General features: G+C 34.0%; 4 protein-coding genes across 8 annotated transcripts; 3 read left to right on the plus strand and 1 right to left on the minus strand.

Moving 5' to 3' along the window:
- Positions 1-2,034: 2,034 nt before the first annotated feature.
- Positions 2,035-50,171, plus strand: LOC111001964 (ATP-citrate synthase). 2 transcript variants are annotated; one of them, XM_045633747.1, is made up of 24 exons: positions 2,035-2,180; positions 21,541-21,650; positions 22,262-22,367; positions 24,084-24,269; positions 24,935-25,048; positions 25,826-25,905; positions 26,885-27,143; positions 28,873-29,085; positions 29,738-29,895; positions 30,554-30,716; positions 30,795-30,962; positions 31,848-31,971; positions 32,931-33,028; positions 33,933-34,031; positions 34,640-34,755; positions 35,171-35,311; positions 36,045-36,184; positions 37,017-37,165; positions 38,565-38,654; positions 44,359-44,501; positions 45,735-45,897; positions 46,299-46,432; positions 47,305-47,511; positions 48,329-50,171. In XM_045633747.1, exons 2-24 carry the CDS (start codon positions 21,601-21,603, stop codon positions 48,489-48,491), a joined length of 3,264 nt encoding a protein of 1,087 aa, XP_045489703.1. In that variant the 5' UTR covers positions 2,035-2,180; positions 21,541-21,600; the 3' UTR covers positions 48,492-50,171. The 2 variants fall into 2 exon arrangements, with proteins under 2 accessions (XP_045489703.1, XP_045489702.1); XM_045633746.1 differs by lacking the exon at positions 2,035-2,180 and adding an exon at positions 9,872-9,987.
- A 2,723-nt stretch (positions 50,172-52,894) lies between these two features.
- Positions 52,895-58,852, minus strand: LOC111000555 (zinc finger protein 559-like). Its single transcript, XM_022270037.2, has 5 exons — positions 58,607-58,852; positions 57,911-58,046; positions 57,679-57,738; positions 56,229-56,339; positions 52,895-55,395 (listed from the first exon to the last, which is right to left on the minus strand). Exons 1-5 carry the CDS (start codon positions 58,733-58,735, stop codon positions 54,251-54,253), a joined length of 1,581 nt encoding a protein of 526 aa, XP_022125729.2. The 5' UTR covers positions 58,736-58,852; the 3' UTR covers positions 52,895-54,250.
- A 1,991-nt stretch (positions 58,853-60,843) lies between these two features.
- LOC111000549 (oocyte zinc finger protein XlCOF6) lies at positions 60,844-81,555 on the plus strand. 4 transcript variants are annotated; one of them, XM_045633646.1, is made up of 6 exons: positions 60,844-61,090; positions 61,999-62,134; positions 63,415-63,501; positions 65,820-65,948; positions 72,798-73,049; positions 80,618-81,555. In XM_045633646.1, the coding sequence occupies exons 1-6, from the start codon at positions 60,956-60,958 to the stop codon at positions 80,779-80,781; spliced, it is 903 nt and encodes a 300-aa protein (XP_045489602.1). In that variant the 5' UTR covers positions 60,844-60,955; the 3' UTR covers positions 80,782-81,555. The 4 variants fall into 4 exon arrangements, with proteins under 4 accessions (XP_045489602.1, XP_045489603.1, XP_022125718.2 ...); XM_045633647.1 differs by lacking the exon at positions 72,798-73,049 and having other exon boundaries at positions 80,618-81,515; XM_022270026.2 differs by lacking the exons at positions 72,798-73,049; positions 80,618-81,555 and adding an exon at positions 78,473-79,590.
- LOC123690383 (zinc finger protein 28-like) lies at positions 80,868-83,422 on the plus strand. The gene is given in 3 exon segments (XM_045633844.1): positions 80,868-80,951; positions 82,269-82,289; positions 82,292-83,422. Coding segments are annotated over 3 exon segments (1,218 nt in total). The 3' UTR covers positions 83,405-83,422.
- Positions 83,423-104,116: the final 20,694 nt, after the last annotated feature.

Genomic DNA, 104,116 nt, shown 5'->3' on the forward strand with positions numbered 1-104,116 from the left:
AATATGAGACATCTTAAGTAATTAATATAAAAAAATGTTGTGTGGTTTTATGAAACCACGGTAAAAGTGAGAATTAATGCTGTGTCTTAGAGAGTACGACATAGATAATACTTAACAATTATTTAGATTATTTACACATATTAAAATAGCGTGGAGCACTGGCACAAATTAATAATAGTTTATATACTACACGGTCGGCTGCGAACTATAGGCGCCGCCATATTGGCCTTGGCTGCTATGACGAGCGCCTTTCACTTTATCCCTACTCCGCGGCCGATCGTCACGCGATATGCGCCACACATACCAAAAAGTTTGAGACGATGTAATAAAAATTTCACTTTAAAGTCATAACTCATAAGTGTACATTGTGTTACATATAATTTTTTTTTTAAATTAATAAATGATTTTTGACTTCGAAGTAGCCATGGGGAGAAATTGGGCTATTCCAAAAATTAATCTGGAATGGTTAAAACTACTTGTATGGCAATCAAGGTTTATATTGACATTCTATTAGCGCGATGGAGAAAAATGATAAGAGTGAATTTTTACGATGCGCGCGCACACCGACACCTGAATTCTACATCGTAAAGTTAATTCTAGGTGGTATGAAAATCGATAACTATGTCCAAATTGTATATTCTAGTATTTTTATATTTAGAACATGTGTTTCGAAACAGTACAATAAAACAGTGTGAATAAATAAATATTATTTTGGTGTTTTTCAATCAATTTCATATACGACAGTATAGTATTTACTAATAATTTATTTATTATAAATAAAATCATTTTGATTAATTTTAATATTTATCGTTAATCACTACTGCATTTTAGTTATTTTTTTCCATACGCCAAAAAAGTATAACTTCTAACGCGTGTACATAAGTACACACACTCTTTTTTATAATTATTTATAAAAAAAAACAAAGAGTTTTGAAAAGTCGACTAAATGTTCTGCTTTTGGAAAACTGTATTAGTTAAATATTAATTTGATAACGTAATATTATATTTTAATAATATGATGATGTGGTGAAATAATGTAAGAATTGACTATAATATTATGACTATAATAAAAAACTGTACTATGACTCATAATTTAATTATAACTTCTATTCTATCTTTTATGACATCTTTGCACGTCATCATGCGAGGCAGAATATATAACTTTAGATGGTATCACAATAACATATTTATACCATATTGTTGGAAGTCATTTATTTATTTATTATAAAAATAACCTTTCGTCAGAAGTGTACCAAATAATTTAAATTATTTATTTATGCATAATCGGTAAGTAGAATTTAAAACACATTACGAAAAAAAGATTTATTTATCACCTATTTTTTATGAATATACATTTAACTTAAAACAAAACTAGTGAAAACTTATAATCTAAACCTTTTTATAACAATTATAAATAATGTAATTCTTGTGAATACAATGAAAGACATAAAAAATTGTTTTTAGAAAATAACCGATGAGTGCATTAATCTTGCAGCCGGATCTTAGACCATTACCATACCATACCATAATAAATAATCAAGTCAATCTTTTATTTCTAATATAGTAATATGACAATGTTTAGAACATTTATTTTAGCAATAAAGAATTATAGCAAACAGATTGCAAGCAACGTTATCTTCATCAACATTTCAGCTGTTATCAACAATTATTCTGATAATATAACGTATCAAAATTATATTTATGTTAGAATAGAATCGAGGCTATAAAGTAAAAAAATGATACGAGACAGTTTGAATCTTGAGGCTCTACCTAGTGACAAATAATTATAGAAGCTTCGTTAGACTCCAGACACAACTGCTATAGTATCCACGATTTACTTTTTTAACTTAATATTAAATAGCCGTAATTTTTTATAGAGAAAATATTATACAATTTAGCGTTTTTATTACATATTTTATAATATATTTTGAGGACAAAAGTAGTTTTCTGATCTGTGTTAGATGTGCAATATTAAGTCAAACATCAAATTGACACCGACGTAAGACGTTTGATTTGAATAGTCAATTGTCATTTGTCACGTTCCGTCGGGATCGGAAATATTTTGTGAAAGTTGCAGAATTCCCATTTATCTTTCGCATTGTGATATCGTGAAGTTTTATTTATTTTAGAGATAGTGCAGTGAGGAATAACAGCCGATATCAGGACAAGGCGTTTTGCAGGTGAGACTTAAGTATATTTTTAGGTTATGTTTATCGGAGCGGGTCTTTTTTGATAAATTATCAACTTTGTTAGTACTATTGCTACGATTGATTGATTACATTCATTGATTATCTATATTATTCAATATTTTACCTTGTAAGTAGATAGTGGCAGTGATAATTAAGCCGGCTTTTGCTGATTAGTGAAAGTACATTTCGTGACCAGATTTTATTATACCTACTTAATATTGTATGATATGATGCAATTCGTACTAATCACTGATAACTTTCTACATTAAGATGTTCTTACTCTATTATTTCTAGTCATGACTCTTAAATGAATTCCGTTATATATGTTTTTAGATCAAAATAAGTAACCAAAGCAAGCTACAAATTTCTCGTAAACTTTCTCTTTCCAATAAGATTGAAAGTGAAACTATCTACCCAATTTTCAGCAGAACAATTAAACTAGTCTCTATTTGCATTATATAAAATACAGGATTGTAATATGACTTTAGATTTCAATGGTTTTTTATAAATGCCTAGGATTAGTTGTTATTTTGGTTTTATTGTGACCCAGGATTGGTTATTTCTCTTACTTACAAAATTTCTACCAGGGCTAATTGTGTATTTATGGACTACATGGATACATGTAGTATGAGTATAAATTAAATAAATGAAATAAATCCAAGTATAAGCCTTGGTTTGGCATTTTTAACTTATATATTCTGTAAATAAAATTTAAAAAATAAATAAATCAGTGGTGCCTGATCTGGTTCTCGGCCTCAGATTTCTAAATCTGTTCCATGATCATTTTTTTAAATCTAATAGGCAAGTAGCCAGTCTCCTGTGCCTGACACATACTGTTGAATTTTCGGGTCTAAGACGTGTCTGTTTCCTCACAATGTTTTCCTACACTGGTCAAGTGAATGTTAAATGCATACATAGAAAAAAGTCCATTAGTGCACAGCTGGGGATCGAACCTATGACCTTTGATATGAGTGTCACACGCTGAAGCCACTAGCGCAACACTGCATAATATTTAATTATACACTGGTGTTTTTATTATTACAAACCACTAGCAATGTAGTAAAAGACATCGTCTTTACAATTAAATATAGTCAATTTAAATCTATGGATATATTCTTTCACTCATGTAATATTTATGAAAAAACCACAATTTCTAATCACATTAAATTTCGGGCATGTGTCAGAAAACTCTTGCCTTATAGTCCTAATTCCATTTGGATGTGGCCGAGGGTGTCTGCAGTTAGTGTCTATCATATTTATTTTGAGCTTTGCTTTTTACCAAAAATTAATTTTTTCCAAAATGCGTAATGTTTTTTTTTTTTTTTTTTTTTCTTTATTCTTTTGAGACGGCTTATACACTCGGGTAGGGTGAGTTGAACAGCTAGGTGGTTAGGATGATTTTCCAGCCTAGTCTTGTACTTCTGGGCGTACAATTTTATTTCCGCTTTAACTGTAGGTATGCCCAGGTGTTCATGTACTTCAGCGTTTTTAATAAACCACGGCGAGTTGCTTATTTGTTTAAGGATGTAATTTTGTGTTCTTTGAATTTTAGTTTTGTTAGAGTCGCATGTTGCTCCCCACAATTGTATTCCGTAGGTCCACACGGGTTTTATAACAGAATTGTAAATAAGGAGTTTGTTGTCGATGGACAATTTCGAGTTTCTACCCAATAACCAGTGCAACCTCTTGTATTTCAAGTTTATTTCAAGCCGTTTTGCCTCGATATGCCTTTGCCATGTCAACCTACGGTCCAGGTGCAGTCCAAGATATTTGACTGAAATGCGTAATGTTATAAATGACCTTCATTTCACACCCTCATATGAGTTTTATTTTAGATTAAATTTGTTAGAGTAATGTTCAGTTTGCAAATATTAATATGATTACTTTAAATTTTAATTAACATCATTTCAGCTAATTCATTAACTACTATTAATATATAATTAAAGTGGAAGGTACTTTTCAAATAAATTATCTGTACATTGTATTTATATTATGTGAGTACTATACATTTAAATTAAGTTTCTTTATTCTGTATTTATGTGATTTTATTACACGCATTGTTTATTGATTACAAATTGTCTTTGTGTAGTCATCTGAAGATGAAACCTACTTAGACTTTCACACTGGCCAACAGGCTTTTCTATACATCTTGATATATTAATTATAATATAAAGTAATCAATTTGAAACCATTGAAGAAGTTTCTTCATATGAATTATGATTTGTGGAACCAGCTGCCCACTGAATTATTTCCGAACCAATTCAACTTAGGGTCCTCCAAGAAAAGAGCGTACAAATTCTTAAAAGGCTGGCAACGCACTCGCGAGCACTCTAGCGTCGAGAGTGTCCATGGGCGGCGGTATGACTTAACATCAGGTGAGCCTCCTGCCTGTTTGCCCCCTGTTCTATTAAAAAAATAATTATATTAAAATTAACTAAGTAATGTGTTCAAAGATAAGTATTGTTATTGTCATTTGAGGAAGGAAAGGAAATACATGGGTGTTTTGTTAATAACATTATTAACATTAAGGATAAAATACTTGTTTATGTGGTATCCTTTTAGCTGTAAGAATTGTATTAGGGTGTGTAATGATTATAAATCTGTGGGTTTGAATACCGGTGCATGATTTCCTTTCTATTTAAATTAACTTTTGTATGGTTAAAGAAAGTGTTTTACACACAAAAACTGTCGGGCAAAGAAATAAGGAATCAAGTAACAAACAATATGCTATCTAGGAACCATACAGTCTACAGACCTGTAGCACAACTGAATTATTCACAATATTACTGAATAGTATTTTATATTTTACATAAAACTATTATATAAGAATGTTTGAATGCTTTAGAGAATTCGTTGTTAATAAATAAAAACAAATTTTATTGTAATCATTTGACTTTGACCATGTATTTGACCGTATTAGAATAAACAGAGGTTATTAAAGGTTAGTTGCATCCTAGAGGACGCCGCGTCATTGGTATGACATTGGCGCCTTTATCTCTGGGTCAGAGGGTGGTAATCTTTGCAATTATGTATAGGAAAGATACAACCGAAAACAATTATATATGTATATAATAATTATACATGTACTGTTTGGTAATTGAAGAATATAACGTCTAATATTTCTATTAAAGGTCAAAAATATTTTAACTGTAACTAACCCTTAAAAGCAGATTTATTGCAATTAATCCCCCACCCAGATGTCAGCAAAAGTAAGCAAAACTCACAAAAATAATAGTAGATAAACGTATTATTTTTTTAGTACTTAGGAATCTTCGAAAAATTTATTTCGTTTTCAATGGCATAGACAATGTGTGCGTAACGTGTGTAAAACAGTAAATAATTAGTAAGAATGTATGCGATTCTTATGAGAAATAAAGTTATCCTTAACCTAATTACGGTTAATCACCAAATAAGAAAGTCCCCCTTAGTCCGGTCAAATTAGACTAAAAAATAGGGGTAAGGTTACAAAAAATCCCACTTGGCTGAATATTGGTAGGATTGTTCAATACACTAATCAACACTACTATAATACACTACTACCTCTCTAGTGCTGACGTAATACTTGACGTTAACTGGATCCGGGAGTAGATGATAACCTATTGTAAACCCTGAAAGTCAGGCGTGAAAGGCACGTAAGGGCTGATCACCTACTAGCGGGGTTAAGGAACAGATATAAATCTTAGGCCCAAACCCAAGTTCTTTCTGGATACAAAATTTAGCTTAAGTGATCTTCAGCTTCTTTTTTTTTTTTTTTTTTTTTTTTCTAGTAATAGTCTTCCTTGGTAACTTCGCCAGCGTACGTGACCTACATCTGGCTATATTCCGAGTACTAGAATTGATTCAATCAATGCTTTCAAATATTTAGCGCAATTTTTGCAGATTCTTGCCCCCCCCCCCCCCATGTAACGCGCCGTAACGTTTTTCTGTACCAAATAGTAAAACGTTTCGTTACCACCCAGTGACTGATTAAACCTAAAAGTTATTTATGTGGTGTAAAGTATCGGAAAGTCGAAAATAATATAAACAAAATGGCATTAAAAAATAATATTAATAATTCAGTCCCGTCCCGCATCGTAACGTTTAACCCCCCCCTCAAATACTTGAACGCTTCATAATTAAATAGCATATGTGTGTAAAAATCAGTGTATCTATTATACTTGACATTCGGTAGTTTCATCTTGTCTATATCGCTTTCTATAGAGGCATATTAATTTTGTATGGAGAAGAGTCCGTTTGTCAATACTTTTTAAAACTTGTAAATCATCGTTTTTCTCGTAACATGAGGCTAACATAATAATAAGGCTTTATATTTCCGAAACTCGGTGTTCGGTTTCTTATAATTTCACTACAGTATATCGATTCGGTCTACGTTGGCAAAAGGCTTTCCTCTAACCATTTCCACCGATCTCTATTATTTGCGACTCTTCTTTAGTTGTAGTCTTCTGTTAGTTTGAATTTTGGGCCAATGCCCATACCAGGACTCTTCTCCTTCATTTACGGAAATGTATTGTACGAATGTTGACGTTTTAAAGTCTATTTCCATAAATTTCCCAAGTTATATAATTGATTAAATAATATGGTAATGAGGGGTCAAGCGATCACGTTGTCGACCACGACATAATCACTTGGAATTTTTATCTTCGTTCAATATTGAAACAATTATACATACGTGTTTTTTTTTTCAAATTCAATGTTTATTTTAAATTAAGTAGTTTTATTAGCAGTTCATACGTGTCTTAATGTCTATTTGGACAACGGGGCTATATTACTGGCATTTTCAAGTTTTAAAACGAACAGTAATTCATATGTATAAAGATATCACACACAGATGACTACATAGTATAAAACAAAGTCGCTTTCTCTGTCCCTATGTCCCTTTGTATGCTTAAATCTTTGAAACTACGCAACGGATTTTGATGCTTTTTTGCTGCTTGATGATTTTTTTAATAGATAGAGTGATTCAAGAGGAAGGTTTATATGTATAATAACATCCATTTAATAGTGGAGAAGTACTGTTATTTTTGAGGTTTCTAATGTTATGTCGTAAATAATTACATTTTTTCCGCTTACATTGCAAACGCAGGCTGAACCCTACGAGTTTTATCAAAATAATGCACTAAGTATTGTACACATTGAAAAGGTCTACAGAAAAGTCCGTGATGGTATATGTCTATCTCTTATGGGTAACCCACATTTTTATATACAACGTTCATAGATTTTCTGTAGTGTATTTAGTATCAGCATTGCACCAATGCGAAGCCGGGGCGGGTCGCTAGTAAATTTATAATTGATTATGAAGTCGGCTAAAATCATGACACAAATGTAACTTGTAAGTGGTCTTAACAAATGACCTAGAAACGACTGAGGGTAGTTTCAAGTATAAATCAATAGATACCCACTAAAATAACTTTTGTCTTGAAAAATATAGGTCATATAAGTTCAAGTATGCTTGTGTTGGTTTCATTTCGTTCACACTGGACGAGGCAGTTGGCAAGCGTCTACAAGGGTCTGATGCGGAGTTTGATGGCAAAATCAACCAAATAAAATGCAATGGTTCTTGGAATGCATATTTGGAAGCTTGAATCCCATTCAAAATGTTTTTAAGTTTTATTTTAAACCATGTGATTTTAATAAAAAAAATCTTTTTGATATGATCTCTCTTGCATTTTTCATTGCCATGTTGAAATTAATACCGGCTGAGTACCAATTTGACTTACGCCAAAACTCAATAATTAATCTCCACAATCTCAGATTGTTTTCAATTTGAGATCAGACTGTGACTCTGTGGTCACTGTTACTAGACTAAGAAGGTAAATTTTTGGATCACATGTATTATCACATATTACAATAATAATTTATACTACATAGTGTAAAACAAAGTAGCTTTCTCTGTCGCTATGTATGCTTAAATCTTTAAAACTACGCAACGGATTTTGATGCGGTTTTTAATAGATAGAGTTCTTGAAGAGGAAGGTTTATCTGTATAATAACATTCATTAAATAGTGGAGAAATACTGTTATTTTTTAGGTTTCTAATATGATATAAATAATTACATTTTTTCCGCTTACATTGCAATCGCAGGCTGAACCCTACGAGATTTATCAAGATAATATGTATACTAAGGGCAAGATCTATAGAGCGCACTTTGACTTAGCTCAAACTTATGATTACAAAACTTAGCTTAGTGTACACTAAGCATAAACTATGATTTAGTATTTATAGACATTTTAACGGTGAGATTAAGCTTAGCAAACAAACAAACAAAAATCATTTATTCATATAGGTAACAATGTATACTTATGAACGTCAAAAAAAAGAAATATTCATTAAATAATTCTAATCTAGAATGGTCTCGTCCTCAGACTCATATATAAGCTATATATGCTATAATTAGAAATCAGTAGAAGTATGAGAATATTTATTTTTTGTATATCAATAACATTCAATAATACAAAAAATGACCATGTCTATAAATGTCACCATGTCATCTATTAGTAATAAATAATGACATGAAAAAAATCCTGAAAATAGTATATAGTATTGAAATAGTTTTAAATTCTACGCACACAAAGCCGCGTGCGTTGGCTGATTGTTAAAATCGTACGTTGACATCGTATTCCACCTGCCGTGTGGGGGGAATTTGAAAATCGAACGATTGTATTAGGGCTAGCGCGCACGGGGTACTTTTGTCACTGTCTTCCTAACTTTAACGAGTCTGTGGACGGATATGCGCGCATGTCACGTCGTTGTCAAACTGGGTGACATTTATGTATGAACAAGCCCATGATGGAAGTGTTTTACATAGATCGGGTAACAAAATTGTCACTCTCAGCGTGGTTCGCATTTGTCTTCCGATTCTCGTTTTTGACGAGACATTATCTACACAAAGTGAATATCCGAAATGACGATATTGATAACTACAAATACTCTGATTAAAATGGAGATGACTCACTTATGATGACTTCCTTCTAATAAAAAACTGTTTCTTGAAACCCCTCAGCCCCGAGTCCAATCATATATCTCAGTGTTTGCAGTTGACTAATGAAGATTTCCATGTTTATACATTTGCCAGGAATCCTTGCTTTTAAATTTATAATCTATTATCTATTTACATATATATGATATTTTTTTTTATTCAACTATTACTACAGCTAATCACTAAATAATATTCAAACAATTACATTACACACAAAAGCCAAAACGGAATACACATTGAAACGGTAACATAAAGCACAGTTGTAAGATTGATAGATTTTAATATGAAGGAACAAACAAAGCCATTATTAGTAAAAGATACCTGACTTTTTTAAATGTTTTTAATAATTTTTTGGCACATTAAATATATCGTTTTGCTGGTATTTTATGTTGTAATCTGTAGGGTTTTTGGGTTTGCCTTGTATTCATTCAGTCAAGTATTTTTTTTTTACTTATAAAGTTACAGCCGCTTTCTTCACCTGGCACAGACAATCTAATGGTATTTTTTGTATGTTAATGCAGGTCCTAAACTGCGATGTAATTCATCAAACCAAAGACACTCATTCGGAAATGACGCTTCGATTTCGAAAAAGTTTTGTCACCATTCGTGATCCACAATAGAAACATGATGTGATAATCGCAAAAACTTTGATGTAACGGTGACTAAAGTAACCCGTGCGCGCTTAGCCTTACAAATTTATGCGCGCGCGCAGTTTTGCGTGTCATATCGCGTCAGTCGATCGCCGGAGTCCGCTGGGTGCGGTCGCGTTGTGTTGTGTGTGATTATCGTGTATTAGGATTTCTGGTCTGAGCAAATTCCATGTGAGTCGATTGCAGTATTGCTACGTAATATTTGAATATTAAAACACGTTGCGTTCAAATTATAACTGGTTTTTTAACTACTTAGTTAAATAAGTTAACGGGCCAGTAATCGCTAGCGATAGCATAAACTGTGTTATTAATGCTAATATAAAAGGCGGCTATGTATAAATTTACGAATTTGTTTAATAAAATAATATTAAATGTGCGTATATTATAACTGTATGAAGTATTATAGACGTAAGCATTGTAAATGCTAGATTTTATATTTAAATTACTACATTGTTGAATTAGAGGTCAAAGGATAAGGTCGATTACAAATATAATTTTATTGTTAACTGGATTTTTAACTGTTTGGGGGTATTGCGTATGTTCTAAAAAAATCAGTGTCAATCAGAATTTGGTTTCATATTTATGTTTCACGATCATTTACCAATTTAATAGGCAGTTTTTGCCGCGCACCACCACTTTGTGGAACCAGCTGCCGACTGAATTATTTCCGAACCAATTCGACTTAGGGTCCAAAAGAGCGTACCAATTCTTAAGGCCGGCAACGCACTCGCGAGCCCTCTGGCATTGACAGTGTCCATGGGCGGCGGTATCACTTAACATCAGGTGAGCCTCCTGCCCGTTTGCCCCCTGTTCTATAAAAAAAGGCTAGTAGGTATTCTGTGCCGGATTCACGCAATCAACTTTTTGTGTCTAAAGCAATGGTACAAATGGTACATATTTTTTTTATTGTTTCTCAAATTTTTTATCTTATATCTTTAAACGAGCAATTCTTGTATATATATATAATTGGAATCTCGGGATCGGCTTCAACGATTTTCATGAAATTTAGTATACGGGGGGTTTCGGGGGCGATAAATCGATAATAATACTAGAGTAGTCCCAATTTAAACTGAAAAATGAATCTTCCTGACATCTATTGGCGAATAATAATACTATTTTTTGTTTAAATTGCTTTAACGAAACAACAACACTAAAGCAATTCAGTATATATATTCTATACTGTTCATATTTCATAATTTTATTAGTATGTAATTCGTACTTAAATATAATTTCCAAAAAACACAATTTATAAAAAAATAAAAATACCGAGCAAAGCCATCCAGGTACTATTAATACATGAGTATGAGACAACCCCCGTAAGTAGTTAAGAGACACTTGTGTTGGGGTTGACTCGCTACATCCCTTATCTATACAAATTCTAAAAAGAATAGCTGTGAACTTATTCTATACATGCGTGTGTGTGTTTGTGTGTGTGAGTGTGTGAGTGTGTGCACGCTGTCAACTATACAATTAGGTTTACATTACATATGGTAGATAAATGTGAGGCCCAGAGCTAAAAAGGTTTTAGAGCCACTGGTTTTTTATTCAGAAACAGTAAGTCTGAATGCTAAGTATGGATTTCAGGGTAGGATTAGATTTAAGACGAAATTAGTTAATTCTCATAACCATGAATTTGGATGTGAATGAAGCGAGAGTGGCAGAGGACCGTAGCATGTAGACATGTGTGTTCATCTGTCTACCACTTCGAGAAAAAAGGTGTGAATATAAAAATAAAATATATTAAAATAAAATAATAATAACATTAATTGATATGACGTCGTTTACATAATTATTACGTGAAGTTAATTGTGTAATTCAATTTATTGTGCTACTTAAGTTTTTTCAGCCCTGCCTATATTTGCAGTGAATTTCAGTTTATATATATAGGCCGGCAACGCATGCGATTCTGTAGGTGTCAAGTTAAAGTAAGTTTTCAGCGTCTGTGCCAAATTAAATTTTTCACCGGGAATCGAATTTACGATCATTAAGTTTATTTTGTTTATCTTATTTGTTACAAGCTATCTATGCTAAAATATATTTTTAATTCCTATTTTTTGCAAAACTTATTTTTACATATATTGTCGTACATATTAGATAGGTGATTTAAAAAAATTATCAGTAGATTTCGTAATATAATAAATAATAACCATTTGGTTTAGCAGTTATATTTCGTTATGACACTTTGGCTACCTTCCCAAATTTCAGCCAAAACGGTTCAGCCCGTTATGAATAGTGAAACGACTACGTACTTAGTATGGTCTTTCATTAACATAACTTTTACACGTTTAAAGAATACACCTTTTTAACGGATTGAGGCTATGTATTATTATAAACTTAATTATAATTTATAAGTCACTGTGACCGCAGTAAGCACGCGAAACATCGTAAAAAATTAAAATTCTGTAAAATAATTATAAGTTTACTAGCGGATCCTACAGACGTTGTCCTGTCTATACGTCTTTAATTTGAAAATTTCAAACTTTTTTTAATAAGCTAAAACATTCTGGACCATTTTGATGAAAATTATTATTCAAATGTTATGACAATATCTAACGATCCAGCACATGGTCTACAATAACACAATGATAACAAAACTTTTTTTAAATTTGATCGCAGCGCTAACTGTCGGGACAGACTAAAATTAAAATTCGAATATTATTTAAAATTTGACAGTGCGATGGTAGCGTCGTCTGTCGGATCCAATGTAAAACATTCCAAAATCAACAACTACTAATTAATTAAAAAAAACATTGTCCAGCGGACAAAATTGTGAATCTAAACCATTCTCGAATCTCCACGAACACACACAAAAAATTTCATCAAAATTGGTCCAGTCGTTTAGGAGGAGTTCAGTCACATACACACGCACACAAGAAATATATATATTAAGATAATAATATATAGATTCAATATGTTAACAATGTAATTTCTTTATACGTACTTTATTTATTTATTCGGAAACCAAACAGAAACATCCTTACAATAAAAACAAAGTCAAAAATAAAACACAAAATCAAACACACTAGATGCATCCACAATAGGTTACACTTATACAAAAACATAAACACAAACTACATACATACTTAGTAACTTTTTGTATAATTTACACAGAATTTAAAAAAGATCTCTTAAGATTTTAATCTTTCTTATTTGTTAGTCTGTTTAGTTCTTTTCTGGATATTTTCAGTGTTTTAGCCACACGTTGGACAATATAATGCTTTTCAGCAATTACAAGGACAGGCATTTGCATATTTCAGCTCTGTAGATAACATTTTCATTGGTTATTTGTAATCTTTCCTATTTCTTGTCAGTCTTCACCATTCCTTAACACTTGCTCGTGTTATATACCAAAGCCTTTTGTAAAAAAAAATACGTTTATTATTTTTTTTTTTATAGAACAGGGGGCAAACGGGCAGGAGGCTCACCTGATGTTAAGTGATACCGCCTTAATATACATAAGTTTATTTTGGAACATAAGATCATCATGGTATCACTTATTCCACGTCATTAAATTTGAACCTGTTGGCATCCCTATTAATCGGCAAAGAAGACAGAGGTTGTAGGCCGAGAGAAAAAGCCGGCGTAAAAACCTCTCTTCCAACCTCTTGTAGAAATAACGACACTAATAATAATACGAAAAAAATTTTTGACTATAGCTAACTTCACGGTGTTGGCTTTTTGTGACGGTGCGCGCGCGCATCGTAAAAATTTACTCTCATCTTTTTCCCTAACGTGTCAACTGTAACTTCAATAATACGCCTTGCTGACATTCTAATGTCTTAATTAAAATTGTATTTGCAAGAAGCTGCATAACTATCGAAACATTGTTTTTTGGTTTAAAACTAAGAAATTTTACAAACTTTTTTTTTGTTTTAGATATTTGATATCGTATGCAGACATATTTTTTTAATTAAATTGTTTGAGTCAAATTCATATCATCATTTTTACTAGAACTTCATAGAACTTTGGAAAACATCATCAAAGTGGTGGTTTGTCGACGCCATATTGACAGTTTGAAGAGTTTCATTTCGAGTTTGAGAGTGGCAAAAGTGGAATTAAATTTAATTAACAGTCTAGGCAAGTAATGAAACGTCATCGATCCAAGTCAATTGCCTAGCTGTTTAATCAACTGCCTGAATATATTTCAGGCCGTTAGTTAAATGGCGCCGTTTAGTTAAAATACTAGGCTGGTAATTGAATGCCTCATTAAGTTAGTTGGCTGCAACATATACAAATACATTTTTAGTATCCCACATAGTTTTAATTTCTGCAAGACACTTCCATTCTTAGAGGGCATTTAAAAGACAAATTTTGCATAAAAATAATGTTTAACTATTATTAATATTTTTTGTTGTAATTATTAATTATTACATGAAAAAGTAGTTTGCAATAATGAGCTTTATTATAGTAATTAAAATATAAATGAGTTAAATATCTGTGTAGATGGCGAAAGATGACATGGTGAAAAATTCCGAAATAAGGCCTTTTCTACTGGTGCTTATGGTAAGAGGCAGTAGAGGTACCGTCTAATAGATAAATGGAATCCGATCCTAAAATATCTGTATCTGTTTCATCATTTGTATTCGACTGCAACACGACTGCATGGAGCATTTGTGTTCGACTGCAACACGACTGCATAATGCAGTCGTCTGCGACTGCTTGGAGCATTTGTGTTCGACTGCAACACGACCGCATAATGCAGTCGTCTGCGACTGCTTGGAGCGTTTGTGTTCGACTGCAAAATTATACTGATGCGAATTCATTTAGAAGATGAATTTCGATGAAGAAACACTGTCTTGTACTACTATTACACAAACGTACCGTATTATGTGGGTGCGTCCAATACTACAATCAAGAGAACAGCATTGTATATTTTATCCTTTGTATACCCAGCTAAGAGAAGATACTAAAGTTTTTCAACTATAGAATGTCCGTGGTTTCATTTGATGAATTAAAAAGGCTAGGTTGCCTGCCGATAGGAAGGGATTAGTACTCAGCGGGGCGCGGGGAGGGAATGGGGCGCGGTCGGCAACAACGCCAGTAATGGTCCGTGTATGGTGGGTCCGGCAGCTATAAGCAGTCGACCGCACGGCGAAACTCAACCGCAGAGAGACTGCTCCGACCGCAGCAGTTCCAGCTGCTTGAGCGGTGGCAAGCGTTCCAGCAACCTAATATTTCGCGAATAAATTAATGACGAAAATGTATGATAATTATGAATACAGACGTCACAGTTATTTGCTGATTTAAATTTTAAATTTGACACATCGTGTACGCATGGGAAGGTTAATAGAGTGAATTGGGAACGAAATTCCAATGAAAATTTCAGGTATTTGGACGACACCGCCAATTGGATTTGTCGTGTCGATAAAAATCTGAATATTTTTGATGTGAAACTTGGAGGGTAATTTTTACGGTACGTCACGAATATGTGCAGCGTTTTTATCGAAGAAAAGAGAGAGGGAGATTGAGAGAGAGAGAAAGGACGATCGAGAATAAATACACGCTATTGGTTGATGTATTCGTTTAGTAGTTACATATTAGTACGTTAGATAGGAATTTTTATTTATATGTATTATCATTAGCACGTATACAGTGTGTATATACAAATACATGGAGTGATCATATACTGGTACATGATCATCTATCGGGGCTTTTAGTAATAATTAATTTAGTTAAATAAATGAAATCACAATTAATCAAATGTATTAAATAATTTTTGTTCCCTTTTTTAAATCTTTGTGTTGTTCAATGTATCATGTATTCCATCTTTGGCTATATTCTCAGTGTATTTGTTTGCAGTTATATATTATAATTTATGTTAGCTGTTAATAAATAAATAAATAAAGAAGTTTTACTTCTGACATGTGTAGCTAGTGGCAGTTTGATATCAAGAGATGGAGTATGAAATTTATGTCACCTGTTGATAAAATTGGATTAATTAGGTTCCAGGCGCCAAGGCTGTTGCGGTGACAATGTGACCTCAAAGCATACCTTTCACTTGTCCATTTGTGACCTACATGCCGTTTTATCGCTTCCTATTTAAAGTGATCTTGAAACGTACACTGCCGTTTTGAGGGTTATTTTCTGGGCTTCAAAGCTAAAACTCAACATATCTTTATTGATATAGGTAAATAAGTACACTTATGAACGTCAAATAAAATTAATTGTAAATTTACTAGCAGTTCGCAAGGGCGTAGAGCAGGCAAGAAGAACTGGCAAGAAACTTTCCGCCACTCTTTTTAATCGCCAAGTTTTTGATACAAATTGTTTGATATATATAATACATTTATATAAAACTTTATTATCGGGGAATTATGTAGAAAATATATAAAAAAGAGTGTGTGTACTTCTTTGGCGTATGGTAAAAATAATAACTATAATGCAGTAGTGATTAACGATAAATATTAAAATTAATCAAAAATATGTTATTTAAATATATAAATTATTAGTAAATACTATCACCGTCGTATATGAAATTGATTTAAAAACACCAAAATAATATTTATTTATTCACACTGTTTAATTGTACTGTTACGAAACACGTGTTCTAAATATAAAATACTAGAATATATAACTTGAACATAGTTATCGATTTCCATGCCACCTAGACCTAACTTTACGATGTCGAATTTAGGTGTTGATGTAAATTCACTCTCATCATTTTTCTCCATCGCGCCAAAAGAAGCATAACTTCAAAAAATACAAATGTTTTGTCTTAATGATAAAGTTCTTTTATTCAGAAAAATAAGAGACAGCTTTCAGTAGGCACTATATCAACAGAGATCAGTGCAGACTGGTAATGACTTAGGGCCTGTTTCACAATGTCCGGATAAGTTCCAAATAAGCTATTTGTTACTTATTGGTATGATAAATAGTATTTTTTTCGTTTCACGACTGTCAGATAGCGCTATACGTCATGAAATTCGAGGTATCTTATTAGGAACTTTTATCTTTCGAATAATTTATGTGTTGCATAGCTATTTGGCACTTTATCCATACATTGTGAAACAGGCCCTTAGTATCGCAAACGACCTTGGCCGTGGCAGATATCCCCTACCAAGAAACCGAGTGAAGAACACTAGAGTTGCTCAAACCGATATTATTACTGTGATAATCTTCATATGACAATGATGTTTTAGTAAATAAATATTAATTTTATATCGTGTTTAACACGTTTTTGCTATAAATATGAAATTAATGGAAATGTGATGCGTGATTGATTGGAGCGTAGGGTGTGCCGTGTGATAAGGGAACTGTGATGGCAAGTCGTACAGAATAGGTTCCATTACCATTATGTCCTCTGTCGGCAGGAGGCATGGTGAAAGAGGAAAACGCACTTACATTCTCGTGAGAACAACACGGAAATTGTTAAAGTAATATTAAGTTGCATAACTCAGATCTTGTGGAGCCAGCTGCCATTGTCATATCCGGAACGACTTATACCCAAACCCAATAACCTATCTCAATCCAATTTTCACCATCTGAGTTAGACATCTTAATTCAAAAAAAGCCAATACCCATCGACGGATTGTAATAGCAATCTGTCGAAACCAGCTATCCATGGTAGGTCGGATCGGGGTATACGGATGGACCTTTGTATGAAAATGATAGTTCAACTGTGCCAGTATCCTATCTTAAGAGTTTAACTTACACCAGTTTTTAAAATAATTAAAAAGATATCCGATATGTTTTAAACATAGACATGTATGTTTTTAAAATATTTATACGGTTTTATTAACTTTATTTGGTTCATATTGATTATCAAATATGAGTGGAAAGAGCGAAGAGATTGCATTCTATCAGTCGCCAAAAATGAATTGTCTTCGTAGGGTTTGGTTATTGGGATCTCCTATCTGCAATAGGAGATCGATCGAATGTCACGGTTTGATCTCAGATTCTTTTCAATCTATCCATCAAACATATGAATCACTTGCGAGCTTTCTGCCCGAATGCCTTCTATTAGGTACAATAAAAATATTTCCTATAAAATATTTAATTCGTTTGATACAAAGCTAAACTAATTAAGCATACATACGGAATGTCTTCTTAAATCGATGTATATCAATAAATTATTAAGCGCCTGTTTCACAATGACCGGATAAGTTCCAATTAAGCTATCTGTTACTTATTGGTAGGATAAATAGTATTTTTGCGTTTCACGACTTTTGTGTGTCAGATAGCACTATACGTCCTGAAATTCGAAGTATCTTATTTGGAACTTTTATCTTTCGAATAATTTATGTGTTGCATAGCTATTTGGCACTTTATCCATACATTGTGAAACAGGCCCTTAATCTTTTTATTTATTTCTATTTCATTGTAACATAATTGTTGTAAAAGAGCTAATTGGAATAATAAAAGTGCAATTTTCGAGCAGTTTGACAATTGACAGTCGCGTGAATGAATATTTATCGAAGTATAAACACGATATCCTTGTCCTTTTGACCTTGAAACTTATGCGCAAAATGTATGGACTAACTGTTCATTGTTGTTTCGCCACGAATCGAACCTAGAGTTGGCGTTACGATGATGAAATATTCACACTTTATAATATTAAGTCGCAATAGTATTCACGATGAGCGCGGCACAACGGTATTAAAAACAAGTTGGGCTGACGCGACTCTCGTGCGATGCCACACCATGGCGCTCGACCAATCAGAGCCGAGGTGACCACGCGAATGGCTTGTGATTATTTGAATTTGGAATTTGGTATGAATTTCGAATTTTTTTGTTGTCAACATTATACGAGTGCGCGAATCGTTTGATTATGTATTTGAATTTCGAATTTTTTTGTTGTCAACATTAAATTAATACGCGAATAGTTTGATTATTTGAATTTGGAATTTGGTTTGAATTTCGAGTTTTTTGTTGTCATTAACCCCTTCCTGCATGATTTTTTGTTTTCAAGCCAAAAAAATATATGTTACGTAAAAAAATAAATAAAAAGACACGTATTTTAACAAATTAAAATTTATTAAAAAATATGTAAGAAAATCAGGTTTTTCCACTTTGGTTCAAATATGGCACAATATGCAGAAATTGCAAAAAAAAGTATTAAATAGTATGAAACAGCAGGAAACAATTTCTCTTCTCATTCAAGCATAAGTTGACTTGACATTTCCTGCAAAGCATGTGGTATCTACCCTTACACTCAGGCACTTAGCAACGCTACCTGGATAACCCGATACGCAAGTGATCCAGCTGGTCAAGAGGAACATCTAGTTCGAATCCAGAAAGATGGCATTATTATAGCTCTAATAGCTCCTCTGGACTTCTTCTCTTGGATTGCAGTTTCGATAAGATTGCAGGATCCGCGTTTGGCGACTGTGCTGGGCTTATTGGTCATAGTAAAGGCTTCCACCACAGCTACTTTGAAATCGCTAAGGGGAAACCATGCACCAGCATCAGTATTTCCACGTCTATATAACAGCCAAGTATTGACTGTCGTCATATCCAAAAGATGAAAGAATATGCGGTGATAAAATTTGTGTGATCAGATCTGGATTCCGCTTAACCAGGAAGTGCATCTAACAGATCCACACCTTCCATGTGACTGTTGTATGTCGTGACAGCCTTTGGTCGGGGAACAGCTTGGTACACTTTTTCTTTTTTATCGTAACGTCTCACTTCGGTCATGGGTTTGCTGCCAACGTAGGTCATAGATCATAGCCAACCTGACCTTTGGGAATTTGGGTTGAGTTATCATTGAAATGTAAGAAACGTTTAATTTCTTCAAAGCGATTACAGGATGATAACTCTAATTCCGTTATATCAGCAGGCAAGCTGGTATTGCCTAAGAACTGAATTTCTGTTTCTGTTTTCTCTAAAAAGCTGTCCCTCCATCTAGTTTTTGCGTTTCTGTTAGCACGTGAACTGGTACTGGTAAGTTCTGATAATGGAATGTCGCCTTCCATGTCAGAATCTGGTTCAGGTAGTATTATAGGTGGCCGATCCCTAGCCCGTTTTCTGTAGTTATCATAATCAGAAACCTTTTCATCAGTGGTGCCGTTAGGAAGTTTTTGAATGATGGTATGTATGCACCACCATAAAATTTTATTGGGTCCATTATATGTACTACAACAAAACAATATGAATCTAAAAATTGAGTCTCTTAGTATTTCATCCGAATGGGGTGTTGTTCATTTAGATTGCATTCAGTCTGAATCACATAATCATTATTGATGTTAAAAATAAATTTTCTATATCTTTAATTATAAAAAAATGTTTTTCCTGAACCTGCTGCCTTTCATTGAAATAAAAAACCACAGTCCGCAAGTATTACGTTACTGCATAATGTACCAAATATAAACCAACAGTAAAAGGAATATTTCTGCATGTTGGCTCATATTTAGTCCAAACCTTAAAATAACATTTTCGCAGAGTAAAATCATAAAAATACAGAAAACCTTACCTTGTCCAGATAAGTTGCAATATCTCACCTACGTTACGTATTTTTACTAACTGAAATTGGGATGATAACTATTTTTAAACGAATTTTAAAAAGACACTTACGCGGGGCACCGGTCGAAATATGTCCTTCTAACTTGCAACTCATTTTTAGTACAGCTATTTACTCAGAGATGGTGTTGTTAGTATTTAGTATGGAAGCGTATGTACCGGTTATGATCCTTCTTGCAGAAAACGAAGTTTTATTTATTCAAACAGAAAATATTGATCAAAGAACGGTGTGGATCATATTTGTACCAAAATGCAGGAAGGGGTTAAGATTTTTTAAGGCGCACCAATGGCGTGTGATTATCTGAATTTATAATTAAGTTTAAATATGGAGTTTTTTTGTTGTTGAATTGAACACGCGGCTGAAGTTTGATTTGAATTTGGAATTGAGTTCAAAAATCGAAATTTATTACATTATAAAGAACTTTGATAAGCCGACGGTGATTATTTGAAAATAAAAATAGTATTTTATGATTTCGTGAATGACGTATAGATAATATGTATTTGGAATAAGTTTTAAATATAGTTGTTTTAAATTATTCTTAGGACATGAGCTCTGTTCGTGATCATTTAAATGAAGTTTAAAATCGAACGTTTTGTCGCCAACGGCTTAGATAAGTACGCAATCAATATTTGATTAATATTTAGAAAAAATCACACCTCGAGTCAAGTTCATATGAACACGCGAATGGCTTGTGAATGTTTGAATAAGCAGTTGTTTAGCTAACAGTGAGCTTTTTTTTGAAGATCACACGAACGTTGTCAAATAACTATTATTTGAATTTTTGAATTTAGAATCATAAGTACTAAAATTTTTTGAATTTGGAATTGTGAAAATTATAAAGAAACAAATGTAACAGACTAGAAACACAGTCTATAGTCACAGTTTAAAATTAATTATAAATATTATATAAAATATTTTAAAAGGTTGGTTCTTCGTTCTATTTAAGTATCCCAATCGTAATTAATATTTAATTTAAAGTTTTAATTAACTAGAAAAATTACGAGAGATTTTTCCAAGAAAATGACAACCAAGGTTGTCAAATGGTCACGCTTTGGTCGCAAGATTATAAGTATCTGTTTCTTTTGAATTTTTCTTTCATAGATTATCGGTCTTCTGTGCCGAATGCTGTTGTCTATTCTCTGTCGAGTGCTCGTCTTTATTTAAATGTGTGATGGCTGTTGTCAGTCCAAGGCATAAAAGCAAGTGTTTTTTTGTAACCAAATACATAGTTTTTATTTAAATTAATATATAAATTTTTGTTTCAGATCGACTCCATCGACCATATGACGCGTGTTCATCTATTTTGAATAAGTTTTTGTAATACCATGTCTTCGAAGGCCATTTACGAAGCTCAGGGAAAGGACCTGATTAACAGGTAAAACTGATTTAAACGTGTAATATACAGTTTGTGACAGATTGGCCATACATTTTATATTTGATAATGAATAATATTTGTCATTTATATACTTATAAGGGTTAGGTTCAAATTAGCTAGTAGTTTGGAGTATTTTGTACATAGAATAATATATGTATACGAGGCTATTTTTGTTAATTTTTTTTTAATTATTGTACTATTGAAGACTATAAGAAATGTCAAACGATACGTCTAGTGTTGAATAGGTTTTTGATTAAATTCAATCGGAGAACCATGTTTCAACTATTCGTCATGATTTCTGCTTATTTTGAAATTTGTGGGTAGTTGAAACTTTTTTGCAAAACAGGCCCACTTTGATAATTTAGGTGTAGGTGGTAGGTGTTAAGTTGTAGTTAGTGTTCTTGATAATAAAATGTAATATTTAATTGAATTTAATACCTAAACATAAATATATATATATATATATGATATTTCTGGCAAATTCACAAATTGTATAAAATTGTGGGCAGTAGTGGACCCACAAGTAAAAGCCTATCACAAATGTAACTGAAATTGTTGTAAATAATTTAACTGAATAAATAGAAATAAGAGGGTATCTGCAAATGTTTCAGGCATATACCCACCGGCACAGCGTTGGTGCCATGTCGGTACGCTGTCTTTGAAAAAGGCACTATTTGGGAGGATGAACTTGGAAGGAATCCGTGGCTTAGCAAAGAGGTTAGTTTTGAGGTTATCTGTTCTAGCTCTAGACCAGCGTCATCTGCAGACAGACTGACGGATTCCTGTTTCTTTTATTACATAACTAGCTGACCTGGCAAATGTCCGTTTGCCATGTATATCATTTATGGTTATTGTGCCTCACTCTACATAGATAGGTGTGTCGCGGACTTTTTTTGTAGATATTTATAAGATCTACAATTACTTAGAACATTTTATGGTTCTATCTTTAATAGTTTAGGCAGGGTACGCAAAATAAGTAACTTTTTTCGTTGATTTTTTTACACCTTGTGTCCGAAAAACCCTAATATCTTACGGAACCCTATTTTTGTTCAAAATTTAATATCGCCTATATTACTCGTGGATAATGTAGCTTTCGAATGGTGAAAGAATTTTTAAAATCGGTCCAGTAGTTTCGGAGCCTATTCAATTCATACAAACAAACAAACAAACAAAAAATCAAACCTTTCCTCTTTATAATATTAGTATAGATTGTCCGTTTGTTGTGGCGTCAAACTAGCTCAAGTTGCCGAATTTTGCCACTCAAATAGATATAGATAGACTTTAAATAGAGTAGTCTCATGTTTTAGCGTTGTTATCTGATTTTTTTATTTTACCTTTGTAATTTTTTAATTATTTTACCTTTGTATTTTAAATTTGGCAGCATTCAAGTATTATGTAATGAATTTGTGGAGGGAGGGTTTGGGATAATACGTTACGAGGCGGGGATTGAATTATGCGTTATTGTTAACTAGCGACCCGCCCCGGCTTCGCACGGGTGCAATGCTGATACTAAATACACTACAGAAAATCTGTGAACGTTGTATATAAAAATGTGGGTTATCCATAAGAGATAGACATATACCATCACGGACTTTTCTGTAGACCTTTTCAATGTGTACAATACTTAGTACATTATTTTGATAAAACTCGTAGGGTTTAGCCTGCGTTTGCAATGTAAGCGGAAAAAAATGTAATTATTTACGACATCACATTAGAAACCTCAAAAATAACAGTACTTCTCCACTATTTAATGTATATTATTATACATATAAACCTTCCTCTTGAATCTCTCTATCTATTTAAAAAAACCGCATCCGTTGCGTAGTTTCAAAGATTTAAGCATACAAAGGGACATAGGGACAGAGAAAGCGACTTTGTTTTATACTATGTAGTGATAGTATATATTTATAAATGGCAGCAACTTAAAGGTGCAATGAGTCACTGGTTGGTATCGAAACGTTTTGCTATTGGGTATGGAAGAATGTTACGGCGCGTTACATTCTTCATCTCATTATTCAGGGGGGGGCAAGAATCTCCAAAAATTGCGTTACGTAATATTTCAACGCTCCCGTTTTTAATAGTTTAACCGTTGTAATTTGATTTATTAATATGTGTTCCTTTGTGATTTACATTTTTTTAAGTTGATTGTTGCTAGATTTACCCATGGAATTTGTTTTTTAAATAATCTTACCTTTTTAATTTGAATTTTTAATAGGTTTACCTTTGTAATTTCTTTTTTATGTTTATAATTTTATTTTTTATATTACTTAGATATTATAAGTATTACCTTCAGTTCCAAAAGCATTGTGGACGCACAATTTTTCAAATAATCTTACATTCATCCCCTCATACTTTGATTTTTGGGCGTGGACGTTTCTACACCTTTTACCTTTCTGCTTATCATGAGACTAACCACTACTTCTATATTTCCAGCAACTCGTCGTAAAGCCAGATCAGTTGATCAAGCGTCGTGGTAAACTGGGCCTCGTTGGTGTCAACAAGAACGCCGCAGAAGTTCGGAAATGGATCAGCGAACATTGCGGCAAAGAGCAGAAAATTGGGGCTGCTGTGGGTAAACTTAGAAGATTTGTGGTGGAACCATTCGTCAAACATGATCCGGTAAGTGTGTACTTGTTGTCAGAGACGTTGAATTGGATTTGTAGATAGAGTAGACTTATAGAAACTTCTATTGAGTTTGTCTATGGAACTTTAAAGTGGAAACTCTGCCATTTAGTCCATGGAACTATGAAGTGGAAAGTCTTCCATAGATTTCGCCTATGGAACTATGAAGTGGAAACTCTTCCATAGAGTTCGTCTATGGAACTATGAAGTGGAAACTCTTCCATAGAGTTCGTCTATGGAACTATGAAGTGGAAACTCTTCCATAAAGTTCGTCTATGGAACTTTAAAGTGGAAAATCTGCCATTTAGTCTATGGAACTATAAAGTGGAAACTCTGCCATAGAGTTCGTCTGTGTAACTATGGAATAGAAACTCTTCCATAGAGATAATCTTTGAAACTATTGAATAGAATATCTTCCATAGAGTTTGTCTATGAAAACATTTACTAGAAAATTTTCCATAGAGTTTGTCTATGAAACTATGAAATAGAAACTCCTTCATAGAGTTCGTCTATGAAACTATAGAAGTCTCGAATCCTACGTAATGATAAGTATGTCTTCCATATGACAGAAACGAAGACACAAATTCTCATGAATGATAAGAGATGAAGATAAATAAGAGAAGATAGGTATGAAAATCTTCAAAAACTATTTTTATTTTCAGAGCGAAGAGATGTACCTGTGCATCCAATCTGGTCGTAGATCTGACACCATAATGTTCCATCATCAAGGTGGAGTGGATGTTGGAGACGTTGATGCAGTGGCTATAAGACTTGAAGTAAGTTTAAGTGTTGTAGGATGTGTTGTCGGGGTTTGATAATCTTTTTCAGATGTGATAATTTCCTTGACGTCACTTCATTCCATTGTGAGCCTCGGGGAATTGGAATCTCTTCGCAACGTCCAATTCCACTTGCCTGGTCTGCTGTCTTATGGGGGGGGGGCTTCATTAAAATAGTTGCCTGGAAGAGATCTCTAGAATGTGATAAGGCCCTTCTTTTTGAAGTTATACTTCTTTAGGCGCGTTATGAAAATGCGATGCGCGCCCGATGTGACACAAAATTAACAGAATGAAGTTAGGTCTAGGTGGCATGTAAATCGATAACTATGTTCAAGTTCAAATAAAATCTTTTTGATTAATTTTAATATTTATCGTTAATCACTACTGCATTTTAGTCATTTATTTTTTGTTTATTTTTTTCTATGCGCCAAAGAAGTATAACTTCTAACGCGTGTACATAATTATACACTCTCTTTTTTTATTTAATTACAATTATTGTATTTCTTGCAACAAATTGAAAAATCTTACAATTTTAATAATTTCTGCAATTAGTATATTGTATTTTTAACTCATATACTTGTCGAAGTAATGCCTGTGCGTGGCCGACTTCTTAAGAATTGCTCTCTTGAATACCAATTTTTCAAAGGTCGGCAACGCAAACGCGCGCTACATTGAGATACCTTGAACATACATTAGTCCCCTGTTTCATAAAAATATTAATTTCTTTGTTATTATTAGAAGATTTTTGAATGCTAATAATAATTAATATTATTACAGGTTCCAGTTGACACGTTTCCGACTGGTGAAGAGATTGACAGTGTTCTTATGAAGAACGTCAAGTCACCGGCTGTTAGGCGGTAAGACAGACAAACATATAAAAAATCTAGATAAACTCCAACATTTACTGTCCAAATGACCTTCATCTGTCTCAAGGTCATATTAAGGTCACACAATGTCAAAGAGAACATTGTCTCTCCAATGTTCATAAACTGCAGAATTCCGCCTGCAAACCAACTCCAAGTTTAGGCACCTTTCATTAGAAGGAGAGGTTTTAGGTCTTGGCCTCAAATTTTTGTATGTTTCATGATCCTTTGTCAATCTAATAGGCAATATGGTGATCAGCCTACTGTCACGCCGTTGCTTTTGGGTCTAAGGCAAGCTAGTTTCCTCACAATGTCTATGCTTGAAAACGAAATTAATTTTCGAGTATTCCAACAGCGAGCTTTACTTTTGCTGACAAGAGAGGGGGGGGGGATATGTTGCAGGAAATTGGTGCAACTAATGTATTATGCCCGAAACCAATAATTAATCCACAATCTCAGATATAAAACAATCTGAAATCAGACTGTGACAGTCGATCGATCTCCTATCTGCATCTCAATAACCGAACGCTACGAAGACAATCCATTTTTGTCAACGGATAGAATGCAATCTCGTCGCTCTTTACACTCATATTTGATTTAATATAAACCAAATAAAGTAAATAAAACCGTACAAATAATATTTAATTAAAATATATATGTTTAAAACATATCAAATAGCTTTTTAATTATTTTAAAAACTGGTGTAAGTTAAAATCTTAAAATAGGATATTGGCACAGTTTAACTATCATTTTCATACAAAGGTCTAACCATCGATCCGACCTACAATGGATAGCTTCTATCGACAGATGCTATTACAATCCGTGGATTGGTTATTGGCACTTATCAATATTAAGATAATAATAGATTAAGGTGTCTTTCGGTCAAAAATGAATTTAGATATGTTTAGGGTTTGGGCTATTGGACTAGGGAATTTGAGTACCAATGCTGTACTGACTTGTATGAATCTTTCAGGATCCTTACCACATTCATTCTGTCACTCTACCGAGTATTCGTGGACCTATGCTTCACATACATGGAGATAAACCCCATAGTGGTGACCAATGAGCGTATATATCTTCTGGACTTGGCCGCCAAGTTGGACCAGACCGCTGACTTCCAGTGCGCCAAGAATTGGGGTGAAGTCACCTTCCCACCACCTTTTGGAAGGGATGCTTACCCGGAGGAGGCCCATATTGCCGACTTGGATGCTAAGAGCGGGGCTAGTTTGAAGGTAGGTTCTTGCTATATTTGGTGTTTTTTGCAATCGGACTTGTTTTTACTGCGGTTAAAACCCGCAGTTTAACCGCGTTCGTTAGAAATTTATACGTTTGTATAGATCGAAATGAATTTTTTGTAAATATATGCTGTTAAAGAGAATTTTTTAAACATATTATGCTGTTAAAACCCGCAGTTTAACCGCGTTCGTTAGAAAATTTATACGTTTGTATAGATCGAAATGAATTTTTTGTAAATATATGCTGTTAAAGAGAATTTTTTAAAAATATTATGCTGTTAAAACCCGCAGTTTAACCGCGTTCGTATTGAAATTTGTCCCTTTGGGCAGAATTTAAATGCGATTTTTTTAAACATTTGCTGTTAAAGAGAATTTGTTAAACATATTATGCTGTTAAAACCCGCAGTTTAACCGCGTACGTATTGAAATGTATACGTTTCTATAGATCGAAATGAATTTTTTGTAAATATATGCTGTTAAAGAGAATTTTTTTAAAACATTATGCTGTTAAAACCCGCAGTTTAACCGCGTACGTATTGAAATGTATACGTTTCTATAGATCGAAATGAATTTTTTGTAAATATATGCTGTTAAAGAGAATTTTTTTAAAACATTATGCTGTTAAAACCCGCAGTTTAACCGCGTACGTATTGAAATGTATACGTTTCTATAGATCGAAATGAATTTTTTGTAAATATATGCTGTTAAAGAGAATTTTTTAAAAACATTATGCTGTTAAAACCCGCAGTTTAACCGCGTACGTATTGAAATGTATACGTTTCTATAGATCGAAATGAATTTTTTGTAAATATATGCTGTTAAAGAGAATTTTTTTAAAACATTATGCTGTTAAAACCCGCATTTTTAACCGCACTTAAATCTATTTTTTACAGATTTTCTATATACACATTTCTTGGTGTTATATTTTAATATTAGAATATTATGCACCAGGTGCATCTAGACAGAGAGAGATATAAGTCCATGCCAAGTATTTGGTATAATTATATAGTTACTAATAGATTAAGGTTCTATATTTTAGTATAAATATATTTTGTTTTTTATATAACTTCTGCACTTCTTGCACCCATCATTTTTTTTATTTATTTATTTCTATTCTTACTAGGGTTGCCTGGAAGAGATCGCTTGTTAGCGATAAGGCCGCCCGTTGCATCCCTTGTAATTTATATATTTTGTGTTATTTGTATTTCTTTAGCAACGAAGTGTAAATCTTAATATGTATATTTCTTGTGTGCGTGTGTATGTGACTGAACTCCTCCTAAACGACTGGACCGATTTAGACGAAATTTTTTGTGTGTGTTCAAGGGGATCTGGGAATGGTTTAGATTCACAATTTTGTCCGCTGGACAATGTTTTTTTAATTAATTTTCAATTTATTAGTTGTTGTTGATTTGGGAATGTTTTACATTGGATCCGACAGACGGCGCTACCATCGCAGTGTCAAATTTTAAATAATATTCGAATTTTAATTTTAGTCTGTCCCGAAATTTAAAAAAAGTTTTGTTATCATTGTGTTATATCGTGTGTGACCATGTGCTGGATCGTTAGATATTGTCGTAACATTTGAATAATCATTTTCATCAAAATGGCTTATTAAAAATTGAAATTTTGAAATTAAAGACGTGTAGACAGGACAACGTCTTTCGGATCCGCTAGTAAATAAATAAATAAATAAATAAATAATTGTATGTATGTTATACAATTACAGCTAACTGTCCTAAACAAATCTGGTCGTATATGGACTATGGTGGCCGGTGGTGGGGCTTCCGTGGTCTATACTGATACAGTGTGCGCCCTTGGTGGCGCTGCTGAGTTGGCAAATTATGGAGAATATTCTGGTGCACCCACCGAGAGTCAAACCGCCGACTATGCGAAGACAATATTCAGCTTGATGTGCAGGGACAAGCATCCGAACGGCAAGGTACGCACCTAAACGAGTACGCGTATACCTTACGTACTAAGTACTCTTTTTTTTTTTTATAGAACAGGGGGCAAACGGGCAGGAGGCTCACCTGATGTTAAGTGATACCACCGCCCATGGACACCCTCAATGCCAGAGGGCTCGCGAGTGCGTTTCCGGCCTCGACTGAGTACGTTGCAATAGAAAACTAGTATACAATAAATATAAATTATTTATTAGGCTATGAACATATACATATGAGTTTAATGTAATTCTGTAATAAACATACATAAATACCAGAACCAACTAAAATGCTTCAGGCAAGATGGCGTCGCACGAGTGACGTAACATGCTTGTAAACAAATGCCAAGTTTTTAGTTTAGTCTTTATTAAATTAGACATTACATATACCATTTCATTTCGACGAAATTCAAGGTATTATTAGTAATTGACAGATGACTATATATTTACAAGCATGTTACGTCATCGACGACTGTGTGTCACGTGACTGAAGTAAAAAGTTTTTTTTTTTTTGATAAATGTAATACTAACCATTACTCTCAATAACACTACTAATGGAGAAATATGGAAGACAATAATGAACCATAGACAACATAGAGAGACCATAGATAATATATCATCTTGCCATCATTAAAGCTATCAATTTTTACAGGTTTTGATAATTGGAGGTGGAATCGCCAACTTCACGAATGTGGCTGACACATTTCGTGGAATCATCACAGCTATAGAGACATACAAGGACGCGTTAATACAATACAATGTCACATTGTTCGTGAGACGGGGCGGACCCAATTATCAGGAGGGACTTCGGTATGAACTTTATATATAATGTGTACAGCTAAAATAGTATTTAACAATTCTTAAAAGGCCGGCAACGCACTCGCGAGCCTTCTGGCATTGAGAGTGTCCATCGGCGGCGGTATCACTTAAGATCAGTTGAGCCTCCTAACCGTTTGCCCCCTATTCTATAAAATAAATATACTAAGCATATAGCTTAAGCATAAATATAAAAAACATAATATATAGAAAATAGTTTAAATATTTACGAAAAAATATATATCATTAATTCTATATTATTTAAATAATTTGTCTATAAAATTTTAATAATTTGTTTTGACTGTAAAATGTAAAAATGTATTTATATATATATATATATATATAAATAACTTGTATTTACAATTTTAAAAATTGTATATATAATTTTAGTAACATGTCTATTTTTTTTAATGTAGTGAAATGTATATATTCTTTGGCTATATTTACAGTGTATTTGTTTGTAATTATATATAATTTATGTTAGCTACAGGATTACGAAATAAAAAAATAATAACTTGTCTACAAAATTTTAATAACTTGTTTATAAAATTTTAATAAAATGACTAAATTGATTTTAATAATTTGTATATAAAGTATTATTACCTTTTATAAAAGATTAAGCACAAATTACAATTTTAATCAATATTTTCAGTCAAATGCGTGAAGTAGGACATCGTCTACGTATACCAATGTACGTGTTTGGCCCGGAGGCGAACATGACGTCCATCGTTGGTTTGGCTTTGGGCCAAGCTCCAATTCCGCCTGACCACCAGTTGGATTATGCGCCCAAACAACTGCCCAAACCCCAACCGGCTGTAAGTAAAAATTTAAGATGCGCGTACGTATACGCATCAAATACAGGTAAAGAGAATAATTTTTGAAATTTTTTTCAGCCGGCACCAAAAATCGAGTTGCCAGAATTGACGAACTCGTTATTGGACCTAGTTTGCTCCCAAGCCCCCACCAGGATGGACCTTGGACAGCAAGTATCCACCGCAAGGCCTCTCTTCAGCGATAGGACTAAGGCCATCGTTTGGGGCATGCAAAATAGGGCCATACAGGTATGTGATCTTTCTATGAAGTGGCATTTTAGAAAATCAAACACCCCTATAGTGCTTACGTAATGCTTGAAACCCCCCCCCCCCCCCCCTCTCTCTGTGATTAGCTCAAACTTTTTTTAATCTTTAGGTATATACCATACATACATACATATTCGGTAGTGGGCGGATACCTACTACTTGATATATTGTCATATTTTAGAAGGGATAGCTTGTAACATATCCTTTAGATATATTAGAATTATATATGATGTGGTGAACTTAAATAAATAATGTATGAAGATTCTTACGTTGAAAAATTTATCAAATTTGGTTTCGCAATTAATACTTGAACATTTTTAAGGAAATGCATAAAAACCTTTTCATAAAGCCAAATTTCTGTTGAATTTGTTTAATTAAGATAATTTCTAATAGATTTTTTATTATATTAATGTACATAAAAATATTATAAACTTTAACAATAACGTGACATTTACGAAATTACCAGAAAACTTTTTGATATTCTATAATCTTTTACTATCCTATCACTTTAAAGTTCGTATGTGGAACTACCCACTGAACTGATTCAATTCGAATTAGGGTCCAAAAAACACCAAATCAAAGGCCGGCAGCGCGCTTGCGAACCTTCTGACAGTGCTAGTATTTATGGGCTAATCTTAAACATCAGCTAAGCCCGTTTGATACTTGTAACTTAAACTTCACAGTATAACTAAAGTGAAGTCGTTTAAAGCGTGCAACGGAACGTACACGGTGTACGTTCCGTTGCACGCTCGATTGATTGACGTGATTGGTTGAACTTTGTGTGCCGCCATGTTTGTTTGTATCGGTCCATCGCAAAACTAAGATTGTAAATGGGTTTACATAATGATTTTAATTTTAATTTTACAGGGAATGTTAGACTTTGACTACATATCTCGACGCTCGGAGCCGTCTGTCGTAGCTATAGTGTACCCGTTCACGGCTGACCATAAACAAAAATACTATTTTGGAAATAAGGAAGTTTTCATACCTGGTAAGTCATAAACATATTTACTATGATATATAAATTTCCTCCTTCCTTCCTTGGCCTCAAAGCCCGTAAGCGTTTTGCCTACATTTGACAGCTCTATACAAGAATTCATAGTATATATAACATCCACTCTCTATAACGACATAGATCATTCTATATAACGATGACTTCTCTATAACGTAAAAATATAATGTTATTATTATTTTTTAATTATTTATCCATCCATCATTATGTTGGTATAAACTTACTTTAATTTGTGGAACCACTGAAGTATTTCCGAACCAATTCGACTTAGGGTCCTTCAGGAAAAGAGCGTACCAATTCTTAAAAGGCCGGCAACGCCCTCTGGCATTCAGTGTCCATGGGCGATTGTACTTAACATCAAGTGAGCCTCCTGCCCGTTTGCGCCCTGTTCTATTTCGGCCATTCGAAAATTCGACTCCAAATTTTAGTAATATGTATTTCATGAGGGTTCTTACACACATGTCTGTCAATTCATCGAGGTTGGTTTAACCTGTAAAGAATACTAAAATAATAAACAGTTTCTTTATTTGACCCAAAACAAATACCACATTACACATATTACAACATTCGTTGTGGTCAACCTTATATATAATATACATCTATGAGCACTAGTGTTTAAACTAGACCTAGCCTGTACCTTAAACGCTAGTTTCTTGGCCAAACTGTTTGCCATTGGACGTTTATTTTTATTCATTTAACCAAATGTAGGTGGAATCCTATTTTAAATTGTTGTAGTTAGTTAGATTGGTGTAAGTGTGAAATTCGACAAAATATTTTTATTTTCTTTATTTACTAATTTACTAATCTTGTGAATAAGTGAACTTGGATATGAGATGAAGTTAGTATCGTTGTTTAGTATGGAAAGTAATATTTATTATAAAGATTGTATTTTATAGTAAATAGTATAGTGTAAGATAATTATGTTAACTTTTTTTCAGTATTCTGCGACATGGATGTGGCGATGAGGAAGCACCAAGAAGCAACTGTTCTGGTGAACTTTGCATCTTTGCGGTCAGCATTCGACAGTACTATGCAGGTATGGTGTAATATTGTAGTGGAGGTACTAATTTCTTCCTTACAGACCAAACCAAGTCGATAGAGTTAAAAACCGTGGGGAATTCTATATATATCTAATATATAAAATTCTTGTGTCACGGGGTTAGTAACCGAACTCCTCCGAAACGGCTCGACCGATTCTCATGAAATTTTGTGTGCGTATTGGGTAGGTCTGAGAATCGAACAACATCTATCCTTCTATCTATTTCATCCTCCTAAATGTTAAGGGTGGTCCACCCGTAAATTTTTTTATTTATTAAAATTTTTCGTTTTTATTTTTTTACGATACACCATACAAAAATACATGCAACCCTAAATATTCACCCCTCTACAATCATCCCTTATGTTTTTTTTTTGTTAATTATAAACTTAATTTTTTTGGCAAAACAACGTTTGCCGGGTCAGGTAGTATATATATATATATATTTTTTTAATTTATGCAGTATTTATTTGATGTTAATTAAATCTACCCTAGCAGCTTAGACTAACACGCCTACATATAGGCGTATAGACAGACTATAGTCTGTCTCAGTCTAGCGTAGTGGCATCAACCGCGCTTCGTCACCGATCTCATCAGAGAGATTTGAATACGCAGTATGCGTTCTATCCCGCTCGAGCGCGTATTGGCCGTGGTCGTGTGTTAGGTTTTATTTTCGTTACGGAATTTCTTGATTCGGTCGCTGCGATAAAATGTATGCAATAACTTAAAAATGTAATTATTATTAGATTAGAGTACCGGATTTGAAGAGTACAGTTTGCAAAAAAAATTTCAATTAAATTAATTAATTTTTTTAAGATCATTTTTTTTTCATGGGTAGAGGCAGCTTCCCCTGGCGACACCATCGCATCACAATTCGAATCTCATGTGAATTATTAATTTCCAGGCGATGCAACATCCACAAATCAACACAATCGTCATCATAGCTGAAGGTATTCCAGAGAACATGACGAGGAAGATCATTAAACTCGCTGATGCTAGAGGGGTAAGCTATCATATAAAACATACAACAGTTCCTCAAGGGGTTAGAAGAACTTGTAGAATCCGCCTCTCTCTCTCTCTCTCTCTTTCTCTATCTCACTCTCACTCATTAATCTCAAAGTTTTGTAGTTTGTCCAGTAGCATTTTAGAAACTCATGTTAGCCTATCATATCATACCAGACCATTTTTCATTGAGAATTTTTAAATAAAGATAATATACCTATGTGTTTATACCTAGGGCTCTTTCAAGTATTACGTATACAGATTAACTGAAATTTATCTCATCCCCCCACCCCTCCCCACCCCTTCTTGTCTGCAAGAGTAAGCAAAGCTCTCAAATGTAAATGTATTAATTTTTTGTAGGAATCCTCGAAAATCCATTTCCTTTTCAAACATACACTATGTGTGGGTAGTAGTAAAAAAGTAAATACTAGAAGAAAATCAAATATCCCCCCTCCCCCCTATAATGCTGACGTAATACTTGAATGGCCCTATCCTAAAAATATATGACTTGTATGTTTATCTCTGGTTTTAAAGATATTCATGTCCCAGAAGTCTGATATATATATCGTTAAAAATTTCCAAAATAATGGAAGGCATCGTTTTGTTTAGGTAAATATTATTGGTCCAGCGACAGTGGGCGGCATCAAACCTGGATGCTTCAAAATTGGTAACACAGCTGGTATGATCGACAATATTATTGAAAGCAAGCTTTATAGGCCTGGAAGGTAAGATTTGTGACTGTATTTAAACAAATATTTTTTAAATTTTGTCAGACTACCCTCTTTTTAATTATTTTACTAACTACTTTTGTGAGAATATACTCTTCTTAATTTTTGAAAGAAACACGACTACCCTCTTCATGTGTGTCCACCACCTTATTAATAAATCTAAAAAAGCATATTTAATGTAACTACCCTCTTTATTATTAAAAAAAAACACTATCTTTTTTCTTATTTTTTTCGTACATTGCCATTTAAAGCAGTGATTTACTCGGCGTGCGACTCATTCCTGAGGCCGTAAGTTTGAATCCCGGCTGTGAACCAATTTACTATGTGCGCATTTAACACTCCCTCACAGTGAATGCAAGGCAATCCATAGATAACAGAAACACATTATTTATATTAAATATTATCTTTCCAGTGTCGCCTACGTTTCCCGTTCAGGCGGTATGAGTAACGAACTAAACAACATACTCTCTAAACACGCTGATGGCGTCTGTGAGGGCGTGGCTATTGGTGGAGACAGATACCCGGGGACCACATTTATTGATCATTTGTTGAGGTATATATTTTTTATTGATTTTAAAGAATAGTTTTTCTGGGAATAGGATATGATGATTTTGTATTTGTGTATTTAACTGGCACTGTAAAGGGTGGGGGGGGTAGTTTAGTTTTAGTTCATAGACAATGTGTCTAGCGATGATTTCTACAAAAAGTGTTCTATTATTAGCCAATATAATATGGCGGCGCACATAGTTACTATTATTCATTTGTGCCAGTGCTCCACGCTATTTTAATATGTGTATATAATCTAAATAATTGTTATGTATTATGTATGTCGTACTCTCGAATACACAGAATTCAATAAAAATATTAGTTGGAGACTTAGTCTACTTTTATCAGTCCCATTATCATTCTAATTTTCCAAGTATAATAACAATAATAAAATTAAGATTGATAAAGCGATTTTATACCCTTAATGGAATATTATTCCAAAAAATTTAAGTTAAATGTCTATAATGTGAAAAAAAGTTTCACTTTTACCGTGGTTTCATTTTTTGGGCTTTGCTTTACTTTTACTAAGGGGGGGGGGATAAATTAGTAAGTCTGCTTACGTAATACTTTAACTAAATATTACCCACTTCATATTTTTGTGCTTCGTAAGTAATAAATGTCTAAAATACTACTACTACTTTTTACTAGATACTTTTTGCTACTTTAGAAATAGATTCCCACTTACTTTTAATCGTCCAACTTAATATGAACTTTCTTTTGAGACATCTTTCATATTTCAGATTCGAAGCAGATCCGAATGTCAAAATGCTGGTACTCCTGGGTGAAGTGGGTGGAGTCGAAGAGTACCATGTGTGTCGTGCAATCCGCGATGGACTGATCACGAAACCCATGGTCGCCTGGTGTATTGGAACCTGTTCAGGTATGACCGTGAACATCGAAATTAGATGCCCAAGGCATCATTTGTTCTCTATAAGACGTTCTATTGTGCGTAGTGCTGGCTAACGAAGCCGCTAGGTGACTCCAGAAGTCTGCAATTCGCAGGCTTCATAGCGCGACCTCACTGCCCGTATACCGTACGCTGGTTAGACACATGTGTATTCCAGGACTACGTGGGTGACTGATTCCTCTGCGGCAAACAGGGCACCTGGGGCTGTGTGGCGCCTAGGATAAAAAGTTGTTTATTTAGGAGACGGTAGCCTGTCGGTAGCGCCTTTAAATTTACCGCGCAAAACTTGAGAATCAAAGTGTAAAGTTTGACAATCGTTGTGTAAAGTTTGAGAATCGTAGTGTAAATTTTGACAATCGTAGTGTAACATTTGATAATCGTTGTGTAAATTTTGAGAATCGTAATGTAAATTTTGACAATCGTAGTGTAACATTTGACAATCGTGGTGTAACATTTGACAATCGTAGTGTAACATTTGACAGTTGTAGTGTAAAGTTGGATAATCTTAGTGTAGCATTTGACAATCGTAGTGTAAATTTTGACAATCGTAGTGTAACATTTGATAATCGTTGTGTAAATTTTGAGAATCGTAATGTAAAGTTTGACAATCGTAGTGTAACATTTGACAATCGTGGTGTAACATTTGACAATCGTAGTGTAACATTTGACAGTTGTAGTGTAAAGTTGGACAATCTTAGTGTAGCATTTGACAATCGTAGTGTAAAGTTTTGACAATCGACAATCGAAAGACAAGAATTTGGAAAAATGGTTGAAAATCAATTGTATAAACAAAATTTTTTTACAGACATGTTCACATCAGAGGTTCAGTTTGGGCACGCGGGTTCGCTCGCTGGTTCCGCGTTGGAGAAGGCAGTTGCGAAGAATGCGTCGCTACAGAAGTACGGAGTCACTGTGCCGGAGTCGTTTGATACCCTCGGTGATGCTGTGAACAAGGTATTTGGAGTCATTTTACTAGTACGGACGCGGAGCACGAAGAATTTCGTACCTTAATGATGACCTTTGGGCCTACTGCCAGTGGTTAAAAACATTTTTTTTATAAGTACGAATATTAAAAACGGTAGCTTTGATTTTTATTTAGACTAAACGGCTTGATGGATTTATAAAAAGGAAAAGTTATGATTGCGACTAAGATTTGGTAAAAAAAAACAGAAATACTCTTAAAAAAAAACATTTAATTTTAGTCAGAGGCATCTATTTCTGATGAACTATCAGATGTTTCGCCAGATACGTTACTACTTATATACTATACTATAACATATATACTACTTATAACAAAACAAACCAAAGTACATGTGAACCACCGCATGTCTTTATGGTTATGACTAAAAGGTTTACAATCTCTGAATACGGCGGTCACTGCATCTGTGTGAGCGCAACGGCAATATTATGTTTATGCGCGAGCGACAAAGACATAAGATGAGGGGTCATTGTACGAAATTCTTCGTGCTCCGCGTCCGTACTATAGCAGACCTGATGAATGTTGTCCTGCATGATCAGCGATTAGGATATTAAACAAACAGATACCCCCCCCCCCTCCTCTTTTCAGTAAAAGTAACCAAAGCTGTCAAAAGTAAATAGTATATAAACGTAATCACCGAATAAGAAAATCAAAAAAATTACCCCCCCCCCCCCACTTTCTAGTGCTTCTTCTCTTTCTCTTCTCTCTCTTCGTTCTTTTATAGTGCTTACGTAATACTTGAACGGCTCCTCAGACTGGGAATCAAACCCAGATCGTTTGGTTACCAAGTGTTACCAGTTAGACTTGTACCTGCTGTTTCCACCTAGATACAGACTGCAGTGCCATCTGCCGGACTGATTTGTGAATCTAAATCCAGGGCGCCACCCATACTCATAGATAAAATTCATTCAAATCGGTCAAGCCGTTGAAGAGCCTGTGACACTGTGACTGAGTGACATGTACAGTAGAATTTCATATATATAAAGATTACGTATATATCATTATATATATGTGTAGAAACACGTCTTATACATATCCAATCCTGCTCAATATTGTTTTGCATTTTGAATTGTGATTTATTCTTAAGATTAGTTTAGTTTTTTTATTGTTTGGTAATTGTATAATTTTTCAGTGTGACCAGTAATTTAATTTTACTGATTTTGTTAGCACACCATTAGCCTTATTATTTCTTTTGACGTCTAATAAATCATTGTCCCGTTACGCTCATTGTACGCTGTCGCCGCATCTATCTCTCTATCTCTCTTTCACTCGATTGTCCTATGCGTCCAAGGAATCGCTTCTTTGTATCCATACAACATAGTGGTGTTGTTTTTGCTAATTATCAAAATTTAGGCATTTTTTTTCTATTTATAGGTTTACTTGAAACTGGTGAAAGAAGGCAAAATCATCAAGAAGGAGGAAGTAGAACCTCCCAAAGTACCAATGGACTATGACTGGGCTAGGGTGAGTAATCGTTAACTAATAAAGAATATCATTATTACAATCAATTTAATCATTAATTATGAATCATTATTATTCAAATAACTAAGTATTGCTTTGTTCTAAGGCTTAGAACTTTTACTTGAATAGGGCGTAATTCTCTTTAAAATACAGCTGTACAAATTATTATTAATCATGTTACAGTATGAAAAATTTGTTTTAAATCGTTTGGTATTTTATTTTTACATTTAGGTACAGAAACAGAAAACAGATTGAATAGATAAATATAGCTAAACAACATTCGAAAATCTGAAACCCAATTACATCTGTACATTGAATTCTTATTGTAATTATTTAAAATTATTTATTCATTTAGGTAACACAATGTACACTTATGAACTTAAAAAAAGAAATACATATGAAATGCTTCTAATGTTAAATTTACTGCCAGTTCACAAGTCAAGGGCGTAGAACGGAAGAGAAGAACTGGCAGTAAACTCTACGCCACTCTTTTTTAAATGGAGATTCCATCGACTCTCCATAATTTGTACCAGACCTACCCAATACGCACACAAAATTTCATGAGAATCGGTCGAGCCGTTTCGGAGGAGTTCGGTTACAAACCCCGTGACACAAGAATTTTATATATGAAGGATTATGGGTCGTTTATCAAAGAAACGATAGTAATTAGCACAAATATAACTTTTATTTGGTAATCAGATGAATGACAGCAAGAACACTTAGTTACAATACAATTCATATAAAGTGTTGCCACCTAGTTAAATTTTCAAAAACTATTTTACTTAAATTGCTCAATACTCCCACTAAAATTTAAACTAGGTACAAATATAAAAAAAAAATAAACTCCTACTGAAATTAGAGTTGTGAAAAGAAAAACAAAATGTGATCTCTTAAATAGATAAAAGCTTGAGTTTGTAACGCTTTAGTTAACATATCTGCTAATTGACTGTTACTAGGAATATAATTTAGTTTAATTACACCCAACTCAACCTTTTCCCTTATAAAATTAAATTTCACATCTATGTGTTTGGTTTTCTTATGATAAACAGGATTGCTAATTAACTTAATTGCACTCTGATTATCAACATACAATGGAACAGATGTAATATTTTCACCTAAATCTAATAATAATTGCTGTAACCATAATATCTCTTTTGCAGCTTCACAAGCAGCTACAAATTCTGCTTCAGTTGTGGAGAGAGCAGTAGTCTTCTGTTTCTGGCTACACCATGTTATAGGTCCCCCATTCATATTAAAAATATAACCTGTAGTAGACTTACGCGTATCTACATCACCTGCAAAATCTGAATCCGAATAGCCAGTGAGATCACTACTTTCTCCATAACATATACATAAATCTTTAGTATTTATTAGGTATCTAATAACACGTTTAATGGCATTTACATGTTGTTGACTTGGATCGTTTACATATCTACTCAAAACATTTACAGCAAAAGAAATGTCAGGCCTTGAAACAGAGCTCAAAAATAACAAGGACCCTATAGCTTCTCTGTATGGAAAATTAATAATATTTTCATCCATTTTCTTTGAAATAACAACATTTACATCTGCAGGGGTACTGGCAGGATTTGAATCACTCATACAAAACTTCTCTATTAATTTTTCAATGTAATCTCTTTGATAAATACAGATACAATTATTTACTCTCTCTATTTCCATTCCCACAAAATATTTCAATTTTAATTCTTTTATTTTAAATGTTTGTTTCAAATATTCTATAACTCTTTTAATCATTGAGGAACTGGAAGAGACTACAAGTGCATCATCAACATAAATTATTATGAATACTTTCACCCCATTGAAAATACCTACATAAACACAACTGTCAGCCTGAGATTGCACAAAACCATATTTTATTAAAAACTCAGTGAATCTTCTATTCCAACAACGAGACGCCTGTTTAAGTCCATACAGTGATTTATTAAGTTTTAGGATACAATCATTTTTAAATGAAATTCCTTCTGGTACTTCTATAAAAATATTCTCTTCCAAATACCCGTTCAAAAAAGCAGTCTTTACATCAAACTGTTGAATTTCTAAATTATATTTAGCTGCAATAGAAAGGATAATTCTTATAGAGTCATATCTCGTTGTTGGAGAGAATATTTCTTGATAGTCAATATCTTTTATTTGATTAAATCCGCGTGCACATAAACGAGCTTTAAACCATTTTACCTGATCATTTTCATCCTTTTTTATAGCAAAAACCCACTTTGTAGTAAGCGTACGTTGACCAGACCTCTCTACTGGAGTCCAAGTATTATTCTCTTCATGTGCAAGCAATTCTTCATCAATAGCTTTCAACCAGTCGTTTCTTTGTGGACTTTTCATCGCTTCAGCATACGTTTGTGGCAGTGACAGTTCAATTAGGTTTGCTTCAAAACGTCTATTAATCCTTGGTCTCAAATTTATGTTGCTTTGAATTAAATCATCATCTAATTCTTGAGAAGGTTCATATGTAGGGTCATTACTATTACAACTCAACATGGTATCTTCATTCTCTGATGATGAAGTTTCCACAAGAGTATCCTCTACATTTGTTTCTTGCATTTGATTTTGTTGTCCTAATGTCTTGACTTCATCGTCAATGTATATTTGTGTAATATTCTTCCTTATCTCTGGAACATTATGTTCTTCAAAAATTACATTTCTTGATATTTTAACCTTTTTGGTTTCTGGATTGAACATCCTGTAATTGTTATTATCATACCCAATTAGTATCATTTTCTCACTCTTTTTGTCAAGTTTAGTTCTTAGCTGATTAGGAATATGGACATATCCAATACTTCCAAACACCTTCACATGGCCTATATGAGGTTTGATGCCGTTCCATAATTCAAATGGTGTTTTCTTAGGAGTTTGGCTGGAGGAAGTCCGGTTTAATAAATATACTGCACAATTCACAGCCTCAGCCCATAATTCCAGTGACACATCCCTCGCGTACAACATTGAACGTGCACTCTCCACAATGGTACGGTTCTCTCTTTCAGCACGCCCATTTTGTTCTGGTGTATATGGCGCAGTACACTCATGAATTATACCTTCTTTGCTGAGATAGTCATTGAAGGTTTTATTCACATACTCTCTTCCATTATCAGTATGCAATATTCTGACACTATGCATGTACTTATTTTTGATCATAGCATTGTATTTAATGAATATGTCCATCACATCACTTTTATGTTTGACAAAATATACATGCCTGTAACTTGTAGCAGCATCCTTTAATAATATAAAGTATCTCATACCTTGGATAGATGTATGACTCATAGGTCCACAGACATCACTATATACAAGGTCACCTGGCTGTAGTTCTCCTCGTATAGATTTGTGAAATGGAAATCTGCACTGCTTTCCATATGCACATGCTTCACAAACAAAATCAGTTTTATCACTGTTATTCAGTTTCAAGCCTTCTACCACATTATCAGCACTCATACTCTTGATTTGTTTTAGGTTAACATGTCCCAGTCTTTCATGCCACATTTTAATGTTATTTTGATCACTTTGAACTAAGTTACATGTATCTGAGACCACAGCTTTAATTTTCAATTCGTATAAATTATTTTCTGTTATTGTTGCACACATTACCAAGTCATTTCCTTTGTAAATGAATGCACCAGAGTCTTTCTTGATAATGATATATGATTTACGCATTATCACACCTTCTGAGAACAGATTTCGTCGCAAATTCGGAACATACAATACATCATGTAGTTCACTGTTCTCCCACTGTCCATTGACACATCTCTTTATTAACACCTTGCCAATGCCAGCCACTTCCACTGATTGTTTGTTTCCTAATGTCAATGATTTCTGGTTACATTCCAATAGTTCTACAAAGAACTCCTTTCTATAGGTCATATGTGCAGAGGCACCACTGTCTAAAATCCACACATTGTCTTCAGCTTCATGGAATTTGGTTTCTACATTAAACGCTAACAAGTCTGCACCTTCCTGTTGAGGTTTTCTATACTTGGATTTCTTTGGAGCACGACATTCTCGAGAAAAATGTCCTCGTTTCCCACAATTATAACATTCAAATCTGTGTTTACTGTTTTTATTTTGATTTGAATTACTAGCATTTCTATTCAGCTCACTTTGTTTTGGGCTATTTTTACATCCTTTCTTAGCCACAAGAAGAGCGGTTTCTTGTTCTTCTTCACACTGTAAACTAGCTTCTTCATCTAACAAACGAGCAGTGAGATTGACAAGAGTCTGTTGCTCTGGATCCAAAGACATCCACGCTTGACGGAGTGATCTATACTTATAAGGCAGTGTTCCAAGTATTTTTGTTATCACAGCCATTTCACTAATACTTTCGCCACTTTCTTTTAACTGCTTGGCCAATGATTCCACTTTAGAAATGTGTTGAGCTACACTGTCATTTGTAGACATTTTATACTGATAAAACTTTTCATGGATCAACATTTTACATAATTCACTCTTCTGTTCGTATATTGATTCAAGTTTTGTCATTATTTCCTTAGCAGTTTCACAATTTTCTATTAAAGTTATTTGTTTGAAGTCCATCGAAGATGTTATAATAAACATGGCCATGCCATCATTCTTTGTCCATTCAACATTATTTCCAGCCGGTTTAGGAACTGAAATATCAATCCCTTTTGCTTTTAGGGCACACTTTATCTGGAATTTCCATTGCCTAAAGTTATTTCCATCAAATTTTTCTAAGTTTATTGACCGCATTGAATCCATTTTGAGGTTATTTTGTCAATTTCTTCACAATACGATTGTAACTTTTTCTTTGCTATTTTTCTTAAAACTTTCAATTGCAGAATCTACTGGGCCCATAACCTGAAGGATTATGGGTCGTTTATCAAAGAAACGATAGTAATTAGCACAAATATAACTTTTATTTGGTAATCAGATGAATGACAGCAAGAACACTTAGTTACAATACAATTCATATAAAGTGTTGCCACCTAGTTAAATTTTCAAAAACTATTTTACTTAAATTGCTCAATAATATATTAGATGATGTAATAATAGTTAAACATAATACACACATTTTTATTTCGAATCGAATTCGTAAGAATGTTACGTACAGAAAGATAGAGAACATGATGTATTTATTATCTTTGTGTATGACACACAGAAAATTATAAATCATGTTCTCTCTTTCTGTACCAGTAATTTATATTTGTAAGTAATATATATGTATACTAGCGGATTCGACAGACGTTGTCCTGTCTACACGTCTTTAATTTGAAAATTGCAAACTTTTTTTAATAAGCTAAAACATTCTGGACCATTTTGAAGAAAATTATAATTCAAATGTTATGACAATATCTAACGATCCAGCCCATGGTCTACAATAACACAATGATAACAAAACTTTTTTTTAATTTGATCGCAGCGCTGTCGGGACAGACTAAAAATTAAAATTAAAATTCGAATATTAGTTAAAATTTGACACTGCGATGGTAGCGCCGTCTGTCGGATCCAATGTAAAACATTCCAAAATCAACAACAACTAATAAATTGAAAATTAATCAAAAAAACATTGTCCAACGGACAAAATTGTGAATCTAAACCATTCCCAGATCCCCTTGAACACACACAAAAAATTTCATCAAAATTGGTCCAGTCGTTTAGGAGGAGTTCAGTCACATACACACGCACACAAGAAATATATATATTAAGATAATGTATATTTGTGTTACAGAAACTTGGTATCATCCGAAAACCGGCGGCCTTTATAAGCACGATTTGTGACGAGAGAGGCCAGGAGTTGAACTACTGCGGTGTACCAATCAGTCAGGTCCTGGAGAGGCAATTGGGTGTCGGTGGAACTATCAGTTTGTTGTGGTGAGTGTTAATTTGACAGGCTTTCACAGGGTATCGAAATGGCGTCCAAATTTATATATATATACTTACTAATATTCTTTATTTTATTTATTACAAAAATACATACATTATCCTTACAGATGCCAATACGATAATTTCGAGAAACATTTAAAAAAAAATTTGTGTGATTTTATGAAACCACGGTAAAAGTAAAACTTTTTTTCACGTTATAGACATTTAACTAATGTGGAATAATATTCTATTAAGGGTATAAAATCGCTTTATCAATGTTTATTTTATTCTTGGAAAATTGGAATGATAATGGGACTAATAAAAGTAGATTAAGTCTGTCTTAGAGAGTTACGACATACATAATACTTAAAAATTATTTAGATTATATACACATATTAAAATATCGTGGAGCACTGGCACAAATGAATAGTAGTCTATACACTACACCGATAAATACTATCATCACCGTCGTATATAAAATTGATTTAAAAACACCAAAATAATATTTATTTATTCACACTGTTTAATTGTACTGTTTCGAAACACGTGTTCTACATATAAAAATACTAGAATATATAACATGAAGCTATAGATTTCCATGCCACCTAGACCTAACTTTACGATGTCGAATTTAGGTGTTGGTGTGCGCGCGCATCGTAAAAATTCACTCTTATCATTTTTCTCCATCGCGCCAAAAGAAGTATAACTTCAAAAATAATCTGGAAGGAAGCAATTGAAAACTAAGAAAACTAAGTAACATAAAACTTTTATGATAACAAAAATATATATGTAATAATATTCGGGTTTCTAGTAAAATAAGACTTAATTGTGTTTTTCTGTAAGACAAAAAAACAACATTTAATGCCCTTACTTCAGGTATTGATATTATATAAAATCAAAAACATAACCCATTCAATCTTCGCAAACACATTCACCAACTGACAGTTACAATGACATGAGACATCTGTTTAATTATATGGCGCCAAACTCAAAATAGAGAATTAGAATAAGAATCAAATTAATTAAGAAAAACAATATCAATAATAGTGGTTTTCTTTACATATATATATAGTCCGACCTGAACCAAGGGGCATTACTAGGAATTAAATTTTTGCTTTTTTTTTGTTTAAAGTTTCTTTGGCTACATTCTCAGTGTATTTGTAATTATATATAATTTATGTTAGCTGTGGGTGTACTAAATAAATAAATGAATAAAATGTATGCGTTTTGGAATAACTTCAGGTTCCAAAGAGAGTTGCCGGAGTGGGCTTGCAAGTTCTTCGAGCTCGTGTTGATTGTGACGGCGGACCATGGCCCCGCAGTCTCTGGGGCCCACAACACTATGGTCACAGCCAGGGCCGGAAAGGACTTGATATCGTCTATTGTCTCTGGACTTTTGACAATTGTAAGTTTTGAAATGTCACTTTAGAAATGTCAACTGTCAAATGAAGTTTTTTTGGGTTTTTTGGTGATTGCAGTTTGAATGTTAATAGAAACACTTTGTTTGAAACTGGGTGTCACTTTAATCATTAAAAATATGAGGTAATGACTAAGATAACAGTGTTAGTTGGGGGGGTATATATATGGGGGTCAATAATAAATATCATATATTAGATATGATATCGAACTGTCTTACATAATAATTACTACTATTGCAGTAAATTCCTTTAACAATAACCCAGAATTTATTTAGTACACGCCAAATCAACTTGGCATCTGATTTGTCGATAATGACGAGGCGAGGTGCCTAGATAACTTTATGCCAGTTTCCTAGTTGCTTTTCTGAATATAAAATGGGTGTTTTAGGGAGACCGTTTCGGTGGGGCATTGGACCGAGCTGCGATTGACTTCTGCTCGGCCTACGACCGCGGTCAACATCCGCAGGAGTTCGTCAACGAGAAACGGGCTAAGGGCGAGCTCATTATGGGCATTGGGCACAGGTATTTTAACCATATACAATAGAACTCCAATTATCCGAACTCCGACTAACCGAATACCCGATTATCCGAATTACAAAAAATTAAAAAAAAAAGACCGCAAAACAGCTTACATTGACGGTGATGTTTAAAAAACAATGATTTTTATTTCTAAACTTGTACATAAGTACATTTTATTTATATTTAAAACATGTGAAAATTTCATGTCTCTTTCATTTAATTCAATAAAAAAATGGTGCAATATCAAAACGTAGCTTTTATTCTCTCCAATGGCAACTTTAAAAAAAAACCGATTATCCGAATATTTGATTATCCGAATGTGTTCGGATAATTGGAGTTCTACTGTATTTATATATATATTTATAATACGTAACAGTTATACAAAAATAGGTTAGATAAGTGAGGCAACGGGCGGTCTCACCTCTATCTGTTCCAGTTAAGTAGTTCAATCAGAGAGTTAATTGAATCTCTAGACAGTTAATTAAATGACGATATTCAATCAAGTCGCTAAAGTTCCATCAGACAAGTGACTGAACGAAACGTTTAACGAGTTTAGTCTAAACGTTATTTTCTATGGATATATATAAAGATGGAATAAATTGAATTTATCAAGTTACATTTTTTTTTTATTTGTACTCATAAATACAATTATGTCGATTTTTTAACGAATGCAGCCGATTGTGCCCCTTTGTCGCTCGTTGCGCGCTCTCGCTTTTTTTATGGAACAGGGGGCAAAACGGGGAATCACCTGATGTTAAGTGATCCATTAAATAAATAAATAAAATAAAAAAGCCATTTATTTCCAGTATTTAACTCTCGTCTGGAACCCCAAGTTGGGTGTAGGCACATGATCCATTAATTGTTTATAAATCCAGGGTTAAGTCCATAAACAATCCGGATTCCCGCGTACGCGAGCTCAAGGCGTACGTGACGTCACGATGGCCCGCCTGGCCCGTCACGCGGTACGCGTTGGACGTGGAGGCCATCACCACTCGGAAGAAGCCCAACTTGATCCTGAACGTGGACGGCATCATCGCCGCGGCCATGGTTGATATGTTCAGGCACTGTCAGCTGTTCACTCAGTGAGTATTATGAGAAATAACTTGGGAGTAGGATATCCTGGGAAACCCTGCAACTAATCAAAGTTCGAGCGTACTCCTTCATCAAAGGCCGGCAACGCATCCACTAAAAATGGGTGTCTATGGGCTGCGATGGCTGCCCTTTAAGGCAGTCCGTAAGCTCGTTTCCGCCCCCCTCATTATATAAAAAAATCCTATAAAATTGTGTGTTGAGTTCAGCGTGCGATTCTCATCTCTGAGGTCATAGGTTCGATCTCTGGCTGTGCGCTAATCGACTTTCTATTTGCGTATTTAACATTCGCTCTCTGGAGGAAATCGTTTGCCTTAGACACAAAGTCGACGGCGTGTGTCAGGCACATGAGGCGGATTGCCTTATAGATCGATAAATAATCATGAAACAGAATCGCAAATCTGAGGCCTACACCTAAAAAGGTTGTGGCCCCTACTGATTTGTTTTATTGAAGTTAATAATAGGCCACAATTAAATCCTATATATATATATATATATATATATAGGATTTAATATTATTATATTTATATTATTATAATATATTATTAAATCATACTAATAATATATATAATTCTACTGTACGTGTGTATGTCACTGAAATATTAAACGGCTGGACAGATTTGAATAACTACTTTTCTACCGAAATAGGAATTTAGGAAGATACGCCCGAAGGATTTGGTCAAACCCTGGGTAATTTAGTCTTTCCGGGAAGAGACTGCACATCGAGCACAACGCATGGTCAACTATTAACACACACACACACACACACACCCCAAACCATACTCTTAATGAATTTGTTTTTCTTTCCAGGGAGGAAGGCAACAACTACATACAAATGGGCTCAATCAACGCGTTGTTCGTTCTTGGCAGAACGATCGGCCACATTGGTCATTATCTCGACCAGAAGAGGATGAAGCAGCCGCTGTACAGGCACCCGTGGGACGACATCACCTACATGTCGCCACTTAACTAAATGTGGGTAGTCTTTAAAAATTTAGTAAAATACAGGAGGGTACTTGCAAATAAAGAGGACATAGTCGAAATTTGTACTCGATATTTTTTTTAATGCACAGATCTTGTTATATGTAAAACAATTTGTTGGTAATTGATAAATAATTTGTGGTAAGCCCCCTGTTGCAGAAATGATTTAAAAGTCATAGACAATGTTCTATACTCGTTGTTGTTGTAAGAAATGTAATAGAATTGTTTTCGACCATTCACATCTTTTGCTGTTGGTGCTCATGTTTATGTATTTTTGAAGATTTATTAATAAATTGACAGAAACTTCCAATACTACCGTCATTTTAATAAAAATGTAGTGATTATAGTGTCACAAATTTACTCAAAGTTATTTGTTGGTCAGTTGATACAGTCTCATATAGTCTAATACAACGCGAATGACGCCATCTTTATTTATGGGCCGTTTAAGTATGACGTAAGCACTATTTGGGGGGGGGGGATATCTTGGATTTTTTTCTTTCTTATTTGGTGATTACGTCAACAGTATTTACTTTTTTTCACATTGTCTATGCTTCTAATGAAATACCTTTTCGAGTATTTCTACTAGAAATAAAGCTTTGCTTACTTTTGCTGACAATGGGGGGGGGATTACAGTAAACCTACTTACGTAATACTTGAACGGTCCCTAAATAGTATTTTGGTAATTTAATGACGTCATTTTTATTAATGGCTATTATTTACCTGTTCTTGGTACAAAATGGCGCTTTGAATTCTTGTTCTGTTATTCAATTTTGTTTCTTGCTTTCTAATCTTTCTTCACAGCGCCATCTGTTGTATTGTGTAAACTCTTAAACATTCCTTGTTATGAAACATTTCGATGTAACCTCGACGTTTCACACAAGGCCTGAAACATTCCCTGCGTTGAAAGCGTAGATTTCACAGTGACATTTCACATTTTGACGATGTTTTGAAACAGATGGAAAATGTACATTTTTTAATTTGTAATAATTTCAGATGTTTGAAGTGGAAAATTGACATAATATTTAAATGAAATTATTTGAAATATATAGAGTGGATGCAGTGGGATTTATTAATAATTAATTTCATATTTCGCATGTATATTTGCTATGAAAATTAAAGATGGTCGCTCTTTGACAAATTCCAACAACCATACTAGCTGTAACGACCAAATGACCAGAAAAGGTGACACAGATTATATATTTCACATGTTAAGCGCTGTCACGCGACCATGCATTTGACTAGCATGGCCACGGGACCATGCCTTTGAAAATAAAATACGGCAACGCCTGCTGCAAACGACTTTCGTTTCCACTCTATATATTATTGGTTATTTTTTCTTAGATATAAATTTAGATAAGTGCTTGGGTTCGTGGGGTCGTAAATGCTCAGAATTTATAACTGATGTGCAAAGAATAGATTTTATATATAATAAAGGAAAATTTTAAAAATTTGCACAAATGTAGTGTCGCACTTTTAATAGATTTTAGAATGAGAAATTATTTTTTGAAAGCGGATTTATTATTTTTTTATTAATCAAGTCTATGGTTAGTTGCAGAGTTAATACAACGATATAAGCGGACACTAAACATGTATTGACAGCCCACATTCTTTTTTAAATTCTAATTAACTTTTTCTTACTGATATAAAGTCGTTTTGGCACCAGTTTGACATTTTTTTTAATGTTTATTTTCGTGTAATTTGGTTATTTTTTAATTTCCCTAGAATGCTTATAAATTGAACGCTCGATTAGTAGCCCAACCATGGGTTTGACATACACGCTAAATAATAAATAGTTGCGTAATATATGACATACGTATCGTAACTACGATTCATACGTAAGGTAGCGTTTTAAACTGTCAAACGCATGGCCAAGTTAGTTTAGCATTTGATTATCTGTCAAACGCATAGACTGTTTTGTGTCCAATCATCGACTTGTCTAACTGCAATTAGTTGATTTGCTCGAATGTAAAATTAATCTTCAACAGTAAATTTTGTTTAAGCGCTGATATAGTTGTAAGCCTATTTTATTTATTGGTATATTTGTGTAAATGGTTGGTTGGTATATGTGTAAATATTTTATTTGAATATATTTTTATTTGCTGTATTTTTTTGTTTTATTTCGTACGAGATCACTACTACGATTGGGAGTTTTACATATTATCGGCGCATAATCATTTGACCTTAAAAACTACATATTTTAGATTCTTTATTAAATCATAAAACCTACGCAAATTATTTTTTTTATTCTAAAATATTTATTCTAAATATTTTTCAAGTGAAACTTCTTTAGGCGGATAAGGTTAATTTTTTTACGGATGAAACGCAATAATAATATAAGCATCACGAAAATATGCAGCGTTTTTGTCTATGAAAAGGAGAGAGTGAGAATGGGAGTAGGAGTAAGTCAAATAGGGAAGCAAGACAGAAAGATCGAAGGGCGAACATCGCATACTCACAGTGCCATGGATCGAGAGGTGGTAAGCTATTGTGAGAAAGATCGAGAAAAAATATTCGCTATTGGTTGATGTATTCGTTTAGCACATATTAGAACTTTAGATTTATTATTTATTTATATTACCATTAGCACATATAGAATTTACATGGAGTGATCATATACTGGCACATCTATCTATTGGGGTCTGTACCTTAGTAATAATTAATTTACAAAGAAGTTTTACTTCTGACATGCGTACTTTGTACTTTTTATTTAATTTTTAAAAACCCGCCATAATGCCTATTTAAATATTACTAAGCCAAATGGCTTCGCAGATTTTCGACGATTTTTTAGGATGGAATGCAAACTCCGATGAATTATTACGGAGGGTCATTGGTACCTAAGCGAACCAAAAGCACAGTGCTAAGTGCCAAGAAAATAAAACCTTTGTAATCACATATAAAACTAACGATCCGTCCTGGCTTGATATGCTCCCAGTATATTTTACAAATTACGTTAGATGATACAATATGCAACAAAGTTGTCCTATTTTGTATAATAAGGGTACTTGAGATTTATTCATTAATTCAAAATCTAAACCTAATGACGTAATATGGTACGTACATACACGGCTGATGGAAAAATATGAAGTTAAATGTACCTACTCGATTATAATAAAAGAAATCATATTTTACCAAACGGACTTACAGGCGCAGTGGATTTTCATAATGTTTATAATCTATGATTGTAATACTTCAAATATAATGCAACACACTAATTACTCGTTTGAATTATGTTTAGTATAATTATGGCACAAATTTCTTCGTTGTTTCTACATTTTGACAGGAAATTTTGTTACTCATTGTTAAATGTGTGTAGGTATAATGTATATGTATGAAAAGGATATTAAGAAACGAGACGAAAGTCAGAATTGTATTAGTTTTTACAACAAGCTTCCATTAGAGAATTATCATTAAATAAATTCAAAGCCCTCGTTAAAAGTAAATTAATCAATAAAGCTTTTTATAAATATGACGAATAGTTAAATTATCCTAATCCTTGGTATTGATTTGCTCCAGTTCAAACAATTTGTATTAAAAACTTGGCGATTGAAAAGAGTGGCGAAAAGTTTCTTGCCAGTTCTTCTTGTTCACTCTACGCCCTTGACTTGCGAACTGGTAGTAAATGTAAATTTACAATTAATTTAATTATGTTTGACGTTTATAAGTGTACTTGTTTACCTATATGAATAAAGATATTTTTGTTTTATATGTTTGTTTGATTGCCGTGTCTCAAAATCTCATAAATTTTTCTCTGCAACTGCAAAAATGGTTGTGATTCGCGATGACAGCAAGGCAGTTCTCCACTTTAGCTTGCAGCTAATACCGATAGCTAGTAGAAGGAAATTTAAAGCGCCATCTCTCGGCGGTTTTCTAAACCTTCGTAGATAAAAATTTCGTATTGAAGCAACGTCAATATATGTAAATTTACCAATTATTTTTACTTAGTTACTAAATATCTGATCATAAAATGTTTTTAGTAATAGTTTAAAGAAAATATATATTTCGGTGCAATGTCGCTGGTGTCAACTGCCATTTCCATTATAATTTAAAAATCAATAAAATTAGTACAAAACAGTTATTATATGGTTTATTTTACTAAATAATATTAATACATCTACAAATTAACGACTATTTGATAGTCTATAGTAATTTAATAGTCTATGTGATGTTTTGGAACTGTTATATTTAATTTCTCTACATTTTCGTATTTTAATATTTTCTGTGGAGGCAAAATATCGCGTCACCAAAAACGATATCACGCCAAATTGTATAATGTCCATAGGCATATATTTCACTTAACATTAGATTTTTAATCTTTGTCATTTATTATATTCAATTAAACTGTTTTATTTTATTCAATAAAGGAGGAACCAAGTTATGTTGTAAGAAATAAAAGACTAGAGATATAAATTATTTATTATATCTACAATTAACCAAATATCACAAGACCTTAAATAAACTATAACATATTTGCTCATTCCTGAAATAAATAAAAATAAATGATTTTAAATCAGTCCTCGAATATCTCTACCTTGGGTGGCACCAGGTGCGAATTTATATGCTAAAGGACACAGATTATTTATTAAAAGATCGCGAGTATGGGACGGGGAATCCCCTAAAGTGTCAGGCTTTTTTCGGGGATCCCCGAATTCTACGTAGAGCTAGTGCTAGTGGAGAAATCCCTGAAAAATATTTTTTATACCAGCGATTTTTTTTTTGTATATTGTTATTTGTATTAAGTTGAGCGTCCAGTTGTATGTCACCTCCAAAAAGGTGACAACCGGTGCGGACCCTCCCCCCTCCCTTTGCTACGCCACTGGCGCACCAAGCTAATGACGTAACTCACACTTTAGAAAAGAAATACAAATATATAAAACTTTTCCATATAAAAAGAGATTGATTATTGCTTTAATAGCTTAATACGTTTCCCTTCTGTGCCTGACACAGATTTTAGAGAACTAAATTAACCTATAAATTATTGCACTGATTCGTGAACATTTTCTATCTTACACGATTAGATTTTTAATTCCGTAGAATTCTGACAGCTGCCATTTTCTGACATGTCAGAGATTACAAACATTTTTGGCCGGGCACATTTTTATTTTGCATTGTATGACACTTGACGTTTGATGACAGGCATGGCTAGGCCATATTGGCTAGCGCGTTTTGGTGGTTTCTAGACAGAATTAAAAATAACAATTTCTATAGGTTCTATTGTCTAAGAATTAATTCGAAATAAATAAAAACATATCTAATTAGACCATTATGGTTGGCAAATGTCTAACATCAGCAAAACATCATTTGTTTGTTTATTTCGAACTGCTACGAAAGTTTATTCGGGTAAGTAAAGTAAAGCGAAGAGAGAAAGAGAACTGTTTTAGTTCTGATATCAAGGCGACTATAACTTTAAAGTGGCGTAGGTTCGCATAATCGCCACGCAATCGATTTTGCCGCATAGACTGTACTCCCTCCCTTCTTTTATTTATCTCCTCTCTTCCTGCCCTCTGCCTTCTTTATCTCCCTTTATCGGTCTTATTTCCTGCGGCTACTCCCTCCCTTCCTTTACTTATCTCCTCTCTGTCCCCTCTCTGCTTTCTTAATCTCCTTATCTGGGTCTTATTTCCTATCTCAGCCTTATTTATCATCTTCCATCTTTCTCTTCTCATCTCGGTCGTCTTCCTCTTTTCTATCTGCCTCTCTTGTCTGCATCTTTTGTTATATTCTTATAGCTGCAATTACTTCTTCCACAAAACCTTAATTAGCTTTCACACTAATAGCTTTAGCGGCATTTTCAAACTCCATCAGCGAAATACCATGATTCGACAGCATATGACTTTTCATACTACACTTCTGTACAAAGGCCAACCCACACAGGCCACATTTGAAACGTCTATCATTATTGTGTATCCGCATATGTTCTCTCAACGTCTTCTTTCTCGCGTATGCCTTATGGCATACCGTGCAACTAAACACTCTCTCCCCATTATGGCGCACCATATGTTCGTCAAGCGACTGTTTGATGAAGAATCCCTGCTCGCAGAGTGGACACTTATGGTTCCTCTCCATCAGGTGCACCTTCTTTATGTGCGAGGTCAACTTGGACTTCAGGATAAACGACTTATCGCAAACATTGCATTTGTATGTCGCCGCTGAAATGTTGTGCTCATCGTACATATGCCGATTTCTTTGATAATAGCTGTTGAAGGTTTTATCGCACTGCGGACAATTGGTCGTATACCGTGCGTTCGCGTTGTGCGTATACTTTTCGTGACACTTTCGGCGTACGAGTGTCGTGAACACTTTGTCGCAGTACGTGCACTTAAAATCGCCAATCTCGTGTGTACGCTTGTGATTTTTCAAGCGGTGTTTGTTTATGAAGCCCATGTCGCACTCGTCACAAATGTAATTGCGATAATGACAATTCATGTGTTGAAGGAGCATTTTAAATGTCTCAAATGTCGAGTTACACAAAGCGCAATTGAGAATATCGCCGTCTGTGAGTTTAAACTCGAATATATAATCGTAAATATCGGGAAAGAATTTCTCATTGTGTTCGGATGTCAAATGCTTTTTTAATGTCGGTATATTTTGTTGGTGTTTCAGACATAATTTACAATGTAAATCGGATATATCCATTTTTATCGATATATTACTTTTGTCTAGCCGTTTGTCTGTGTTGTGTGTGTCCGGGTGGATGTCTTGTACGTGTGTGCGTAGTTCGTTTATGTTCGTACATGTTGTCTTGCACGATGCGCATACAATTCCACTAAGCGTTTTATTAAAAAATGGCGTACAATTTGAGTATTTTAGTATTTTTTTCACGTTGTACGAGTGTTTCGCGTTATCTGATATATCGGTATTTTTCGTGCTAAATGTTTTCAGTGGTAGGTCGTCGCAATCTGAAAGTATGAATAAAATATTGAATTGAATAAATGCCTGAAAGAAAACAATCGTGAGGAAACCGACATGTCTTAGACCCAAAAAGTCCAGCTGCCGACTGAAGTATTTCCGAACCAATTCGACTTAGGGTCCTTCAAGAGCGTACCAATACTTAAAAGGCCGGCAACGCACTCGCGAGCCCGCTGGCATTGCGTGTCCATGGGCGGCGGTATCACTTAACATCAGGTGAGCCTCCTGCTCGTTTATATATAAAATAAAAAATTCGACGACGTGTGTCAGGCACTGGTGGCTGATCACCTACATGCCTATTAAATTTACAAATCATGAAACAAATACACAAATCTGAGGCCCAGAACTAAAAAAGTTGTAGTAATCCGTACTTAAAAGGCTTATGAACTTTTAACAAATATAATATTATCTTAATATATATAAACCTGTCACCATGTTTGTCCGCGATGGACGCCTAAACTACTTAACCGATTTTAAATGAAATTGGCACACCTTGAGTAGTCTGGTCCAAGTTTAGAGATATGATAGCTTAGATCTTTAATTATAATCGCAATTAGGATGCGGGGCCGGGATTAAATTATGCCATTTTGTTAATATTATTTTCGACTTTCCGATACTTTGCACCACATAAATGGAAAATTTTAGGTTTAATCAGTCACTGGGTGGTAACGAAACGTTTTACTATTTGGTACAGAAAAACGTTACGGCGCGTTACCTGATGTTAAGTACAGCTTCCGGCCATAGATGCACGCAAGTGAGTTGCCGGCCTTTTGAAAATTTGTACAAAGTGTTAACGCAATAACCGCGCTTTTAATAAACTCACCATCATCCTCTGTAAGCCTCTTACGTCTTCTCTTCCTTTTAATATCCTTTAAGCCAAATATTTCCGCTAATTTCTCTTCTGAGTCTATCTCTGGTAGGGCTGTATTCATATCTGAAATTATAAAAAATATATAATATAGCTTTCCAAATATATACTACAGTATTATTACCCCGCCCCTGGAAATCGATCTTCGTGGCTATAAGCGGTAAAAAATTATAACAAGTACAAAAACTTTTTAGTTTATTCCAAAAATATATTTTTTCTCAAAAAAAAAAAAACTTTAAAACTTCTTTAGAATCGTTGTGATTTCAAACCGGATGCAACGGAAAAGCGACAGTAAAAAGAGACAGAAACATTAATTCATATGATTTAACGTGGGAGAACATGAGATAGATAAACTTCTTTCGAATCGTCGTGATTTCAAACCGGATGCAGCGGTAAAGAGAGACAGAAACATCAATTCATCATATGATTTAACGTGGGAGAAAATGAGATAGCAGGCATTATACAGCCTCTCTTTACTGCCGCTTTTTTATTTGATCGAATTTCAAACTTTCGTTGTTTTAGTTTTTGCCAAACTAAAGATTTATATTAAACTTATAAATTAAAATGTATCATTAAAATATACTGTTTTTATAGAACACACACATTTAGTTAGTGGAAAATGATTAATTTATATTTGATTAATTATAAAAACTTTGCTTTTAAAGGTTTCACTTTTACCATGTGTGAATTGCACATATGTTTTTTTAAGTATCGTTAATTATTTAATTAACCAATAATCAATGCAAGGAGTGATAGCCAGTTCTTGCAGCTTAGTGGTTCCACCTCGTACTAGGTTTGGAGACAAAATTACTTTGCAACAGGAATGACCCAATAATGCCAAAATAATTTGGTGATGTGAGGAGATTTCCGACCTCTTTCGTGCCGATAGCCTTTCTAAAATTCTTATTCCAGTGCAACATTGGGTAAGACTAGTATAGGGACTAAAAATAACTAGGGTATCAAGTGCGAGTGTCAAAAAAGAGTACTGAAAAGATTCAAATCCGTGAGCCTTGAGCATTGAGCGCGACGACCGAATCACAAAATTCCGTAACGAAATTTAACCTAACACACGTTAACGTAATAAAGGTGCAGCCAACGCACGTTAGAGCGGGACAGAACGCATACTGCGTCTCAAATCGGTCTGGCGTGATCGGTGACGTAGCCTAGGTACGCTATAAAGAAAGAAAGAAATAATTATAATTGCATAAATTGATAAAAAATGCTACACAATAACTATACCAAGGCAAGTCCCAAGGGCCACACGTTTTTTTCTTTGTATATATCCTTTTGCTTAAAATAATCAATAGTTTTGTTTATTTTGTGTGTCTTAACTAGACTGCAGACCCCTTAAGAGGGTTTTGTGCAGGGCAATTATAGATGAATAAAATATTAATAACCGACTTACCAAAAAAGTAATTGTCGCCGTCATCTAGCAACTCCTCCTTCACATTTGTCATTTCTTCCTCTGAAATTACAGAAACAATTTTTATGATAATTTCCCTGTTATGCTATGTATTAAGTATGCATACATACAATGAAAAATATGTACCATATATTTGAGAAATATCTGCAAAGATATGTACTGAGTATTTCTGCAAATAATTTTCAAAAAAGCTCTTATAAATGATATGTCTTACTTTTGACATCTGTAATGGATAACTGAAACTCTTTCTGGCACCTTAACACTTGATGCTTGAAGTCAAATGAGTCTCGGAGACGAGTTATGCATATCTCACATATGCCCCCATCCACACCTGAGATGTCTATTGGTAACTGTAATATAAATCACAACAGAAGTAATTAAGTAAAGTGATTCTTTATATGATAAGCAAGTATGTCCCAGCTTACTATTGACAACAACACATACAAGAGAGAAGTATAACACACTACTCATCTGTGGTCTTTGCATACGCCATCAGAAAAAGGTGTTATACTTTAAATAAACAAATGTAAAAGGTGTCATCAAATATAAATAAACAATTAAAGGAAAATGGTATAAAAATTGCCATATGTTTTATTGTTTTATTGTCGAATATTCTGTAGCAGTTATTGTGATTAGAAATGTTTAAAACCAATTTTATTATATTTTATATTACTTATAGATTTTCAAAAAATAGTCCAAATCATCGAGCGTTGATGTTAAGATGCAACTACAATATAATTAATATATACTTGCATTTCACTATAATTAAAGAGGAATTGATAACTAACATAAAAATCGTTCAGATATCGTCTTATAAGCAAATATAACTAAGCTAATCTATATAAAATACAACCCAACTACGTCTATAAACTATGTAAAAAATACAATTGCAAGTTCGATAAAAACTCACATGAATTTCAAAGCAATCTTTTAACATATCGGCATATATTTCGTGTTTTCCAAAGCAAGTGTAAGAGGATTTTAGCTCTTTGTCGGGGGGCCGTGCTAAACAACACCGGCACAACGAATTTGTATTCATTCTTATCTATTTACTAATATATTACTATCAAACTAGTTAAATGATTAATGAACACAGTTTTTTGTTTATCAAATTAAAGTTGTACGAACAAATTACAAAATATTAAGTCGAAATTAAATCATAAATGTTAACTGTCACTGTCAAGATTAATAGTTTTTGTTTCTAGTTGTTCGATGATTGGATATCTCATAGAGCAAGATCTATAGAGCGCATTAAGACTTAGCTTAAACTTTACTAACGAAAAACTTTAGTTTGAACGAAAAAATGCTTAGTGTACACTAAGCATAATGATTTAGTATTTATAGAGATTTTAACGGTGAGATTAAGATAAACACAAGCTAAGATAGAAAATGACTAAATGCAAATTGATGTTTCATTTAATGTAATATTTTCTTTATTATCCTTTAAAAATTATAACAATAACAAATATTTCAACGTGTAAAACGGTACCTATCTATCTTAGAAATTTACGAGTAACATTTAGAAAATGTATGTTGGAATAAGCCCAGACATCAGAAGTAAGACACGAGTTACTATAAATAATAATTAAAGTGGCTAGATCATTTTACAACTTAGGTAAGAAATATCTTTTAAAACCTTAATATATTACAGTGACAGTCGGTTAAGACTGCGGTCCATGCACCTCGAAGCATCCAGAGACAATGCGTGCCGATACATTTTTTTTTTAATGGAATCTCGTTGTTGCCCTAGATCGTGGATTACCACACACGTGGAAGCACCACATCAAATTTAAAAAGCAAGAGGTAGAGCTCATGTACAACAGCCTTTACTGGATGCTAGGAGTAAACTCAAGACTTTAGATAACAAACTTCTTATATATAAAGTCATCCAAAGGCTCATTTGGACATATAGCCTCCAACTGTGGAACAGCGCAAGTGATACCAATATAAACATACTCCAACGACAACAGAACAAAATCCTAAGAGCAGTTTCAAAAGTACTATGGTACATAACCAACATCGATGTTTACGAACTCCTAAAAATGAGAGCTATCAAAGAGGAAATCCGGAGACTGGCAACTAAATACAAAGAGCGGTTAAGCTATCATCCGAACGAACTTACTCGCCAACTCAAGATGAGTAGATACTCCTAATGGGACGTCACTCCACAGAACGAATTCGCTCATAGCCTTAGTGCTGATTGCATATTACCGCAGAGAGAAAAATGTAGAACGAATCGCATTGTGATGACAACAGCAACAGAAAACTTTTATCAACAATTCAAAATTTTCAAGCGCTTTTTACTTCTCTGTTTCTGATTGTGTTAGCTTATAAATGTTTGATCTTTCTTTCAACAATGAGCTAGCTTTGTGACTTGGACCCCGTATATCTACACTTTCCTGAAGAACTGTAACGTTTTGTGATTTGGCTTTGTTACATGGATCGCTTGGAAAACTTTGTTACATGGACTCTGTATAAAAAGTGACTTAATGGAGAATATAGAGAAAAACGGCGTGAGAATGCCAATCATTGACTGCAGCAACTGTATGAGCAGTTGCCTCTCATATTCCGAGTAGGGCTTCCGTTTTTTTTCCCATTTTTTTGTGAGCGAATTCGGTCCGAGTGAAAATATCCATGGTCATTCGTTTAAGCAGGTAAAAAATCTATCGACAGACGACAGATTGACAGGTAATCAAAGGAAGAAGACTCAGGCAAACGAAAATAACAAAAAACTGTAATAATTATAACAATTTCTCTGAAAAACGAAATTCTGTTTTTTTTTGACAAAACAGAAAATACGTTTGTTTCGATAAAGCTTATAAAAAAATCAAAATTTAATTACAATTGTAACTTGTAAGTTAAGGGTATGTTATCATACTATATTACAGTAATGGCTGTGCCCCTCAAACCAAGCGCGTGTTATATATTACGTTTATGTATATCTGAAAAACTAAGAATGATTTTACTTCATTGCCATGCCACTTTGCATGCAATGTGAATATATTACCTATATTTGACCTTTGCAGTAAGTATAAATGGAATGGAATATAATGAAAAATTGCAAGTAATTACCATGCTTGAAATGCAAATTATTTTATAGTCTGTATTCAGGGCAAAAAAATAAACTGTAAACTGGCAACACAATCTTAATGTTTTATAATGGCGGATCTTCGATTAAGGCACGCCAAGAATATACCGCTAATTAATTCCTAAGTGCATAATTATTAGTGAAGTTTATGTGGAATTAGTAATATAAACAATGGAGGATTTGAAGGACGGAATGTGTCGGTGTTGTGCCTCCGAGGGTACTTATAAAGACTTCACAGCTTCATATCAATGGATGGGTGCCGAAGAAGTATATGGCGACATGTTAAAGGATTGCTTCGATATTACTGTGAGTATAGTTTAGTTATTACCTAAAATTTTATGACTTTTAAGAGAGTTTCGATAAAAAAGTGTTCATATGTTTATAATTGATGTATCTCATTTATTGATCGAATGTCGGCTTGGCTCCGTATTTGTTCAGCGCATTCATTTGTTTTACCCAGCATTAGCTATAAAAATACGTAAATATGCGTTAAACAGACATATTTATAATTTATTTTTAAAATCTTATCTTACTTTCGTGGATGACATTACCAAAATTAAATTAAATTAGTAGAATATAAAAGAACTTTCACTGCCTGATTCGCTTATTTGTGTTTTAATTATGTTATAATTTTACGGAAAAAATATTCTCTTTGTATTTAAATTTAAATACAAAACAATCATTTGGAGAACTGAGATTTGTAAATCCACTGGGAGAATTACATTACATTGTTAAAAAAATCATATATATGCTCAAGTTCTTAAAGAAAATACATGCTGTGTAATTCTAAATCCAACATGAGTAAGTGACTTAGTTGTTTACAACATGATAACTATTTAGTATTCACATCTTACAAACAAATACTAATAAAATAGCTTATGGGAGAGATTCTTAGAAAACATTGATTTCATGTTTTGTTCTCCTTTCTCTTAATATAGACAACATGAAAATGTTATATGTATTAAGTTGGATGATTTTATTATATATATCAAATGATATTTACATGTTTGGTGTCAAAGTTATAATATTTCAATGCTATGATTATCCTAGTCACATCATTACTGTTAATTTGACTAAAGTTTGGGTTAGTGTACATTGTTTATACAATGTTATATTTCACTATTTATATCAATAACTCATGTAAAAGCACAGATAGCATCACAATATAGTTTCCATGGTAAATAAATAATAAAATTTTATTTTTGTTATAACAGCTCTCAACGTCACTGGTGAACAATGGTGGTATTTGCGAGGTCTGCATCACACAATTACGGAATGCATTTAATTTTAAAAAACAGGTACAAAATACTGAAGAACAATTTAAGAGGATGCAAGATCAGTTTTTAAAAGGTATTTATTTGAAGATTTCAATACATTTATGTTTATTTTGTGCATTGGTTAAGAATGGGGCAGAGATATTTCTGAATAACCCTTATGAGATTACTAAAGGCCATTAGGGGCTGTTCTAGTATTACTTACACAGATTTACTGCAATTTATCCCCCTTTCTGTGGTCAGCAAACTATATGGTAATTAGTAAATAGTACATAAATAATTTTTTTAGGAATTCTTGAAAATAAATTTTGTTTTCAAGTATAGACAATGTGGTAATATGTGTAAAAAGTAAATAATTACTGAAAATCAAAGACCCCTTGAAAAATTTGAATATATATTTTTTATTCTTTATAATTCTAAAACATTTTTTCACATTAATAATTTTTAATTGAAAATAGACTGCAGGTTTTGTTGTTGCTTAACCAAATAACAATTGATTGAAAGACAGAAAGAAATAAAGAAACAAAAGACGGAATGAAAATACTTTTATTATACACAATAACAGTATATTTTGGTAAAATGAAGTGCACTAGGATTCCCTGTGTTACGGGCAGTTTGACATGTAAACTGTAATAATTTCTAAGTAGCACAAATTTATAATTAAACTAGTTTTGCATGGAATTTTTTTTTCCTGTATCAGCATAGAACAGGTTGAGATGATATTGTTTGAGATCTTAGTAAATGTATGTGTGTGAGTTTTGAATGTTAGTGACAATTTGATTTTTAAGGAAGTGGTTTAGGGTAAAGGGACCTTGAGAGAAAATGCGTTGGGCGAAGATAGTTAATTGCTATTTGAATTTCAATCAATCAATCAAAATTCACATATTCAATTTAGATACGTCTTAGGGCATGCTTTTGAATGTCGAAAATCATAGGTGATGTGTAAATTTTAACTGTATTCCAAATCACTACATAGTATAAAACAAAGTCGCTTTCTCTGTCCCTATGTCCCTTTGTATGCTTAAATCTTTGAAACTACGCAACGGATTTTGATGCGGTTTTTATAGATAGAGTGATTCAAGAGGAAGGTTTATATGTATAATAACATCCATTAAATAGTGGAGAAGTACCTACTGTTATTTTTGAGGTTTCTAATGTGATGTCGTAAATAATTACATTTTTTCCGCTTACATTGCAAACGCAGGCTGAACCCTACGAGTTTTATCAAAATAATGTACTAAGTATTGTATACAGTTTTTCTGTAGTGTATTTAGTATCAGCATTGCACCAGTGCGAAGCCGTGGCGGGTCGCTAGTATAACTATAATTTTAAACTGTTAAATTTTATTTGTTGCAGGAGATATAGTTAAAATAGAATTGAACAATGATCCAATGGAAAACTCTGACGGTGGTGATAATATTGATGATGATTTCTCTAGTCCTGGTAAGTATCATGGGTATTTCATAATTATAATTATAATGCTTTATTGTATCTGTAATCATCCGAGCTGTATATATGAATGTAACATTTATTTGATTAGTAAGAGCGGAGTGACTCTTGAGGAGCTTCAATGCTGGCTAGGCACCAATAGATTTTTTCTTCACTTTCTATGTGAGCTTAACACTGACTGGTTTGTACAGTGAAGGGTAGTATTGTGGAAAATGCTTGCCTTGGACCAAAATATTTAACAGTGTGTATCAAGCATGGAGGCCTGATCTACGTACCCATGAAAAATCCTACTGATCACAAAGTAGATATGGATAGACCCACCAGACAGCTACAATATGGGTATTTGCTAACAAACAGTCTTAAAAATAAATAAATAGATTTGAGTTTTCAAATAATATAAAACTGGGCATTATTTGGGTCTCTACCCGAGATACTAGAACTAGAGAACTCTGCCCTCTGACTGTTCAAGTATTTTGCAGATTAGTATTAATAGGAAGCAGAGTTACTGCAATTAATCCCCCCCACTTGTCAGTAAAAGTAAGCAAAGCTCTCAAAAATAAATGTTTAATTTTTGAAGGAATCCTCGAAAATTTGAATGTCTTCATCCAAAATTAAATCTTTCATTGATTCGCTAGCCGTGTACTACTGCCTCTCTTATGCTCGGGCGAATCCAAAATCTTCTTTGACGTCTTTTTGGGGGCTGATTTAAAGCGAGTATCACCACAGTCATGGTTGACATGGTGACGTCATATCAAATCAAATCAAAAATCATTTATTCATATAGGTAAACATGTATGAACTTATGAACGTCAAAAAAAGGAAATATACTTTAAATGAATCTAATTTTACATTTACTCTCAGTTCTCAAATCAAGGGCGTAGAACGGAAGAGAACTGAAAATAAACTCTCCGCCACTCTTTTCTTAATCGCCAAGGTTTTTTACGCAATGTTTGTAAGGAGCTGCAACCATTACACCATGTTCCATATGACATCTTGAGTAATAAAGAATAATAAAATAAATTACAAACAAAGACTTGTCCACTATCAGCAGGAGGCATGCTGAATGAATGAAATAAATCATTTTGAAAACATTAACACTTTTAAAAAACTTCTAAAAAGTACTCTTCAACTAAGTTACCAGTCTTGAAACTAAATAATGTAGGTAGAAATAACCCGGGCTTCGTTTTCGGTGTGGACCCGCCCGGCTTAGCGCACCCGGGTCTACCCGCCCGGCTTAGCGCACCCGGGTCTACCCGCCCGGCTTAATGCACCCGGGTCTACCCGCCCGGCTTAGCGCACCCGGGTCTACCCGCCCGGCTTAGCGCACCCGGGTCTACCCGCCCGGCTTAGCGCACCCGGGTCTACCCGCCCGGCTTAGCGCACCCGGGTCTACCCGCCCGGCTTAGCGCACCCGGGTCTACCCGCCCGGCCTTCCGCGGCATATACTAAAACTTTTAATTCTATTCAAGACTAGCTGACCTGGCAAACGTCGTCTTGCCAAACTACTACCTTTAACTCAGCGCCATCTGTTAGAATTGTATCAAATAATAAACAAATGTTAATGTTATCGTAATTTTAGTAAGGATGCCTATTTTTTTGAAAATGAAATATAGCCTATGTCACTCAGGAATGATGTAGCTTTCCAACAGTGAAAGAATTTTTCAAATCTGCCAAGTAGTTTCGGAGCCTATTCAATTCATACAAACAAACAAACAAAAAATCAAACCTTTCCTCTTTATAATATTAGTATAGATTTGACAATTTCAGTGTTGCTATGTTATGAAAGTAATAAATAGTGACGTTGCGAAATTATTCGATATGGAAATGAAATATTTCCGTATCAATTCCTCTGGTTTATAGTAGTATATATAAACAACTAGGTACTACTTTAAATAACTAAATATATCAGGAAATTAAATATTTCTGAACGGATAATTTAGTTACGACGATTAATTTTATGAAGTTCATTACTTTTTCAGTAAGTAATATAACTTACGTAACTTTTTATAAAATGAAGCAGCGATCACTAATTAATAAATAAGTATTGTGAATAATTATGTATTTATTTAAATAAAAATCAATAATTTAGTCTTTAATTGGCACACCAATATTATAAATAAACATAAATCGCGATTGCTTATCGGTTTTTGTGTACATCACTACACTTTTATATGTGGTATCATTATTTTACAAAATGACAGTAGCTAATGTCAAATGTGGAATCGAAATATAAGTCGTGGTATAGTGTGGACCCTGCTTAACAATATTAATATGCAGCCTTATTTTCTAGCCTACATTTTTTTAAATTTCAGAGTACGACGTACCAATCCAGTCGATTAAAATTGAGCAGATGGAATCGAAAACGAAAAAGCGACCAGCGAGGGCTTCCACGTCGAAAGCGAAAAAGCCCAAAGTGGAAGTAGGAGAGCCATCGAATAAACGTAAGTTTACTTTTCCTTTACCAGGTTTGAAGGTTTTGTGTTCACGGGCATTAAATGTTATCTCAATTGTGGTCAACAGGTGGTTGATGAGAAACAAAATTTGTCGCGTCGTCTTTTGTTTTTATGCAGGTGGAACTGTTAATGAATACGGCTTGATGGGTGAAGACATTTTGATGGATTTCTATATTTCATATAAGATATATGTAGTGCACCTTGTAAAAACTAATTTTTTCTATATCTAAGGGAGGGAAGATTTGTTTAAAACAATAAAATATAATATATGTTGACAATTTTCAACATATCGGTTACCACCAGCAATTATTAAAATAATCCTTCATCGACCTATGTTAATGTTGGTCACTGAAGTATTTCCGAACCAATTCGGCTGGCTGATATAATTCTTACGCCCGAACCCAATATTTAATCCATAATCTCAGATAGAAAACAATCTGAGATCAGACCGTGACAGTCGATCGATCTCCTATCTGTATCCCAATAAACGAACGCTACGAAGTCAATCCATTGTTGGCGACGGATAGAATGCAATCTCTTCGCTCTTTACACTTATATTTGATAATCAAATAAAGTAAATAAAACCGTACAAATATTAAAATATAAATGTCTATGTTTAAAACATATCAAATAGATTGAAATTATTTTAAAAACTGCTGTAAGTTAAAATCTTAATATAGGCTAACTGTCATTTTCATACAAAGGTCTGTCCACATACACCAACCCGAACTACCACAGATTGCTATTACAATCCGTCGATTGGTTATTAGCACACTATTACAATATTTGAATTAAGATGTCTATCTCAGATGGTCATAAATGAATTGAGATATGTTGTTGGGTTTGGGCGTTAAAAGGCCGGCAGCGCGCTTGTCCATGTAAAATAAACAAGTTTTGAATGAATGTTACCTTGAACACAAAATCTTTGACCTATTTATCAAGATTATGGAAGAGTTTTGTAGAAATTTTATATTTACATATTAGTTTTAGGAGTAATTTAAAAAAAACTATAGGTTATATACTTATGGGCGTCATTTAAAACCTAAAAGGTGTAGGCATGTGATGATTTACTTTATTAAAAGTACCTACAGTTTTTTAATCCGGCTTCTTCTCTTGGCCTACACCCTCTGTCTTCTTTGCCGATGAGTAGGGATGCCTACAGATTCAATCACGTGGAATCCTGTGAAATGGGTTCCATAATAAACATTTTTTTATATTTCGTTATAAATTATAAGTGTCTATGGCTTCAACGAGGGACTATCGTTCCTGAGGTCCTAGATTCAATCCCGCGCCAAAAGACCTTCTATGTGTGCAATTAATTTCTCCGCGGTTTCACAACTGAGCGTTTTACAAGGCAATTTTTTTTATTTAAATAACAATTGCTCGAACGGTGAAGGAAAACATGTGAGGAAACCGGCTTGCCTTAGACCCAAAAAGTCGATGGCGTGTGACAGGAGGCTGATCACTTACTTGACAATTAGATTGAAATCTGAGGTCCAAGCATAAAAACGTTGAAGGCGCCATTGTTTTTTTAAATGAATTTTAGATCAATGAAGTATTTATCGTGAATTTAATAGTAAATCAATTGTTTTGTCTTGAGTAAAAATATTAAAAACGTCACAGTTTAAAAGGAATATTTGATAAAAATTTAAGCGTACGACAAATTAGTCTCTAGAAGATAAACTCTTAATCAATATAAAAATACTACCCAAATACTACCCAACGAAAAAATACTCCTTATCTTGAAATTGTATTCATTCTTACTACAAGCGAAATCAGAGAATTATCACTAAATAAATTCGAAGCTTATACGTAAGTTAATCAATAAAGCTTTTTTTAAATTAGACGAAAATTTCACTTGCTATAGTTCAAACAATTCTTTAACTCAAAAGTTAGCGATTAAAAAGAGTGGCGGAGAGTTTCATGCTAGTTCTTCTTGCCTGCTCTATGCCTTTGACTTGCAAACTCGTAGTAAATGTAAATTTATAATTTCTGACATTCATAAGTGTACTTTTTTACCTATTTGAATAAAGTTATTTTGACTGATGCAATTAAACTAATACAATTTTATAGAATGTTTAAATTTACATATTTTTTTCATTTTTTATATTTTGAATTTATACGAAAACTCTTCCATAGTTTTTTCCTTGTTATATTTCTGTGTTAGCAACACCAACTTTTGACTTTCGTAAGTAAGTTTGTGTTGCTGTTTGTGTTATATAGGCTATGCAAAGTTATAGTTTTATTCTACGGTATTTATAAATGCGGGTAGACACATTAAATTATGAGGGTAGATTTGATTCGTAAATCGATCTATGGACATTAAAATTTATTTTCACTGTTTATGTAACGTTATTAAAAAACATTCAAGCACATAACTGTAAAACATTTGAAAATATCAAAAACGGTAGAGGAATATTGTCCTCTGAATAAGGAAAGTGCGTCCACATCTGCAGCTGAGTTTTATCATCGGACGTCAAGGCAGAATACGAAATTCCACCCGTATCACCTCGACGTCCGCTGTTGCACAACTGGGTGATATCAAGGCAGTTTTTGCCGCGCACCACCACTTTGTGGAACCAGCTGCCCACTGAAGTATTTCCGAACCAATTTGACTTAGAATCCTTTTGATGTGAAACATCTATAGCCGCACGTAAAACCGATTTCTGGCGTGGCGACGCGTCGCCACGCTATATGATATACACATCAAACAAGGTACAGTCTAAATGCTGTAGTAAATTTCACATTAAAAATATTTAATGAAAATAATGTTTATTCAACAAATAGTCATCGTTATCTGGAAAAAAATTGTAATATTTTATTTTATCATTATGACATATTTACCTGGTTCCTATCACACTCTGTTCTTTTCTGCATATTACTTTTACAAAATAATGTCGATGTTTCACATCTGCCAGGCGTCCCGTGACGGCTCACATTTTTTTTTCTTAGCCGGCAACGCACTCGCGAACCCTGTGGCATTGAGTGTTTAGAGTGGCGGTATTACTGAATATCAGGTGATGGTTTTGGTATGGAGGTTCCCTTGCTCCAAGATCTTGCAGCTCTCTTTGCCTGCAACTGTATGACGTAGATTTGATAGGGTCACACATCAGGCAATGACATGAACCTACTAAAAACCTATCTATCTCCTAGTATTTATCAGTTAATGGCCATTTTAATTATAACTTTGCATCGCTACCTGTTTTTTAGTATAGAATGATTAGCTATTATTTTACGATATTTATAAACTTTTATACAAACATATATCTTTGAAACAATAAGTGCATTGCGGAGTTTTAATTTTGTTTTTATGTAAAGGTAAGTTTTCTTTCATATTTAAAACTTGCGATGAGAATTGGTTGGGCTCTAACCACAATATTTGAAAAACATATGACTAAAATAGCGCGAGCAAACTTGTCTGTTGGATGACCTTTAAATAACCTTACCAATATTTAAAACTTTTAAACGGTAACATTGTGCTAAATACTCAAATGCGGTACGTTCTAAGCGATTGTCTGAGAATGATGCGAAAATAAAATGCGTTTAAATATAACAATGTGATTTGGGCAAAGCTAAGAGATGCCGTCAACATTAATAACAAGCGAAGAATATGTGATAAGAAGATATGGATGAAGATAATTGAGATTACTTCGTTTCTGTTATAGGAACAGAAGACAACGCACCCAAACGCAGAAAGCGGAAAGTGAAAACTGATCATAGCGCTACCCCAGAACGCATAGAACATAGGGTTAACCTCACAACGATACTCCAATACTCCAATGCCAGCCCGTTTAGGGATAAAACTATGCGCGGTTTCTCCTGTCTCTACTGCGCGAAGTATTTCCAAACTATAGACGAGTTGCGCAGACACACAGCCCTGCAAAATGAAAAGAATAAAATCAATAAAATGCTGGATTACAAACTTAGCTATAATCCTATAAAAGTCGATATCACAGACCTCCAATGCGGCATCTGCCAACGCCCCATGAAGGATTTGAACGAGCTAAAAGATCACCTAACTAGCGAACATAATAAAACAATACATAGAGATATAAAAGATATCATTCTACCGTTTCGTTTGGAGAACGGGCAGAATTTCGCTTGCGTTCTGTGTTCGGTGGTTCATATATCGTTTAAAAATTTGTATCATCACATGAGCAGTCATTATAGGAATTATTGTTGCTCCAAATGCGGTGTCGGTTATATAACAATAGCGGCGTTGCGCAAACACGACAAAACCCACTTTCAGGGCAACTTTGCGTGCGACTTTTGCGATAAGACGTACACATCGTTGACGAAGAAACGCAATCACGAAAAGGGCGTGCACACCGGCGGATGGTTGCGCAACAAATGTCCTCATTGTCCGGAGATTTTTGTCAGCTACTACGATCGTAGCGAGCACCTGGTGAAAGCGCACAATCAGGCGCCATTGATATTCCCGTGCAACGCCTGCAACAAGACGTATAAGAAGAAATTCGAGCTGAACAGGCATATACGGCATCATCACCTTCAGCAGAAGAGTTTTCTGTGCGACAAGTGTAACGCAAAGTTCTTCTCGAAGCGTGGGTTAGTCGATCACATGACCCGGCACACGGGTTCCGAGGTGTGTTCCTGTGATCTGTGCGGAAAGACGTTCTCTCGTCTTCGCACCCTGAAGGACCATTTGAAAATTCACGAAGATGATAAGAGATATCAGTGCGAGGTCTGCAAGAAGACGTTTATGCAGAAGTGCAGTCTGAAGAGTCATATTAAATTGCACCAGGATGACTTGGATATATTCAAAGAGTTTGATGACGTGAAACATTTGATTGATAATCGGGAGATGACGCTGAAGGAAATTGCCGCTGAGAGTAAGAGGAAGGCTGAGGAGGAGAAGAGTTGGTTTGGCAAAAATGATGCGGACAGCTGAAGGAATCGCTGGTTAGGTTTAAGGAGTATGAAGATTTTATAGCGGATATTTTACTACAGAACGAATATAAAATTTGCATATTAGGTATTGCAATATTATTGTATTACAGGCAGGCCTAATACATGGATACCATTGTGTATACATACGAAAATTGTATATATGTATTACTTGAATAATATAGTTTTAATGGGTGCAATGTATATTAAAATTTAACTCTACGTATCTAAGTATCGTTTCTCAACCTAAGTGATCAGAGTCCTTGAGCTGAGTCGAGTCCCGTACGTCAAAAATTTTAGTGAATCATAGACAATACAATCGCGCTTCTAGTTAATCTTTGACAATTAAATGTCAGGGCCATACGTCACCGGGACGCCATGGCAACGTTACCATGGCAACGTCTGGCGTCTATGCGTCGCCAATGCTTATATTTTCTGTCTCGACACAAAAATAAAATTTAAAACTAAATTAAAATTATCAATATAATATTAACTATTTATTTAATAATTTTAAATCAAGTTTTAAAATCATTTTTTATGTATAATATTGATAATTAGGAGAGCAAAAATCTTACGATTTCTTTTGGGATATTTAAGTAATTAAGGTAATTAGTAGATAAAATTACTCGTTCGTCAATTCGCCATTAGCGGTGGCGTGATCATTTCCCCTCCCCCTTCCGCTCCCCCTCGTTTCCCTCATTTGACGTGCTAGCGTTTGATGTATAGTTTCGAAGACATTTTAATTGCTCAACTTACCCCTATGCTCAACTAGCCCCGCTCTACCCTAGTAAAGACTATTATGAGACTATGAAAAAAAAAGTTCTAAGAGCGCGGCCACACGACATCTTTGACTTTGACTGAGTTGAGTGAGTGACGGAGTATACAGACACCTGCAAAGAACTGGTGACGTCCCCAGATGGTCGCCAAGTGAGTTAAGCTTTGGTCTGGTGATCATGACGCACAACGCTGCGGTATGCGGTTTGCCGGACACTCAGCGCATAACGCAGCGTTGTGCGTCATGATCTACAGACCAAAGCTTTAGCCGGCTTCTCAGTAAGTAATAGTTAGCGACGTCGCTGGCCACAATGGTGTAATAAATGAAAAGGCAAGTCTCGGTATTGGTAAAAATATTTTTATTGTATGTATTATTGAATCTTTCGTCTGTATAAAGCGTGGATAGGCGAATAATGAATGTATCGCTGGTAAAGGGCTAGCTGCTTGCGTAAATTTAATTCAAAATCATTTATTTATAACATAACACTTCTTAAAAGGCCGGCAACGCACTCGCGAGCCCTCTGGCATTGAGGGTGTCCATGGGCGGCGGTATCACTTAACATCAGGTGAGCCTCCTGCCCGTTTGCCCCCTGTTCTATAAAAAAAAAAAAAAAAAATAACACAATGTAAATTTTGAACGTAAATAAAATTCTATACTTGTAATTTTACATTTACTGCATTTTAATCAAGCGCGTAAAAAAGAAGAGAAGAACTGGCAATAAACTCTCCGCCACAGTTTAATCGCCAAGCGTGCAGTTATACTGATGGCGTGTTCTCGTGATATTTAACTTAGAAGTTAATGTTTAGAGCCTATAAGACGTTATACTTTTTTGGGAAAAATGTTGTGAGTAAATTTTTCTACGATGCGCGCGCATACCGTCACAAAAAACCGACACATTTAGTTTGCAAACATTTTTGTTTTGAAAAAAAAGTAATTAACAAAGTAAATTAAAGGGTCCTTCAAGAAAAGAGCGTACACATTCTTAAAAGGTCGGCAACGCACTCGCAAGCCCTCTGGCATTGAGAGTGTCCATGGGTGGCGTTATCACTTAACATCAGGTGAGCCTCCTGCCCGTTTGCCCCCTGTTCTATAAAAAAAAACCAATAATCAAATTAATCACAGCGAGTAATAATAAAAGAAAACTTTGAATTTTTCAGTTTTCGAGATGCGTTCAAAAAATGCAGTGAAATGTAAAAACTATCGTGAACGAAAAAAAGCCGCAAGTTTAAAAATTAAAAAAACAACATTAACATCCGCTGAACGATCTCGTATGTATAGGTTGCGCAAAAAACAACTCGCTCAAGGAACGAAATCATCTGTGAATGATGTTTTGTGTACTGATAATGATACTGCATCGACTTTGAATTCGCAAATCACGTTTGAGTCATCGCCTCAGCCTGTTAATACTGGTAAATATCTCTATCTCTTATCTTCATCATAATTTAAAACATTGGATTATTGATGTTATACTTCTTTTGGCGCGTTACGGAAAAATTATGAGAGTAAATTTTTATTTTTTGTGACATTAAACCGACAGCCTGAAGTTAGCTATAGTAAACATTTTAGTTTTATTGAAGTTACACTTCTTTTGGCGTGTTAGGGAAAAATTATGAAAGTAAATGTTTACCACACCGTCACAAAAAACCGACACCCTGAAGTTACCTATAGTAAACATAAACATTTTAGTTTTTTCTATTGTTAGTGCTGTTTTTTTTAAATATTTTTATCTTGTTCCGCCAAAGAAGTGTAACTTCTAACGTTTTTTTTAACTCTAATTAAAAAAATGTATGGTTTCAATAGCTTCCAGAACTTTAAGAAGCGATATTTAACTATAACTTAAATATCGCTTAAAAACAATTTAATTCTTTTTGAAGTTATACTTCTTTTGGCGCGATGGAGAAAAATGATGAGAGTGAATTTACATAAACACCTAAATTCGACATCGTAAAGTTAGGTCTAGGTGGTATGAAAATCGATAACTATGTCCAAGTTGTATATTGTAGTATTTTTATATTTAGATCACGTGTTTCCTAACAGTACAATTAAACAGTGTGAATAAATAAATATTATTTTGGTGTTTTTAAATCAATTTCATATACGACAGTGATGGTATTTAATAATTTATTAATTTAAATAAAATCTTTTTATTAATTTTAATATACATTCGCCAATGAAGTATAACTTCTAACGCGTGTACCTAAGTACACACACTTTTTTTTCTATTCTCTATGTTCGTTTGGATAGTTCACTCACGTGTTGGCACTCGCGCGAATAGCACGTCTATTAGTAACGTTTGTCTATTTAGTAACGTATATATTGGTCAAATTATGTAATAATCGAAGTCAATTTTCTTTTGAAATTGTCGAGACTGTCAGCTAGAGAATTGTCCTGCAATAAATAATTTTAATATTCTGCTTTTCTTATTTTTGTTGAAGTCCACAGAATATTTCATAGATTATTGACCTCTTAGTGTTAAGAAAGGTTTACAAAATATCATTTGTATACTAGCCACAACACGTTAGATCAATTTTCTTAGAACCATATTTCTGTCATCAATAAAGTTTTATTTTAATATTAGCTGTTTTGAAAATGTACTAACTGCAGATTTTATTTTCATCGTAAGTAAATTATGTTTGAATTGTATGCTTCAGTTATATTCAATTTATCCTGGGTTTTGAAGAGAAACTTCGTTGAGGGAAAATTTTTTACCGATCAAACGCAATAAATAATAATATTATCGTTTTTGTCGATGAATGGAAGAGAGTGATTAAGACCGATTGTGAGAGAGTTAGAAAGGGAGTAGGGAGCAAGCAAGTGAGAATGATGGAGATAGAGAGGAAGGGAGATCGTGAAGAAATATACGCAATTGCATGATGTATTCGTTTAGTAGTTACATATTAGATCTTTAGATTCTACTATTCTATCGGCAATTCATAACGTCTTGTTCAGTAAACGCAGATTTTTTATTTATTTATATTATCATTAGCATGTATACAGTGTAAATATACAAATACATACATACAATGGAGTGATCATATACTGGTACATGATCATCTATTGGGGCTTAGGTAAATAAGGTAAACCTTACTAATTAATAATTTACAAAGAGCAGAGATTTAAAATAATTTACTTTTTTTATTAGTTAAGCAGGTGATTAATATGAAATTTTTATATTCACGACATATGCTCGTGTGGTTTTAATTAAATCGTTTTGTTTAATAAAACATTTGTGAAAAAAATATAATCGGCCGCGGAAATTTAATCTCAATTTTAACTAAACCATATGTTAACCATGCCTTTATAATATCGCCTCGAATTTTGATTTTTATCATGCAGTTTATATTGAATACACTCATACAGTATGTAGCATTATTACACTCATGATACATTTGAATCGTATTTCCAATTATAATAAAAAAATACAGCGAGTACATATGTTTTGAATATGACGTGTGTTATTTGTATCTCGATTGATATAACGATACGTAAAATTTTACCTTGTTTGTGCGTGACTGTAGCCTGTTTAAGCTATGTTCTGATGCCAAAATCTTGCCGCTGATTTTCAAATCGTGCGACTAGACGTGGTATTTACGTACGTACCGTGCGTGCGTGCGTGCGTATGAGTGTGCGTTGACGCGTCTACGAGCGTTACTTCGAGCGCGCGCTTCCATCGCGTTCCATCAGTTCGGTTATTCTGAAGATGTGCAATAATAACTTTACCACGCCATATTGAAACAGACTGAGAAATATCGGAGCTATAAGATACATGAGCAACCATTTTGTTGTACATTCGAACGAGCGCGTAGAGTGGACGCACGTTGATGAAGATTTTTTTATCGTTGAAATCCAAGAGTTTTAAATTATTGAAATATAGAAAGAGAGAGTATTGTTGGTGAATCTGATAATGGTTTGGATATAAGGAAACTGATGGGTCAAAGTCAAAAATCATTTATTCATATAGGTAACATAATGTACACTTATGAACGTCAAAAAAAAAAAAAATACATTAAATGATTTGAATTTTACATTTACTGCCAGTTCTCAAATCAAGGGCGTAGAACGGAAGAGAAGAACTGGCATTGAACTCTCCGCCACTCTTTTTGATCGCCAAGTTTTTTTTTACACAATGTTTTTAAGGAGCTGCAACAATTACCATGTTCCATATGACATCTTGAGTAATAAAGAATAATAAATTAAATTAAAAACAAAGATTTGTCTTCTATCAGCAGGAGGCATGGTGAAATGAAAAGTAAGTTGAGTCAGTATACATACTTGGGCTACTAAAGTTAGCCGAGATTCGTAGCAGTCGCTGTTAAACCCACGCGCGTTAAACGCTACTCCGAGCGCCAAATGTGTGTTTGTGAAACAGTATTGTGACGTATAATAGTTACATCATTGGATTATATTTGGGCTTCCATCCGTCCGGGTTTCCCCGGATTTGTCCTAGTTTGGAAGACGGGGAGTATCCGGGAGGGACGTAAATTGTAATTGGTTTTCGATTCTCATTCATAAGACATTCTTTAGACATTTAGACATTCTCTCTGTTCGATTTTCCAGAAAGAAAAGTTTTTTTTTCTAATATTCTGGGAAAATATTTATTTATATGAACACTAGCTGACCTGGCGAACTTTGTTCCGCCTTAATGGCAATAAATAAGCAGTTTGGGTTTTTTATTGGAAAAAATACAAAAAAATTAAATACCTACATTAATCATTCATTATTATTTCTGTATTTTAGTACATAGGTTGCTCTTCACTTAAGTACCTTGTGATACACATTTTTTCATTTTTTGTTTTATTATCAGGCGCAAAAACAAACAACGCTGATGGTCTTCCGACCCGTGAACATGCCACGTATAATTGACCATGGGAAAAACATGAATGTTCTAGATTTAAACCACAAACTTTTAAGGATTGGCCTTGTGATTTGTTGATGGTCATGGAAAATGCAAGACGTATCGGAAATTGAAGTCTTTTAAATTCAAACGGCATATCGGTTGGGATCATCGGGATCCTCGGAATAAGAACTTCCTCACCTTTGAATTTTCCTATCATTATCGTAGCGTAAATTACATTGTTCTTCAATTTTCTAACCACCAAACGCATACCATTATGTAGTTCAGGTCATCTACATCTTTATTCTTTTTCTTCTTTTTTATCAGTAAGCAATGTAACTCTCATGTTTGTTGTCAGCTGCAGTTTCGTCACATAGCGCCATAGATTTGACGATTTGAGGCAAGCGTTTATTTCGTCGACAGCCGTAGATCTTGGAATTACTGGCAGTATTTGGCGGAAATCGCCAGACAGTAAAATCATTGCTCCTCCAAAACATCTCGATTCATTGCGTAAATCTTTTAATGTTCGGTTAAGTGCTTCCAATGCACGTTTATGCGCCATTGTGCATTCGTCCCAGATGATGATTTTCGATGCCGCTAAAACTTTGGCCATTGCTGAGTGTTTTGCAATATTACACGTTGGTTCTCCAATAGTTTGAAGATTTAACGGTAATTTTAATTCTGAATGAGCCGTACGGCATCCTTCTTACAATGTGGCTGCTATTTCAGAAGAAGCAACTGCAACCGCTATGTTGGATCTCGCCCGAACAGTTGCTAAAACTAATGACATGAGGAATGTCTTGCCAGTTCCACCAAGGGCATCTAGGAAATATAAACCACCATTTTCATCATCGTTTGCCTTCATTAAAGTATCATAAACTTCCTTTTGTTGGTATTTCAACAGGGGTACATTCGTTTGAACTACTAAATCTAATTCCTGGTGATCATATTCACGTTCCCGTTCCAATACTCGATTAAATGCGTCATTCGACAACAACAACAAATAGAAACATTCATCATTCTTTGGATGAACTGTATACATACGACAATACCGAGTTTTATAGTTCTTTTCACTGTTTATACGAATGGGCAATAGCACTATCATTATAATTAAATTGTAAATTGTAAAAATAATTAAACGTATTTATTTAATAGAAATATTTTGAATATTGATATCTTACAAATATCAAATTGTCATATATACGTCATTACATAGCTGTCATTATACGTCAATTACATAGCTATCATTTGCGTTTTATTATTCCAAGTCTGATTCTTATTTGTTATACCACTTTTTATAGTGACTGACGTTTCATGTCAAGTCCCACGGGAACGCTGTCGAACGGGATAAAAAGTATCCTATGTCCGTCTCCTGGCTCTAAGCTACCTCCATACCAATTTTCACTCAAATCTGTTCTTTCGTTCTTGAGTTATAAGTGGTGTAACTAACACGACTTTCTTTTATATATATAGATAAGAGTTCAAGTCATGTTTTTAATTAAAAAATAAAAATAGGGTTGGTCGTAGAGGGGTGAAAAATATATATAAAAAAAAAATTAAAAATATGCACACAAAATTTTACGACAATTGGTCGAGCTATTTGGGAGGATTTTAATTACAAACACCGTGACACGAGAATAGTTTTTATGTAGATCCGTAATTTTTTTGATAATATTTTACAACCTAGAGAAAACATTCTACATTGTCTATGGTGTAAGATTTTTTCGAAACCGTCAAGTAGGGGAGTATATTTAATTCAAACAAACAATTCTCCTATTATTACTATTTTATTTAAACCTGAGTATCTGTGTACTAGTTGACTACAGTAGGTATTTCAAAGTCGCGTACAATGAAATAACATATGCTTTTTGCTCTGAATTATTTCTGTTTATTCGAGATATAAATTTTCCGGAAAAACTAACGGTTAAACTTTACGTTGCTTAGGTTAGCAGTGTCATGCCCAACGGCGGAAAGCTGAATGGTCTTTTTCTTTTATAGGCCGTACCGGAGCACGGAAAAAACGAAAACGGACCTTTAAAGAAGAGAAAGAGAAAGAGAGCGATAATGATATTGTATATCGTGAAAAGCATCTGTCTGAAATGCAGAAGCAGTGGCATAACTTGAATATACTGTTGACGTGCTCGAATATAACGCCGTTCAAAGATCGTAATGATGCTGGATATATCTGTGCCTACTGTTTCAAAACATTTCCCGATCCTAACGAATTGAGGAGACACACACACAGCGATCACGTTAAGGAGAAACCCTCGTACAAGGCTGGCTCCGGGATGAGTAGCTTTGTGGCGTTTCTGGACATTGTCGATCTCAAATGCACTATATGTGATAGGCCAATGGAATCTATAAACGCGTTGACCAATCATCTAGTCGATGAACATTACAAGGAGTACTATCTGGATGTGACTGATTATTTCCAACCCTTCAAGCTAACCAATGAACAACAGATTACATGCTGTCTCTGCACAGCAATTTTTCACAATATGAAACTGTTGATGCAGCACATGAACGAGCATTATAGGAATTTTATATGCACCATATGCGGTGCGGGATTCGTTAATAGCTTTCGATTGAATCGTCATGAAACGACGCATGTGAAAAAGAAATCAAGTTTTCCGTGTCGCCATTGTGGGCTGGTTTTCGCAGCTGAGTCCAAAAAGAAGGCACACGTGAATACGGAGCATAAGGGCGTCGCTGGTGATAGCGTCTGTCAGATATGCAAGGCGCGATTCAAGAATTACTATCAGAAGACACGGCATATGTCCCAAGTGCACAATGTTGAGGGTATCAAATGTGATATGTGCGAAAAGAAGTTTAATCTCAAGTCGAATTTGATGCTGCATATGCGAAGTGTGCATTTGAAGGAACGCCCGTATGCATGCTCAGTTTGTAGCATGGGTTTCTTTATAAAGCGACATATGCTGGGACACTATTTGGCGACGCACACCAATGAGAGGAAATTCAAATGTGATATATGCAGTAAGGCATATGCAACGCAGAATAGTAGAAGGAAGCATATGAAGAAGAATCATGGTATTACTAAAGTAAAAAGTCAAACCGGTATTGTGTAGTTTTAAATGAAATTCTAGTGATGTATGTACTGTGAATATTTTTTATTATAATTTTATATATATATATATAAAATTATAATAAAATCACATATATATATATATATATATGTGATAATATAGCGGTTTGATCTGGAATTAGTTTTATTATTTTTACGGAAACATACAAATCAAATTATGGAACAAAAATATTTGGTGGCTGGCTATGCTGGCAAAACAACTAGATACATATTCTCAAAACTCAAAAATATATTTATTCATATAGGTAAACATGTACACTTATGAACGTCAAAAAAACTAATAAATTAATTGTAAATTTACATTTACAACCAGATATATCTTAAACATACTATTAAATTCGTAAAAAGTTCGTTTGAGGGACAAGAATTTGCCGCCTTTTCTATTTATTTATTTATATCGTAATCCTACAGCTAAAATAAATTATATATAAAACAAATACACAGAAAATATAGCCAGATGGAGTACATCATGCATTTAACTACAAAAAGGTTTAAGGATAAACATACAAAAAGTATTCAATACATTTAACTAAGTGGTACCAAATTTGGTCGTGTTGTGTAATGGTGTAAAAGTAAGGGTATGTACGTGATAGTGTGTATGTGGGGTGTGTATAGTTGTTAAGTTAAATCGCCGAAACAAAAACGATGGTGTGATAGTAGAACATTATAATGACGTAATCGGCTTAAAATATATTTAACTATTGAAATATCGGAAAAGTTTTACAATACAAAACTATGTATGTCACATGCAATCAAACACACAAAGAAGCAAAAATCATTTATTCATATAGGTAACAAAATGTACACTTATGAACATCAAACAAAAAAGAAATATACATTAAATGACTCAAATTTTGCATTAACTGCCAGCTTTCAAATTGAGGCGTTTACATATTACGTGTACGAATTCTGATATATGGATATCTGTATACATTTCTACAATGTGACAAGTATATAGAAAGCCAAAAATGACATAATTGTAAACAATAGAAGTACCAATGGAATCAAAGTAAAGGATTAACTAGTACTTTTCTTTGTAGGTGACGTCAGCAAATATCCTAAAACAAGTTTAATGGAAAATTCGCGGTCTAATATTTTTGAACCTATTGTTAACATAAAGATTGAAGAGGAGAATTCCCTCTCAGATAGTGAAGATTATGAACTCAAATACTCAGTTATGACGAATAACGAGGTAAGAAAGTAGATGAAGGCAAGGGAAAAGTTGAAGCATAAAAAAACCTCAAAAATCAAATACTGTTTCAAATGCCAGAAGACTGTGATCACTCTGTAATGTCTCTTTTTGAAGAACAAGATAAAAGTGAGAAAGACGAGAGATCACTAAGCTCTAGACATAAACAATTGACAAAAGATGACGTAAATAAAACACAAGAGAGAGAAATAGAACAACATCGTTTCAGCTAGAGATAAATTATAAAATTCACAAACACCAATTCGCACACACAACAGGAGTTGGTTGTGTGTGGTTTGTCAAGAACAATTTACCCAAGTGGCTAACTTAAAAAAGCACACAAGCAAATTGGTAAATTGAATTTTAATGGGTCATAAAATGTCTTCGTATATTGTAAAACTAGTATTCACTACAGTGCATTTGTGATAGTATCAATGATGTAAATGAATTAACAGCACATCTTAGTGACGAACATAATCAAGAAATGCACACTGATATAAAGTGCGGACCTTTGAATGTGGGGTGTGTCACAAGGCATTTGGACGGCAAATAAGTTTACGTCAACATATTTGCATACATGAAGACGATCGAAGGTTTGGAGCCATGCACATGAACATGGCGTGGATGTTAAGGTATCGCTTTCTCGGAATATATTTCCATCATTGATCTTTGGTGTACATTGAAATGTTTTTACTTGTGTTAACTCTTGGTTGAATTGTTAATATGATATGTTATAATAAAAGTATTGTTTACTTAATATATATTTTTTCAAATACCCACAAATTCTTTATCTGTTACTACAATAACATGATTTAAATATCACCGTAATTTTATACAAGACAAACAATCATTAGAGTTTTGTTCAGGAAAATAGCGCAATTGAAAAGATATTTATTAGGTTAAGAGTTAAATCATTAAGGTTAAGGTTAAGGTTAATTGACTAACGTGAATATATCTGATGATTTCTACATCTTTGTCGTTGATAATTATTTTTCTTTACGATTCATACTACGAGCCAGTTTTGGTTGTGGTCATCAATTATTATTGGAGGACTGGACATAATCTAGCAAATCAAAAAAATACTAGTACCTGATTAAATTATGATTTTCAAGTATAAATTAAACTAATCGTTTACTAATCATAATCTAATGGCCTTTTGACTACTAACTAAACTATCCTTTTTCTATAAATTGACTCTTATTTTCGTGAATATTCAAACGACATCGCATACGAATCTTCGGTACTTTTTGGAACGTCACCAAGCTGATTTCCACTGCTATCCTCTGAATAACATCCTCTAACAGTGCTTCTTCATAAAACAGAAAACTTAGCAGCGTGCGATTGGTATCATGGCATTATACAATCTGTAAATTTAACTTCGGATCTATACGGTAAATTGTTATCCAGCTTAATTACTACACTGAATTAGGTTGATAGTGATTCCAAGAAAAGCGTGATTCACTTTCTGAATGTCAGTAAAAACCAATATTTTATCTTTATAGGTAAACGACCGGGTGTTAAAATTGAAACCGTGTCTATGGATACGGTTAAAACAGTGAAGAAGCGCATTACAAGAATGAATACAAAAAGTAAGCTTCAGATGAATAAACATATGCATAATATTGAGGAGATATTAAAATTTTCTAACGCTACACCTATTCGGGGATACGAAGGGCAAGGCTACAGATGTTGCTATTGTTCCCAACAATATTTAAAACCAAGCGAACTCAAAGCTCATACAGTTGCGACACACGAAGGAATCACCAAAGCAGATTTCGGATATCCCCATATAGAAAAATTTAATGTAAAAGTCGATATAACCGATCTTCAATGTAAACTGTGCGGGCAAAGTATTGATAATATAGATGTATTAATTAATCATCTGATTAATGATCACAATAAATCGATGTACACGGATATCAAGAGTCATATAATACCATTTAAATTTGACAATAGCGAAGGTCTTCGTTGCTTCATTTGCTCGAATAGATTCAATGCGTTCAAGGCGATATTGGAACACATGAAACTGCATATAAGAAACTATGTCTGCCCAATATGTGACGCTGGATTCATCACTCGAAGTCAGATGAGGTATCACCACCAAACACATAAGACTGGCTCCTTCAAATGCGATCATTGCGACAAAGTGTTCAGTACGTCCCTCAAATGTAAAAGTCATATAAGAAGCGTTCACGAGAAGAGCGTTTTGAATAAGTGCGGATTTTGTGATGCGACATTTATATCCTATCGGCATAAACAGAAGCATCAAGCCGAAGAGCATGGCCTGGAGTGTCAGGTTAAATGTGACGCGTGCGGTCGTTCCTTCCAAAGCCAGGGTTCGTATAGGAAGCATCTCCGGGCGAACCACTTAATGGAGCGCCAGTTTGAATGCTCGTTCTGTGATTTGAAGTTTTTCACAGTTACTGGATTGAATAGGCATATGGTGAAGCATACAGGGGCTAGAGATTTTAAATGCGATGTTTGTCAGAAGGCGTTTGGACGCCGGAATACACTGAGGGAGCATATGCGGATTCATGCCGATGATAGGAGATTTAAATGCGAGTATTGTGGGTTTGCTTTTGTACAAAAGTGTAGCTGGCGTGGGCATATGCGCACGAGGCATGGCGAAGAGGTGTAGATAGAAACTATAATTATGTTTATGCAAATATGTTAATTATTTTATTAGTATATTTATAAATAAATAGATGATGATTTTAAAACTTTTTCTTGAATATATTTTTAACAGGTATTATTAACTTTGCCGAATTTCGTCTGATAAATGACCGAAACTTAACAAAAATTTCCTGCGTTTGACATTAATACAAAAAAAATCTTGCAAAACTTTGTTTCTGATTATTTAGTGTTTTAATGTTCTAAGAACACTGCCGGTTTGGTGTGTGTTGATTTTTTTTGACAAATCCTGCTTTATCAATATATTTGTACTGTTAAATCAAAATTTACTATTATCTGAAACTTTATAGGAATGATGCTACTGCAATAACAGATAGTGAACTGTACTCCATGTGTTATCCGGTATATGTTAGCTGTATGATGTATTAAAAGTAAGCAATAAAATTGCTAAGACCTGCTTAACACTATATCGATATAGAATTAGAAAATGTTTGAACACCAATAAAATAAACGTTTTCTTTATAGGTATACCCGCGGAAGTTGTTGTAAAAATGGAAAGAGTAGATTCTGATTCGGAAGAATATGACGAGGAATGGCAATCCAATTTGGCCGTGTACACATCGACAAAGGAATCTGAGAAGATCAGTCTAAACGAGGAGATGAATAAGCATTGGGTGAATATACGGGAGATACTGAAGTGGTCCAACGCAACGCCGATTAGGAGTTATGGTGGTAGAGGATATCTTTGCTGCTACTGTTCTAAACAATTCGTTGATCCCAGGGATTTGAGAGCACACACATCCCAGTCCCACATGGGAATAAATGATGCATGCTTTACCAAGAAAGCTCATTTGAATGGCTATTGTATTAAACTGGATATAACGGAACTGTTTTGCAACATTTGCGGTGAATCCATAGACAATGTGGAATTGCTTTTGGATCACCTTTCAAAGTGTCACAGTATACAAATCTACACGGACATTAAGAATCTTATAGTTCCGTTCAAATTTAACAGCGAGGAACTCCAATGCTGTATGTGCGATGAGAAATTTGGGGCTTTCAAAGTTCTCTTGGCGCATATGAACGATCACATCAGGAATTATGTGTGTGAAGTGTGTGACGCTGGATTCGTCAATGTCAAACAGCTACGTGGACACGCGGAGATACACAAAACTGGGTCACACAAGTGTGAGCAGTGCGGCAAAGTCTTCACAACGATGCGTTCCTGCTCGTTCCACATGAACCGAGTGCACCGACGCACCTTCGTCTATAAGTGCGGCTACTGTTCCCAATCCTTCAAGGAGTCCAGGCAGAAACAGAAGCATCAGTTGGAAGTCCATGGTGTGGGTGCGGTGATAACGTGTGAATATTGCGAGCGTTGCTTCAAAAATCAGACGACATACAAAATACATGTGAATCGTGATCATCTCAAGTTGCGGAAGTTTGCGTGTACGATGTGCGAGATGAGATTTTATAAGTGTAGCGATTTGCATGATCATATGGTTAGGCATACCGGCGAACGGGTATACAAATGCGATATTTGTCAGAAGGCGTTTGCGCGACGTAAAACATTGCGGGAACATACGAGGATTCATCTTGATGATAAACGATTTAAGTGTGATCATTGTGATAAGGGTTTTGTTCAGAAGTGTAACTTGCGTACCCATCTTTTGAACAAACATAAGATAATTATTTAAAGCAGGCCGTGTAGGATTTAGAACATGGATTTTGAAGGGAATTTTAGATTTTTGGTTACGAAACGCCTGAAATAATTAATCCACAATCTGAGATTAGACCGTGACAGTCGATACACATATCTGCATAATACATCATCCCAATAACCAAACTTTACAAAGAAAATCCATTTTTGACGGATAGAATGCAATCTCTTTACTCTTTACACTCATCTATACTAATATTATAAAGAGGAAAGGTTTGATTTTTTGTTTGTTTGTATGAATTGAATAGGCTCCGAAACTACTTGGCAGATTTGAAAAATTCTTTCACTGTTGGAAAGCTACATCATTCCTGAGTGACATAGGCTATATTTCATTTTCAAAAAAATAGGCATCCTTACTAAAATTACGATAATATTAACATTTGTTTATTATTTGATACAATTCTAACAGATGGCGCTGAGTTAAAGATAGTAGTTTGGCAAGACGACGTTTGCCAGGTCAGCTAGTATTTAATAATCGATATAAACCAAATAAACTAAATAAAACCGTACAAATAATATTAGAAATGTCTATGTTTTAAACGTATCAAATAGTTTTTTTTTAATTATTTTAAAAACTGGAGTAAGTTAAAATCTTAAGATATGATATTGGCTCAGTTGAACTTTCATTTTAATACAAAGGTAACTTATATCAGACAGATGGCTATTACAATTCGTCGATTATTGGCATACTAATATTATTATTTGGGTTAAGATGTCTATCTCAGATGGTCAAATTGGATTCAGATAGGTTATTGGGTTTGGGCGTTAGGCGGAATTAAATTGTATAGAAAACTCTAAATACAGTCGACTCTCGTCAATTCATAACGCAGAGACTTGAAATATTACAAATTATCGAGTGTTTGAAATATCAAATGTTTCGTTTGTGAGAGAAAATAAATGAGCTACGAATTATTGTGTGTTGATTAATTATTATTTATGAACTATTCTATAGCAATGTCAAGTTTAGAAGTACATTCGTGTACAATACAAAGTCTAAGTCAAAAAACATTTATTCATATAGGTAACATAATGTACACTTATGAACGTCAAAAAAAGAAATATACTTTAAATGAAGCTAATTTTACATTTACTGCCAGTTCTCAAATCAAGGGCGTAGAACGGAAGAGAAGAACTGGCAATAAACTCTTAAACTCATATATTCATAATGTGAATAACTCGAAAGAACTCTCTTGTACTGGTTTCCTTCAAAGCACATTGCTGCTCAGACAACTTAATAACTTTTTTTTAAGAGAAAAATAAACTTATAAACACGCGTTACAAGTTCTACTTTGGCGTAACCAGATAAAAATTTTAGAGAAATGGTATCTAATACATTAAAAGTTTAATTATCAGGCATTATCTAGTTAAATGAAGTTTATTTCAATATCACAAAAAAAACTAAAATGTTGACTATAGTTAACTCGTTGTAGTAGGTGTCAGTTTTTTGTGACGGTGGCGCATCGTAAAATTTACTCTGATAATTTTTCCCTAACGCGCCAAAAGATGTATAATTTCAAGAGTTTCTGTTTTTCATCACATTTGGTTTACCAGTTTGAAGTTCTTAATTTTTCTGCCTTTTTCTCTCTGCAGCTTTGCAGTAGGGAACTATACCACGACTTTTAATTCGATTCCACATTTGACATTAGCTACTGTCATTTTGTAAAATAATAATACCACATATAATAGTATAGTGATGTACACAAAAAAGTTTAATATTGGTGTGCCAATTAAAGACTAAACTATTGATTTTTATTTAAATAAATACATAATTTTTCACAATAATTATTTATTGATTAGCAATCGCTGCTTTATTTTATAAAAAGTTAATATTTTAGTTTTTTATTACTGAAAAGTTAAAGTTAATAAAATTAATCGTCATAACTAAATTATCCGTTCAGAAATATTTAATTTCCTGATTTACTTAGTTTCTATTAAAGTAGTAGTTGTTTAGATATACCACTATAAACCAGTGGAATCGATCCGGAAATATACCTATCCGTATCGAATAATTTCGTAACGTCACTATTTATTGCTTTTCATAACGTTGCAACACTGAAATTGTCAAATCTTGAATCGAATTAAAAGTTTTAGGGCCTGTTTCACAATGTCCGGATAAGTTCCAAATAAGCTATTTATTACTTATTGGTAGGATAAACAGTATTTTTGCGTTTCACGACTGTCAGATAGCGCTATTTGTCATGACATGCAAAGTCTCTTATTCGGAACTTTTATCTTTCGAATAACTTATGTGTTGCATAGCTATTTGGCACTTTATCCATACATTGTGAAACAGGCCCTTAGTATAGTGAAAACTTTGAATCATAGGGATGTTTGAATTAACGAGAGTCGATTGTATAAGTATTTTACACTTAAATTACAATATGAATAGTTTTTGAAAGATACCGCTGCCGAAAACAATTATTCGAATACTGCCATAATTCTGATGTGGAATTTATTAAAGTTATTAATTAATTGTGTTTTTCTTTAATTTACATTCCTTGCACTTTCTTATTTTCAATTCGACTTAGGGTCCTTCAAGAAAAGAGCGTACCAATTCTTAAAAGTCCGGAAACGCACTCGCGAGCCCTCTGGCATCGAGAGTGTCCATGGGCGGCGGTATCACTTAACATCAGGTGAGCCCCCTGCCCGTTTGCCCCCCCTTTCTTCCTATAGTGAAACGAAATATTACATTTCAATGGCTACACAATATATAGTATAATAGTTATATATGTTTGTAAGCGTATCGTTACCATAATTCAATAAATTTATAATGTCTGGATGACCGAGCTTTTTTTTAAAAATTGTTTTTTGGAAATTATATTTAAGTACGAATTACATACTTATAAAATGATGAAATATGAATAATATTTTTCGATCTTACCCACAGAATTATTAAAAAATAAAACACGAATAAAATGACATTTTCTAAAAATTATTCCTAGCTAGATCGATTTATCGCCCCCGAAACCGTATACTAAATTTCATGAAAATCGTTGGAGCCGTTTCCGAGATTCCAATTATATTAATTATACATAATTTGGGTAAAATGAGAATCGAAATGACGCTGATCGGATCTTCGTTATCGAAAATGTATTATTATGTAATGATATGTTTAATATTTAAATGGATTCGGTCTTTGACGCCTACGCCATGAATAAAATTCAAGAATGTTCTCCAACTGCGCCAAACAGTCGTGTATGCCGTTCCGCTACCGAGGTTTGGTTTCATAGTATAGTCTGAAAAATCATTAGACATACAATATACATTTAGTATATGTATGAATACGATGGTGTAAATTTTATGGACAAATCACTGACGGAATATTATTAGGAATCAACGTGCAATGTATGTAAATCGAATAAAAGATTCACTGATAGGATGATGTTCAGTCGTGTAAATTAAGCAGTAATCAATGTACTACAAAATACGTTTTCTTTATAGGTGATCAAGGGAGTGTTAAAACCGTCGGATTAGCAAGTACCAGAAATCCAGAATTAAAAAAGCATTTAGATAATATAGAACTCATATTAAAGTGGTCCAATGCGACTCCAATCAAGACGTATGGAGGTAAAGGCTATACGTGCTCCTATTGTCTGCAACAATTCCTGGTACCGGCTGATCTTAAGAAGCATACAATTGAAACACATGATAGAGTTGTAGGGCCAATAGTGAAAAAGTCCGACTTGAGTGTGTTTCATATGAAACTAGACATTACTGAATTGGAATGTGTCTGTAAAAAAACACTTGATGATGTAGAGGCACTTGTAGAACATTTGATTGAAGAACACGATTTGTATTTTCATACTGATGTCAAGAATTACATTATACCCTTTAAATTTAATAACGACGAACTCCGATGTTATATATGTATAAACAAATTTTGTTCGTTTAAAATGCTGATAAAACACATGAATGTTCATTTTAGAAATTTCGTTTGTAATGTCTGTGATGAGGGCTTTATTTATAGTAAACAGTTGAAGAATCATTCGGCGACACACTTGACTGGGTCCTTTAAATGTGATAGTTGTGACAAGTGTTTTGACACAAAGCAAAAGTGCCGGTACCATGTAAGATCCGTGCATTATATGAAAGCGCGAAATAAGTGCGGGTACTGCAACGAATTCTTTAGGGACTACCGTACCAAAATTTCACACCAGTACAAAGTGCATGGTGTGGCATGTGTCTTCAAGTGTACCGCCTGCGATCGAAGCTTTATTAGCCAGAGGGGCTATCAAACTCACATGCAAAGATATCATCTAATGGAAAGACGGCATCCCTGCAAATATTGTGACATGAGATTCTACTCAACATCAGAATTAAAATGCCACCTAGCTAAACATAATATTGAAGTCCCTGTCTTTAAATGCGACATTTGTATGAAATCGTATAAAAGAAAAACGACGCTACGGAATCATTTGAGAATCCATTCTGATGATAGGCCGTACAAATGTGAAGTCTGTGGTAGAACCTTCGTCCATAAGTGTAGTTGGAGGAGCCATTTGACGTCTAAACATGGAATTATACAACCCAAAGTATCATCTTATTGTAAATTTGATTAAAACATTAAATTGGATATATGTAGTATAACATACTTTTATTTCCAGAAAAACATTTCTGCTGAAAATTAATTTTACTGCATCCGTGTCGATAATTAAATTGTGATGAGGGTTGATTGCATTGATACCTAAAATAACTTTAAAACAAACATAATTGTAGCCGAAGTGGTTTAATATGTCCTTTTATTTATAGGTCCACGACGTAGCCACACAAATGATCTTATTGATCAGAGTGTCAAAAGACAAAGAGAAAAGAAAGGTGTAGAGTTGGCTAAACATCGTTACAATTTGGTGGAAATTCTGAGAAACTCAAACATCACACCAATACGATGCAGAGGCGGTATTGGATATGCGTGTTGCTATTGCGCACAAGAATATACTGACCCAGCCGATCTTAAAGCACATACAATCAACGAACATGAAGAAAATGAGAGGCTACGTCTATTGGACGGAAAAGACTTGTATAAATTTCACGCTAAACTTGATATAACAGAACTGAAATGTAAGATTTGTGATACAAATATCAATACTCTGGAACAGTTTATCCACCATCTGATTAATAATCATCACATCAACCTGCATACAGATATAAAGAACCAGCTGTTCCCATTTAAATTCGATAAGGAAGCACTAAGATGTTGTATATGTGAAGGTGTTTTTCACAAGTTCAAATCCCTCCTTGAACACATGAACGTACACTACCGGAACTATATTTGTAAAGAATGCGATGCGGGTTTCGTGAATCGCAGCAATTTAACCCAACACGCGAAAAGCCATCAGCTTGGCATGTTTAATTGTGATTTTTGTCCAAAAGTTTTCGATACGTTTAGAAAGAAACGGTCCCACGAAAAATGCGTCCACACTCATTCGCAGTCACTCAACAAATGCGGCTATTGTAATGAAAAGTTTCGGGACTACAGCAGAAAAGAGAAGCATTTGATCGATGTTCACGGTGTTGTTAATAAGGAGAGTAAGTGCCAGGCGTGTGATAAAACGTTTAAGAATCAAAAGGAGTACAATTCGCACATAAAAAGATTGCACCTAATGGACAAGCGGCATAAGTGTTCAGAATGTGATATGGCGTTTTTTACGTCTGGCGAGTTGAAGAATCACACTGTGAAACATACGGGGGAGCGTAGTTTTGTGTGTGATGTGTGTCATAAAGCGTATGGACGGCAGAAGACACTGAAAGAACATATGCGTATACATAAAGATGATAGGCGGTTTAAGTGTGAACATTGTGGGAAAGCGTTTGTTCAGAAATGTGGGTGGCGGGGTCACATGTGGGCGAAACATGGGGAGCATAACTGAGTTTTTTTTTATATAGAACAGGGTTTTATTTCAATACATTTTTTTTTACATAAAATATTTTATCATATTTCTTAATATAATTTCTCATTCTGCTGTTCAATTCAGATTTAATCTAATAATTTAAAGAAAAACACTAATTTAACGGATTGAAGTTATGTAGTGGGAGGGTAAAACTTGCTGAGTTTCTTGCCCGTTCTTCTCAGAGCAAGGCTTGCTGGTAGTTTTGCAATTGGATGGCGTAGTTTTGCTCTTTCGAGAATTTTGTAAACATTTTTGACATTCATAAGCATGCCTTAAGACGCATATAAAATAAATGAATTTTGATTTTTTGATTTTGTATTTTATTGTATGAAACGTCGGTTAAATTTAAAATTATGTTTAAATAATTATAAGTTTACAAGAATACATAACTTCAATCCGTTAAAAAGTGTTTTTCTTTAAATGTGTAAAAGTTATGTTAATAAAAGGCAATAATAATCTAATCAGCTACTCTTTTGTGGAAAATTGGCGGACAATTTGGTTTGCAAATTCAAAATTTGAGTATATTTTTAGTTAAGTCTTTATTTAATATTTTGCTAACAGTTGTGGCTAAATAAATCCCGAATTAAAAACATTTTTTCTGACAACATTACAATTAAACAAAACTCGATGCTTCGAGCTTCTAATTAATGACGTCATAAAAGACAAAAATTGTTAGTTGTTCAGTTGTTTTTGAAAATCCGAAAAATATTTATAGCTATACATATATTATAACGGTAATTGTTTTGTTTATAAATGTAAATATTTATAAGACTGTTCATATAAAGTTTATATTAAATACTAGATGGCTTTTTTATCTAACCAGTCCTGGGGTTAAGCACATATATAAAACTAGAAATAGTAAATTGAGTTTCCTGTTTGGAAAACGTCAAAAATGAAGCGAATTGCGAAGCGAAAACCATATGTGTAATACTCATTTGTTTTATTTTAAAATCTTTAAATATCGTTCGAAACTTATTTTTCGTGATTAGTCATGAATTCTTAAATTTGATCTATTTATTGCATAATCACATTTAAAATCTACTACGAGTAAGTGTCAAGGATATCTTGCAAGTGATCTTCAAGATTTATTTATTGTAATCCTACAGCTGACATAAATTATGTATAATAACAAACAAATACATTGAAAATATAGCCAAAGATGGAATACATCATACATTTTACTACAAAAAGATTTACAAAAGGGAACAAACAAACAAAAAGTATTCAATACATTTAACTAATTGTGATTAAATTTATTTAACTAAGCCTGATTTGGTTGTGTTGTGTGATGGTGTAAAAGTGTGTGTATATATACGTGATGGTGTGTATGTGGGGTGTGCTCATGATGTAGGTGATTTTGCGCTATGGGTAATCTTAATACACTTTTTAGCCACATTTCGCGATAGCCTATACAAGTCAAGGCTTAAATAGTGGTCATTGTATGTAATAGTGTCGTTTTCTTTATAGGTGGAAAGAAAATTCGCACGAAATCGACGTCTCAAAGAGATAGTGAAAACGATCAAAATGATCCACCAAAAGCCAAACATGGCCACGAATTAGAGAAACACAGAACAAATATAAGAGAGATAATACTATGGTCAAATGCCACGCCCATTCGTAATCGCGGCGGCATCGGGTACGCCTGCTGTTTCTGCCCTAACCAGTTTCCAGACCCTGCCGACTTAAAAACTCATACGATAGCTGCCCATGACGATAATACAAAATCCACATTCATGAAGGGAAAAGATATGTATAGCTATTTTGTAAAATTGGACATAACTTTTCTTACATGTAAAATTTGCCCACAAACTTTCGATACATTGGAAACGCTAATGGAACACTTAAAGTGTGAACATAACAAAAATATCTCCACCGATATAAATAATCATATTCTCCCATTCAAGTTCGACAGCGAACCGCTTAGATGCTTCATATGTCTTAATGTTTTTAACAAATTCAAGGCGTTGCAAGAACACATGCATACGCATTACAGGAATTTTGTATGCGATGTCTGTGATGCTGGATTTGTTAATAGACATATACTCCTCTGCCATAGAGAAGCACACAAACTTGGCACATTTAATTGCAAACAGTGCACTGAAGTTTTTGATACGATGAGGAAGCTGAAGCAACACGAACGAAAGATACACGATGGCTTCAATACGCCGTACAAATGTGGTTATTGTGATGAGAGATTCAAAGAGAGCTTTCACAAGTATGAACATCTTGCTAAAGTTCACGGCATTGTCGGTCCTTCTGTAAAGTGTCAAGCTTGTGATAGAACTTTTACGACACAGCAGACGTTATTGCTTCACACAAAGAAGTATCATTTGATGCAAAAACAACACAAGTGCTCGTACTGCGATAAAGCATTCTTTGGAAAGAGGGAATTGAACGATCACATAGTCAAACATACTGGAACAAGAGAGTACCGCTGTGAAGTATGCTTCAAATGTTATGGTCGGTCGAAAACACTGAAAGAGCACATACGGAGACTGCATTCTGATGATCAAAGACATGATTGATTTTGAGATTTTTTACAATTGTACGTAATTTGTAATTGAAAAAACGACACTAACAAAAAAACTAAAAATGACTATAGCTGACTTCAGGGTGTCGTTTTTTTGTGACGGTGTGCGCGCATCGTAAAAATTTAGTCTCATCATTTTGCCCTAACGCGTCAAAATAATAACTTCAAATAAACTAAAATATTGACCATAGCTAACTTCAGGGTGTCGTTTTTTTGTGACGGTGTGCGCGCATCGTAAAAATTGACCCTTATCATTTTGCCCTAACGCGTCAAAATAATAACTTCAAAGAAACTAAAATACTGACCATAGCTAACTTCAGAGTGTCTAGTGATTTTGATTATATCCACTACCAACTTTGAAGAACAACTAAGGTAGCAGATGCATGATGATGTAGCAATAAAATAAATCGACTTAAGTGGAAATCGACGGCGCGTGGCAAAGGGAAGAAAATTGGAGCAATAAAGTACAAACTAGTGCCCAAGGAACAATAAAGAAAAGAAGACAAGAAGGTGGATATACTAAATTAAGGAAACAGGAGGTGGTGCAGAGAGGAATGGCGGGCTTTGGAGAAGGCCTTCGCCACACAAGGACACACAGATACCCTAGAAGAGGATTGAAATTCAAAAGTGTAAAAGTATCTGAATAAAACACTTAGTTTATGAAACGTTCACATAAATTGGAAGATATTTTTTATCACTGGAGGACCACACTTGTACAAGGAAGTAGTATGGCAGACGACACTTTGAGGATCCTTGCGGTTGACTGTGGATTTGCGAGTCAGACATTTGTGCAGAATTAGTTGGCGTAGTAATTGAATTTATCATTTTAATTCGTTGATCTGTTGATGAAGTTATTTTAATGAAGATTTTTTACATTCAGAGCGCTTAATTGAACATTAATTAGTTTTATATGCGAACTTTACTAGTTGGTACCTTTGATATTAAAACTCTGAAATGCAATGGCATGTTTTTATTAATCAATCGATTATAATACAACTAGCAGACTCGGCCAAGCGTTGCTGTGGCTAAGGTTTTTGTAATATTACATAGTAGTAAATTATTTAAGGCGTAAGGCTAGCTTATGTGAAACGTTGGTACTTTTAACACAGCGCCATCTGTTAGAATTGTATCAAATAATAAACAAATAATTTGCAATAAAATAAAATTGCGACTATAATTAAAGATGTAAGCTATCCTATCTCTTAAGTTGAACCACACTGCTTACGGTGTGCCAATTTAAAATCGTTTAAGTAGTTTAGGAGTCCATCGCGGACAAACATCGTGACAGGAGATGTATATATATAAAGATTATTTTATTCGTAACCCTTCCAGCTACAAAAAATATATATAATAAAAAGTAATTAAGATATAGCCAAAGATAAAAATCAATATTTATTCAATATATTTCACTAAGATGTGTTGTGGGATGCTGTAAAAGTGAGGGTATGTACGTGAAGGTGTGTATGTGGGGTGTGATGATACAGGGGATTTTGCGCTATGAATATTCTTAATACACCTTTTAACCATATTCCGCGATAGATAAAACACGTCAAGGTTTTGGTCGTTGTATGGCCGGGTAGGGCGATACAAAACTGAGTTTTTTAAGTTGTATAATATAAATGTAGTCGAGGGATTTTGACTTTTTTATGTTAATAAAAAAAACATCTAAAAATTTTGATACAAAATAAATCTTAGGGTCAAATACATTGTGAGTTATAAAACAAACTTACGATATTGATACGAGTTAGGATATTGGATGGATTTCTTCTTCGCCATAACCCGAACGTTTGAACGGTATCCTGAAAAAATACTGGGTAATAAGGCTACCTCCAAAACTGCTTTAAAAAATTCAGCCTTCAGCCAACGAGGGTAGCTACGTCAATTTTTTTAAACACATTTACCGCCATTTTGCTTTAACTTGTATTAAAGTAATTCTAATAGTAGATTTGTATGTACAAGACTTACTACAAAAAGTCGCATATAAGACCTTATTTCTTTACTTGAATGAAATATCAGTTAAAATTAACAGGCAAGTATAGAATTTTCAAATAATTGAAAATCTAAATACAAAGCAAATTATTTAAAAAGATTTTATCTTTGTAGGTGTTCGAACAATTACAATTGAAAAGGGAGACGCGAAACGGCGGATACAATTGAAGATGATACGACATGGATCAAACCCTACCGAGACGACAGAACACAAACAAAATCTAAAATATATTCTCTTGCACTCTAACGCGAATCCTATAAGGAATAAAGACAGCCTTGGCTACGGTTGTGGCTTCTGTCCTGAACAGTATCAAGAACCCTTAGATCTCAAAAAACACTTTTTCAAAGAACACAACGACGAACGACTTATTAAATTCATGTCCGATAGACTCTTTGAGCACGTTGTTAAATTAGATATCACGAGCTTAAATTGTGCAATCTGCAATTTACATGTCACGGATTTAGAAGAGCTCCTCGCCCATCTTAAAATTAAACATCGAAAGAAAGTGTACACGGATATTAAAACCCCGATATTGCCATTCAAATTTGATACGCCAGAACTTCGTTGCGCCGTTTGCTCAATTGAATATACAACCTTCAAATTACTACAGGAGCATATGAGCTCCCATTTTGGAAGTTACATCTGCAATATATGCGGTCATTCCTACATGAGTGAAAAACTGCTTGCAGGTCATTTGAAGAGGCACAAAACTGCCGACGTGAAGTGTGATCTGTGCGATAAAGTGTTTGCAAATAAATACAGGATGGTCGATCATCAAAAGCGGACGCACCTCGGTCAGACAAAACGGAATAAATGTCTAATTTGCCTCGAGAGGTTCACGGACTATTGGAAGAAAGTCGAGCATATGGTTAAAGAACACGGCGCGCCCCCCGTTGTTTTGAACTGTCAGGCGTGCGATAAGGTGTTTCACAATCAGAGAGCTCTATCGATGCATACAAAGAAAGATCACCTAATGGAGCGACCGCATAAATGCGAAGAGTGCGAAATGAAATTTTTTAACAAGAGTGGTTTGCAACGTCACATGGCCAAGCATACTGGCTTAAGACTGTTTCAATGCGATGTTTGCTTCAAGTCTTATGGTAGAAAGAATACATTGAGAGAGCATATGAGGATTCATGCGGATGATAGGCGGTTTGTGTGTGGACATTGTGGTCAGGCTTTTGTTCAGAAGTGCAGCTGGCGAAGTCACATGAGATCGAAACATGGTGAAGAGCATTAATAAAGGGAAATTGTTATTATTTGGATGGTGATTAAATTGGTATATATAAAAGAGTTATTTTATTTGAAAGACAGTGTGATAAAGAAACTAAACAGTATCTTTGACATTGACGAGGACATGAATCTAGTCGAAACTGTTAGGTCAAATGAAACGTCCGATACAATAAATCATAATTTAAATATTTTAAAACATTAGTTTTATTAAATAGAATTAATCACACGTAATAAATAATTTATCTAAATACAACATTAATTTACTTTATAAGAGTTCATGTCAGTGACATAAATATGATTCAACTTGAACCACTGTTTATTTTAAGACACCAGATAAGTGACTAAAATTTTGGCGCAAGTCCAAATATAAAATTACTAAGTACACGGTAATTAACTGAAGATGGTTTACATTACTTGCTCGAATGATGTAATATTTGTTATAGGTGGCCGCGAGAAAAAGAAGATTTGCTTAGTAAAGATCGGAAGTGACACCAAGAGGAATCTTATATTTAAAAAGTTCAATGACATCGACAAACATCTGTTTAACATGAAAGAAATCTTATTACATTCAAACGCCACGCCTATACGCAGCAAAGGCGGAACTGGATATACATGCTGTTTCTGCACCAAGCTGTACGAAGATCCAAAAGATCTAAAGAAGCATACCATTGAGGACCATGACCAGGAAACCAAATCGAATTTCATGAAAGGCAAAGACATGCACGGGTATTTTGTGAAACTAGATATAACAGACTTGCAGTGTAAATGTGGTGAAAGTATAGACACTTTAGAAAAACTTTTGGATCACTTAAAACGCGTACACAGCCCAAGGTTTTTCACAGATATTGAGAATCACATATTTCCCTTTAAATTTATCGACAAAACACTCCGGTGTTGCGTCTGCTTAAACATTTTCAATACTTTCAAAGCCATGCAGGAACATATGAACGTACACTACCGTAATTACATATGCGAGGTATGCAATGCGGGTTTTGTGAACAAAAACATTTTGTCTCGACACTGCGATGCTCACAAGACTGGCACGTTCACATGCGACGAGTGTTCGAAGACTTTTGACACAGCCAGAAAGCGGCTCTTGCATATACGAGGGAAGCATTCTGGGATTAAATTGCCGCACAAATGCGGTTACTGCAATGAGAGGTTTAAGGAGGTTTTAAAAAAGCACGACCATATTGCGAAGGTTCACGGGGTTCTTGGAACGGAAATACACTGCCAGGCGTGTGATAAAAATTTTCGCTCAAAACGCGCTTGGAGATTGCATACCACTCGGATTCATCTAATGCAAAGGCCGCATAAATGCAAGCACTGCGATATGGAGTTCTATACTAAACAGGAACTCGAGAGTCATACCGTCAAACACACGGGTTCTAGATCATTCCAATGTGAAGTATGTCTCAAATTCTTCGGACGACAGAAGACCATGAAAGAACACATGAGACGATTACATAGTCAATAAAGTCTTAGGTGAATTTATTAATTATATGGTGCAAAATATTTTGGCGGGTTTCAAAAGTCAAAACCGAATCGTTTAAGATGTTATCTCCCTTAAGGATTGTTTTAATTTAATGAAAATCGTATTTTATGCTTTATTTATGTAACGAAGAGATAATATATCAAGATTAACAAGAACAATTTCGTTTTAGGTACTGTTTGGCCAACAAAGAAAGTATTTATCAAAAATCCACGACCAACGAGCTTGAAGAAAGAAATTAAAATTGTTCCTAAAGAGGTACCGACAGTCAACGTTTTTAATAAAATGAAGTTTGAACTGAATAAACATTTGGATAACATTAGAACTGTATTAGTTTGTTCAAATGCAACACCTATACGATGTCGTGGAGGATTTTCGTACAGTTGCTGGTTCTGCAATAACAAATACCAGAATCCGGACGAATTAAAAACGCACACCCTACAGACACACGACGATACTGTGAAGAAGACATTCATGAAGGATGGTTCAATGATTAATTATGTAGTAAAATTAGATATAACAGGTTTACAATGCAGCCTTTGCGGCAAGGAATTGAACGAATTAGATGATTTAACTACCCACATAATAACGAATCATGGTAAAGAATATCATACAGATATCAAAAGTCATATTATCCCTTTTAGATTCGATAGCAAGGATTTTAGATGTGTGATATGTAAGAACAAATTTAACAATTTCAAAGTCCTTATAGAGCATATGAATGCACATTATAACAACTATATTTGTAGCATCTGTGGTGCGGGTTTCATAAACAAACGAACTCTACAAACACACGGCTATAGACACAAGACTGGTACCTTCAACTGTTCATTCTGTCCAAAAATTTTTGATACAAGTATCAAAAAGCGAGATCACGAAAGAGGCGTGCACATACTGCGCAACAAAAGAAGTAAATGTGGGTACTGTGGTGAGAAATTTACAGATTATACAAAGAAGAATGATCATTTAGTGAAAATACACGGTGCTACTCCGATTGTGCTGCAGTGTCAGGCGTGTGATAAGACGTTTGGGAATCAGAGGTCGTTGACAATGCATACAAAGTCGTACCACCTCTTGCAAAGAAAGAAACCAGATAAAGCGGTGTAAAGTAGCTTCTATGGCAGATGAACATTGTTCTTCATATCGTGTGGACGTCTTCCACTTAGTTATAAGATTCGTGCGGAAACTGAAACATCGTAGGATTTGGTTATAGTTTGACAGTCAACTTGATATGAAGAAATTGTAATAGTTTTTGTGAATAAATAAATGAGACTTTAGAAAATTCAACCTGCTTCAATTAAATAACCGCCTGTGGAAATGTCAATTCTAAATGTCAGTCCGAATTAAAGCGGCTTTTATACCACGCCTTTTGAACATCAATTAAAGTTAGTAAGTGGAAAGGAATTTATATATCGTGAGCTATAACAGTCGTTATGATATCATCGATGATAGACTATTGGACAGTATGAAAAATGTTATTAGGAGTAAGTAAAACCGAAGTATAAAATACTTTTTATACTTCAGCGATGTGACATACCACGGTCACAGATTAGTCAAATTGACAATAACCTAGCATCCTTGTAAGTAATGTCTTCACCTACCCAATCCAGTTTTTGCGTTAATATTTCAAAAACATTGATCGAAAATATATTATCAGTTTTTAAAGAAGGATTCTAATTCGTAAAAACCTTTTTTACGACCACATGTCACAGGGACGGGTGCGACGCCATCTTGTCTAGGTTTTTTTTGTATTCACTAATAAATAATCAGTAATACTTGTATAGTATTTTGTCAAATAGCCGAATGAAATTAATATCTACCATTCACGTCAGTGCAAATCATAAGTGTTCTAACGAAAATGTAATTAAAATCATAAGTATATAGAAGCTAAAGACTGTTTGATAAAACGCTAATAGGTACTGGTTTGAATTTAAAATTATTATTAAATTTACCATTTATCAAGGATTAACAACGCGGGTGAGGTTCAGTATTTTAAAGAATAAATTATCTTTTGGGAGTTTTAATTCTGGATGTAATATATGGTTTAATTGGACTCAAGACTACTACTACTACTATTCCCGTACGTCAAAAACTATCGCTTACACGTCTGAATATAATTTAGAGACATTTAAACATTAGGCTTAGTCTATGCTAAATTGCACAGAACAAAATCGGTGATGTGTAATTGACAGCCAATACAGATAAAGTAAATAAAAAACTTTGCAAACATTAAAACTATATTGTTTAATTTATATCCATGTCATGAAATATCTTACTATATTAAAAAGTAATTTAAATCGTTTTATTTTGTCACAGATATACTCTCAAATTTGTCATGCCTTTAGAGATTAATTTATGATGAGTTACCAGAGATAGGTTGCATGACAGTCCATAGTGATTCCTATATTAAAACGAATTATCAACTTGATGGGCATAATTCAATTTCATAATAGTGAAATTATCACAATTCTCTAACGATTAAGTGTTTAAATCTTCAGCAACTATAAGTAATACGGTGTTTATAATAGTGTCTTTATATTTAGGTTTATTTGAATCAAATTTTGAATCTTAAACACTTTGTTTATAAATGATCGTTTATCAAATCAAAATATCTTTATTCATGTAGGTAAACTTGTACACTTATGAACGTCAAGAAAAACAAATTAAATTAATCGTAAATTTACAACCAGTTCGCAAGTCAAGGGCGTAGAGCGGGTAAGAAGAACTGGCAAGAAACTTTCCGCCACTCTTTTCAATCGCTAAATTTTTAATACAAATTGTTTGAACTGGAGCAAATCAATTCCAAGGATTAGGATCATTTAAGTATTCGTCACAGTTATAAAAGGCTTTATTAATTAATTTACTTTTAACAAGGGCTTTGAATTTATTTAGTGACAGTTCTCTAATTTTATGTCGCCAAATGGTAATATTATATAAATAACGGATGTAAATCAGAGAACGATATGCTAATAAAAATATTACTCCTGTATTTTCATAATATTTATTCACAAATATAATAAAACTAATAAAAATAATGCTTGAAATCAAGCCATTTAATATTAAATCCATTTTGTCCTTAGGTAAAAAGTCTGCAGGCGCCATCGAGAAAGGTACCCGTGAGAGATGTGATATTTTAGGCAAAACGAAAAAGAATTTAAAAGAAATATTGCTATGTACAAATGCGACGCCAATCCGTGGCAAAATGGGAATCGGTTACGCCTGTGGTTTCTGTTCAAAACAGTTTCTAAAACCAACAGAATTAAAGAAACACACTTTGGAAGCACACACAGATAATACTCAAACCATGAAAAGTCTGACGAATTTCTCATGTAGGGATCGTAGTAAGCTATATATAAAACTGGACGTCACTGAATTAGCTTGTACGCTCTGTGAGGGTACTTTACATTTTGATAAAATGTTAGAACATTTGAGGACTACCCACAAAAAAGTTGTTTTTACAGATGTTCCAAACTTTATCGTACCCTTCGTGTTTCAAACGGATTCGTCGCATTGTTATTACTGCAATAGAGAATATAATTCTTTTAAATCCTTATTAGAACATATGAATGAACATTTAAATAATTATGTATGCGATATTTGTTCTGCTGCCTTTATTAATGTAAGTAAGTTAAAACTGCACGCACTGTCCCACTTATCAGAGGATTTCAAATGTAGCTATTGCACAAAATCCTTCAGGACACTGTTAAGAAAGAGAGTTCACGAAAAATCCGTTCATATGAATAACAAGAGTGTATTAGTCTGTGGATATTGCAAGGAGAGATTCAAAAGCCAGTGTCGTAAAGATGACCACCTAAATGTCGTTCATGGCGTACCGCTTCCGAAAATTGAATCCGCAAAGTGTGTGATTTGCGAACGCGAATACACAAATCAAAATAAATTGAAATGTCATATGAGAAGAGTGCATTTACAGGAAAAGAAGAATAAGTGTAGATACTGTGATATGGAGTTCTTTACACTGTTCGAGTTGAAGAAACATTTAGTGAAGCACACGGGGTCTAAGAACTTTCGATGTAATATTTGTTCGAAGGCATTCGGTGTGAAGGAATCTCTAAGAGTTCATATGATGATACACGAAGGAAAGAAAAGATTTAAGTGCAATCATTGTGGATATGATTTTACTCAGAAGCATAGTTTGCAGAAGCATATCAGTTCGAAACATTCTGGAATTGTTGAAAAGTGATGATGCTAACGAAATTCTAGATATTTATTATTCGTCGACAAGTAATCCCTCTCCGAGCGGCTTGATCCTTCGGCGTTGCGTAGAGATGTGGGATCACTCTGCATCTTCCACCGCATTTATCATGGAGAGTATTAAGAGGAGTTGTTCGGATGCCTGCAGCTGAGTTTCATCATCGGACGTCGAGGCAGAATACGAAATTCCACCCGTATCACCTCGACGTCCGCCGTTCCACAACTGAGCGTTTTTAAAGGCAATTTTTGCACCACTTTGTTGAACAACTGTTATTATTTCCGAACCAATTCGACTTCGTCCTTCAAGAAAAGAGCGTACCACTTCTTAAAAGGCCGGAAACGCACTTGTGAGCCCTCTGGCATTGAGAGCGTCCATGGGCGGCGGTATCACTTAACATCAGGTAAGCCTCCTGCCCGTTTGCCCCCTGTTCTATAAAAAAATGTTACATTTGAAATATTAAATTTTAATTACCTTAACAGAAATTAATTAGATTATATAAATAAGCGTTTCGAGTGGTTGTCAGAAAACGGCAAATTTTTGTATGTATTAAATGCGCTTAGGTCTGTTAAGATTTTTTAAATATTAATTTCTTGTCTTAAGTTAGGTTTATTATGTTCTATAAAAAAAGTTTTATTCGAAATGTTAAATCCATATTAATATCCACACCTAAGAATACTAAAAATTTTTTAATGTTATTATGTATTTTATTAGACGTTGTTTTTTTTTATTTGAATTAAATTGGAAGGACTTCTTTATTTTTTTTATTTCAAATTAAAAAAATATGCAAATAGAATGAATAAATAATTAATTAAGTTAGCCAACCGTAAGAAGGACTTAAAGCTCTCTCGATCTTTCTTACTTCAAACACATCTATTATTTATACGAGTACCAATATTATACATTGTAAATCCATTGTTACGATTCTAACTTGTCAATTAGACTTTATATAAGAATACAATTATCGCATTATAAGCTCTCAAAAAATGTATTTTTTTGTATGTACGTATTAACATACGTACATACAAAAAAAAGTAGGATATGGATGCTATCAAAATCTGACGCGCTCGAGTATGTCCATGCCAAAGTATTTTTTAACATTTTTAAAAATCTATAGCCCACATAACATTTTTTAAAAATAATTATCTAAGCTTCGCAACCCAATAGTTATCTATGACGCTCGAGTAAACCCTGATTTATCATAGTGGGCTCCCCTACTATGTGTTATACATAAATTCCTTATTTTATAAGCTAAAATTAGCAGCTAAAGCTAAAATTCATTCCTTATGAAGAAGGAAAAAATATCTAAGCAATTTCAACTATCCATGTTTTATGTTGTATTAAATCAGTAATGACAAGTTTTTATATGTATAATTAGATGTCAAATTGTCTAATCTAAACCTTATATTCATAGGTCTTAAAGAAGACACGGGCAACTCCAAGAAGATTGATACAAATATAGAAACAGAAGAAAGCGAAGCAGATATTAAAAGATTACTAACCAATAATACTAAAGAGAATTTCAAAGAAATCATTATATGCACTAATGCTTCTCCAATACGAAGTAAAGTTGGACGTGAGTATCTATGCTGTTTTTGTACAGATAGATTCAAGGATCCTGCTAAGTTAAAGGAACACTCTCGTAAACACTTGGCC

Source organism: Pieris rapae, chromosome 24 (assembly GCF_905147795.1).
Source record: "Pieris rapae chromosome 24, ilPieRapa1.1, whole genome shotgun sequence".
Classification (NCBI taxonomy): Eukaryota; Metazoa; Arthropoda; class Insecta; order Lepidoptera; family Pieridae; genus Pieris; species Pieris rapae.

Bases quoted from the DNA above. Each gene is read 5' to 3' on its own strand.
- LOC111001964 (XM_045633747.1), top strand. From the start codon at position 21,601: ATGTCTTCGAAGGCCATTTACGAAGCTCAGGGAAAGGACCTGATTAAC. The intron at 25,906-26,884 runs GTAAGACAGACA...TGAATCTTTCAG, and splicing joins AAGTCACCGGCTGTTAGGCG to GATCCTTACCACATTCATTC. The intron at 45,898-46,298 runs GTAAGTTTTGAA...TGGGTGTTTTAG, and splicing joins TCTCTGGACTTTTGACAATT to GGAGACCGTTTCGGTGGGGC.
- LOC111000555 (XM_022270037.2), bottom strand. From the start codon at position 58,735: ATGAATACAAATTCGTTGTGCCGGTGTTGTTTAGCACGGCCCCCCGAC. The intron at 57,739-57,910 runs GTAAGACATATC...CTGTAATTTCAG, and splicing joins ATCCATTACAGATGTCAAAA to AGGAAGAAATGACAAATGTG. The intron at 55,396-56,228 runs GTGAGTTTATTA...TCATACTTTCAG, and splicing joins GAGGCTTACAGAGGATGATG to ATTGCGACGACCTACCACTG.
- LOC111000549 (XM_022270016.2), top strand. From the start codon at position 60,956: ATGGAGGATTTGAAGGACGGAATGTGTCGGTGTTGTGCCTCCGAGGGT. The intron at 62,135-63,414 runs GTATTTATTTGA...TATTTGTTGCAG, and splicing joins GCAAGATCAGTTTTTAAAAG to GAGATATAGTTAAAATAGAA. The intron at 65,949-69,625 runs GTAAGTTTACTT...TTTCTGTTATAG, and splicing joins AGGAGAGCCATCGAATAAAC to GAACAGAAGACAACGCACCC.